Source organism: Amphibalanus amphitrite, unplaced genomic scaffold, assembly GCF_019059575.1.
Source record: "Amphibalanus amphitrite isolate SeventyFive unplaced genomic scaffold, NRLGWU_Aamphi_draft 000234F_arrow, whole genome shotgun sequence".
Classification (NCBI taxonomy): Eukaryota; Metazoa; Arthropoda; class Thecostraca; order Balanomorpha; family Balanidae; genus Amphibalanus; species Amphibalanus amphitrite.
Genome location: NW_024881729.1, coordinates 479,829 through 618,001, shown reverse-complemented (window position 1 = coordinate 618,001; position 138,173 = coordinate 479,829). Strand labels below are relative to the sequence as shown.

Here is a 138,173-nt window from a genome sequence, read left to right as displayed (position 1 = left end):
GATTGCAAACTTTTCTGAGGTAGGGTCACCAAACCGCCTCTGGTGACCTGACCTGAGGTCAGATCAACTCAAAATTTTCAGACATGTTGCGTAGAAGCCTTTTAGGAAAAGTCAGAAAGTTTGAGCTTCCTAGCTCAACGCGTTTGGGAGAAATAACCAAAAAACCTCAGGGGGGGGGGGGCTCCTGAGGCCCCCCCCCCCGCCAGGAATAGGGTTAGAGGAAGGGTAATTTTCCTGTATGGTTTTATGTGTAGTGGTTATTCGTTACTGAGATCGATATTTACAGCCATAATGTGTTCTTTTATCCCCCAGACTGGCGGTGGCTGGGGACGACCGTGCTGTGTAACAAAGTCTTTACGTTGTGTTTGCTCAGACTGGCGGTGGCTGGGGACGACCGTGCTGTGTATCACAGCAGCCATGCTGTGTAAGGAGCAGGGCATCACAGTGGTCGGGGTCTGTGGTGTCTATGAAGTCTTCGTTGTCAGAAAGGTGGGTGTGAGATATCTTGGTGTTTTTTTTTTTTTTTTTTTTGTTCAAGTCATGCTAGGCAGTAAATATCAAATGAATATCAATTATGCCGTAAAAGCGTTGAAAATGCTAGGAGGGATCGGACGAAAGAGTGGACGAAAGGCCCATCTAGTTCTGGTTTCACTGATCTATACTTTTGATATTGTCTTCTCCCGACCATGGCCTTCTATGGTGCGTCTCACTACCCGCAGCAAAGTACACGCTCAAAGTTACTAAAGTCCCCGATCCTGTCTGTATGTCGGAGTTGTCCGGCCCAGATCAGTTGAGTTGTCCGCCCCAGATCAGCTGGGAGCACGGCGGCTCAGCGGCCGAGCCACCGCCCTGATTGGGGCTTGCCGCACGTCCCTCTGTAATTGGCCGGTGTCGCCCCGGCCGGGCACTAAATCGCCGGCTCTAGACTCTCTGTCACCGTGGCTCACAACAGACAGAGTTCCGAACAGGACGGATCATCGCGGACTAGTGGGGATCACTTGTGCTGCTCTGTATTTGAGACGGAGAACATGGCTAATTACCCAGCTGAGCGTTGTTACCCTTCTGTAGCACCCTGTGTCATCCTTTGCTAGTCGTGACTTCTGGTGTTGGCGACCCTAGTGACTATCTGTGATCTATGACCTCTCATTGGACTTTGTATGACACCACCCCTGTACCGTTCTAGCTGCGTCTGGGCTCTCTGCGGGCCGCTGTGGCCGGTCTGAGCAGGGCCGGTAAGGCTCAGCCGCCCGACTGGCTGGGTGCCACCGCCGGCCGACTGGCCACCCTCGCCGTGGCCACCCTGTGCCTGCTCATCGGACGGGTGAAGATCATGGGAGCACAGCTGCCCGTGTTCACCAGGTCAGTGGGGCATCAGGCGGTGTAAAGGGGGAATCAGCTGTGTTGGGTAGATCTTTTGTTATGTGAAGAATTGAATGCTACGGCTGTTAAAGGCTTACAGCTGTTGTGTAAGAAGATGTTAGGAAATTTTGTTTGAAGATTGTCTCTAATTGTGTCCACGGGAAGTTTTGGTCGTCCCATACTCCAGTTGTTTCTACTGTTGGCATAGCTGAAGTCAACTTTGCTCGTTCATTAACGTTGATGTGTCCCGTCGATTACCTTATTACTGTAGCTTCACCTGACTTGACCTGACCCGACTGCCAGGTTCGACAACCCTGCGTCCACCTCCGACACGGTGACCCGGTGGCTGACCTACAACTACCTGCTCGGTCTGAACACGGCCCTGCTATTGGCGCCCGAGCCGCTCTGCTGTGACTGGACCATGGGCACCGTGCCGCTACTGACATCTATCGGTGACCCGCGCAACCTGGCCACCATGGCGACCTATGCCGGGCTGGCACTGCTGGTGTGGCGCGCCTTGGTCTCGGAGGATCGTGGATCCGATGTGGTTATCATGGTGAGAGCCGGGGATGGCTGTCGGGAAGGGTTGGGGTGATCGTAGCTAAGGTTTGCTCTCGGGTGGGTACTCGGTAGTAGGTAAAATGTGGATAGTTTGTCTACTGTCTTTGTCCGTGTTTGTTTGGTAAGTGCTGTGGGGAGGCTGTGAAGATATTGAGTGAGTTATTTCAGCGGCGATAGAGGAAACTTGTCACTGCCGGTCTGATACCGGGACAGTATGTCAGCGTGACCGACAGTCACTTGGCAGAGCTGTCGGGCCTTCCGCTGCTTTGTCGGTATGGTGGCTGGACAGTGAATGCGTCAGCTAGTGTCATTCCTTCCTCAACATGCCAGGGTTTGCTCCCAGGCGGTCAACGCGGTTTGGCTCTCCCACGGCTCATTCAGTGTCCCACCAGCCAATAATGAAATTGATCGACGATTTCAGCTATGGGAGGATTAGTGATTACTGAATATTCTACCCTGTGGGAACTAAGAATTCCGGGAACTAGCGCATGGTCTGAAGCTGCTTCTCAGTTCCCCATACTATTTAAAATTTAGGAGGGAGCCGGGAGGCCTACAGACTGGAGCAACTCCCAGGAACGTGGACGGCTCTGACCACGTTTGTGTACCCTGAGGTGGGGTTCATTTTGCCAGTGTCTGGTGCGCACCGAACAGTCTGATCCACCGGAGGAGGGGGGAATCGGTCCTCGTCTGGGGAATCGGTCCCGGTCCTGGCCTGACAGCTGGTCTGGTCAGCTAGTGACTACTGGTGTTGAGGGGAGATAAGACTGCCGTTGCCAGCTGCCCGGGTGATATCACTGTCACAGACGTGTCAGTGCCTCCCTATCGGCCGATCGTCTGCGGTTGCCGCGGTCAGCTCGTTATTACCGGGCCGAATATCGCCTCACCAACTGTCGGTCGTAGTGGACCCCAGCTCGGCCGAGTACCGTCTCAGATCGGTCCGCGGTGAGGTGGCGGGACGGCTGCGGGGATCGTTTGGGATTAGTTCCGTACCGGTTATTGATCGGGTGGTGATGGCTGGGGTTCGGTAATCACTGCTGAGCGGGGTGTGTGAATGATCCGTCCTGCTGTGGACGGCGACGAAGACGGTGTTATCACCATAGTTATGTGACCCAGATACACATACTTGGTCAAAATGTTCCTGCTCGCCTGACATCGCGTTGCTTTGGTATCGTGTCGTCTAGCGACAGTATTTTTGAGCTGATCGAAATTTATAGTCGAGTTTTCCGTGTGGTGGTGATTTTGTCTTTCTCTATAGTCTGGTGCTGGCGACTCTCTCCTGGCCTGTCCCCAGTGTGACTATGACCCCGAGTGTACTATCGCTGTGATTGACTCCGTCCGTCTGTTTCAGAGTCTGGCTCTTGTGGCGCTGCCGTTCCTGCCCGCCTCCAACCTGTTCTTCCCGGTGGGGTTCGTCGTGGCCGAACGGGTGCTCTACATGCCCTCCATGGGCTTCTGCCTGCTGGTGGCCGCCGGCTGCCAGCGGCTGGCACAGACCGGGTCAGTACAGCTGGCGCTCGGCCCCGCTGGTTAGCTGGTGGTGACCGGCCGGGTCCCGCTGTTTGAACTCGGCGGCGGCCCTCTGTCCAATTAGCCCCCTGTTTGCCGTTCTCTCTGTCGGGCTGTGTGTCTGTTTGTCTGGGTGTGGGAGGATGACAGACGGTCTGTTCGCTCCCCGTTTTTCGGCCTCGCCATTAACCACCCAACACAGCCACTGCTCGATTTAATTCCTCCCGACCGAACCCAGTTCTGCTCTCGTCTATTTGCGGCAGTGCACGGTCACATAGCGTCACCGAGCGGTGTAGAGTGCACTCCGTTAATAAGTCACCGCGTCACCGCAGTCGGCGTGTCACGTGCGTCGGAAACGACCCCCGCGCGGCCCATTCGTCCGTCACTACCGCCACCCCACCCCCGCTGCCCCCTTCAGTTCAACGGGCCGGTGGAATGATTTGTCGTTGCGCTAGTATCCCGCTGCCGGTAGTAAACTCGGGTGTTCGGTGGTATTTTTGAACTCGGGTTGCCAAGGGCCCGGAGGTCCATCGGGATCCTTCTGGTACAATGACTGGCCATAAGCGTCTCAAGAGCCCAATTTATCCAATATCGTTGACGGACGAATCCGCGAGATTGACTTACAATTCAGTATACTCGGATACTGTCAAAGTGGTAGCGCTTTCAGGGCCATTTCATGGTTTAACCCGCGCCCCGTTGGGCTCTGCCGAGCAACGCGCCCCGTTGGGGGGGGGGGGGCCATTTTGGCCCCCCCCCTAAGATCTCGAGAACCACGCAACGTAGCGACAAGCGGCAAACGGTGTTGGATAGCCCTATCAGGGTACTACCTTGTGACCCAATTTTATTGACCTAGGTCAAACCGATGACGTCACAGGTCAGGTCAAAGGTCCAATTTTCACCGTTTACAGGCATTTCAAGAAATGCGTTGTAAAATCGAGTAAAATGCATTTCATTGAAAATCATCGATGGGGAAATGTTCTTCAAACACATATTTTGCTAGTTGAGGTCACTGATACCAGGTCAGGTCACTGGGGTCAGGTCACTGGGGGGTCACAATATGAAAGTGTCGTGTGAATATACATGTTTTATGGTCCATTTTACATGACAAATGCGATTATGTGGGTCAGGCAGCCTTTGGGGCCAGCTTAGGTCACGTTTTGGTCAAGGTCAGGTCAAGGTCAGGTCAAATAAGGTCAAATTTCAAAGTTGATATTTTTGCATAAAATGAGTATCGAATCGATGCAGCTCGTCACGGGGAGTTCAATGGTGGTCTTTGTTTTGCGGTACGTGGTCTAGAATCGCTAAAAATTGAGTTCAAAAATTTGACGTCATAATTTTTGAACAGTTTTTTTCGCTATAACTTGGCCAAAAAACGAGATATCGATCTGAAATTTGGTATGTATATAGAAGAGCTCAGGGACTATCACATATGTTCCGGTTTTTTTTCGAAATTCGGAAAAATTTTGGATTTTTTTTTAGTTTTTCTAAAAAAATCAATTTTTTGAATTTTTTTGGGTCAAAAACCCAAAATTTTGAAAATCCGAGATAGCAGTTTTGTAGCGCCGCTTTTTGTCTATTACACCATATAAAGAACTTTGAAATTGCTTGATAACTGTAGATTTGGTGAGCGTTTCAAGATTGCATGTTTTTTGCTCATTTTTGCTCGAACATGACCTCAGTTTGACCTCAATAACTCCTGACCTAAGGTGACCTAAGACTTGAAATTTGGTGTGAAGGTGTCAAATTGATGCCCGGAAAGGTACTGAAAATTTGGCGGCGCTGCGCGCCGCCGTTTTCTTGCTATTCAGGAAAAACCACAGGGGGGGCCAAAATGGCCCCCCCCCAACGGGGCGAGGGTTAATAATCGTTTAGGATATACCCCATTACGTCTCTGCAGACCTCTTATTTTATTATTTCAGCAGAAGTCCCTCACTGTTTAACTTGGGTAGTTCCTTGTGAGTTGTGCCCTGACCCCCATTATTCTCGTTTTCTCTCCAGCCGTCACCGGACCGCTCTCTGGCTCGGACTGGCCGTTCTGCTGCTCTCACACGGCCTGAAGACCCACTGGCGTAACTGGGACTGGAGAGACGAGTACTCCATCTTTACCGCTGGCCTGCGCGTCAACAGGAACAACGCCAAGCTCTACAACAACGTGGGCCACGCGCTGGAGGGCCGGCAGGAGTACGATCGGGCGCTGGTGTTCTTCCAGCATGCCGTCAAGTAGGAACGACAACTGGGCCGAGTTTGCAGCTGGGGATAGCGGATGGGGGGGGGGGGGTGGACTTGACTGATAGGAGTTGGAAAGTTCACAATGTGATGGATTGGCTCGTCTTTTATCACGACAGCCTGCCATGAGCGGTTTGAGTCGTAGTCGCTCGCTGAATCGGCCATTTGTCGTCGGCGCTGTGACTGGGGCCGTTAGTGCGCCCGGCTCTGGCCGTTCGTTTTCATTCAGTCGGAGCGGCGGGCGCGAATATTGCCGAATGAATGGGCGGCAGACAGTGACAAACGGAAACCGATGTGCGGAATCCCGGCTCGTTGTGATCCAATGCAACACGACGTCGGCGCCGCTGGACCGAAACCATGAATAATCAATGGGTGGCCACATGCATATGCATCATGGTTTGGCCCATTTCGGCTGGGCGCTGCGACTGCACTGAGTAATGGCGGTTGCCACCTCTGAAAACGGCCGCTCATTCACTGGCGGTACCGGGTGTCTGTCATTGGTCGCTGCCAGTAATCGGGCACTGTAGTCAGGCATACTGGCCACTGGTATGTCGGAGAGGGGAGGAAAAGCATCGTCTGAATTAGTTATACACAGGGGCGAAAAGGTGTTTGTCAAAGTGTCTCTCGGGTGCCCTATTCGACTGATTCCCGTGGTAGGTACTGTTCGGCGCCGCGGTTGATTGTCTTGAATTGTTATTTGTGTGAACGCAGACCCATTATTTGATACCTTTTTTCAGACATCCTAGTTCCATGAATTTCCATCGTCGGCTGGTACTGTCTATAATGGTGCTGAATATGCACCGGACGATACGGAACCCTATAATTTGTAACGCCGTTCTCTCCCGCCCGTTACAGAGTACAGGAGGACGATATCGGAGCGCACATTAATGTGGGCCGGACCTACACCAGTCTGCACATGTACGACAAGGCCGAAGAGGCGTATCGCACGGTAAGTTAGATCAACTAAGACCGCGGAGGGAGGCGTTGAAGTGGCCATGGTCCGTCGACACGCCGGGTCTTGGTGGGGAGGACGTGGGGGGAGGGGTCACCCAACCCAGTACTCTTGTGCTCTGGGCGACTCATCCTGGGTTTTATCCGGCAGCATCTTTTCTTACATTCAATCCATCAGTTTTCCTGTGATATACTCGTTTTACTAGTATAACGTATCTCAAGTAGTTCTAGTCTTCTTGAGCTCGTCAGTTCTCTGTCGACATATCCGCTTTACCAGTACAGCGTTATGGGCGCAAAATGACCACCGCAGTCAACGCGCCCGTAAACCCTAATGAACGAACGAATGTGCTCTGGGCGTTAAACCCACAATGTTTGGATGTGTGCTAGGGGATTGGATGTAGATGGAGCGTTGGTGCGAGTCTTAAACTGGCGCTGGTGTCCCGGATGTTCGGACTCAGTCTGCGATCCGCGTTGAAACTTTGGGCGTATCTGAGACAGATCCCGGAGTCAATTAAAATCGACTGCGCCGGCTGCAGCGGCCCGGGACCCGTATCTCGGCAGCTGGGTCTAGGAACTGAGCCTCCCCGCCCCTCACCCGGGGCAGACTCGTGGCCGGTCTAAAAGCAGTGAAGCGAATCTCTCCCCCCCCCCCCATTCCCGACTGAAGTTTGGTCCAACCGGCCATCCTGAGATGTCTACATTACGTTGACGCCCGCCTTGAGATATCGTCAGAAAAGTGCCTCTGGTGGCTGACTGCGCCAGGATCCCTGAAACTCGGACCCGCGAGTAGCGCCTCCCCCACGGCGGTAGCCTCACCTCCCCTCCCGCCCCGTTCTTCCGGCGGCGGCCCTGGAGACAGACAGCCGCGGGTGGTGATTTCAAAGTTGGACGGACGACCACCGCTGCCGAGTTTACAGTGTATCGCTCGGCTGGATTGGCAGTGTCAACTGGGCTCATCACACTATATTTGTAACTGGGCGCTGGGCATTCACTGCCGGTAGAAGGGCCTACGTAGGTTGCTAGTAGCTACAGCGGGTCTCCTATAACTTGGTAGGGTAGGGTGGGGTAATTTGAACATGTGGGGCAATTTGAACATAGTGTGAATAACAGAAAATTGCGGAAAATCCATAAGTGGCATGACAATAAGACCAATGAGAGAAATTATCGTAACTAAAAGGGCTATCATATGAACGGGGTTTAAAGTTTCAGGGAATGAAGATGTTGACGCACAGTGTAAAAAATCAATTTCGCAAGGAAAAACGCCTAACAACACGTCATTGCAACTTCATTGCAGCGCAAAATCTTGCATTGCTAGCGCCTAATACGCAACGGCTTTTGTTGTATAATGACCTAATCAGTGCCGTAAATCCAAGAAATTTGCTTTTGAACCCTGTTTTTTTAAAATGGCAAAATAACTTTTAGCGTGGGGTAATTTGAACATAGTGTGAGAATTTGAATGAAGACAGGGATAGCTCCGAAACAACAACGCTCCCAGTTTTTTTTTTTTTTTTGCCAATATTTTCGACCCAAGGCAGTAGCAGATAAGTGATGCCAGTTTTAGAAAATTTACGTCTAATATCCGTCTAATGTCCGGCATTTTTGTTGATTTTCCGTCCAAAAATGTTTAAAGTCAACTATTTGTCCAAATATGTCCAAAAATTATGCAGCTATCAACACTCAAAACCGTCATTTATATCGCTTATCATGTAATTTTACCAGCCGAAAAGTGTTCATTATATTGAGAGCTTAACAAGCTTTCCATTCGCCAATCAATGCTATGCAAGATTACTTTATAAAAAGCGCTGAAGTGTAGCAAGCCATCGTCCAATGTTGTCCAGTCTGCTACCTTTGTCCAACCAATTCCGAATTGGACATTGGACAAAATCAGAACTCCAAATGTCCAGGTTTCGATTGGCACCACTTTAACAGATGTAGTACGGTTGGGAGAGTTTTTATCGAACAAAAATGATAGACGTTCTGTTAATTGAAGAGGGGAGAATTCTGTCAACTGACCGGTGTGCAGCGTGCAGATATTGATACTCTGTAACTGTTATTTTTGCTGTTGTGTTGATTTTTCAAGTGAAGGTATGTTTAGAATTGTTCTGCCTATTTGTTTATGGGTCAAACAACATCGGTGCTGGCGAGACTATCGTTTTTACGACAGGTAAAGGCAGTATGTTCAAATTACCCCACGGTGGGGCAATTTGAACACACCGTGACTTGGTGGAAAAGTGAGGCTATGCTATTCAAGGTATGCTCGGCTCGTCCAAAAATGAGGCTTGCAATGGTGAAAGCAAGTGACACTTGCGCTACTGAAGCAGTTTTTTTTCATCCAGGGTTGAACTGGAATTTGGTACAACGGAGAAGACGTAAAAATATGTTCAAATTACCCCACACTACCCTACTTCACTTAACGACGGACGGCGTTAATTCCTAACTATGAGTAAATCAAATTTATGTTAGCGGTAAAATTTTATTTTGTAGCGTTGATCAGGGTCGTATCTTTGGAAATGTCCTCATCACTATCTCTAGGTTATTCCGCCGTCTCTTATTCCGGGGCACGGTAGAATACAACGAGCTACTCCCCACTCCGGTATGTGGTCGTACCGTGCTAACTCTGAGCTACAACACGGACGTAAAGTTCTGTAGGTGATGGAACGGCAAGCCGGCGCGGCTGAGGGATGGCTCCAATTTGGTCCGGATTGGTGGCGCCGGACTGAAGGCCGATCCATCACTGGACGCGGGGCTGGTCGGGGCGTGTGCTGCCAATGTATGTTCGGCAACCGGGAGTTTACTTTTAGTTTTAGTGTGATTAGTATTCCTACTCTGTTGTTCCCTGCAACTGTGTGTGACCCGCCCCTCTCCTCTTTCATAGGCGAAGTCGCTGCTGCCTCGTGCCCGGCCTGGCCAGGTGTACCAGGCACGTATCGCGCCCAACCACCTGAACGTGTTTCTGAACCTGGCGAACCTCCTGGCGCGCAACCACAGCCGCCTGGAGGAGGCGGACGCTCTCTACCGACAGGCGATCGGCATGAGGGCCGACTACACGCAGGCCTACATCAACAGGGGTGATGTGCTCATCAAGCTGAACCGTACGCAGGAGGCGCGCCGGGTCTACGAGACGGCGCTCACCTACGATAGTCACAACCCGGACATCTACTATAACGTGAGTGAACGGGACCAGTCGGTGCTACATTGGTCAATGGGTGTTACTGATAATCCGATCTCTTCCCTTACAGCAGTCATTTTCCGTGAGTCAGTCCGTTGTTCATTTAGTCGTTAGTTATTTCAGCCAGCCAGCTAGCCAGCCAGCCAGTGGGCTAGCCTGCCAGTCATTCAGCGTGTCATTTAACTATCCATTGCCGGGGGCCCAACCCACCCCTCCCCCTGTTCTGGCTGTTGGAGCCTGTTGTGGCTGTGGTTATGTAGACAGTATACACACTGTCGGTGGGGGCTGGGGCGTTCAGTGTTGCTGGGCGGTGTCTGGTGGTAGTATTTCCTTTACCACACTGTTGTGTGCAGTGCGGGCCGATGGCCGGACGTCTGTTGGCCCGCGATACGGCGTCAGGCGTCGTGTTACCACCCGGGCCGCCATGGCGACTGGGACGGGGTGTGGGGGCTGCGGACCATCCGATTCCCGAGAAAATGATGTGAGATGGGGTGGCCGCCTAGCACACACGGCGTGGGCTTATCTTCACTGACGGGCTGTGTGCCAGACGCTATGTTGTGTAGCTCGCAACAGAACAAAACGTGATTGATTAGTAAACGTAATGATTACATCCTCCTCTCCGTCTTCGCTTCTTCTCGTGGGCTCATTTCGCTGTGAGACTACCGCAGTATTTGGTTGTCTAACACACCATCTCCTCTCCCTTCCTCAGCTGGGCGTGGTGTGTCTGAAGCAGGGTCTCCAGGCCCAGGAACTGGAGTTGCGTGCTCTAACATCCCTCCCTCCCCCTACTCCTCTCTGTTACAGCTGGGCGTGGTGTGTCTGGAGCAGGGCCTCCAGGCCCAGGGACTGGAGTTGTATGCTCTAACACCCCTCCCTCCTCTTCTCTCGTCTGTTACAGCTGGGCGTGGTGTGTCTGGAGCAGGGCCTCCAGGCTGAGGCGCAGGCCTACCTGGACAGAGCGCTCGAGCACGACCCCGACCACCAGCAGGCGCTGCTCAACTCGGCGGTGATTATCCAGGAGGAGGGGCCCCCGGAGCGGCGGCCGCTCGCCTACCAGCGGCTCCACCGGCTCATCGCGCTCCGACCGTCGGCCGTCGGACTCGACAGGGTCTACTTCAACCTGGGCATGCTGGCCATGGACGACCACGACCTGGTGCCCGCCGAGGCCTGGCTCAAAAAGGTGAGTAATGCGAGCCAAGGACTAGAGTGACTGTTCAAACTGTGACTGAGCTCATTTCGGCACCCCGCGTCCATCGTGTAAGTGGTTTAGCGGCGCGGGCTGGTCGGCCAAGCGGGCAGTTCGAAGTTGAGGTAGCCTTAGTGTTGATGCGTGCCTAGTATGCTCAGTTTCCTCTGTAAAGCCGCGCTGTGTGTTCTCAGTAGGCTGATTCCCGCCGGTCCCCTCTCCAGGCGGTGGAGGTGCGTCCCGAGTTCCGTTCGGCGCTGTTTAACCTGGCGCTGCTGCTGAGTGACGCCGGCCGGCCGCTGGAGGCCGTGCCCTTCCTCACCCGGCTGGTACAACATCACCCGGACCACGTCAAGGCGCTCATCCTGCTCGGAGACATCTACATCAACAACATCGAGGACCTGGACGAGGCGCAAAAGGTGGGCTGCGTGGGTACGGCAAACCGGTAGGAGGCGTTCTCAGGCTGTCTATGGGTCCCGAATCGGCAGCTTGGTGGCGTGATCAAAAGTAATGCTGTATGGCTTAATGTATGGCTTAATGAGTGATCAACTATTGCTTGCGTTGCACTGTTTCCGTGGTCGGTCAGTTTTGAACGCCTGAGTGGTTAGCGGCCGGCGGCGGTGGCCGGTGGATGGCGCTCATTTCCCCCGCGCTCTATCGTTCATTCTCTTACCTGCTCCCTCGCTCTGTCGCCCGCAGTGTTACGAGCAGATTCTGCGCGTGGATCCGGATCACGTGCAGGGATTGCACAACCTCTGCGTAGTCCACGTGAAGCGGGACGACCTGGAGCGCGCCCAGCAGTGTCTGGAGCGGGCAGCTCGGCTGGCGCCCGACGAAGACTACATACAGCGACATCTACAGATTGTCCGAGCGCGCCGCCAGGCGGCCAAATCGGCAACTAGGCGGCCCGAGCCGGGCGCATAACAGCCGACCGTGGGTGTTGGCTGAACTCTTGGCGCTGTGATAACCCGCGACGCTCCCCGCCCGGGCCTGCGGTACTTTTCGCGTGTCTGAGACCGCGCGGGCCAGTGGTCGCCCCGCCGGCTCGGAGCGTCGTCCTGCTTTAATCTGTGTAAATCCGCCGGGCCCTGGGGGCATCGGCGGACGGTCATACGACATGGTATTGTCAGGAACTGTCCTCTGTGAACTCTGTGTCCTAATGACGAGCTGTAATGAGAGCGTTATCACCGGGCTATTTTGATGCTGTTGTGCTCAATATTTTATGTAAGCTTGCGAGATGATTGTTATTTCTGTGCGAACTGCGATACGTGTTGTGGTAGCACGGTTGACGTGTCGACTGCGGGTGCTTGTGACAACTGTTGTTCGGTATGGATTGGCACGGTGGTTTTTGTTGTGCACTGTAACAGGGTACATCAGATCAGGAGCTGGTCCCTGAGGGTGACTCCTCGGCTGGGCGCCGGACCCTGGAGGTCCCGCAGATCGGGCACCGAGGCGCGGCGGGCCCCGTCGGAGCCGATATTGACTGTGATAAAATACATACAGTATACATTCCGCTTAATGTGTGGTTCGGGTGTGTGCCCCAGAAAATCCACGATTCTTCCAGTTCATCACATAAGATAAGGAACAACGTTGTATCTTCGCGAACAATCAAAGCACAATCAACACACCGTGCACAGACACTCGATGCCGTGAAAGCTCAGGTACAAGCGAGGACGAAGCCGCTAGAGCGCCCGGACGAGCTATGGCTTTTCCGTCCGAAAGTCCGAATCGGGTGCGTTGATCACGGACGCAGCCGGGGCAACATGTGATGAGTGAGTGTGGTCCATATGGTGGACAAATCCAGGCACAAGCGAAAACCCCGGGGATAGTCGGGTGGCAGTTATGAAAATGACATCGAATGCAACGTAATTGTTCAGTATGAGGCGCTACTTTGACAAGCCTGTCATCGGTACATCAGAACCACCTCGGTATCAAATCTCACACAATAATCTCATGACGTTGGGCTTAGACAGAAGGTCTGAAGCACCTCTTCGCCAACTGATTCCGAACTTCAAGCACCGTCCGCGCTCCCAGCACAAAGTCCCGGGTCGAACACTCTCCACCTCGCGGCGCTACCCGCGTTACCTTCCACAGCTTACCAGTTTGTACTGCAGGCTCCTCTCACACTCTGAGCCGCGGGGCGCCCGTGGCACGGACCGCGGGCCGTCACTGCTGCTGCCGAGCCTGTTCGCGCTGCTCGCGGGCCTCCTGCAGCTGCAGCGCGCGCTCATACTGCTCCTGCCACTGCTCTGGCTCCACCTCGTCACCCCAGATCTGTGGGGAGGGGGGGGGGGGAGACGGGACGATCAACGGCGCTCGCAGGGCAACTAGAATACATTTAGTGATATCGGTGATAATATACACACCCTCTTCGGGACTCTGGAGTTTCTCACTCAACTCCTCCCTCTAAGCGTCCCGCTTACGTAACTTCCCTTGTGTAGAGTTCCTAAATCAACCCACCACTCGTTAGCTTACCATTCATACTTCCATTACTTTCGAATGCTTCCCCAATTTCCGTTCACTCAGCTCGAAGAGTGTCTCACCGTACAGACGAACTTGAGCAGGTCGACGGCGTCGACACCCACAGAAGCGGCGTCTCCCCAGAAGAACCGTAGCACCGTGACACCCTTCACCACCTCCTCCTCTTTACGCAGGTAGCCGGCGCGACAAAACTCCTGTCGACGTCAGAAGCCAGTTAGTCAAATCATAGCCGGCGCGACAGAAATCCTGTCGACGTTAGACAAACTACACATTATAGCTGTCGCGACAAAACTCCTGCCAGCGTCAAACACGAAAGATCATAGCCGGCGTGACAGAACTCCAGTAACACCTCAGTGAGGCGTTCAGCTGCCGTGACAACAGTCATATCAGTCACTTATCAGTCATCAGTCACACCAGTCATTACTCGTCAGCACGGTCCGCCACCCCTGGTAAAAACCTCGGTCATACGTTCCTGACTAGCCTAATGCACTTCTCACCGGCCTCATAATTAATGGTAGTGTGAAGAGGCTGACTAGCCTCACAGCCCCATTGACTTACCTCGGTCACCAGTTTCCTCACGTTGCCGAAACACTCGTGCTTATGGTCCTTGTGGACGCCCAGCTTTGACAGGAACCTCCACAGCGTATCTACCCGGCGGAATAGGGACGGGGAATCGCTCCCGTTAGTCACACAAATACAGATCCACGGCGGCGCAGCACCAGCGCTCGGAGCTCAGACTTAAACTAATGAGATTACTGACGGAACCGGTCGTCATGTCGCTCTACCACAGCTGCGGGGAGCGCATCGGTTTCTGTGGCTCATCACCGCTCCGAACATGTCGGATTCAAAACCGCAGGGGTTCTGTCTATACCCGTTGCCACAGATCCTGATACCTGGAGACGCTAAGTTACACAGGGCCACCATACAGGACAATGATACTCTTTATTCTTTGATCATTGATTCTATTGTGATACGCAATTCTAACAGCAAAAATAACCCGCATCTGACAGATAACAATGCCACGTACCGCGTACGTCCGTCCGCCGCAGTCGCTCTGATTTATCTACGTACCCTCATCCACGCCGGCGTCCCCACTCATGAAGATGAGCGCCAGTATGGCGACGAGCAGGCCGTGCTTCTGAAGCTCGGACTCTGCGAGCAGTGGCGGCGCATTTTCCACCACGGGGAGCTGGTTAACTAGCAGCAGGTCCCGCTTGTTGGGCAACACCTCCAGCGACATACCAAACACCTGGGGATGACGATGTTAGAGTTAGCACGGCGGGGAGGGAGGGGTAGCTCAGCTGGATAAACCAGCGAAGGGTCCAGTGATGTCGGATAAGACTTACATTTAGTTAGGGAGAACGAACACTGGTAGCAACGGGAAGCGTACCAACATGTGCCTACAGTGAGAAAGCGAAGTGGGGAGGGCCGAAGGGAGGAGAGAGAGAGAGAGAGAGAGAGAGAAAAAGGGAGGGGGAGGAGAGAGAGAGAGAGAGAGAGAGAGAGAGAGAGAGAGAGAGAGAGAGAGAGAGAGAGAGGGAGAGAGAGAGGGGGGGAGAGAGAGAGAGAGAGAAAGGGATGACACACAGGCATAAATCCCAATCTATTACGCCTCATCCGCTCCCCCCAGTTAGCTCAGTTCCCTACCCGGTCGGCCCAGAGAGGACACACGCCGCCCCACTCACGTCTCTCAGTTTGACGTCGGCCGCCTGCAGCACCTGGTTCACGTAGCCGCCGTGCTGCGGCTCCAGCGCCAGGCGGCGCACCTTCTCTCGGCGCAGCGGCTCGCCGCGGCCGTGCGCCGCCAGCACGTAGCGCACCACGCGGGCGGCCAGCCGCTCCTCCTCGACCGGAGACAGGCGCCGCTGAGAGCGCCGCTGGGTCTGCGACTGCGACTGCGAGAGTGACTGCGACAGCGGCCCGTCCTGGCGGCGGAGAGGGAGTCGCACAGACGGGTTACAGGCGGTGAACGGGTTATCAGGCGGGGAACGGGAGTGACACATAGGTGTTATATGTGGGGGAACGGAAATCACACAAAAGCGTTACATAGGTATGGGGAACGAGAAGCGTACATAAGCGTCACAGACGGGAAACGGATTTGAACATAGGGGTTATTGACAGGGAGCGGGATCATTTACCTTCACAGGTTATACACGGGAAACGATAGCCGCACTCTTGGGTCACCCAGTGCCTGGGCCATTGGGACCGAGGCATCGTCCATAATATAGATAACATAGACCGTTACAGACGGGATAGGGACGGACAAGACCGTCAGTATTAGACTGTCGCACCAGCTGTCGTCAGCGGATAATCAGTTGGATGCCCGGTGAGTCAGTATTGGGGACGACCGTCACTCACGTCATCATCCTGCGTGGCTCTGGTCCCATTCTGAGACTGTCTCGGTCTTCCTCGCGGCATTCTTAGAAGCCTGCAAACAAAACAGGTGAGATGAAATCACACGCATGGGTTGTCACCCATTTCCAATAAAAATGAACTCAATTATACTGGGTGATTCATTGGCCAATAAGGAAAGAAGTTTACAGCTAAAGCTACGCAACATAAGTTAAAAAAACACACACACATGTGCATGGACACTGGACAGTAGAGTCGCAACATTAATTGACAAGGGTGAGTTCGTCGTGCAGCACCATCGAAAAAAAAAATCGTTTTCATCTGAGAATCATACCGTGAATAAAAGATGCATGCTAAAATAAATGCAAAGCACACTTCTTAAAAATGGCAAACATTCATCCACACACACACCAATGAGCCCACTTACAGACACACACAACCGTCCCTCGCAAAGATAAAGCAAAGTCCGTACCGAATAAAATCGTGTGGCATGGCATACAGGACTAACTAGGCAGTTCACGGATCCAAAGTGCAGAGCGATCAAGCTGCGAGGTGCGAACCATATTGCCCAGGAAGCCAAACTCGGTTGCATCTCCCCACGCCGAGGGGCAGAGCACTCAACGTGAACGTGAACAGCGTCCCACCAAAGCGTCTGGAGTGTAATGTAGAAATTATTATTAGACCAAAAGATGGAAAGGCTTTCGCCGTGATTCCCCGATGTAACAGACTACCGGTCCCTTATGACGACCCTGCACATGAAATGACTGAAGCCACTGTGCTCAAAAGTTATCTGCATCGCAGCAGCTCTGCAGCCACGGGCGTCACTTTATTGATGAAATTTTAGGATAGGGCTCTAATGGTTAACTTTAGGATACAAAAGCCATTCTCACCATGCAGCACCCTGGGGATAAGGTTAAAATTGTGAAATATTTGGTACGGCTCGGGTCCTACCAAGCCTATACCATAGAGCACCCATGTCTGCAGCCATGTGAAGGTGATGCCCATAAGTGAAATCAAGCAGCTGGAGGTGCAGGAAGCCCGTGAGGAATGCGATCATAAACTTACCCACGTGGTATATTCCAAGCATTGGTACCAGTGGTCCCTGACTGAGACTCACCAGATGGGCCAGCAGGATGGAGTTGCTGGTTATGAGATGAGCTACGCTTAGGAGGCATCTGGTGGGTGTGTATACTATAAACAGTAGGTGTTGGCAGCTTATGGTGGTAATAGTATGACTATAGGTAAGACAGCTAACAATAGACCTAGCCAATGCCACACTCAACTGACAGTACCTTTTCTGTATTTGACTATATTTAATCCAATTCCAACAGTAGGTATTGTTGACCAGGGGTCACCAATAGAAAACCAAACAGCAAACTCCAGAATCTGGCAGTGCACATAATACATATTACTGAGAGCTGTTCACGGGTCCTCTGTGCGGTCGGATCGTACACAGCCTCCAAACTCCGCCCACCGCGTCCCTACGTCATCCCTCCGTCACCGCACACAGCGACCGCTGTGGTCGGTCGGAACACGGAGGGGTGTTCATGGGAACTGCAAACTGCTGAGGGAGGTGTGTGCGGTGTGTGCAGCAGGCGTGGGGGTAGGGGATGGGTAGGCGGTTCTGTTCTGACGTCACGGCTGCGTGCGGTGACAGTCCGCTGTGGCCAGTCCTGACCGGCCACAGCGGTCGCTGTGTGCGGTGACGGAAAGCTGATGCAGGGACGCAGTGGGCGGAGCTTGGAGGCTGTGTACGGTCCGATCGCACACAGGGCCCGTGAACAGCCCTCGGGACCGGCCACAGGGGACCGTCCACCGAACGCAGCCGTGACGTCAGAACCGCCTACCCATCCCTTACCCCCACGCCTGCTGCACACACCGCACACACCGCCCTCAGCAGTTTGCGGTGCCCGTGAACACCCCCTGGTCCAATCAATAAATTTTTGAATGACCGCCTTCCCACTGAGCTAGACTGGAAAAATCTATACACTACGCCGGACGCCTAAGGGACCCTCAAGCGCCGAAATTCGGCGCAAGCGGTTTTGCGTAGAAATTTTAGCACAATTCGTGCCGAAAGTTGAAGCTTATTCGTGTCATATTGTGTCTACCTTTTTACCATTCACGCACCTACACATGCTTATCTATGCCACCAACGTTAAAAAGTTAGATAACAAATAACAAAGAGACTGGATAAAAAGCATTGAACAAGAATGCTTTCCCGACAAGAATGTTTTTCTGTCGCTATAGTCACGGCTCAAAGTACGGCTCTAGCGAGATTAAGCGGTAGGTTTTGCACTTTTACATTTCCGGTTATATCTCAGAAACTAAACGATCTACCATGAAGCCATTTTACACGATCATGGCCGGCTTGTTACCCAACAAGTCGATCGCATCTTCAACACTTAAAAGCTTAGAACGACGAAGATATAGTCTGAAGTACACTAAATTTTCTAGGTGCAAAACCTACCGTTAAACCCGCGAGACCTGTACCTACTTCCAAAATGAAATGAGAGATGACATGAGCCTGCGATATGGATATGGCACTTATAAAACCATGACATTTTCGCGAGCAGCCCGTAGGGCGGTATTGTCTCATTCATTCCAGGACATAAAAGACATAAAGCTCGGGAATATCACTCGACATAGCAACAGCACTGGATAATAGACAATCATCCAGAGCACTGAACATTGATCATCAAACTGAACTGCATGCAAAACTTCTGAATGTATCTTCAGACGACTCAGCGAACAAGCTTCCTCCTAATGTAATTGCACCCCACATTACAGGGCATGGACAGGAACCTTAGGTCTAGTAGTTTGACAAGTCTTCTTGGGCCCTGTGAAACCCCACTTATAGACTGTTTACTATGGCTGCAGACACAACTTCAGCAATTAGGAGCCTGAAGATCAACCAGCCCAGTCTGCATTTTAGCTCCAATCATCTGACAGCTGTCACAAATGCAAACCCAGGGGGCTTGGGCAGGGGCAGACCCAGTCACCGATCAGTACTTGACCTGGGCTAATGATTTGAAAGTAGAGTGCAGCAATTGAAGTGAGCTAAGGTTGGTCTAAGGTAAGTTCTTGCCATCTTGCACAGAAATTTCTAATATCATCTGTTAGTGGCTAGTGCCAAAATTTCTTTGTCCACCCATGTGCCAGAATTTTTGTGCAAAATTACACCAGAAGCTGCACCAAAATTTCAGCGCATTCTGTCCATCACTCAAAACATGTCAAAGGCAACATGGATCATCTGGTCACTAAAATGGCTAATGCAACTTCTGCAGAGATGTTCAAGCCATGCTTGACAAATGCTAGGCTGACTCCTTAACCTTGGGCAGCCTGAGTGATGAGCAAGAGGGTTGTTCACGGGCACCGCAAACTGCTGAGTGCAGTGGCCGGTGTGTGCAGCAGGTGTGGGGTTTAGGGGATGGGTAGGTGGCTATGACATCACAGTGTGGTGAACGATTCCATGTGGCCAGTCCCGATCGACCACAGCGGTTGCTGTGTGTGGTGACGGAAGGCTGACGTAGGGATGCGGTGGGTGGAGCTTAGTTCTTAGCTGCTACTTCTTGGCTCCTCATTGGTCGAATTCAACTTATTCAGCCGGTGGTCTATTCGTTAGACCAATGACTAATGAGACGAGGCCAAGAAGCGCCAGCAATAATTTCCTTGTATGGGGAACGCTGACAGCATGCTGATATAAAAACAGCGACCAAACAGAGCTAAGACTGACTGAACAAATCTAATCCAACTACAAGGTTATACTGATACTACCAGTTCATCACTCAATAACTACACTCAAGGCCACTTCACTTTAAATTTATGATTATTTCTATACTGCTTTCTAATCCATTGGCCTTGCCTGAGATTTTTTGCTCCTCTTTTTAGCTCAATGGCAGCTCAATGGCTCATAGTCACCGTGAATGGCTCACTTGAGTTGTTGTTGTTGTTGTTGGAATAGGACGCCGGCTCACTTGAGCTCCTACCTAAAAGTTTCATTTAACGTGCTAAAGACGCTCATGGCGCAGGGCGTATTATGTTCGCTCACAGGATTTGCAGTTATATTGCATTCGCTAAGTATCTTCTAAGCCAATTGTATGCGAGAAATGTTACAATTCAAACAAACTGCTAGGCAACAGGTTGCTACTACTTTATCTTCTGAACAGCGACGCTTACCACATACCCGTCAATACCGTTGGCCTTGGTTCAACTCGTTCAACTTGGGTTCAACGGCTAAAGCGAGAGAAGGAATTCGGAATTTTTCTTATTTTTTTTTTTAAATCAGTGTGTACATTTCAATTTCAATTGCTTGAGTTACCTCAGGAAGTCAGGACTTCTAAGCTTTTTGAACTGCCAGCCCAAGCCGGCCCGGGGATAAAGCACTATTTGAATATTTTGCTGGATATTTTTCTTCCAAGCTCAAATTGTCTTAAGTGTTTACCTAAAAGTGTGTTTGTGTGTGTTTGTTCATGTAGACCAAGATGGGTTATGAGTGAACATTGCTTTTTTACAGTACCTACCTACCTATTGGGCGATGAGCCTTGCTGGATGTTTTACCTTAACTATAACAGTTGCAAGTGGGTTGCGCTGATGTGGGCTGTGGCCTTGTCATTGACAATTACCTTACCTACCTTACCTTCAAGGTGTTCGGGTTAAAGAAGGCCACTTGGCCTGAGGATCCCGCTCTCATCAAGCTCGTGAGGATGTACATACTGGACTCTTAGGGTAAAGGGATGTCATACATCTTGTTCTTCCAGAGTTTGTCCAGTCGCGCCTTGAATTGGTTCACCGACGTCGCTGACACCACAGAGTCTGGAAGTGTGTTCCAGTCGTTGACTATTCTGATACTAAAGGAGTTTCTGCTCACAAGTTTTCTAGCATGTGGTTTGCCCAGCTTCCATCTGTGTCCTCTTGTCCGGTCAGACTCGTTCAATGTCAGAAACTTCTCCGGTGTCAGCGCCATGCCTCCGTGCAACAGCTGGTACGCGGTGATCATATCTCTTCGGCGGCGGCGGCAGAACAGTGAAGGCATTCCGAGGCTATGTAGTCTTTCTCGATATGGCAAGTGTCTCACGGACGAGACCATTCGGGTCGCCCGGCGCTGAACTCGTTCCAGCCTCTTCTGGCTGCCTATAGGTACTGAATGGTCCCCATATCGTGTTACCGTATTCCAACAACGGCCTGACCATAGCATTAAAAAGCAATGGTAGCGTGGACTCGTTGATGTTCGCAAAAGAGCGTCTCAGTACAGCCAGGGTTTGACGAGCTTTTGACACGGCCGCTGATGCCTGTTTCTTGAAGTTCAGGTCGCTGTCGATCACGATCCCAAGGTCCTTTTCCTCGTCGCTCGCTTCAATCGGGGTACCGTGCAGCGTGTAGGTCAGGTTTGGATGGTGATGGCCAGTGTGCATTACCTTGCATTTCGCGACATTGAGCGGAAGCATCCATTTCCGAGACCACTCACCAAGCGCATCGATATCGGCTTGCAGGCCCACGTCATCCCGGTTGCCCACCATCCGACGGTAAATCTTCGTGTCGTCGGCGAAGAGCTTGCATCAAATTTGCATGCTGTTAAATGATTTTAAGCCTTTACCTACCTAACCTACCTACTTGAAGTTGCATATAACAGCAGCGAGAGGTACACAGACTATAATGCACAACATTGTATTACCTGACGACTGTCAGTGAGGTGGGGCTATGCCTAATTTATGATGTGATGCCTCTGCAGTTTTGCTGCTGTGTCAGGAAGCTGTTGCATATCTTATTTGGAGCTGTGCTAGCCTTACCTCAGTGCAGTGCTTATCGAGGTTATGGTGGCTGGTGCAACATGGCCAAAGATAATGGTCATTGGGACACAGCATGAGCACACTGCAGTCTGCTGTCCCCTCAGGAAGCTATTGGTCTTTTAGCACTCTTAGATATCTTCCAAGCTTTGGGGACCAAATTCAAGGCCACATTGAGGTTGGTTTTATTTTCTTAGTTTTCCTAGATGTATTCTCTGAGTAGAGGCATGTGATGCATACAGCGTGTCCCAGAGTTGACCGAACGCTGTTAATCAGTGCATAAGTTAAGGGAAAAATAATTGCAGTTTTTTTTTTCTTTTTATCGTCCGATATAGCCAGTGAGGGTAGCTTCGAAATGGCACATGCAATAGACACGCTAGCTACAACATTAGCCGACAATTGTAGCTAAATGCCAGACGATGATGGCTTCAGTCGTTTTACGGGTCTCCCGAAACTGGTTGTAAGACGGTTTTCATTGACCTCTTGCCGGTGGATACTATAAATATTTTCAATTAACTTTGCATCCAAACTGTTCTCAGGCCATGAGGCATTTTCTCTCAAAACCAAAAACTCTGCCTACACCACTGTTGCGCTGTTTTTTGACATCTGAAGTGGAGAGCCTCCATGCCTGAACATGACGTGACCTTTGGCTTCCAACAGATTTGGTTTCCAAAACAAACCCGTTTATGGCCATTCAGTTCACGACAACCAGTTTTTGTAATGCGTGAATATTACCGCAGTAGCAATATGTGTTAACGGTCGTCTTTGGGGCATCGTATCAAGCTGAATGAGTGCACCGTGGCTCAAAATGCCTCACACTTTGATTTTCGACGAGTTCCTGGCCGTCTCCGCTGTTGGGGCGTTGTCACCATCTGACGTCCACACACGACTTTTTATGTCGCTTCAAAGGGCAGAATACCTTCGTAGGACCACAAAGTGTGTTTCCATTCACTTTTTTGTTGCATATGTTATGATTTATGGCTGCTTTGTAGTGATTTGCGCTGTCTTTCCGTTAGTTTTGGCATATTTTTCAGATGAGGGGCCCCAAATTCCAAAATTTTGTCGAAGATAGTGGTCAAAAGTAGACTGATGTTTCGTAGCTAACCCTGATCTGTCGTTTAGCTTGTTTTTGGGTAGATGGGTGACGTTTGTTGTCCATGACATGGCAACCACCCGCTTGACGACTGGTGCATGCTCTTTTTTGGTCGCGGCCCAGGCTTGACGATCAGCTTATCTCTTGCTCTCTTTGGCTTCGCTCGCTGATATAACTGCAGTTTGCTCACCCCTGCCTGCTTGCAAATGAGCTACTGGAGCTCTGCAGCAAGAACCATGCCGAAAGTCCGTTTACGAACTTCAGAATTATTCACCATGAATTTTTTTTTGGTTGCTGAGGCTGAAAACGAAAAAGGACTAGTCTTTGCTGACTCTGGATAATAACTGACTCGAGTCGTGACCGGTCACCAAAAACACACAGTCTCCAAGCTCGATAGCTAAGGCATGTCTTATAAAAGTATATCTAATTAGAATCGAGCGCAATCGTACTTTTAGCCAGGAAATGAATGTTCGCTCAATTCTGGGACACCCTGTACATTGTCATCTACAGGGTGTCCCAGAATTACCCGGACATTGTTAATTAGCGTATAAAATAAGGCAAACATGATTGCGCTTTTTTCTTTTTGTCGTCCTATATAGTCAACTAGGGTGGCTGTGAAATAGCACATGCAATAGATACGCTTGTTACAAGATCAGCCGACAATGATTGAAAATGCCAGCCATTGCTGGTCTCAGTTGTTTTACGGCTCTCCCGAAACTGGGCGAAGGCCTGTTTTCTTTGACCTGTTGCCGGAGGATAATACGATCATATAAGATAAACTTAACATCAAAGTGTTCCCGGGTCATAAGGCTTTATCCCCCAAAACAAAAATTGCTGCCTACACCACTTTTGCCGCGTTTTTTACATCTGAAGTGGAGAAGCTCCATGTCTGAACATGGCGGGACCTTTGGCTTCCAATAGATTTGATTTCCAAAACAAACCCGTTCATGGCCATTTGGTTTACGGCATCCAGTTTTTTTACTGGTAGAATATTACCGCAGTAGCACTTTGTGCTAACGGCTGTCGTTGGGCCATCATATCAAGCCCAATGAGTGCACGGTGGCTCAAAATGTCTCACAATTTGATTTTCGACGGGTGCCTGGCCGTCTCTGCTGTTGGGGCGTTGTAGCCATCTGACGTTCACACAAGCCTTTTTCGGGCGGTTCAAATGACAGAATACCTTCGTTAGACCACAAAGTGTGCTTCAATATAATTTTTGTTGTATATGTTATATTTTTGGGATGAATTGTAGTGATTTTCGCTGCTTTTCCCGTAGTTTTCGCATCTTTTTCAGGCGAGGGACCCCAAATTCCAAAATTTTGCGAAGATAGTGGTGGAAAGTAGACTGATGTTCTTTAGATAATCCTGATCTATCGTTTTGCTAGTTTTTAGCTAGATCAGTGACGTTTGTTGTCCATGACAAGCAACCACCCGTTTGACAACTGGTGCATGGCCCTTTATGGCCGAGCCCAAGCTTGTCAATCAGGTTTATCTCTTGCTCTCTCTGGCTTCGTTAGCTGATATAATTGCGCTTTGCTCAATCCTAACTGCTTGCAGATGAGCTGCTGAAGCTCTCCAGCGAAAACCATGCCGAAAGTCCGTTTACAAAGTTGAAAACGGGAGTTGATTGACCATCGTTGCCTATAAGTGGCTTAAGCTGAAAACGGAAAAGGACTACTCTTACTTGACTCTAGATAATACTTGACTCGAGTTGTTACCGGCCACCAAAAGCACACAGTCCCCAAGCTTGATAGCTTAGGGATATCTTATAAAAGTATGATGCTTGTATATCATTAGAATCGAGCGTAATCGTACTTTTAGCCAGAAAATAAATGTCCGGGTAATTCTGGGACACCCTGTAGCTTCATGTCCAATTTATCGTGTTAAAGGTTGCATTATCATGCAGAAGCCTTCACTTTCATCACCTGGCTTCTGCATGTACTCACCCTAACAATAGACCAACCAACCAGGCCCTGTGTACCAGGCCAGCCTTGTTGAGGTCACATGCTATTCATGTAGGTATTTAGATTTAACACTGAAGAAACTGGGGTTGTTTTGGAATCGTCATTATGGCCAGGCTCCAAGTTCCACCACAGGCTAAGGTGGATCAAATGTTTTGTAATCCAATATACCTACCTAATCTATGGGACAAATGATAAACTAGTTGACAGTCAGTCTGACTGAATGTGAAATGCCCATTTAGAGAATTGTATAATATTTTTACCTGTCAATGCCCAGTAGCTGAATGTTAACTTTTGTTTCAGAATTGAAAAGGAGACTGCAAAATGATCATCCGGTCCTGCTGGAGTCCTTGGATGTTTTATGACAACACCAGACAAGGAAGCCATGCTGTGGCCGCATACTGCTTGGTGAGTGTCTGGAGCACTAGTTTCCTGTCTAGGAGCTTCTGGTGATCCATTTTTTTAATATATTGTCCTTTGTACATTGAATATGAATTATGCATTGCTATTTGGTACTAATACAGGTAGGTACCCAATGAGCAGAAGAACTGCATTTATTCAATATTCGTGACTATCCTGCTTCTATCCATCCTAAACTATTTCTGCGTCACCTATTTTATGTGTAGTTGATTACCGCTCATTCCTTGGCTGACAATGGCCACCATGTGACTGACTTCTTTTTTATAACTTAGGTACTGATGTTGTGCATCGATACCCCGTGATGACTTAATTATTCACTTTATCATTATCAGCCTATGCTGTGGATCCGCTCGCTTCATGTCTCACACCGTCCGTCCACTGTCTGTGTTCCCAGGTGATGAACATCCTGGCGATTGTGTTCGTCATCTACCAGATGGCCGGCGGAGAGTCGTCCCAGTTCTACCTGCCGCTCTTCGAGAGCAACAACGGCGGATATAGTAACTGTGAGTGCTGGGACGGCGGCTGAGGCTGGATTGCTGGGCGGCAGCGGAGGCGGGATAGATGAGGCTAGGCCGACTGGCTTTTAGTTTGGGTCTTTATTATATATGTTTGACTCTGTGACTTGGCTGTGTCTCGGCAACCGCGCCTCCGTCTGTTCTTGTCGACTTTCAAGATTCGTTTGCTCTTATCTTATTTGATAGGTAGTTAATATGCAGTCAATAAATGACCAGTCAGCTCACGATCGCTATCTCTGAGCCGTTTCTTACCTGACCGTCTGTCTACCCACAGCGACGTTGGGCTGGGGCCTCGGTCTTATCCTGTACTTTGTGATTTTCGCCTCGCTCACGCTGATGATGTCGTCGGGCGTAAAGCGCGAGCTGCGCTTCATGCTGCTGCCGTGGATCATCTACAACTTCCTGTTCGTGCTGCTGATGCTCGTGTTCGGTGGCTGGCTCGTCTACACGTACTACTCACTGGTGGGTATACACATACTGCATCGCGGATCGTTGCGTTGGTAGTGGTGGACTGATTTGACTCTCTCGGTGTGAACGTGTATTATTCATATAAGCTCAGAATGGGTCAGACGGTTTTATTTGGTGACCGTGCCGGTTAACCCTCGCCCGCACATGGGGGGGGGGGGGTGGTTGCCACCCCCCCCCCCCAGGTAGTCTTTCTGCTCTGCACTCAACATTTTTAGAGCTAGAAGGCTGATTTTTGGTATAGCTGCTCCTCTATTCTTTCTTGATGTCCACTGAAAATTTCAAGTTTCTGTGATTTTTGGTTTCGGAGATATGACCTTGTTTTTCAGGTCATGTCATGACCCAAATGGCCAATTCTCAACATCTTGCGTTTGCCATGGGCCTTATGAGCTTTTGACACCCTGATTTCGGCCTTTTTTGCCAGTCTTACCTCCTACCTATCATGGAACATGTTGTTCGACGATGTACAGGGGTCAAGGTCAGGGTCAAGGTCAACCTAGGTCACCTAAGATAATTGCGTTTTAGGCAAGCTGAATTTACTTTTTTTGAAGTTTTTTGACTGCATTTTTGGTAAAAGCTTCTCAGATCATGATTTTATGTAATATGGACCCAAAAACAATCGGTGCACACATCAGTATACACACAGACACACACAGACATACAAACACATATAATTGACCTTGACCTAACTTGACCTGAAATGACCTCAGCAGCAAAATTCTGGTCGGGTAGTGTGACAAAGAGGTTCTAGCTGGCTTGGCACCAGAAAACAGCATCGTCATCGGTATTTGATAAGCAGCACACTTGATATCCAACGGTGACCCAAAACAGCAACATTTTTTAGTTTGACCTGACCTGGAAGGTCAATGACTGACCTGAGAAGGTATAACTGGGTATCATTGGATTCGTCTCTTCCCAAAGAATCTTTTTGGTCTTTACTGCTAAGCTCTATCTCCAACAGGAACGAAATGGCGCGGGGGGGTGGCAACCACCCCCCCCCCCCCATGTGCGTTCTAGGATGGGAAAATGGCATGTGCGGGCGAGGGTTAAGTCAAGGGTGCCGACATGTGTGAATTAAATTGTTTCAGTATTAGATCGGACGGCACTTCGGTTGTAGCGTCCAATCGATGACATACTGCTAACGTAACGCCTATATACGACTGGCTGATGGACCACTGATGTACCGTAGACGCTACACATTGATTGTGTACCTCTTGATTACCTACTGCGCCGCTGACACTACTACCACTGTCGTTTCAGCTGTACTCGGTGATGGCGCTCGTCATCCTGTACCTGTTCGCGGCGCTGCACTTTTACTGCCACCTGTGCGTCTACTCGCAGTACCAGCTCATCAAGTTCAACCAGATGCCCATCATCGAGGTGTACTACCCGCAGCTGTGAGCGCCGAGTGCGGTCATGGTTTCGAGTGCTCATCGGTGGCACGCGGCGCTAGCGCTGGGTGCCCGAGGCAGTGATGGGTATTACGGTCACCAGTTGGGACTCGGCCTGCCCTGCCGCCGTTGGGAGAGATGTGGTAGCGGCTGGGTCTACTGCTTTTAGTGATCGGTTGCTGATGAGTGCTCTGGTCGTCGCTGCTACTTTCAGACGATCGGGATAGGTGTTGACTGTTGACCGATCCACAGAACGTGTTCTGAGGAAACGGAGTTTTCTCTCCCTCATGTATCTACCTGCCCGTTCTGCGCAGTGTTGAGGCTTGTATCGAGGCGGGCAACAGGCTCGCGCCTCCGTCCGTCCGTCCGTCCGTTTGTTGTCTCCAGCGCTGTGTAAATACGTCCGTCCATCGGCTTTCTGCCGAACATCCATTTTGTCTGAATCTCCCCGGCAGTCAGCGTTATCGAGACTGTTTGTAACATTCCAACTTGTCGGGTTGCTTCTGATAGCCGAGGTATTACTGCTGGTATGTAATTGATGTCACCAAATGTGTCGACTCTGGAAGCGTGCTGGGACGTAGCTAGCTGTTTGTGTAATCCATTCGCAACTCGCATGCTTGCGAGTTCATCTGGAGTGCTGGTGGCTGCTGATTTAGTCCGTCCAATGCACCCGCAGTGAATCAATAATTGATGTGCGTTGTTTTTTAATTAAGCTCGTACGTTGCACACCCCGTTCGTAGTTCTGTTTTAGATTTGCACGCTGAGCTTTTTGGCTAAATATCGCTTACCATTCCCCGTGAAATACGCTGGGATTGCTAGAGAATCTCATCGCTTATCATATTTCATCGTAGTTTTCTACGCAGTACGCGTATTTTTGGAATATACTGCCTGTTGATGAGAAAAGAACTGTTTTTATTGAAAGTGTGGCGGGTGAATGAACTTATTTTATGTGAGTGGCTGAGAGGTGCCCCAGAGTGAGGACGCGTGAGTCATAAAAATGGCTTATCAGTGAAAATGTTAAGAAAATACAGAAATGACAGAGAATTTAAAGTTCTTAGTTGTTTCTCATTTAAGTCATTAAGTTTATTAAGAAAAAGACACAACGCGAGGAAACTATCAAGCCACATTTTAGTGCAAAGTGACCCAGATATTCGGAGTTACGATATTAGGTAACGTAATGTAATTCTAAAGTAATATTAAGTCGAGATTTAAGTATGGGTAACAGGCGCAAGAAGACGCAGCAAGGTGAAGCTGAAACCAGTCAGAATCAAGAAGAAGTAACGGATGGAACTGAAGGGACAATGTCAACTACCACTTCTACAGAAAGCCATGTGAGGACAACTGAAGTGAATTTAAGAAGAAAGAAGTCGAGACTACTTCGGGATCTACGCGATGGACAGAACAGACTGCATTCACTGATTGAAACCAGTGAGCTAACTGTCTCGCAGATCTCGCAGATAGGTTCTGAGCTAGACAAGGCAAGCGATGAGTTGTTGAACATAGTGGAAGAGATGGCCAACAAGATGTCTAGTGGACAAGAGGAGGATGAAGATCCGTGGGAAGAATACGACGATATTCAGCGAGAAATATCCAAGACTCTGCGGCTGGCAAATAAATCAGTGAGAACTGTAGTTTCTGCAGCTCTAGACAAGCGTAGCAACGAGACGAAGGCCCTGAGGCACGAAACGGAGTCGCATCAGTCAGTCACTGAAGAAACTGATGCGCTTCAGCAACCAGAAGAGCAAGCAGCCTCACCTGAAGTCGAAGGTCGACGTCACAGCACTCGGTCGCCACGAGATAACGAGAGAGTGAAGGTCGACTGGGCGAACTACGGACTGAAGAGACCACAGCTTCCAGTCTTTACAGGCGAGACAAACAGATACGAGGACTGGCGAGCTACGTTTGACGCCTTTGTAACCATCGAAAACGTTCCTGGAAAATTTAAAATGATGCAACTCAAGAACTGTCTCGCAGGTGACGCTCTGAAACTAGTAGACAGGTACAGACCGTCAGACATTGGGTTCACGAAGGCCATGGCAGAGCTGGAACGCAAGTACGGCGGCGTCAGCAGACGGATCAGGCATCAGCTGGAGGAGATTCGGAGCATCAGGCCAGTCCGTCCGGGCGCTACGAGAGATTTGGAGGAACTCGCTGATCGGGTTCAAAGCCTGGTGACAAATCTTGAAGAGCATGGCTCAGCAGGCGATTTGGCCGACGTGTCCGCCTACTACATCCTCGTCAAAGAAAAGCTACATGTGACATTTCTGAAGAACTACCGAAGATGGATCCAAGGACAAAGAGCGAAGGACAATCTGAAGATGTTCGCCACCTGGCTCACAGAAGAAGCCCAATACGAACAAGAAGCTCTAGAAATGTCAAGCAGCTCCCGAATGAAGAAGGAAGAGACGAACTCTCCCAGGAAAATGAAGAAGACCTGGAGTACCAAGACAGAGAGACAGAGCCAACATGGGGCATCAAGCTGTCTCTATTGCGAGAAAGAACACCAACTTCCAGATTGCCCACTGTTCCAGAAGTGGACAGTCGGCAGCCGGTACAGCTACTGCAAGACGAAGCGAATATGTTTTCGCTGTCTGGCTGGCACTCATCGTGGATTAAGCTGCAGGAAGTTCCCAGGATGTCAAGTGGCAGGATGCGGTGGCAGCCATCATAGTCTTCTCCACGCGACTCGCGGTGATTCTACCCCTGCGATGACACAAAGTCATACTACTGCCAGACTGCCAGTTCAGGAACAGCATGAAGGGGAGCTAACTCATCGGACCGCTGCTTCAGCGACTCAGAACTCAGGCCGCGTCGTTTTTCAGACAGTTCCCGTGAAGGTGAAGGCGAATGGACGATCTCTTATCGTCAACGCCCTGCTGGATCCATGCTCGGATGCCAGTTTCTTGACGGACGCCGCTTCTAAGGAGCTGGGTCTCCAGGGTGTTCCAGAGCAGTTTGAGCTGGGAACAGTGGAAGGCAGCAGTCAAGTGAACATGAAGAAGTCGGAGGTGGAAATGTGTTCCACAATCGGCCCGTTCAAGACCAGCATTGGCGTGTACGTCATTAATGACCTCTCCAGCGCTTCAGCCAAAATTGACTGGAACATGACGAAGAGCAAGTGGAACCATCTGAAGAACATATCTTTCCCCAACGTTTCACGAAGACAGGGGATCGATATGCTGATCGGACTGACGGCTTCTACGACGTCGCTGTTCCTTCCTCTGGAGACAAGACAAGGCGAAGCACATGAACCTGTGGGAGTGAAAACCCCGCTCGGCTGGACAGCCTTCGGGCCTGTGGAAGATGCGAAGAAGAAAAACTTCAGCAAGACGCTACGGACTCACGTATCAGTGAACAATCAGGATGAAATAGACGCCATCCATGCTATGACCGACTTGGAACTACTCGGAGTGAGAAACGAGAATGAGAAGATTCTCTCGTATGAGGAAAAGTCCGCACTTAAGAAGGCACAAGACTCACTCAAGTACGACGGCGAGCGATATGAGGTAGCAGTACCTTGGCGTCGTGATCAGCCCGAGTTGAGTGGAAACTTCGGATACGCTGTGAGCCGATTAAGAAAAACTGAGCAGAGCCTGATAAAGAATGAAGACAGGTCTCTTCTAGAAAAGTACAATGCGAATTTTGAAGATTACGTATCTAAAGGATACCTTAAGAAGATCGTACCTGAAGATAGAGAGGCTGCATCCTTAGACGGCTGGTTCTTGCCCCACTTCCCGGTAGTAAAGGAAGATCGCGCCACGACGAAGATACGGGTAGTGTACGATGCAGCTGCAAAATTTGAAGGGAGAAGTCTGAACGATGAACTCTATCCTGGACCATCCATCTGTAACGACCTGATAGAAGTCCTGCTGGGATTTCGCCGTCATGCGATCGCTCTGACTGGAGACGTCGCGGAGATGTTTCTCCAGGTGAAGCTACCCGATGGTGATCAGAAGTTCCATCGTGTGCTCTGGCGCAACTGCGAAGCTGGAAGAGAGCCAGATATCTATGAAGCACAAAGGTGGCTGTTCGGAAACGCTGCAGCACCATTTGCAGCCCAGTTCGCGATGAAGGAGAATGCCAAGCAGCACGCTTCACGATATCCTCTCGCTTCCAACACGATCAAGGACTCGTTCTACATGGACGATGCCCTCGTCTCATTCGAAAGTGAAGATGAAGCGAAGGAAGCCAGAAAGCAACTCACAGAGCTGATGCAGTTGGCCGGCATGAAGATAAGAAAATGGAGAAGCAGTAGCAGCTCAGTGACGGACAGCATACCAGAAGAAGAGCGAGCCAAAGAGTCAAGTTTCACTATCGAAGATGGCCCTCAAACTCGTGCCAATGCACTTGGAGTCGTTTGGAATGCGGATGAAGACAAGCTGAGCATTAGCAGCAATGCTACCATTCAGAAGAACATGACGCCAAAGCCTACCAAGAGGATCTGTCTCAAGACGCTCGCAGCCATCTTCGATCCTCTATGCTTGATGAGTCCATTTACCGTCCGAAGCAAGATCCTATTCCAGGAAACTTGGTCCCGAGGTCTTCAATGGGACGATGAGCTGCCCGCCGACATGAAGCGCAAGTGGGCGGAATGGGTGACGGAGCTGGAGCGCGTGAGCTCTTTATTAGTGCCCCGATGCATCCACCCCTTCTCCAAGGCTACAGCTCAGAAGCTACACGCCTTCTCAGATGCCTCTGAGCAGGCATATGCAGCCGCAGTCTACGTCGTGACCACAAGTGAAGATGGCGTTGCCGCAAGATTGGCTCTAGCAAGAGTCAGAGTCACCCCACGCTCTAGAAAGGTCAGCATCCCTCGTCTTGAGCTGATGGCTGCCCTCCTGGGTCTGCGACTGGCGAAGAAGGCCTGTGCAGCATTCAGGATCCAGATATCAGATGTGCTGTTCTGGTCTGACTCCATCAACGTGCTCTGTTGGATCAGAAATGAAGTCAAGCAGTTCCAGTCGTTCGTGGCGCATCGGATATCAGAGATTCGGGAAGTGACAGATCCTGAGCAATGGCAGCATGTTCCCGGAAATCAAAACCCAGCAGATCTTCCCAGCAGAGGCGTAACACTGGAAGTTCTGAAGTCCAGTGACCTGTGGTGGTCGGGCCCTGCATTTCTTGTGGAAGAGCGAGAAAACTGGCCAATGCCAAGAGATCTACAATCAGAGCCATTCGACAGGAGCGAGATGAAGAAGACGAAGACAGTACACAGCACTCTGATCAAAGAAACTCAAGATGACCTCCGGCTACACCCAAGTCACTTCTCAAGCTGGATGAGGCTGGTCAGGGTGACGGCGTGGGTTCTAAGGTTTATCGAGAAACTGAAGAGACTAACAAGAGGAGAGTGCCCAGATGAACACAACGACGGCACATCATCATCACTGGACAGGCGGGAGATGTCTTCTGCAGAGACATTCTGGCTCCTGCGAGCTCAGGAATGTTTTGCCAAGGAGCGAAGACAGCTGGAAGCACAAGTCGCAGTCCCGTCCGGTGAAAGCAAACAGGGTCAAGTCTTCAAAAGCAGCAGCATCCGCAGACTGTGTCCGATTGTAGATGACCATGGACTACTGCGAGTCGGCGGACGCCTCCAGAGAAGCGACTTGCCATTTGATGTGAAGCACCCAGTGCTTCTCCCAAAGGGCCATCAAGTGACCCGTCTCCTGGTACGTCATGTGCATGAGCAGGGTGAACACGAGCTCGGCGTTGAGCACACCATATCGGAACTTCGCCAGCGGTTCTGGGTGATAAGTGCCAGAGAAGAAGTCAAGAAATGCATCAGATCTTGTACAGAGTGCATCAAGAGATCCAAGAAGCCAGAGAAGCAGATGATGGCGCCGAAGACTGGAGCTGAAGTGATGTATTCCTGCCGCGCGTTCAGTCACTGCGCGGTGGACTTCGCAGGACCGTTCGAGACCAGACAGGGAAGAGGGAAGACTCGGCTGAAACGCTACCTCTGCGTCTTCCTGTGCTTACAGAGTAGAGCGGTGCACCTGGAGATGGCCTGCGGACTCGACACTGACAGTTTTCTGCGAGCATTCCTGAGATTCATCGCTCGAAGAGGGAGGCCGTCTGAGATCATCTCCGACAACGGGAAGAATTTTGTTGGAGCAAGTCGCGAGCTACGGAAGCTAGTCGGAGCTCTGGACCAAGAAGTGATCAAGAGACAAACCGCTCACTTCTACATAGACTGGAAGTTCATTCCTCCGGGAGCGCCTCATTTCAATGGTGGCTGCGAGGCGATGGTAAAAAGTGCGAAGCGGGCACTACGAAGAACTTTAGAAGCCGCCCATCTGACAGATGAAGAACTGATGACCGCGTTCTGCCGCGCGGAGGCGCTTCTGAACACCAGGCCACTGACCGCGGTCTCATCTGACCCGTCTGATGCGCCACCGCTCACCCCGGCAGCGTTCCTGCTCGGTCACACCCAGCTGGATATCTGCTCTGAAGACGCTGACACGCCCGAGAACGCCAGAAAAAGGTGGCGTCGACTCCAGCAGCTGAACACAGAGTTCTGGCGGCGCTGGATCAGAGAATACTTACCAAGTCTTCAGACAAGACAGAAGTGGACGGAGATGTCACGCAATCTGCGTGAAGGAGAGATGGTGCTGATCGCAGACTCATCGGTGCCTCGAGGCTCGTGGCCCCTGGGCAGAGTCGCCAGAACGTTCCCCGGTCAGGACGGCCTCGTCCGCGTCGTGGAGGTGAACACGCGGAAGGGTGTGTACAAACGACCGGTCACCAAGATCGTGCGACTGGAGCTAGACAACTGAAGTAACTGAGAGCTCATGAATGGCCGGTCGATGTTCCGGCACGTAGTGTTCTGAATGACGTGCTCATTCAGTGTCGGGGGGAAATGTTGATGAGAAAAGAACTGTTTTTATTGAAAGTGTGGCGGGTGAATGAACTTATTTTATGTGAGTGGCTGAGAGGTGCCCCAGAGTGAGGACGCGTGAGTCATAAAAATGGCTTATCAGTGAAAATGTTAAGAAAATACAGAAATGACAGAGAATTTGAAGTTCTTAGTTGTTTCTCATTTAAGTCATTAAGTTTATTAAGAAAAAGACACAACGCGAGGAAACTATCAAGCCACACTGCCTATTATACAATCGGCGTTTGCGTCGGTCTACAACTTTTGTGGAAGAATCCGAGTGGAGAACACACGCGGGATATATGATCGGTTGAGCTTTCACCGTTGTCCTAGCACTTCGACAAGCGTAATCTGAAGAGAATGAAACTAACCTCTGGTGATGAGAGCTTTCAAAAGCTGCGTGGCTTTTCCCTGGTTCTGGATTTTGTTGTGAAAATTCAAATAGGCAAAGCACGCAATTTTATTCAACTGAGTAAATGCGGCGTTGTTGGTCCAAGGACAAAAGACAAGCAGACAAAACGACAATTGCTTGGCATGGAATACACGATTTTGCAGGATATCTATCAGCATGATATTTACTACACCAGCAGAGATGCCACAATACACCCCTCCAAAATAACGAGAGACCGCCAACGCAAGCGCCAAACCCGTGCATTATATCACCTGGCACAAACATGCAGCCACAGACACCGATTTACATGACTAGTCAGATCTCTCGACTACGTTCGCTTCGTTCGAGCCCGGCCTGACGTGGCGCTAATTTATCACAAGGCGCGTCGGAGCGGTGCGTTGTCCGTGCCGCCCGGTTTTCTCCGTCAGCTGGAGGTCCCGGGTGGCGGTGGTGGCCTCTCGGCAGGTCAGGCGGGCGCGGCGGCCGGCCGGCGGCAGGCGCCCGGTGACGGCGGCCCCGTCTCGCGCTCCGTGAGCCCGGCCTCCAGGCGGGCCACCATGGCCGGCAGGTGGCAGAAGTAGCGACTGGCGGCCACGTGCCGCAGACGCACCCGCTGACACAGCTCCGGCCCGTACCGCTGCCGGGGAAGAGGAGTACAGCCACAAAACGGTCAGTACCGCTGTGAGGGAGATGAGGTACGGTCACACTCGTCAGTACCGCTACTGGGAAGAAAGGAGAGGAGCACACCGGTACCTGATACATATATTACAGGCCGTACTGCTAGCTGGAGGTGGGAGAGTTTGGACAAAGCACACACTGGTCACGCGAGAAGTATAACGAGACACTGAAATCATGATTGGTATAGCCGTCTCGTTCCTGGATCGTCATCCACTTTAAGAACGCACGCGCACCTCCAGGTGTGTCATCACTGACCTGCTGCGGCTTTCCGAGCTTGTAGTGCGCCTCGGTCTCGTCTCTGGTGAGCAGGACGCAGTTCCAAGGCGTCCAGGGCTGTTCCACGTCCCAGCGGCAGAGCAGCAGCTCATAGAGGTCCGGATCGGCGCTCAGGCAGGACTGGCCGCCCCACAGCGACAGCACCAGGTGACGGAAATCAGACTCCTGTAACACATGAAAGACAGAGGTGGTATGTCAGACAGGACTGACCGCCCCACAGCGACAGCACCAGGTGACGGAAGTCAGACTCCTGTAACACACAGACAGAGGTGGTATGTCAGACAGGACTGGCCGCCCCACAGCGACAGCACCAGGTGGCGGAAGTCAGACTCCTGTCACAGAAACAAATACATGTGTCAGACTCATTAACCTGTCCCATACCCAGATCATAAGTCACACGTAGGCCTCGCACACACATGGGTAGCGAAAGTCGTACACCTTTCTCACACCGTATGTAGCGAGGAAAGACTTGCCAGTGACCAAACCCCACGCACGCTCCCCGTACTTCGACTGCAGGCTGTCCTCTCTCACATATACTAGAGTACCACTGACCCGTCAGTAATCCTCCGCTGACCTGTATGAGGCAGACGGCTGCCGAGCCCGGTGACCGGTTCTGTTCGTCACGGCGCAGCTCTTCCAGCATCTTCCCGAGCACGTTGTTGTCGTGACGCCGCAGCGCCCAGTTCTGCAGCTGTTCACACATACGGCACCTGAGGGAAAGTAGCGGGACGGAGCGGTAAGGATGGTTGGTGGTTAGTGGTTACACATCTAACTAGAGTTGAAGCCAACGACAGAGGCACTCTGTACTGCGCACAAGTCACCACTAGGCTGTAAAAAATAAGACAATAATGGCATTCGCTAGCTGCATTATTTATGACGGCATAAGTCCTTAAGTCTGATATGGGACATCAGTTCATTCACGACCCCTAAATCAATATCCATCCCACTGCACTTTCCCACACCCACCAATTCCCCGCCGCTCTGACGTACCTCCTCAGGGTAACGTCGCTGGCGTCCACCTGGAACTGGTGTCTCGGCAGACAGCGGTGGCACGAGGTGCACGTGTTGACGTCACCGCGGATCGACTCTGGGTCCAGCGGTACCTGACGCACGTCAAAACAAGGCACACGTCAGTCGGGGACAGTGATGGTGACGGCAGACATCATCCAAAAGCAATAAGGCGAGATGAGGAAAATTTACAGGCAGTGAAGCAACATGTGTAAGCATCATAGAGTATTAGCAAACATCATGAAAAAACGCGGTAAATTATGTACATTTTTATCAGCCAGGATAGTATCAAAAGTGGACCCTGTTAGCTAGCCATGCCAGACCCAGCAGAACTCCTAGCCACTGTGGCCTAGGACGCACCTTCTGGCATTTGGCCGAGGCCGGGTTGAAGTTGACATCCCTCAGCAGTCGCCAGAAGAGCTGCAGGGAGCGGTGTCTCAGGCCGGCCAGGTGCCGCGGCGTCACCCCGCGCGACAGCAGGTCCATCTCGCGCTTACAGAGGTCCCGCAGCTCGTGGTTATCGGCCGAGAACGGCAGGCCGGCGATCTGCGGACGGATGGGCGTTAGAAGCCGAATAGGAGGGAGAAGCGCGGATATGTCGCACATCTGACTGGCTAACAATCGACCGAATAAAATGATGGTTACCAAACTCACTCCGCATGATAACGTATTACTCCTCTTATAATATGAACACCAAAACAGATTCAACAGTGCTCACGGTAACCGAAACAACACATTTTAACAAAAAGATGCCCACCATATGGTCCCACCCCCCAAAACCTGACAACTTCCATAACTCAACGTATTGACACCTGTCACATGATTGCGCAAAATACACGTAATCGTGCGCTGATTTTCTCACCCTCCCAAGTCCGATCCAGTCTCACCAGGTCGGCCAGCGTGGCCAAGATGTCTGACCGCTCGTCGGCGCTCAGCCCGGGCAGGGTCAGCGAGGTGTGAATGTCGCGCAGCTGACGCGCCCACAGCGTCACTGAGTTGTCCACCGAAATGGGCTCGCCGTCACGGCCCTTCCAGCGCAGAGGTGCCTGCGTCTGTCAAGAGAGGGGAGTAAAGGGCTTAGACACAGTGTAACTGCTGATACAGGCACAGCATAGGCGACTCGCTGTCATAGAGAGGAGTAGGCAGCAACACAAAGTACGTATGCCTGACCCTGCTTTAAACGACGCAATGCAAGTTTGATTTGACGAGCCGGCCTGTGGTAGGCAGTGCCATTCAAAAGTGTCCATGCAACGTCGACTTATGATTCGATAACTATTTTCCCGAACCAAGAGCGTTGATCTGAAATATCATTACATGTTGAGTTCAATCATAGTACCTATTAGACCAATCCAAACTTCACGTACCTTCTCCAGCAGCCGGTGTATGCGTTTGGCCTGTCCGCAGGCGGCCGCGCGGCTCTGATGGCCGTTGATGGCCTTCAGCATCTCCGCCTCCTGTTCCAGCAGCTGACACAGCGCCGCCTTCAGCTCACCACCCGACTTGGTGGAGTAACAGTAGGCGATGGCCTTCTTCCGCCAGGCCTCCAGCGAGCTGAACAGAATGTCGAAGTCGTTCTTGCTCTTGGGGTCCATCTTCCGCTCGACGACTCCGGCGCGACGCTTCAGCCGAGCCTGGGACCCAGGCCGAATACAGGTCAGCGTCGGCAATAACGAACAGAATTACAGCAACAGCTGCAGATAAGAGGAGGAAATGATCGCCATGAGAGAGATAAGCTACAAAGAAAACATTAACAACACTAAATCTAAGATAGGTCAATTAGTGTTCAGTGTGAGCGTTGGTCACTCGACTAACGTTGCAATGCCGCACTCCGGAGTCTCTGGTGACCTCCGATGACCCAATGACCCGTATCTGACCTGTTTGCGCCGTTCTGCGTCGTCCACAATCCACTGGAGCACGACATCCCGCTCCCTGGCCATCCGCTGTACCCGGCGACGGGCCAGCCAGCGGCGCCAGTACTTCTGTAGAAGAATCGCCTGTGGTGGAGAGCGTGAATATCGTCAGACAGGGGAGTAACACGGGCCAACCAGCGGCGCCAGTATTTTTGTAGAACGATCGCCTGTGGTGGAGAGGGAACATCGTCAGACAATTGGGGCCTATTGTTGTTGTTGTTGTTGTTCCCCCTGGGACCTCCTTACGGAGGACCATAGCCGAGAGGCTCCCTATGGCGAAGGTAGCCGGCCTCCAAGGCAGCCACCAGGTCGGCGTCCCGCAGCCGCGACGGGTCGACGTGAATGCTGCCAGTTAGCCGCAGGCGGGCGCCAGCGAGGGCCGGGCAGCGGAGCAACACGTGCTCCGGCACGTCCGCCTCTTCCCGGCACACGGCGCAGAGCGCCGTGGGGCACCGCTTATCGGGGCACTGCAGGCATGCCACGGAGGGGTGGCGGCCGATCCGGTGCAGGTATTGGAGCGAGCGGCCCCAGTGGCCCACCCTCCACTGGTGCACCGAGATGGCGGCCTCTCGGTCCTCTCCGGGGATGGGGAGCGGCAGGGTGCTCCCGAAGATAGCCTTGAAAAAGGAGTCGGGCCAGTTTTCGCGCCACTGACGTGTGGTCGTCCGATGAACTGCCCGTGTCAGGGGCCGAGCGTCCGAGGGCACGGCGCCCTGGGGCAGGGTGGCCGCTTGCTTGGCCAGGGCGTCAGCGCGCTCGTTCTCCGCCAGCCCGCAGTGAGCAGGGACCCACTGCAGGGTCACCTGCCGGCGCTCGGCAATGTCCAGCAGCGTCCTCCAGATCGCCGCGCCGAAAGTGGAGGTCTGGGCGGCCGCTCCCGCGCTGAGGAGGCTCAGGGCGGCTCGTGAGTCAGAGCACGCCACCAGCGGGGCGGGGGACGGCTCATCCCGGACCCGCTCCAGCGCCGCCCTCAGGGCGAACAGCTCCGCACGGGTGCTGGAGCAGAGGTCTCCCGCCACCACCTCAACCTCGAGAGTCTCCCCCGACGCGGTAAAGATGATGGCGCCGCCCCCTCGCCTCGCCTGACCCCAGCGTCCGCAGAGCCGTCGGACCAAATCCACGTGGCCTGGGCTGGGAGCGCCGCCAGGTGCTGCCGCGCGGCCTCTCGTCGCGTCTCGTTGGAGGAGGCTCGACGACCGCCGGGTCCCACGTCCAGATTGAAGGCGATCGGGCGGCAGGTTGTCCACGGGAGGAGGGGAACCTCGAGGCGCGGCTCCACCGTCACTCCCTCGGCGCCCGCCTCGATCAGCGCCGATCGCCCCAGTTGTCGCCAGCCGGTGGTAGACCGCAGTCGAGTGGGTGGGTCGGCCTCCGCGACGCGGCGAAGAGGGTCGTCCTCCGGCAGGGCGAGCGCTCGGCAGAGCGTTCGCGCGGCCAGCGTCTTCCTGGTGGACCATGCTGAAGGGATGCCAGCCTCGGCCAGCAGGGGATCCCTGGGGGTGGACCTTGGGCATCCGGTCACCACCCGGGCTGCCGCCAGCAGCTCGCGCTCCACCAGCTGAACGTGTGACGGGGACGCGGCCGGGAGCCAGGCACCCGCTGCGTATTCAAGGGCTCCCCGGACATACCCGTTCGCGACTGTCCTGAGCTGCGCCTCGCGGAGACCCCAGGCCCGGCCGGTCATCCTCCGCAGCTGTGCCGTCCGCGGCCGGACCTTCCGCCGCAGCAGAGAGTCGCAGTGGTCTTTAAAGTGTAGAAGTCTGTCGAAGGTCACCCCCAGAAGATGTAGGCTGGTGCCACCGGTGACCTGCGTGCCGTTCGCCAGGAGTTGCACGCCGCGCTCGTCCCTGCTCCGCTGAGTCAGCAGCAGCGCCTGGGTCTTCTGTCCGGCGATGGACATCTTCCAGTGCCTTGCCCATCGGGCCAGGGCGTCGGCCGACTTCTGGGCGCGAGCCACCGCAAGCTCTACGGTGGCTCCAGCGCTCAGTGTGGCCCTGTCGTCCGCATACATCAGGACGTCCGTGCGGTCCGAGGCGTTCCGCAGGGTCTCGATAAGGTCCGCCGCCCAGAGCGTGTAGATGGTCGGTGCCAGGACCGAGCCCTGCGGCAGGCCCGCGCGGAACACGCGCTCGCTGCTGTGCGCGCCGTTGACCTCTACGCGGGCCCGCCTGCCGCGAAGGAACCGGAATTTCCAGGTCGCGAGACATCTGGGGAGGAGCTTGAGGAGCTTCAGGTGCAACATCCGGTGATCGATCGTGTCATAGGCACGGGAGAAGTCGAACGCCAGGAGGACAAAGCGGTCCGCCGTCACGCCATCCTCCGGGCCTCGTCTCGGCTTGGGGCGATTCCAGCCATCTTGAACCGTTTGGACCAAGCGGGCCAGACTGTCCTCCGCCGACCTCCCGCGGCGGAACCCGACCTGTTCGGGGGGCACCAGTCGGTCTCGCTCGATGAGGTAGGTCGTCCGGGCCGCGATCATCCGCTCCGCTAGCTTGGCGATGTGACTCGTGAGCGCGATCGGGCGGTAGCTGCCCACTTGTTTGGGGTCTTTGCCGGCCTTAAAGATAGGGATGATGGTCGCCCGTCGCCATGAGGCGGGCGTCTCGAGGTTGGACCACGATCTGTTGATGAGTGCCAGAAGGGTCCGGTAGGCCGTCGGTCCGAAGTGCCGCAGGTGTTCGGTGCATACCCGGTCCGGTCCTGGCGCCTTCTTCGTCCCGAGGTGTCGGATTTGGTCGTCGGATTGGGGCCTGTCTGTGGGAGAGACACACAGCCCAACAAACGACGCCAGTACTTCTGCAGAACGATCGCCTGCAGAGACAGCGGGAGCATAGTCAGACGCGGGGAGACAGTCACACGGGCCAGCCAGCGACGCCAGTGCTTGTGAGGAACGACTACCTGTGAGGGCGAGGGGAAGACTGTTGGTGCGTGTGGGGGGGGGGGGGGGGGCACGGCATATCAGCGAGAGGCACAGATTGTCGCTGATATGGACCAGACCACTGTCAAGTGTCAAAATAAATTATTTTTACAAGCTAAGCGAAATATGTGAGGGTACTTGATTGTTTATGAATGGTTAAACATAGCGAAGCTAGTTATAATTTCCAAAATCCCACACCATGGCTGTAATACTGTTTGTGAGCATGCCGCCAGTGCAAGACCCAGCGCGGCGCCGCTCTCACCTTATCGGTTCGCAGCTGGAGCAGTTCGTCAGCCGTCTGGTAGGCGCCGCTGTAGGACAGCACCCGCTCGCGCCGGTGGTCCTGCCACACACCCGGTTTGGGCATCTGGGTGCACGTGTCGCGGTTCGTCTGCACGGCCGCCGGCAGGCCCCATGCTGTCTGCGCGTCCCGCTCGTGGCGCTCTGGACGAACGGACGGTTAAGATCAATGGCGCTGACAATTCACGACCTGACACGAGTTGCGAACAGGCGTGGGTCGAGGACAGGCCCGTTGGGTCGAGATTTCGAGAATATGGGTCAAAGATCACGATAGCACATGGTTCACGGACAACGGTCACAGACGCGGATCACAGAAAAATGGCACGGACACGGTCCTGAACACGGATCACAGTCTAGCACGAGGTTCACAGAGGGTTAAAGACACGGATAGTGGGAACCAGTCAGGGACACGGGCCACCGACGGTTTAACACGCGATAAGCATAACTTCAACGTAGCTGCCGGTAGAGTCCGCGGCACTCCGCGCTGCTCCGAACTGAAAGACTCACCATAGGCGTAGTTTCTGAAGGGCCGAGTGTAGGTCTGCGCGGTGGCGTGCAGGTACTCGGTGCCGTCCCGTTTGTCCCGGTATCCGCCTAAGAACGGTTTCTCGCCGTCTCCCGGCTCGATAGCCACCGAAATGGTCCGCCGTCCGCCGTCCTCCCCCTCTGCACAGGACAGAGTGGCGAATAGGTCAGATATGTCACGCTGAACTCAGGGCAAGGTATTGGTTCAGTTCGTAAGGTATAGATACCCTAGGAAGTGTCATTAAACTGTCGTTGAGAGGCACCCCAAGTAGCCAGCACCATGAATGAACAACATTCGCGTTTGCATAAGGCTTACCTTTACCAGGAGGCATGAATGGGGAATGCTTAGTCATTAATTGAGCAAATCAAACCATCTAGAACGGTCAATAGACTGAGACACCAACTTGAAGTGTCCGGTATGACTCCACGCTTCTACGGTACAATTCTACGGTATTTCATGTGCAGATCTACCAAAAAGTAGTAAAAGATTGGGCAAAGACCATGCAACTACAAAGGACTAATCCCAAAACATAGCTCACAACCGAGTCTACGAGAGGGGACCCTAAGACCTACCCTCCACAAGGCAGCTCACTGTGACTAACCTGCACGGCGGAAGCTCCGGGGACCGACCTGTGTGCACGGTGACGGTCCGCACGCCGCCGCCGCCCGCTCCCGGGCCGTCAGACGAGGACGGTCGCCGGCGCACGATCCTCTCCAGCACATTCAGCACGAACCCGGGCTGTTCGAGGTCCAGTCCGGCCAGCACCAGACTGTCCGAGACCGGCTCCGTGCCAAGGTAGATCTCCAGCTGTGAGACAATCACAAACGAGGATGGAAGGTCACAAGCAGACTAAGACGATCTGACAAGTAACCTCACATCACTGTCTACGTAGAATTGCACAAACAACCACAATCGTAACATTTTTAACTGTAACATTGACTGTCACCGAACAGTGGCTGTATTTATCCCGTTTAGCCGCCGTCCTGTGCCCCCACGCCACTCACATCATCCGGATGGTAGTTGAGGTCGCCAGCCAGCACGGCCAGCACCTCGCGCATGTTGTAGTTGATGTGGAGCTCCTTCACGAGGCGCCGGCCACCGGCCACCACGAACGGAATGGCAACCTTGGGCGCAGAGTTGGTCCGCTGCAGACTTCGGTGCACCCCAATACCCTGGAGGCGGGGACATGGAACTGAATGGTAAATAGGCTACTGAGGATGAGCCAGCTTCACTGCCTACTGCACAGATTGGCCTGGCACCATCCTGCCTGAACGGCAGTGACATGCAATTTGTATGTAATATTAATTCATTATGGCCAGTCACTGCAATTAAATTTTGAAAATTAGCAGAAGAATGGGTTAAGTTTGACTTTTACAAAAAGTTCACACTGAAAGCAGAATGGAACTCCTGGTCATATGTGAGAGGAATAACCTCAAACCACATTTTGAAAAATCCAGAGTATGCAGTATAAATGAATTGTCGTTCACAAAACGAGAAAAGTGCAAATGCATGGATCAATTTATAAAATATGATAGTGAAAGACAACAAAACAATTATTACTGCATTCACAAAACCACAAAACTTACATTACGGTCTTGGTGAGTTGAGTTGACCGCCATCGTCACCCTCAGTCAGCTGGAATGTTGATCTCCAGATGGTTCACACTCTCCCTGAAAAGGATATTACAATCAATAACAAAGCTAAAGCTTAAGAGTCAAGTGTTAATTTTTTTTCAGCCCGGCAGGGTGGTCCATTAACTGATTTTTATCATGGCTAATCTTAGTCTCTACAGGCTGTCGCACGCAATACTGCTGGTCTTTGAATGATGGCCCACCAAGCCGATCCCGGGACACGTCAGTCGTCCAAGCCCGCCAGTATTGGGGCGCGTCATTCGTCCCATCCCACCTGTCCCCGAGCCAGCACACGTCATTCGTTCCACCCTGAGGCCTGACCTGACCCCAACGACACCGGGGCAAGTTATTCGTCCTCCGCCTATTGAACATTGGAGTTCGTAGGTTTGGGGCTTTCTGAGAAAATATGAAATTCATTTTTTTTAAAGGAGCGATAAATGAGATCCCATTGCAGGAAGCAGACAACAGGACCCAATCGCGTCCCCGCATCAGATACTTTTTCTCAAATCACGTCAGTCCCGCAGCTCAGTTGGTGGAGCGTTGAGCTCAACGGGTGACAGCCCGGTTTGTTCACATTCGCTTTTTGGATCGCGCGAGCGCTCCGTTCCTATGAAAGCATCGCGCGACGCCTCACCCCACCATTGGAGACGCCATTTCTGGCGAATACGCGGCCGGGAGGCGAGGACGGAGCCAAACGCTCCATCGGTGCAGAGTCCACCGAGCAGCCCCAGCCGATTTCGGCGATATCGGCTAGCTGGCTGCAGTTTCGAGTAGTACCAGGCAAAGAAGCTAAACAGTATGATCATATTCATGCTGGACACCCAAAATGGAATGTGAGAGAGGATTTACATGCCTAACCAGAACAAACCCATTTGGGTCTTGACCCATTTGGGTCTTGATCAGCTTCCACATAATCAGTGCCCTACACTAGAGCTATCTTCCACTCTGACAGGATCCCCAAAATCTGCCCCACTGGCAGGAAGCCATGAAACTGTCTAGTGTCACTTGTCAGCATTCATGAGTCAAGTGCACCAATGCCAATACCATTGAGCCCCAGTGTGTAAACCAGTACTTGCTGTGATATTATGCATGCTGGGTGCTGGCAGGGTAAGGGATAAGGGCTATGTTCAGCAGGGACATTGGCAATTGACAGTGTGAGGATACACTTTAGATTAATCAGTGCACTGCAGATCCAGACTGCAAAGCATGGCAATGTTAATTGTTAATAGGATCTTGTCAGTGCACAGGCAAACAGGTGGTGCATGGTGCTGTGCTGATTTCCAATGTTGGAGTGTGGATTTTGCTTGGAGCTGTACAGCTGGCCCCAATGTGCCACTATACTGAACTGCTGTCCTTGCACATTCACGCCCACGGGCATCACTTTTCCAAAATTGGTAGGGCTCTAATGATCAATTATAGATCAAAAACTCTTACTCTGACTCTGGGCAAAAGCAAAACTGCTGACTCCAACTGACTCAGACCCCGGCCCCTAGCGGCCATCCCTGACCCTGCAGTTGATGACTCTGACTCCAACTCTGCAGCACTAGTTTTGATATCATAAGTGCATATATCTCGTGCATTTGGGGGCAAAAATTAATGGGTCCTGTTGGGTACAGCCTGGTGTGGCTTTCTGGTGTTTGGCATGGGCTGGTGCAGATTTGTCGAATGAGCTTGTGAGTGTCATTGTCTCTGTTGTCTCACTTTGCAGTGCAGGTGCAGTCTGCCCGGGCCCTGGAGAGTGGTCAACAGAACAGCCCAATTAACCATGAATCACAATGAAAATGCGGTATCGGTAAAGCTGGCGTCACCCTCACCTCGTTTACTCTTCTCGTTGGTTCCTGCATATCTTTGGAGTGGTTTCAAAGGACAGTCAGAGAGGAAATGAGGAACCCACACTGCTCGAGACGCGCCAGTCATCAACGGAAACAATGCACATGTTAACATTCGCTAAGAGAATGACTGGTATAGTGCGCCTCCGGTGACATTATTACCAAAACATTGTCAGGCTTTCTGGAGTTATGCCTAGTTACATTGTTAGGTTACACAATTACAAAAGAAAACAATGTGTGTACATAGTCACAACATGGCATGATTCAGTCAACGTAAGAAAACAGTACATCTGGAATGCAGGCATCCAACATTTTTTTAAAGTTCTGTATACTTTGGGCATTCACCACATAATCTGGCAGCGAGTTCCACGTATCAATCACCCTCACTGAGAAAAAACGTTGTCTGGTGGACGTGTTACCGTGTGTGCGATGAATCTTGAAACTATGGCCTCTGGTGCGGTTCAAGGGAGTGGTAAGGAAAAGATCATCTGGAGAGATGAAGGACTGTCCATGGAAGATTTTCCAGCACAGGAGAAGATCGGCCCGCTTCAGTCTGCCCTGGACAGAGTACAATTGCAATGACTGGAGACGATTAGCATAACTGAGAGTTTCAAGTCCAGAGATCCGTTTAGTCCAGCGTCGCTGCACCCTTTCCAGTAGCCGGAGGTCCTGCAGGTAACCTGTGTTCCAAAGGCTTGAACAATAGTCTAAGATAGGTCGGATGTGTGTTTTGAGCAAAAACAACATAAACTCCGGAGAGCGGCTTACCGTTGATCTGAGAAAGTTCTGAGCAAGACCGCCAGCTTTGTGGCACACGTTTTGAATATGGGTGTGAAATTTCAAATCAGTATCGACCGTGACTCCCAAATCTTTAGCTGAATTGGCCCGAGGGATTTCTCTGCCATTCAAGAAGTAAGCTGGAGCATCGCTATTGCGCCTCCTAGAAAAACTAAGGACTGCACATTTTGAGACATTCATATGAAGACCCCAAGATAGAGCAGTGTCGTGGAGTGAGTTGATGTCATCCTGGACACATTGGTGGGATACCGCTGGCGTCTCAGACAGTCGTGTATGATTCACGCATGCGTAAATCTTGAGGTCGTCAGTGAAAATTTTGTATTGGCACTTGAGGGTGGACGCCACACTATTAATATTGATATACACCAGGAAGAGTAAGGGCCCCAGGACAGAGCCCCACCATCACCACTAACAGCTAAATGTGTAGATGAAGTTAGAGTAAAACACATAATCTAACCTGACCTAGCCTTACCTACTTACCTACAACCTACCAGCCTACACACTTTGAACCAACCAGCCTACAACCTACAAACCCAGTAGGCGGAACTATGGTCAAGCGTACCCATTTTCGGGAACGCATTTTCGTTCCCATGTTTGGGAACGATAAACCCAAATATGGGAACGCCATGTAGGCATTATTTAAAACAAGAAAAAGAACCGTTAAATGACGTCCAAAAAAAAAAAAAAACGATCGTGAACCGCCTGATATTTGTCCCAATATTGTTGGGAAAGAGTTTGATATTGTAAGGCCCATCGTAGTTTCAAATCGTTCCCCTATTTCTAAAGCAGTCCATCATCCGGGCCGCGAGCCCAAATTTGGGAACGCTCTCGTACACTGGCGCTGCAAGCGTTCCTTATTATGGGAACGGCGTACCCAAAATTGGGAACGATTTCACCGACGCCTTTCAGGGGCTCTTTTCATTAACAAGCATCACGTCCAACGCCGCAAATTATTGTTAACGCAACAATCATCAGATGACCTTTCCGGCAAGACCGTCGCATGTTACGCCCGGTCTTCTGCGCTTTTATTCCCGTCGATCTCGCAGCGGGCACGCCCCCCTCTGCAGGATTACGTAGTTCACAACGCTCAGCGATGTTCAACAAGGTCTTCCATACCTATATCCACCGTCCGCGCCGAGGGTGGAGACATGTCAAGCACCTGTCTGTTTATCACCGATAGTTGACGAGCACAAGGAAGTATCCAAAAATGGGAACGCTGAATATGTTACACCCTCAAAACACCTAGTCCCAATGAAAATCTAGTTTTTTCCTTTCTTGATGGGTGTAAGTGGCAAAAGGCCTGGTAGGATGGGCACGAGGAATGATCGAGATCAGCATAAAAATTATAAATAAGCCACACAAAGCGACCTATATAAGAGAAATTCCCCCAAAACGATCGTGCTTAGAAACACGGAAGACAAAAATCACGCTCATGACGCTCCTTATAAAACAACGCTTAAAGGGACTGTCCCACCTTAACATTAGATTTGAGTTGAGATAGCCATCTTGATGGACGTTCTTTGAAAATCAGTGCCGTGAAAACCGTTTCTCCAGCAATTACTTCATCGCAAAGAAATTTGAGTTTGATTTTGACATCTGTGCAAATAAGTGCCACAATGTATTGGTATAGGCACTTAAATCTGATGACGTCATCAGGCTTTCGAACGTCCGTTAAATGTTTGACTAAAACGTTTTGTAGCACGCGGTGGTATATGCTGCGTTGCGCGCAACAAATGCCGCACTTTTAAATAAAGTCGCTAGGAACAGCGGAGATCCCAAAAAGTAAACAAAAGTAAAAGTCTAATATCTTCAAAACCGGTGAATATTTTTCGGTGAAATTTGGTAGATATTCGTTTTCGCTCTTTCTGAACCGAGCGACATCACTTTCATGCCAATTCATAAACTTTTTTAAAGGTGGGAGGGTCCCTTTAACAGCTAGCATCCAAATAAAATATGTCTTTCCGGGATGATAAAATACAGCTGAATAATTTTAAACCACTGAAACCGAGTTTACAACAGTAGTTCGGTAAAATCACTGACGTTCCACGCGGTCGTGCGCCCCGACACCAAAAGTCAACAATATTACCTCGGGACTGTCCGCGTGTTCGCTTGCATATGTCAGCATCTGGTGTCGCTAGTATGAAACTTCATAACCAGGCGAAAATTATTGTACTTGACCTCAAAATGTAAAAAACGCTTCATTTTCCTTAAAATTGCAAGTTAAATGTAGTATAACCCATGTTTTCACCATTCCGTCATTTCAAAAAATCATTAAAAATATCATTCGACGGTCAATTTCCTTGTGCAACGGTCAGATTAAAGATAATTTTATAGAGACTTAGTACGTAACCGGACAAATCTTCGTATGGCAATTCTTCGTCGCGCAATTCCTCGTCCGCATTTCTTCGTCCGCAAATCTTCGTCGGCGCATTTATTCGTGTCGCATAACTTCGTCTCGCATTTCTTCGTAAGCGCAAATATTCGTAGCGCATTTTTTCGTATCCGCATTTCTTCGTACGCGCATTTCTTCGTCAAGCATTTTTTCGTCCACGCATTTCTTCGTCTACGCAAATCTTCGTCCGCATTTCTTCGTCCACGCAAATCTTCGTCTGCGCATATCTTCGTCCGCAAATCTTCGTCCCCGCAAATCTTCGTCCGCAAATCTTCGTCCGCATTTTTTCGTCCACGCATTTCTTCGTCTACGCAAATCTTCGTCCGCATTTCTTCGTCCAGCAAATCTTCGTCCCGGCAAATCTTCGTCCGCAAATCTTCGTCCGCCAAACTTCGTCCGCAAATCTTCGTCCGCAAATCTTCGTCCGCATTTTTCGTCCACGCATTTCTTCGTCCACGCAAATCTTCGTCCGCAAATCTTTGTCTGCGCATATTTTCGTCCGCAAACCTTTGTCTCCGCTATCTTCGTCTCCGCAAACATTCGTCCACAAATGTGGTTCAATAAAACCATGAAGAAATATCAGACCATCAAGTGATTGACGAATTTAATGCATGGAATGGATGATCGAAACTTTTGAAGTCAGGTAGATGGGGTCTGTCCGGTGAAGCTATTGTATTTGGGAGCCGAGAATTGAAACATTCCATATCATGTGTCCCGGACATTCTTTTTTCGCGGTCGATGAATGACAATACAATCTCTTGTACCCTCGCCGGCATAGGCGGCGGAACGGGGAGGGCACCGGGGCACCGTTCCCCTCTTTAATTTTGGCCTTTTAACAGTAGCCCTATGGGCGTTGCATGGAAAGAATGGGACTAAAAGTCGGCAGTGCCGTGCCCCCCCCCCCCCTAATTGAATGTGTTCCGCCGCTACTGCTCGCCGGACCTATTTGTTTTCTACATATACGCCGGCCGAGGGGGGCGGGTACGACCCCCCCCCCCCCCATCGCCGTTTCGCCACTGGTGGAGCTAGCGCGTCGCGGAAAAAACGAGCGTGTGCGCCGTTACGAGACGCAGAGGTTAATACCCGATTTTAAGGCCTTCTAGGTCAGGGGTCGGCTTACAGCCCGCGGGCCGGATCCGGCCAGGAGGGTGACGGTTGGATCCGGCCCGCGACCATCTGACGTCCGGCCCGCGCAAGTTTTGTCTAGAAGTAGAATTAGACAAAAACACCCGCAAATGGTGTTTATAAACTCATGAAGTGTGCGAAGGAAGAACTATTGTGCCAAAGCACATTTAAGTCACTTTTATATCGGAGTCGATTTCTGAAGGAACCGCGGGCCGGAACACGATGTAAGTCGATGATACCAGCCGCGGGCCGGACGTCAGATGGTCGCGGGCCGGATCGAACCGTCACCCTCCTGGCCGGATCCGGCCCGCGGGCCGTAAGCCGACCCCTGACCTAGAAGGCCTTAAAATCGGGTATTAATCTCTGCGTCTCGTAACGGCGCACACGCTCGTTTTTTTCCGCGACGCGCTAGCTCCACCAGTGGCGAAACGGCGATGGGGGGAAGGGGGGGGGGGTCGTGCCCGCCCCCCCCCCCTCGGCCGGCGTATATGTAGAAAACAAATAGGTCCGGCGAGCAGTAGCGGCGGAACACATTCAATTAGGGGGGGGGGGGGGCTTGGCACTGCCGACTTTTAGTCCCATTCTTTCCATGCAACGCCCATAGGGCTACTGTTAAAAGGCCAAATTAAAGAGGGGAACGGTGCCCCGGTGCCCTCCCCGTTCCGCCGCCTATGCCGGCGAGGGTACAAGAGATTGTATTGTCATTCATCGACCGCGAAAAAAGAATGTCCGGGACACAAATGATATGGAATGTTTCAATTCTCGGCTCCCAAATACAATAGCTTCACCTGACAGACCTCATCTACCTGACTTCAAAAGTTTCGATCATCCATTCCATGCATTAAATTCGTCAATCACTTGATGGTCTGATATTTCTTCATGGTTTTATTGAACCACATTTGTGGACGAATGTTTGCGGAGACGAAGATAGCGGAGACAAAGGTTTGCGGACGAAAATATGCGCAGACAAAGATTTGCGGACGAAGATTTGCGTGGACGAAGAAATGCGTGGACGAAAAATGCGGACGAAGATTTGCAGACGAAGATTTGCGGACGAAGTTTTGCGGACGAAGATTTGCGGACGAAGATTTGCCGGGACGAAGATTTGCGTGGACGAAGAAATGCGGACGAAGATTTGCGTAGACGAAGAAATGCGTGGACGAAAAAATGTGGACGAAGATTTGCGGACGAAGATTTGCGGGGACGAAGATTTGCGGACGAAGATATGCGCAGACGAAGATTTGCGTGGACGAAGAAATGCGGACGAAGATTTGCGTAGACGAAGAAATGCGTGGACGAAAAAATGCTTGACGAAGAAATGCGCGTACGAAGAAATGCGGATACGAAAAAATGCGCTACGAATATTTGCGCTTACTAAGAAATGCGAGACGAAGTTATGCGACACGAATAAATGCGCCGACGAAGATTTGCGGACGAAGAAATGCGGACGAAGAATTGCGCGACGAAGAAATGCCATACGAAGATTTGTCCTGGAATCGACTTAGTAGATACTTAAATTAGCGTGCACTTTTTTGAGACGTGATGCACTAATGAGTTTTAGTGGGCGAACGGCCGAAAAATTAACTTCCGTTCTCATAAATGGGAACGCCCGTTCCCATATTTGGGAACTCCGTTCCCAAAAATGGGAACGTTCCTATATTTGGGTACTCATGACCATAGTTCCACCTACTGAACCCACAACATAACCTACCTACCTACCGCCGACGGTGACGCCAGCTTTACCGATAGGTACCGAAAATGCTAGGATACGTCAGCACCTCTGACCAGTCGTTAGATTTTTATCTACTTGGACTTCATCTTCACATTTAATAGTGTGTGCCCACAATTATCAATTCACACTTAACACTGAAAATGTCATTGGTTAAAATCAAAATTGAAATAGACGCCAATCGCCATATCAGTTGGGCAAACTAGGCGGCGGGAATCAAAATATGGAGGCATCAAAATATTGATTCTAGTGGGCGGAGCTTTGACCATATATGGGCATAGAATCAATATTTTGATTCAATTTGGGACATTCCCACCTTCAGACGACCCGTTACGGCGGAAAAAACCCCCATGACGGCGAGATTTTTTGACAAGTCAACACAAAAAACTTCCCCGCTTCAATTTTTCGCTGCATGGCTATCAGCCGTTTGTCGCGCGTACCTTTACGAATGGCATAAAGATTTCGCCGCCATAATTCAACAAAAACGTGCTGTTAAAACTTGCTCTGTTTATCATTAACGACGAGCCTTTGTATTTTTTTCATAATTTTGTCTAAAAGAAAATGAAAAATGCGTTATTTAGTTGTATAATTCATTTATAAGAAATATTCTTTTTCTTTGTATCTAGCCACGATTTCCGGTTCCCGCCATTTCGCGCCGGCGTCGTGGGTGTTTGGATGCAACGTAGTGCTCCCGGTTTTATTTTGTTTAAGCGACCTTTTCTGAAGTGTAAGTAACAATGGATCATATTTTAAGATACTTTGAAGTGTGTTTTTCAATTTCAGGCATGTGATCTTAACGTTTCTTACCAAAAACTCGTTTTAAGAGATGGTTTTAGGAACATGGCGCGGTAGCGACATCAGCGGCGCGGGACGCCTTCTCACTCTTCTATTGTCTTTTTAAGCTATATTTTTTCGAAAATGATGTCTTAGGTGTAGTATTTCAGTGAAATATGATGTCCTTTAAAAGTTACGGTATAAATTAGTTACAAGAAGCCTGATGTTTTGTCTCACATGATAGAATTGTTGGGTGGACTCATGAAATGGGGGCAGTGCATGTCCAGTATTTTACATAATTTGGATGTTTTAGCCTCTGCTTGTGTCTCACTCACCCAATTGTTGCTACAACTTTAATTTGTAGCATTTAAATTTTTTAAGGGCAACTAGGTTATTGACTTGTTCCGATTTAAGATTGAAAGGTCTTAGTGCATGTTGGTGTTTGCCTTATTTAAATAGTAGGTATGTATGCTTGGCTTGTAATTGCTTCGCCCATTTTTGCTACATATTTAATGATGCTTATTTTAAGTGTAACAAAAGCAAGTTGCTGAATGGTGTAAGCCATATTTACATTATGCGTAGTCTTCAAGAAAATTATGCGTCTAATGTATGTCAGTCCAGGGAATGCTGGATAGTTAATTTTCAGGATTGTCCATGCCAAAGTTAATTATAGAGGCCAGTTTTATCGACACAAATAGCTGCCTGCTGGAATTTTTTTGCCCAAAGACTGCTTCACATATGGAGCGTTAACATGATGGGCACGTAAACGGATAAGGCTGTACCGTTCATGCTCTGTATGTGAAGTAACTTTTAGACAAAAAAAAAATCCAGCAGCCACCTATTTTTCTGTTGGTACAACTGGCCTCAGATATACTTTTTTGGCAGAATTTATATAACTGCATGAGATGACAGTTGTTGGCGCACCTGGTGGCGTTCAGTGGAAATTTAAGTGACATTATTTAATTTTTTAATTAATTTTTTATTGAATATATTCTAAAATTAATAGTTGCTGAACAAGTAGAATAATAACACATATAGTTTCCTAATTTATTGTCCACAAATGTCCTAATTATTGTGTTCTGTTGTTTGCTGCAGGTCAACCAATGATCAAACACTGGTCGTTGCGGGGATTGGCTTCAGAGGGTCAAGGATGGCGTCTTGAATCGCTGTTCAGTCGACAGGCAACTGTATGACAACGCCATCCCTGTCAACCAGAGCGTCGACCGAAGTAGGGCGGCGTTGCGCGGACCTGGCCGCACCCGACCAACCGGTGGAGTACCTGACTCGGGCTGGGTGGAGACTACCTACATCACGACTTTTTGAACTTTGATCTCGTGGCGAGAAACAATATGACGTGAGGAAGTGTGTATGTGGCTGGCGGGGCCGAGGGTGAAATGCGCCACGTGTTTATCCTGCCGGATGACGACAGCGTCACCAACCTGTCAAAGAACGAGCTGGTGCAGCGCGTGATGACTGCTATCTCGTCCCTAGAACCGGAGTAGAAAAACGTGTGCATAGCCCAAATGAAGCGAACCAAAACACAGGCAGGACTGATAGTTTTTCGGTCGAGAATGTTCTGAAGATGCTGATCCGTAGACCAATTGGTGACCGTTTTCGGTGGTAATATGGAATCTTGTGATGTTCCAAAGCGACCTGCTTTGGGTGTGGACATAAGTGGCTCAACCTGACAGGATTGATGTGTTAGGTAGCCGTGCTAATCATAAACCCTATATTGAGTGTATCTGTACAAATTTTGTTTATATTTATTTCATGTATTTGATTCGAAACCGGAAATTGCTCTTTGTAATTAGGCAACATCGAGACGTTGAAGTCATTCTCCAGAAGTTTATTTGTTTTTTCTTACCTGTCCACGGTATGTCTTATTGGTTAGGTCTCAGTTTTAAATATTATTAACTGCATGTTTTGCAAATACGTAGCCATATTGAATAAGAGACGTGTCCTAAAAGTGAGTATTGCTTTGCATGGGATGTGAGCATCAACGACAGGGCTTTGTGATGGCAAATGTGTGGCAATTGCAGGGATCGTTGTGAAATGTGTTATGAATATCATCGTATTATTTGCGACTGCAAATACATCCGTGTATCATATTTTCATTCAAATTGTGCAATTTGTGCAACGGGCTTGAGGAGTATATTGTTCGGCGAAATATCTCTTACTGTACTCCACAGAAATGGGACGGGATACAGATGCGTAGAAACACATTCATGAACACGTGAAAGACGATAAGTGAACTTTTTTTTACTCAAAATCAATGCTACAAAGCAGGGATGTGGAGTCGTGAAAATGTTAGACGGCTTCGGCTCCGGAGGAAAAATCGGCTCCAGCTCCGGCTCCGGCTCCGAGTAAAATGGTCGGGCTTCGGTTCCGGCTCCGACTCAGTACAACCCCTATACAAAGGTCAGCACGGCTCCCTTGACGCATTCCCTCGAAGGCTTGCAGCTTTGAGCAGGGAGCTAGGGTGAGTGCTGAAAATCCCTGGTCTACCGTGGGAATAAGGTCTAGAAAAAATTACACGATCCTGTGCTGATAATATCTTCATGAATTTATTGAATTTGCATTATTTGCACACAAGAAACATTCCATAAGTCAATTTGAAGAGTGAAGTACGTCTGCAGAAAGTCAGTTCGCAGAATCAATATATTGATAAACCAGCTGATTTCAGAATCAAAATAATGATTAGCCAGCTGTTTGCGGAATCAAAATATTGATTCTCGCCGGGATTAGCCGCCGTGATGAATCAATATCTTGATTATTTTCAAGACGCTTTCCTAAACTAACCGAAGAGGTTAGGGCTATTGTTTCGTGCCTGGCGGGTAGCTTCAACGTTGTTCTACATTTTGTGAAGAAACTATCTTGAAATTATAGCCGGTTGCTGAAGAATTGACGTTTCTGTGATGGTCTGCACGTATGCCCATATATGGTCAAAGCTCCGCCCACTAGAATCAATATTTTGATGCCTCCATATTTTGATTCCCGCCGCCTAGTTTGCCCAACTGATATCTACTCACCAGCCGCAGAGCGAGTGTAGGACGCCTCAGCAGTCAGCCTCCGTCGTCATCGTTATTTCGTCGAAGAAAACAAAGACGAAATGAGGGAAAACACCATTAATGCATTATGCATATTTAATGGAAAATATAAATATCCGGCAGTGTCTAGTACGTCCCCTCCCACTCTTTTTTCTCTCTTTGAAAAGACAAAAAATGTGTGAGCGCTCAGGGCCGAATACAATGCAGTGTTCCAAATAAACTACAGAATAAATATGACGTCATAGGCTCGATCTTGTTTTGATCTGATATGACGTCACATAGAGTTTGGTACAAGACTGTGTAAACAGCATCGAGGCTATATAAACGATAAAGTTGATTTAAAGCTGACTAAAATATTTGACTTCTTAAGAAAAATTTAAAACTGTAGGCAGGCTTAAATTGATAACAGTTTTAAAAAAATGCATGCTGATCCTTAAACATCTCATTTGCCTTGCTACCTTTGCCATTTCAACGTTTTTTAAACAATTAAGCATAAGATATCATAAACCAAGCTCTTTTTGGCAAAATAAGCAAAGCAAAGCATATCTATTCCATGATTTTTAACTTTCCAAAGAAATAACTTTTAAGTAATACGTCATTTACAAAGGCTTATATTATCGTGATTGGCGCGATTTCTAAACTAATGCGCCATGGTCGTATAAATTTTCCCGCTGAGGATGCGCACACAACACACACATTTTGATATTTGCAATTGTGTAATTTGTTGATAATAAATGCACTATATTGATATAGTTATTGATCTGTATCCTTTCTTATATTATTGTTATTGTGCTATGTTATTTATGTGCCTAGTACCTTCAGCAAAGGCTTTAAGCTGTTTCTGTGATGACATATGATCAGGGCTGCGGAGTCGATGGATTTTCGGCGACTCCGACTCCGACTCCGGCTTTCAAAAACCAGCTCCGACTCCGACTCCGACTCCGGGCAGAATTGTCAACTCCGACCGACTCCAACTCCCAACTCCGACTCTGCAGACCTAGCAGGGCTGCGGAGTCGACAGATTTTCGGTGACTCCGACTCCGGCTCGGGTTTCTAAAATCGACTCCGACTCCGACTCCGACTCTGGTCACAACTGTCGACTCCGACCGACTCCGACTCCGACTCCGACTCCGCAGCCCTGCATATGATCATGACAATCAACCATTCCTGAGTAATTGCCTCCACCCATGACCGATGTGGACATCAAATAGACCATCGTCTAATCCTAGTCCACTGAACCTATACCTATACCTATTCCTATCTCGAGACCAAGACAAGGCAAATAGCCGCGTTGTTTGGATAAGATCATAAGATAAGCCCTAGTTGCATCACATTTTTCAAAATGAATGAATTTGATTAGCATTATTAAATTACAATCCAATCATCCCAAATTGATCAGTGCATTAGTCAAGGGAGAGTAGGCATTTCAACTTAGATAACAGGATCTAAGTTTGACAAGGGATCTTGATCTAAGAGATCTAAGAGGATCCAAGGATCTAAGAGACAAAGGTCGACCTTTGTGCAGTATTAAGTATATATGCTGAAAGAAATAAACAGATGGCCTGATACAGATAGCCAGGTGATAACACTCAATCACAATCATGGGGCTCAACAGTTTTGACTTGTGATGACCAAATATTGATTGATATTGACACTGTGTTTGTTCCAATGTCACAGGTTTTTTTTTTACTTAATTCTTGGTGCCCTTTTGCTTTGGTTCTGTCCCAAAAAAGTGCTAAAAGTTTATAAAGTAAAGCTAGGTATTTCTATTTGCTTTTATGTGACCCAGTCATGATCCAGCCATTTGTTGGGTGCTTATTATCTTTTTATGATTATCTGCTTTCTTCTAAATGCTGCACATTTTCATGTGTGCAAGACTAAGGCATTATTTTAATTGCATTTGCAGATAACTTGTGGCATTTCATTCTTAGAGGATGTCAAGCTGAGGTGCAATAATTGAATGGATAAGATTAATGTAAGAGGAAGAAAGAATTCAAATTGCTGTGTTAGATACACTAGAACTTCTGTATTTTGCACCAGTTGCTACTTGATATATTCACTTAGAAATGGTAAGTTTCTTCTTGTAAATAAAATTACTTGTCCTGCTACTATTGTATTAGGCATGTTCACCACCTTGAATGTTCTCAGGTTACCTTGTTTATCATAAAAGCTGCCTAGATTTATTGTTTGATGGGGATCAATGAGTGATGCTTAGATTGTAAGCATGCATATAACATCAATTTTAACTGCAGGTGATGGTAATGCCAGCTCCATAGTCCATGCTCATAATATTAGCATGTGAGAATGGCAAATGCTTTTTCATGTGTGGCTTTCAAAAGCCTTTTGTCTTTCAGAATTTAGAGAGTCCATCAGCCCCACAGCTGTTGTGGCCTGTGCTCATGCAATATATACATTCAAATCATGGTCAATACCAGAGTAGGGTCATTTTTAGTTATGCTTCATGTATTAGCTGACACCGATGCCCGCTCTCTGCAGCGTCGGAGTCTGGCGCCGAGTCAGTTCTCGGCGCTGAAGCGGCGCTCGGACGAGTCCTGCTCCCGGGCATCTGGCAGGAAGCAGCCGGCGCTGGAAGAGGATGGCGCCGCCGTGGTCCGCTCCCCGCTGCAGCCCATTAACGTGCCGCTCGGCGCGTCGCCCACCGGACCCGTCTCTGACTATGTGAGTCGCCCTCGCGGAACCGTAACACACTAAACCCGTATGTTAATTAAACGTCAGTCGCTTGCTTGACGTGTCTGGGACACGGTGAGTCACCGATTATCTGAATCGTCCACCGGGCCCTTCTCCGTATGTGAGTCGGCGACTGGTCCCGGACGCGATGTTTAGCGCCGCCGGACCAAAGCTACGCGTAGCACACGGCAGCACACCGTAGCTACGGTTTGCTGCATGGACGTCTGTAAAGGTACACACCCATCCTGTCCCAACGGACGGGTGAGACACCCCACATCGCCCTCTCACTGCTCAATGTTCCCACTCTGTCTCCAGGAGGCCCGTCTGCGTCAGATCCTGTCTCGACCGTTCAAGATCCCGATCCCGAGTTACAACGGCGCGCGACTGGCGGACCGCCGACTGGGGGTGCGGCGCACGGGTGCGCGTCAGCCGCTGCACGACCCCGACGAGCCGGGCGCGCTGGTGCTCTACAGTCCGCCGCAGCTCAGCCAACACGAGCAGCTCACCATGCAGGCGTCAGTGATGGGGAGGGAGAGGTCGGGGCTGGGGAAGCCGGAAAGGGGAAACTAGTCTGGGTCATGAGCTCCTATTCAAAAGAGAATGTTGATGGCTGACTCGTACTTAACTCTGCCTGAGTCACTTTTGGAGTGATGGGGCAATCACTCGTTTTGACCTCGTTGATTCAGTTACACATACCCTTCCTGTCTCTTTTTTTATACAATCATTTCATTCCAGTTTTTTTACGATAGCATTTTGGAGTTTTGCAATTTTTCCGAATGTGCACTGCTGAACTCTGCTGCTGAATTGTGCGTGCCCGCCCCCTGTTTCAGTGACAAGCAGCTGGTACACGTGGTGGTGGATCCGGCGCTAAGTAATGTGCTGCGGCCCCATCAGCGGGAGGTGAGTCGCCCTGTCTTCTCTCCTCCCCCTCTCCCAGAGTCGGTTTTGTAAGGAAGTACGTTACGTCCCAATCCCTCACAGGGCTGGAATTATTAGGGGTCGTATAAAGTTTGTCCGCCTGTTCGTCGGTGACAAAGCATGAGTCAGCTTTTGTCCATGATAGGATTTGTCTGCATGATCTGTTTCTGCTCATCGCCGTGCCCTACTGCTCACAACAATCCCCGCGGCATCACGTTCACCTGTCCGTCTCCTCCAGGGCGTCAAGTTCATGTACGACTGCGTGACCGGGCGCCGGATCGAGGGCAGCTTCGGCTGCATCATGGGCGACGAGATGGGTCTGGGCAAGACGCTGCAGTGCATCACCCTCATGTGGACACTGCTGCGACAGAGTCCCGACTGCCGGCCCGAGATCGATCGCTGCATTGTCGTCACACCCAGCAGCCTGGTCAAGGTCGGTGGCAGGGCGACGTGGATCTCGCGAGATGCTGCATTACGTACCGGTAGATAGCTAGTGACGATTTTCATCGGCTGTTCCTAGTTCTTTTCGAAGATGTTCTGCCTATAACAGAGCTTCGGTCAGTTTGCTATAGAAAGCCCAACTCAGGTCATTTTTCATTTGCGACTCGTCTGTATCAAATGTGATGCCAGTCTGTTGTGATTACGTTTTTGCACCTATCATAATATGTCCTTACGATGTCTTTCTATGCCCGCGTTTTCCACCAGAACTGGTACAACGAGATCAGCAAGTGGCTGTCGGGCCGGGTCTCGGCGCTGGCGATGGACGGCGGCGGACGGACGGAGGTGGTCCGACAGCTCGAGGGGTTCATGACGCGCACCGGCCGCCGGCCCGTCAACCCCATCCTCATCATCTCCTACGAGACGTTCCGCATCCACGCGGCGCTGCTGCACCGCGGAGAGATCGGACTCGTGCTCTGTGACGAGGTGAGAGGGTGATGAGAGGACTGGCGAGACTAGGGGTCGATGGCAGGATGTGAGAGTCGGTGCAAGAGCTGGGACTCTGTAATGGAGTGAGAACGGTGGTGAGATATTTGGTGATTGTCAGATTGGGATGTCGAGTGGGTTAGTGAGAGGGCTGGTGCTCTTGTAGTAGTGGCAAATGTCAAATTTATTTTATCGTCTTACATCGATGGATGATGGCCTGATCAGTGTCTTCCTCCCTTCCCTGACAATAGGGTCACCGTCTGAAAAACCACGAGAACCAGACGTACTCGGCACTGATGAGTCTCAACTGCCGACGGCGTGTCCTGCTCTCCGGCACACCCATCCAGAACGATCTGCTCGAGTACTTCAGTCTGGTGCACTTCGTCAATGAGGTAAGGCTGGGTGTGGCGACAGCATATTGCACTTGATGTGTCACGAGCAGCAGATGGCTCTTGGTTTGGCGAAACCCCGATAAACAAACGGCGATAACATAATGCGACAGTGAGTGGGTGTGGCGACCATAGTGGCGACAGCATAGTACGGCTGACCGACGCGGCATATGGCTGGTGATATCTCCAATTCTCACTCGCATGTTGGAGCCTTTCACAGCGACCTCTCTCGACCCTCTTCGTCCCTCCACAGGGCATTCTGGGCACTGCGAGCGAGTTTAAGCGTAAGTTCGAGACGCCGATCCTGCGGGGTCGTGATGCTGACGCCACCGATGACGAGCATAAGAAGGGCAACGAGCGCCTCCAGGAGCTGCTGTCTATCGTCAACAGGTGGGCGAGACTGGGAGGCGGTCGGTAGAGGAAAGGATATTTTAGGTGGGGTGGCTTACGAGCAGTTTTCAAAGGATAGGCATTCTTATTCAAAGAAATCAAATGAGTTCTCTGCATCTGTTATGGTAGCTATGACACAGTAATCTTACCATCTTGACACAAATATCTGGGATCGAATCCTAATTACAGAAGCTGCTTGGCTTTTGGGGTTGTATTATGCTCATTTCGTTGACTGATAGCAAAAAGGCGCTCTTCGAGCATCTACCCAATTTTCCCGACGATCATTGACATCGGATCAACCGTCAATCATCAAACGACCAATCAGCCATTTTCCGGTTTATTTTCTCTATCAGTGAAGCGTTTTCACCATGACTGACATGCAACTGTCGCTGCCCTCAGGTGTATCATCCGCCGCACGGCAGCGATTCTCTCCAAGTACCTGCCGGTGAAACAGGAGCTGGTGGTGTCCTGTCGTCTCACCGACTGCCAACTGGCGCTCTATGACGCCTTTATACGCTCGGACGCCGTGCGTCGGAGTCTGATGGGACAGAAGGGCAGCGGTACGTACAGGGTGCTGAGATGCAGATAACGATGCGCGGGGAGAGAGTCGTGATTTGGGCGTGACTTCTGCGTCGATTGACACTGATGTATGGACTTACTTAGCTCTATTATTTAGATAATACGAGGGTCAGTGCTTGTCTGAAACTAAAACTGACTACCACCGCGAGTCGCGAATGCTTATAAACATAAGTGTCGATTTCTGCTGAGTTGCGGGTGCCCGTACACTACAGATCCTCCGCGACCCTAGCAGTGACCTTGACCCGCACCGTCTGTTATGGCTCAAAAAGTCAAGCCGGAGTTGAATTGGGAGAGCTTGGCCACCTCCAGTTCAGCAAAAATCGTTACCTATGCCTAAGAATGTGGAGTGGATTAAATGGCGCGGGCTGGTAGCGATTCTAGCCTATCATTTCACTTTTCTGCACCGCCAGGTCACGGCAAATCGACTCAGTCGGCGCTGTCCGCCATCACCAGTCTGAAGAAGCTGTGCAACCACCCGGACCTGATCTACGAGAAGGTCACTGAGCCGGGCAGTGAGCTGCGCCATCTGCTGCAGCTCTATCCAGACGGACACTCGACAAAGTGAGTCGGGGACTCGGGAGGCAGAGCTAACTCAGACAGTCAGACGGACACTCGACAGAGTGAGTTAGAGAGTCAAGACGAACTCAGACAGATACTCCGTGAGTTTGTCAGGGATGACAGTCCTGCCCAGACGGACTCGCGATATTAGAGGCTGTCGGAAACTAGCAAGGTCCGTATAGGTTACAAAGTAGGGGCATCCCGTGAAGCAACTGAATGACTAACCTGCAAACACCACCACAGTATATCATTCTCCCCTCCTGTGTCCACCAGGCGTGTCCGCGTCCACTCGTATCTGAAATTCCGCAGTCCGCACCCGCCTGTCCGCCAGACGAGTCCGTCCGGAGCTGTCCGGCAGCTGGGTGTCTGTGTCAATATCTACCCGCCCCTGTCCTCCAGGAGAGTCCGTCCGGACCTGTCCGGCAGGGTGTCTTTGTCCTCTAATATCTACCCGCCCCTGTCCTCCAGGCGAGTCCGTCCGGAGTTGTCCGGCAGGGTGTCTGTGTCTTCTGATGTGTCTAATACCCCCTCCCTGTGTCCACTAGACGCGTCCGTCCGGAGCTCTCCGGCAAGGTGTCGGTGCTGGACTACCTGCTGGCCCTGGTGAAGACGCAGACCAGCGACAAGGTGGTGCTCGTCTCCAACTACACGCAGACACTCGACCTGTTCGAGACCCTCTGCCAGATGCGCAGCTACTGCTTCGTCCGGCTCGACGGCAGCATGACCATCAAAAAACGCGCCAAGGTGGGCGATCGCCCCACAAGGGTTAGATACATATTTGTTTGAGGTCGTTTGTGTTGGTGGTATCGCCACACAAGCTATATGACTGGGTTTTGACGCTACTGTCGGTGTTGGAGCATAGGGCAACTGGCGAAACGCCCTAAGGTCCAATAATTATCATTGATCTTTGCACTCTCTTGGTTAGTTCGATAATATATTTTACCAATTTTCCGGCTTCCTCCCCACGACCGCCAATCCCGCTCTGCCCGTTTCCAGATAGTGGACCGGTTTAACGACCCCTCGTCTCCCGAGTTTATCTTCATGCTGAGCAGCAAGGCGGGCGGCTGTGGGCTGAACCTGATCGGCGCCAACCGCCTGGTGATGTTCGACCCCGACTGGAACCCGGCCAACGACGACCAGGCCATGGCGCGCGTCTGGAGAGACGGACAGAAGAAGCCCTGCTTCGTCTACAGACTGCTGGCGGTGAGCATAGAGCCGACGTTCAATGTGTCCATAACAGGCTGCATTTTCCTGTGTTGCATGTCGAGCGCCGATGTTTAATTAAGTCCAGGCGTATTTGCTTCGGTAGTACATAAACTGATCCACCTGGGACGGCGTAAATCAATACTCATAGTCATTGTCGTATGCGGCATCATGGTAAAGTGGTTCGACATGCAGCCCCTGTAGCATTTTCCCCAACCTCAACATGACTTTCTCGATCTGACGGACCTCAATCGTTACTGCTGTCAGGCGGGCACCATCGAGGAGAAGATGTTCCAGCGTCAGACGCACAAGAAGGCGCTCAGCTCGTGTGTCGTTGATAACGAGGAAGACGTACAGAGACTGTTCAGCGTGGCGGAGCTGAAGGAGCTCTTCAAACGCGAGGACACCATCTGTGATACGCACGACAGGTGAGCGAGAGGTGACGGTCGGTCCGGACTCCTGATGCACATGGCATAGGTCACGGACGGCCGTGGGCTATCCAGGCTGGGATTACAGCGTTCGTGAGACTTTCACAAATCGAAGGTCCGGCTGTCATGAAATCATGTTTCAGGCTTTGCCGTAAGTCATCGGTGAATATTTCAGCTGTGATGGCTGCATTCCAGTTGTGGGCCTATAGTCTGTTCCAACTCAAGCTTGCGGTCGGAGTTTCTTCGGCAGATCGCTCCTCCGCTCAAGAATTTCGTCTTGAAATGTAAGAGCTGTAGTTATATACGGAATTCACGCACTGCTTTCAGCAGGACACTTCGGCTGCAAGCTTGAAACGGAACAGAGTATAGTATCAGCAGTCTTATCTATATTTGCCGCTACTCTGCTTCCTCTAGCCATGCACAAATCATCGCTTCACGGCCGACTGACCGTCCCCGTCCCGTTGCAGGCTGAAGTGCACCCGTTGCGTGAACGGCACCCAGTTCCGACCCCCGCCCGACGACGCCACCTGTAACGGCGACCTGTCGCAGTGGCACCACGCGGCCGCCGCCGGCCGCCGGCGCGTGCCTGACCCGCTGCTGAGGGCCGCCTGGGACGCCGGGGTACTGTTCGTGTTCCACCAGCGCAGCCACGACCAGCTGGTGACGCCCTGAGGGGGGACGCGGGGAGGGTTCGCAGGGGGAGGTGGGGACTGGGGATGTTGGAAAAGGAGGGGACCATGGCTCATGTATGTTTCGGAGGCTTGATGAGGTAGCTTTGGCTGTGGAGACGGACAAACCTGAAAACAGACGCATTGTGAGACTTCGTAGTAATTATGATGAGTTTACCGAGCATGAGCTCGTCTGAGGTCGTGGATACTTGATATCTCTAAATAACTGTTGCACTTCAGGGACGTCTTGTGTGATGTGTGGGGGATGGGAGGGTCAGAATGCTTGTGTCTGTGGGTGATCGTCAGTCATTACCGTATGAGTAGTCTAGTGTAAATGGTGAGTGATTTTTTTTTTTTTGTAACTGCGCAACGTGTCTCATGTCTGAATGAAACATGCCCATCGCCTAGTTCGAGTATCCTCGGTCCATGACGCCGAGAAGTAATCGAGTCCATCGTGCGACGCTAAGCGTATCGAATCGTCGAAGCAGGTGTCGCCGCTAAGTGAACCGCGACACTGCCGTCTGTTGGTCGGTTCAACAGGTCATTGTTTTTGTTCTGTGCATACCGTCTGTGTCACGCCATTTATTTGGACCACTCAGAAGCAAGTATTTGTCTAGATATGTAGTGACGATATGTGTAAACCTGTCATCAAGACTGTGAAGCGGCGCAAATCTCATGTGATATTTAATAAATGCTGTGTGTGATGAACTGATAGTTTTAGTTCTAACTCCAGCGGCTTGAGGGCCGCCTATTCCGTAATCCACAAACCTTAGGTCGATGAATTACCCACTCTAGATCCATCCAATCCAGAGTCGGTATTTGTTTTGCAACAAAATAACATGTATTGCATCATGTATAAACAGTTGTATAGATGACGCAGGGATGGCGGACGGCGGGTGGGCGTGCCGGGCCCTCCCTTCCCGCCGCGGCTGGCACTGGGCTGCGGCCGACGCGGCCGGCTACACACATTCTCAAAAACTGTCTGGTCAGCTCACACACACAAACACGGACATACTGTACAGGCAGGAGGCTCCGTGGGGAGCGTCAGAACGGGTACTGCTGCCGCTGCTGCTGCTGCTGCTCCTGCTGCAACCGCTGCCGCCGACGCAACTGGTCTGGAACAGGCGACAGGTCACTGTCAAACGAAGCTGTCGCCCTGGTCGCGGTAATAACAGCCATCACAGTCTAGCATGAGAGTCGGGCAACAGTCGTGTCAGTTACAGCATTTAACAGGATAGGGTGCAGAGTGCAGACTGAGTTTGAAGCGTGTGCCAGCAGCTAACCGTTCATCTCTCGCCACGTACCGGCCTGACTGAGGTGCTGGGCGCCGTACTCTCCCAATTGGTCCAGGAACTGCTGGTGGTACAGGCCCGACGGCTGGCGAGACTGGAAGGCAAGACGCAGACGGTCAGATAGGTAACCTGCAGTGGTGGTAAGCCCAAAGGAGGGTGGCGAGACTGACATGAGCCACATGCACAGGAGATCCACTGACACCAGCTGGCAACCTGCTAACTGGCCTTGAAGCAGATCAGGCAAATGAAAACATTCTTAATACGGCAGTTAAGTCCGACCATATTGGTCGACAAGTCCCAATCAGAAACACCGTAAGTCCTACGGCCTGTGCCTTTGACACAACGGAAACACTTTCGTCTAAGTCAATCCGACTTCCCTCCCAGCCCATCCCCCACTGACCAGATCTGGCAGTGCGGCCGTCCCTCGGAACTGCTGCGGCTGCGAGGTGACCGCCGTCTGGAACTGTGGCAGCAGACCGGCCGCTGCATAGTCGCGCTGCTGGGAGAGCAGCGCCGCTGCCGCCGCTGCCGAGGAGGGGACGCCGCCCGGCCGGCCGGCCAGCAGCGCGTCCGACGCCGACGGACGCCGAGGGGACACTGCGGAGGAGAGACGGGTAACGTCAGGTGGGAAGACGGAGGACGTTAGATTGGCCGCTATCGTCGAGCGTATACGGAGTAAGAAAGCCGATCAGTGAGAACCATAGACAAAAAGCGTCTTAAGTGCAGCATATTGGTTCAAAAATGTCATGTAGCAAGGCTCGTCGCATTGAAATAACAACCTATCTCCAAAGCATGGAGCGGGAGATATGCGCCTGCCACATGTCTCATGACCGTGACCGAAGCAATGTGTTGACGTGTTTATGTCATTGCCCTCCCTCGTCTGACACTCCAGCGGGCCAACTCACCGTCCGCAGTGTAGTACGAAGGCATCCGCTGAGCAGCACTCGCTGCCGCACTACTCCTCTCTGGCGCGGCTGGGGACGGGGAGCTGTCCACGATCCGTCGCTGCTGCGGCTGCTGCGGTGCCGGCCGCGCCGCTGCCGGAGCAGCCGGCCGGCCGCCGAGCGCCGCACTCAGCGCTGCACTGAGCACATCTCTCGCCGGCTCCCCGGCCGCATACAGTCCCGACTGACCGCCGGTTGGGGCCGAGTCCTGACGAGGCAGCGAGCTGCGGCGGCCCGCCGACCCAGCCGACACACCAGGGTAGTGAGGCTGCGCGCGGCCAGCCGCCTGACTCAGCTGGGCCAGGGGGTCGGTCCGGGAGGCGGCCGAATCGTGACGCGACACGGCGTGACCGAGTAGATCGTGACGTGACGACGCCGAGCCGAGGTCGCGCGACAGATGACCGAGGCCCGGTTCATGTCTGGAGGTGGGCTGACTCAGGGAGTCACGCCGGCCGCCGGACTGACTCGGGAGCGACTCTGGGCGGAGAGTCGACTGACCGAAGGAGTCCCGCCGAGAGCTGAGTCCCAGTGGCGGCTCCTGCCGTGGAGAGCCATGTGAGAGCTGGGAGTCCGAGCGGGAAAGGCGACTCTCCTGACGGGGACTCTGGTGAGAGAGCAGGTGGGAGTCCTGACGGGAGCTCTGGTGGGTGAGATGGGGATCCTGGCGGAGTCCCTGGTGAGAAAGGTGGGACTCCTGCCGAGGACTGGAGTGATTCAAATGGGAATCCTGCCGAGGGCTGGGGTGATTCAAATGATGATCTTGGCGAGGACTAGGATGATTCAAATGATGGTCCTGGCGGGGACTAGGATGATTCATATGGGAATCCTGACGGGGACTGGGATGGTTCAAATGATGATCTTGCCGGGGACTCGGGTGATTCAAGTGGGGATCCTGGCGGGGACTGGGCTGGTTCATGTAGGACTCCTGCCGTGGACTCGGATGACCCGCATGAGGTTCTTGCCGCGGACTCCTCTGAATGAGCTGCGGCTCTTGCCGCGGACTACGATGGCTGAAGTGCGTCTCTTGGCGAGCACTGGGCTGGCTAAAATGCGACTCCTGCCGTGCACTGGGCTGGCTGAAGTGTGTCTCCTGCCGTGGGCTCGGCTGACTGAAATGCGGTTCTTGTCGCGGGCTCGGCTGGCTGAAATGAGGTTCTTGCCTCGGACTGGGCTGGTTGAAATGCGGTTCTTGCCTGGGGCTGGGCTGGCTGAATGTGGAGTCCCGCCGCCCGCTTTGTTGGCTGACCGCCTGCTCATGTCTCGAGCCGAACCCACCCGTCAGCTGGGGGTCCGCGCGGCCCACGCCGTGCTGCGCGAACACCGGCTGGCGGTGGTGTGGCGAAGCCGGTGATGGCGGGTTGGGGGGCGGCGGCGGCGCCGGGTCCGCGCGCGGCGCAAAGTGCGCCATCAGACCCTCAGCCTGCTCGATCCTAGAGCGGGGCGCCGGCTCTGCGCGGGCGCCACCACCACCCGGCCGGTGTCCGCCGCCGTACGGGTCCGGACTGAAGGCTGAGCGGGACACAGCCGGCTGCTGCTGCTGCGGCTGCTGACGGGTCGGCTGCTGTGGCGCCGAGCCGCCCTCAAACGCCGCCAGAACCGCCGAGCGGGACGGCGCGAACCCACTCTGCAGATTGGTGGCCACAGATCGCGCCGGTGACACTGGTTGCATCTCCGGCGAGAACGGTGACGAATGGTTGGCACTGAACGGCGAGCCTGCTGACGTACCCTCCGGTGAGAAAATGTCCGCCTGGCGCGCCGCCAGCTGAAGGATGCTGCTGCGTGCCGGCGGAGAGGCCGCCTCCTTCAGCTGGTTGAAGCTCATCAGGTCCTTGATCACACAGTCGAGCTCCTCGTTTAGCTGGCCGCCGCCGCCGGACAGGTCCAGACCCTGGTCGGCGGGCGGCTCGGGCGGCGGCTGAGGCGGGGGCGGGGGCGGGGGCGGCGGCTCGGCGGGCGGCTCTGGCGCCGGTGGCGGCCGGCGGGAGTCTCCGCCGCCCCGTCCGTCCGTCAGACTGGAGCGCCGGCCGGCTCTGGCGGTCTCGGCCGGCTCCGACCAGCACTCACCACTGGGGCGCCGCTCCCCGTCCGTCAGCGGCGAGAAGAAACTGTTTGTGATACTGTCCGTGCTCGCCTGCCGACCGCTGAGGATTGCATCCATCGCGGCCGCGCCCACACTGTCCGCACTGGCTGTCCGTGCCCGCTCGGGCGCCTCGTCCCTGACACCACTGTCCTCCCCGCCGCCTCTGCTGATCACCGAGCCGCCGCGGTCGCCCCCGACAGTCCGTCCCCCTATCACCTCCTCCTCCCAGGGTGCTGACACACGGCCGTCCCCCGCGCCGTCCAGCGCAGCCAGCCGCTCCGTAAGGCTGTCCGTGCTCGGCCGGCGCACAGACAGGTCGGCCGCAGCCGTGGTCGGAGTGCCGGACTCTGAGCTGGTGCGTCGCCGGCTCACCGTCGGCTCGGGGCTCACACACAGCGAGAAGTCTGCGTCGCTGCCACCCATGATGGAAGCCACCGCGTCGTTCATCTCGGCTTCGTTGATCTCCCGGAAGCGTTTCTTCTTCTCTGCCTCCGCTGCAGCGGTGGCAGCAGCGGCTGCTGTCGCAGCCTCGTCGTCCGCCGGCTCGACCCCGGCCGCAGCCGTCGGCTGGCTCTGAGACCTGCCGTACAGATGGATCTTCTTGGGGCTGTGGTGACGGTCGGCTGCCGGCTGCTGCGGCGCGGCCGGCGCGCGAGGCTCGGCAGCCCGCAGCTGCTCTGGAGACGGCAGCAGCGGCGGTCCGCCAGCGCCACTGAGACTGGCGCGGCGCGGTGGCGACCGATCAGCGGGAGTAGCGGCGGAAGCGGCAGAGGAGGCGTTAGCAGCGGCAGCGGCGGCGGAGGCATTAGCAGCGGCAGCCGCCTCCTGCTGCCGCTGCTCATGAGAACGCTGAGCCGAACTGCTCATCCCCTGCCGCAGTTTCTCCAGCTCCAGCTGAAACCCTGACGTCACCGCCGGAGTTTCCACCGGAGGTACGGCTGCAGCAGGAGGTGGCGCCGCGGTCGCCGGCGCAGAGGGCACGGCGCTCGAGGCAGAGGTGACGGCAGGACTGGCTGCAGCAGGGTCCCTGGCCGGCGCGGCGAGAGGAGTGGCAGCGGGCGTAGAGGTCGCCGCCGCAGCCGCCGGCGGGGTCCCACCGTTCTGAAGCCGGTGTTTCGGGCTGGTAGGCCGGGTCGTCTGATGAGCGGTCTGATGGGCGGCTGGAGGCGCAGAGCTCCGCTCTGAGCCGCCGCTTGGAGGATGCGAGTGCTTTGGTCGCTTCTCGCCTGGTTTGCGGCCGGGCCCCGAAGGCTTTGAGTTATCAGACTCCGGCTTTGGGCTGCGCTTCTTCTTCATTGTCTTTCGTTGTAAGTTGGTGGCGTCATCAAAGGCAGTCTGGAGCCGTTTCAACTCCGCCTTATACCTGTAAACAGACAAACACGGATTATGTCAACTAATGAAGAATCATCAGGCAAAACATGCCGATGTGCGATATCATTAACATTCGCGACGTGTAGTGTTTCCCTCTCGTTCTCTTCTTTCCCTTCCCTCTAACTACCTGACGACCTCAGTACTGCTCTGTCCTCCGGTACCCACGCCCTCCCTCGCTCACTCTCTACAATCTAGACCCACCTGACGATCTCCGGACTGCTCTGGCCTCCGGTATCGGCCATTTTCCGTGCCAGGTGTGAGCGCATTTCTCGAATCTGCTCCTGTAACAGCAGCGCCATCATTTCCACGGACATGGATGGGGTGAACGACTTCCAGAGCTGGTCGAGAGGCGGAGGACCGGCCACCATCACCGGTTTCTCGTCGGAAGGCGGTTTGGCCTCCGCCGACGCCGCGGCTGGCGTGGGGGTTGTGCCTGTCGCAGTGGGTGACGCCCCGTTGGCCGCCGAGGCTGCCGGCGCCTTGCCTGAGTCCGACTGGCCGGCGGTGGCGGGTGTTTTGCTCGGAGAGGCTCCCCGTTTGGCGGGGGCGGCTGGCGGTGGCGCCGGCGGTGCGGCAGCGGCCGCCGGGGCCGCCGGCCGGTCAGGGCTGCTCGGTAGGGTACGGGCAGCGGCCGGAGGCGGCGGTGCCGGCTGTGGGGAGGCGACGCGGGCCGCCTTGGCCGCCGGGCTGGTCGGTCGTGGTCGTGGCGAGGCCGTGCGCGCCGCGTGCCTGGAGCCGGAGTCGCTGGGAGGACGTCCCACCTTCCGCGGAGGGGTGCCGGTCACCTTCATACCGGGACGGGTCTTTTTCCTGCGGGCAGACAGGCCGCTAGGGTCAGCCAAACAGAAAGCAGTGGTCAGACGATTTTTTGCAACAGAAAGCAAAATGAGACGGACCTACAAGTACAGACACACAAGACGTTGTGATGCATGCAGCGTGCAATAGAAATCAACCCTTAACTCAACTTCAGAAAATCATGATAATTCAGGTTGAATGAACTTCTTCGCTGGGACATGCCTGATCTCACAATGCTTAGTCATCAGGACAATATCCCGGCAGGCGGTGGGCCTACCAGCCACCTTCCGCGCGGTGGGGGGGAGGGGGCATTTTTTTGCCCCCCCCCCCCCGTATCTCCGAAACTACTGGACGGATCCGGAAAATTCAAACGGCGTTCGATAGCCCTGTCAAATTTGTCAAAAAAACCAAATTTCATTGACCTCGGGGTCACCGATGACGTCACAGGTCAGGTCAAAGATAAAATGTTTCACCGTTCACGGGGCTTCTAGGGAAAGCGCTATAACACCGAGTAAAACGCATTTTGTCGAAAATCAGCGATAAGGCGTCAGTTTTCTAGTAAATATGTTGCTATTAGAGGTCACTGGTCATACCAGGTCAGGTCACAGGTCAGGTCACCAAAGGTCACCAAGGGTCACCACATGAGCCCAACTTTACTAAGGTTATGCGATGCATGTTTTATGGCCACTTTTTCATTTCCAACTCAATGGTGTTGGTTATAAGACCATCAGGTACGGTTTAGGTCACTTTCTGGTGGAGGTCAGGTCAAGGTCAGGTCAAAAAAAGGTCAAATTTCAAAGTTGATATTTTTGCCTAAAATGGGTATCGATTCGATGCAGCTCGTCACGGGGAGTCTAATGGTGGTCTTTGTTTTGCTCTACGAGGTCTAGAATTGCTAAAAATTGAGTTTGAAAATTTGACGTCATCAATTTTGAACAGTTTTTTCGCTATAACTTGGCCAAAAAAGAGGTATCGATCTCAAATTTGGTATGTTGATAGAAGGCGGTAGGGGCTATCACATATATTCCGGTTTTTTCGAAATTCAAAAAACTTTTTGGATTTTTTTGGCTATTATATTCAAAAAATCTATTTTTTGATTTTTGGGGGTCAAAATCCAAAAAATTCTAAAAACCGAAATAGCAGTTTGTAGCCCTTTTAATTCCACGCCTTTTATGTCTGAAACATTTTTCGGTATCTCTAAAGCTGTAGGCCTGACAGCTCTTCCCGCGAAACCTTTCTTTGGGTCGAAAATGGCAAAAATGACGTCACTCTGACGTCATTAGCGGCCAACCTATCATAGCCTTTGGAAAAAAAATTTGGTCACCATGTGCGCTAGCTGCTCCCGGGAGGGTACTGAAAGTTTGGTGACGATCGGCGCAGCGGTTCTCGAGATATATCGAAAAAACTAAAGGGGGGGGGCAAAAAATGCCCCCCCCCCCCACCCCCACCGCCTGGAAGGATATTGAAGAGACTTGCGATGACTCAATGGATTTCTAATCCGCAATTAATCTGGTCATTCATCGATGAGCTAAATAGCGCGAGCTGCTGTCTGGGGCTTGACTTAACCTAGTGTTTTTCGTGTTGAATGAGTCATGTTAGACAATTTGAACTGGTCAGGCAAAATGGAGATTTTGCGCGACATCAGACGACTCACGAAGCCCGTCTGGTGAAGGAGATATTAGTCCATTGCTCGTAATTTCGTGGATGTTATTTACCTACCAATCGCAAGCCATGCCATCGGCCCTAAAGATCGTCAATGATTAAGTAACCAAATGTTGTGTTATGGTTATGCTCCCCGTAGTAGTAGGGCTCCCGTTCCTCAAGATTCCCGCACCTCAAAACCTGACCACAGGCCAATCAGCTAGTCGCAGGAACGGATGCCGACTCTCGCACTGCTGCCTTTGTTCTCCTGCCTTCATCAGGGGTGCGGAGCCGGAGCCGCCGGAGCCGGCATATTTTCCCCGGAGCCGGAGCCGTGAAACAATATAGCCCGGAGCCGGAGCCGTCAACAAGGCGGCGTCTCCGCGGCTCCTTTTTTTGAAGAGGAAAAAATTATTGACCTAGTTCGGTTTGACAGTACAAGGCAGTAAAACATGTGGTAGGTATTCAAAATAGCCTTGTTATGCAAATACAGAAGCAACGTGAACCAATCTCTTCATCCTTTTTCTTCCACCCGTATTTAATTGTATAAAGGATGTACTGAGTAGGTACTGGAGCCGAAGCCGGAGCCGGACCATTTTACTCGGAGCCGGAGCCGGAACTGCCATGACATTTCATCCGAAGCCGGAGCCGGAGCCGATTTTTTCTCCGGAGCCGGAGCCGGAGCCGTCTGAAATTTCCACGGCTCCGCATCCCTGGCCTTCATACGTTCCCCGCGGATCTTCATATGGAATTTTCCGCTTTTCAGGTCATCCAGTGTTTGAAGGGTGCCTCTCGAGCAGCCCCCCTCCCCCCCCCCCCCTCGGTAGCCCTAGATTCGACTCCACCATCAGCCCGACCACTTATCAGTGGCGGCAGGTGGTTTGGTCGCCACGACACAGTAGCCGTCACTGGAGATAGGGTCGGGTGGCGCGAGAATGGCTGGCGCGGGGGTCGTCTCTGCCGCGGCGGGAGTCGACCCACCGCGGTCATACTATCCTCTTATGTAAACCGTCTCATACCGGCCTGAATACGCGGCCATGGACAGTCTTATACCGACCCGACTACCGTGGCCCGCTTGGTGGCTCTGCCAACACACGGCCGCCACCCCTCTGTGAGGGCTCACCGCGCTTACCGAAAAATACATATATTGCTTCAGACAAACTAATCTCACCATTCAAACAGGCATCAATCTCACCATATATTCAGGATCAGGTTCGCAGCATTTAAAGGATAGGGTTTAACAAACATACAGAAAAGGTACCGGAAATACAAGGCGCCTGAGCGCTGGTGGCGCTCAGGCCATTATATTATTTTGAGGACAAGGCCTCTGGTGTATTCCGATTAAGTTAAGCGGGCTCATTAAAAGTCAGAGACATGCGTTCACACATACAATCGAAATTCCATAGAATACAACAGCACTCGAAGCGCATTCACATCAAATTAGCATGCCAGGGAAACAGGCAAGCAAGCCCGGGTTCCACGCCATTGAGCACAGGATAATTCATACCACCACCAAGTTCATTTTTTGCGGGGAACACACTCGTATATACACACGCACACAAAACAACATCCAAAAACCAAACATCATAGCAGAGAACCCAGCCCGAATTAGAGCATTCCCCCTCCAAACCCATCACATGCGGCATGCAGACATGCAAAAAGTGCTCAAAATCAACGACAAGACAGACAAAAGCGTGCAACATCAGTAGCATTCAACATCAGCACCGGCCTCAGATATATTGAGCTCGGCCAAATTAAAGATAATTGTCCATAAAAATTACATGAAATTAATAAGTGTACAGGTCATGCGCATTGAGCACATATGTCACCGAATTCAGCTAATTTGTATTGCATTGCGGCATTGTACCACCCGTTTGAACTAGCTCGCCAGGATACCAATAAATTTGTACTGGTTTCCTGAGAATCACCGCGAGCCCTTCCCTGATATGACAACGCCTGATACTATAATCCGCATCAACAATCATATCACAACTCCCGCACCGCCACCACCAGCCACCGAGCCGTGTTCATCGCACCCTACCCGGCCGAGCAGCCAGCGGGGCCCGGAACAGGCGGCACACAGCACATCAACTCACTTGATCTCCTCCTGGAAGACGGGCAGGCAGCGCTTCATCAGCTCGCGGCCCGTCATCCAGCCCTTCTCCCAGAGGGGCAGCACGTCCGTGTCCAGGAACGTCTTGAGGAACTCCTCCACAGAGCCCTGCCGCTTCTTGAGCATCTTGAACGAGTGGGCGCGCACCTCGATGACACGGTGCAGGTGCTCCCTGTGAGAAGAGAGCGGATCGGAGTCAGATGGGAGAAGGTGAGACCCAGTGACCATAGTGGATTGATTGATTGAACGATTGATTGATTGATTGATTGAATGAATGAATGAATGAATGAATGAATGAATGAATGAATGAATGAATGACACATATGAACGAATCGTTTACAACAAAATATGAATACACCATCGAAACAATCTACATTCTAGCCCACAAAACACACCCCGCCTCACCAAACCCTTCCTCCCTTGATCGACGCCAAATGACAAAATTCATTCATCGCATCCTAAAATCCTATTCAGCAGCTCGCCCGTCCCCAGTCCCTCCACTCCACTCCACCTGGTGGTATCGTTCCAGCGGAACCGTTTCCTGGGTAGGGCGGGCGGCTTGGCGTCGGGCGCGCCGGCCGGCTGCTCGGCCTTCTTCGAGTCGGGCATCGGCAGCTCCCTGTCGGCCGGAGCGGGTCAAATACTGCACGGTATACAGGGTATGGTACGGCGAATATTAAATATACTGCAAGCAGAGCCTATCGTGGCATGCAGCTTAAATTCTAGGAATATGTGAACGAAGATCATGGGTCACATTGTGTTGCATATTGCACAGTTATGTTGAATTCATTCTCTCAAAAAAGTGGGAAGTTATATCCACTATGAGTATCAACATCAGAGCCTAGGCACTATATTGAAGATTCTTCACCAATCTTATGAGCCAAGTCTTCTGAGCTACCACACAATCTGTTGCTAGCGCTAGCTTCTATTATGAATTCTAAAGCTGACTAGTATATGAACACGTCCCCACACGCCGGCAGTATTATGTGCAACACTGAGGGCCCAAAGAACAGCGTGCAGCCCGATTATGAACATGGTGATGATGGTGATGGTGATGATGACGATGACTATGACGATGACGATGACGATGAACTGCAGCTTGCGGAAATGTAGTTAGGGGTGACGATGGAAGTTCACTTCAGCTGAGCACAGACTGTTCGATGCATTTAATTTACTGAGTGCCACCGAGTAAGCTAGGCTGCTACAGCTAAGACAGACACTGCTTCACTTGAGAAAGCTACAGCAGCATCAGCCCAGCAGCGGCAAGGGCGGTAGTGGCAGCGGTGGCGGCGGAGGCAATCAGCGGTCCACAGTGCCGTCGCCACTGTCACGCTCTAGCCCAGCTCGGGTCCTACCGGACCCCTCGGTGGCAGTAAAAAAGGACGGACACCGGCTGGTGGGCGTCCCGCCTCCTTCAACCTCCACCGTGCTCCGCGTGTCAGTTAGTACACAGAGTCACTCTCACATCGCCACAACCGTCACAGAGATGCAATATTGACGAACGTCCGGCAACGCTGCAAATAAGGAATCGAGGCACCAGTCTGTCCATCGACAGAGCGGCCGCCAAAATCGAAAAACCGCGTCGAAACTCGTCGCCCAACGCCGTAGACACTCCTGATTTTGGCTGCAAATCAAATATTGCATCTCTGAGTTGCACCCCACACCAGACACACAAACCAAAGAGGCGCCAGCAGGCAGAGTAAAGAGGAGCACCATAACCGACCCACACCCAAGCAGCTCCACTCCCTTCCTCTCTCTGAGAGGTTCACTGCGTGTGCTCTTACCAAAATTGGTAATACAGCTCCCAGTAATTGTTGGGGCTGCGCAGAGAATAGGCACAGCTCAGAATACGGCCTAAAAGGCGAATTTAACAACTGGACCAGCATACGGCAACGCGGCATCGCGAACAGAACGGTTTCTGTCTTTTGACTGACGATACTGCTGTTCACATCTTATGCAACGCTCAGGTTAAATATGGAAATAACTTTACACCCATGAGAAACGGACAAAAAGTAACCTTAAACTATCGCAAAATGTAATGGGGTTTCGAAGGAAACTACGGGCAGCGTTTCATAAATTGTATCAAAAAAATGTCACTTACTTGGCTTCCATGACCTTTTTGCAGTCCTCAGCATATCTCTCCTTGAGACCGGGCATAGTTGCTGCGATGGATTCCTTCAACCTGTCAAAAGAAGACATGCCAAACATCAGCATACGATTATACACAAAAGCAAGAGGCCCCGGTCTCGATATTAGGTCGTATACCAGACGGAAGGGGATATCGCGACGCGTTGACCCTGCTACCAGTTGGCATTCACGCGATAGCTGCATACTGCAACGCGGAGCAGGCATTTCCGGTGGCACCAGCGGTATAACTGTGATTAACGACCCAAGACACCACACTGCCGAGAGGTTAACAGTCGCGCAGCACATGAACGAGGCATCGGCACGGGGCACCCGGCAGCGAACCATGGTTAGACAGTAAACACTATACACCGCCTTCCGGGTTCTATGCCGGAGTCAGCGGATATAGCGGGTCCGCTCGAAAATCTGCCATCGAGCCGTCCTTACTCAGACTGTCTAGACAATAAACCTTACCGAGCCTGGCTAATATTTTGAACCATGAGCCGTCCCTCGCTCTGTCTAGCCACATAGCCACCTATACCCTCTCCCGTCTGACCTGTTGAGCGGCCGCCGTATGACAGTCTTCTCCTCATCCAGTACCAGCTGTTTGGCCCGTTTGATGAGTGTCTGGGTACCACAGGGCAGGTGGGCCGCCAGATGTAGGTACACCGCCTGCCGGTCGTTTCTCCGCAGCTCCTGCTGACATCGTAGCTCGATACTGCAGCGGAAGGGGACGGGGAGAACGGGGGTTAATACACGCGGTGATTCCAGTCCCTGATCCCTGGATCGAACAGCATAAGATCGATACCTATGACTGGGCGGAAGGAGAAAGAGGAAACGGAGGTTTACTACACATGGCTATTCGAGTCCCTTGGTCGGACAGTATTGCGTCGATAATGAGGCCAATGGGAAAAAGGGGGAGGGAGGTGGGTTGATACACTTAGCGACCCCAGCGTCCAGCCCCTGGGTCGGTCAATACCAAGTCGATAATGAGGCAAATGCGAAGGGAGGGGAGCGGTGAGCTAATATACTGATTCCCTGGATCGAAACAGCTCGATACATCAACGGACGGGTACAGGAATGGCCAAGGCATTGAGACGTGCTTCCGGGTCCTGTGGCACCGCATCGGTTGCTGAGCTGATATACTGGCATATGAAAGTACTGCTACATCATCACTCAACAACTGCAATTCAACATCTAAAAAGACTCAGTTTCCGAACACCAAGTCTCACCAGTCAACCTAGCTATCCCTCCCACCCGACTCACTTGAGCAGCATCTTGTTGACCTCGGGCGTGAAGAACTTCATCTTTCCCTCTCCACTGCGACCGGCCAGCTCGGCGGCCGCCTTGATGGCGGTGACGAGCTGCGCCAGCTCCGGAGTCAGGTGCGGCAGGTCGTCCTCGGAGGGGCGGCGGCACCGCTCCGGCTCCGGCTCCGGCTCTCCCTCGGTTCCCTCCGGCTCGGCGCCCTCCTCCTCGTCCGAGCTGCTGCTGCTGTCGTCACCGCTGCTGTCGTCGCTGCTGCTGCTGTCGCCGCCGCTGTTACTGGACGAATTGTTGGCTGTGGGCAGAGGAGAAGTGGTCAATTGTAATAAGGCTGGTCTTCGGGATGTTCCCAGGTGGCCCAGCAATAAAGCCGGCCGGCAATGGGCTTAGGGCTGGCTAAAAAGTCGGTCACGAAAGCGGTGTGAAAAAGGAAAAGTAAGTAGTTATGACTGAAAACTGAGCATAATTTTCAAGACATCGACTGTTGACGTTATAAAACCAGCGCTGAGTAACATTAGCCCTGCATACACTCTTGGCTGATTCAACTCACTGTTGGACGATGACGAGACCTTCCTGGCGGCGGGCGGGGGCGGCGGTGACGACCGCTCGGCACCCCCTGTCGCCGGCGACGAGCCGGCCTGGCGCGCCGCCGCCGCCACAACGTGGGCGATCGTCTCGTCCATCGAGTCGCGCGAGCCGTCATGACCGTTGGTCTGGGCGGTGCCATTCGTGGGGGCCTCCGCGGCTGGAAGGAGAGAAGATACGCGTCAGTTTATAATTCAAGTATGGATATGGTCACTGGAAGACGTGGGATGCAGACAGAGAATGAGGGAAAAGACAGGGAAGGACACATTAATCCGTCGGGAAAATCACAGAACGGGTGATTCCCTGTCGACCTGACACCTCAATTACTGCAGCAGGCAGCTTTGGAACGGGTAGCGTCCACAGCAGGAGCACGGTGACCTCATAAATCAAGGCACCGACTTTCTGACGCTCGACTACCCGCACTGCGTTATTTCGGTCCATGCCTCGCAACCTCGCAATCCCAACAACGGAAATGACCCTTTCAGTGGTGTTCGCTCAAGCAACGGCCGTTCACCTCCGCTTAAGTTGACAAAAATAACACCAAGACGCCGCGCAGCAGACCGTACAGCCCGCCGTCTCCCCTAGCCCGACACCCACCAGCAGCTGTCCACGGCACTCCACTCCACACATTAATCATTACATCCCAAAAAGCCCACATCTGAATCCGCGCCCACCGCGCATCATGAGTTCCAGTCCAATATAAGCGTGCCCTGACTTTAACTGGATTAGCGAGGACATTTGATCGTTTATGGGGTCATATAAATGGTTTACTCGATCATACTCTAGTCTCATAATCAGTACTCTAGATCATACTCGATCATGCCGAATAAAATCCACAAATCCCAGCTTACCATTGACGGTCTCCGCCGCCGGTTCTGCCGCGGCCGCCGGTGGCTGAGCCGGGGGCGGCGTCTCGGCGGCCCGCTGCAGCTCTCTGTGCGCCTTCTTCTGCTCCAGCAGCTCCTTGACTGTCAGCGACGGCTTCTTCTTGAGCAGGCCGTCGATGGCGCGTCGTTTCTTCTTCTGTAGCAGGCTGGGGTCCTTCTTGGGCGGCCGGCCGAGCCTCTTTCGCGGCCGCTTCACACCGGGCTCCTGCTCCTCGCCAGTGGTGACGTCGTCGTCTGCGTCCGAGCTCAGCCGGCGCACCTGGCCGGGAGGGGGGGGGAGGGGTGTCAGCATCGGCCGCTACCAACCGCGCCATTCACAGGTGTACACGCACATGCTCACCATGCAGACGGGCAGCGGCGGAAAACACACCGCCGCAGCTACAGTGCACTACGCACTGCTGTTGATAGCTTTACAACACAAAACACCCATACGCCGCTTGTGCCCGGCAGAATTAATGAAATCACAGAGTACCTAGCTTAACCCGCGCCCCAGTGGCGGTCTCAGCCAACTTCGCCCTAGTGAGGGGGGGGCATATGTTACCACCCACCTCTAACTCAAAAACTAAGAGGGCTAGAAAGACGCGGTAAAAAGCAGTCGATAGCTCTCAATGTGTACGTTTGAAAGTATTTCAGTCATTTTTTATCTTAGAGCAATATTGGGGTCACCAGAGGTCATCAAAGGTCAAAATCTGCCAATGGTCATTATATTTTTCAGAAAATATGCCGTTTTCTCAGGATCAATGGTAGCTAGAAAAACGCATGGAAAAGCAATCGATAGCTTTTGAACTCTTCTTTTGATAAAGTCATTATCAAAATTGACCTCAGGTCAACGGTTTAGCCTCCAGAGGGCAAAAACTCCAAAAATAGCTGTTTTTACGAAAAGTGTTTTTCGACAATAACTTTCGATTACAAAAAGCCACGACATTTTTATTGCCAGAATCGTGTTCCTCTCGCCGAGACGCGTCGAATGAACTATAATTTGACCTTGAAAGGTCAACTTGAAAATTTGACCTCAGGTCAAGGTCATGACCTGGCCGGAAAAGGTCATGTTGCATATCAATCGATGCGTCTCAACAAGACAAACACAATGAGACCATCTCCAGCGTTCTATCTCTTTCCAATCGCGAGTTATTGGCAAAAATCTGTTTGTAGCCTCAAATGACCTCGGATGACCTTTCTAGAGGCTATCAGCAAAAATGACACCTTGGTCATCACGGGTGGTCCAAATCATTGTGATTCTGAAATATTTGGACTGTTCCTTTGCGTACACACGGATCTAGAGGCATTTTCATTTTTCTCCAATGACTTGTAATGGAAAAGTCACGCCACTGACCTGGCCTTAGGTCACAGATATAAAAAATCGGAGATATACAAATTGTAGGCGCTCATAACATCATGCAATCCACCAAGTTAGAGGTGGCAAAATGTGGACCCGAGGACCCGGTCCAAAGAACCAGTCTGGACCCATATGGGTCCAGACCGGTTCCTGGAAATTTTCTGACGGGTCCAACCGGGTCCTAACATTAACTATACATCTTGCACACTGCACATTATTGCAAAATATGAAGTGAATGAAGTGAATGTTTCTTTGCACACAGTAGCTCACGAGTATTCCCAGTGGGAAAAGGCTGTTTTACATGATGCAACTAATGATACCCACAAGTAGTTTGTATTAATTGACTTTTGGGGAACGGGTCCAACTGGTTCCGATTCCAACTAAGACCGGGTCCGACTGGTTCCAGAAATGTCCAGCCGGGTCTGGTTCGAGTCTGGTTCCCAAAATTTTCATCTTTTGCCACCTCTACACCAAGTTTAAAACCTTTCTGACAAACACTGCAAGCTGGACATGATTGCAAACTTTGTTTTAGGCTTGGTCAGTTAACTTGACCTGGTGACCTGACCTGACATGACCTGGGGTCAAAAATTTCACACATTGTCCAAAATTGATGTACTAAAAGCTACCCCAAGCGGCGCGGCGCTACGCGCCGCGGTTTTTTATTCACACGCCAAAAACGCGACAGGGTGGTAACATATGCCCCCCCCCCCCACTGGGGCGAAGGCCGCCCCACACTGGACCTCGCATGCGGGTTGCGAGTTTTTGGTTTTTCGGGTTTCTTTCAAATCAAATAATACAATCTAAGCTGAGTGACCCACAATACCATCTAACAAGCGAGTCTGCATGTTTTTAGCATGCGAGCCAACTTGCATCGCATTCCAAAAGTTGATTTTGAGTCAGCTTTAGATTTTCCCCGCTGCGAGGTCTGCGAGTTCTGCGAGGTTTGCGGGGTTTTCGTTGAAGTCGAATTTTGGTTGGTTGCACTGGTATTGCGAAATTTTTCTGAAGGTGTACCGGCTTCATTGCATTCATGAAGTTACCATAAGGGAACGGTCTAATCACTCTATGAATTAGTATTATGCCCTCAAACTCAAAACCCGCAAACTCGCAACCCGCATGCGAGGTCCAGTGTGGGGCGGCCTTAAATCAAATCCACAAATATTAGCCAATCGAAAGTCCAGACACCACTAAATTTATTACCTGATGTTCCTGTAAAAGAACAATCAAAACACCAACAGACTGTCCCAGTGTCCAATGTCCGCTGTGTTGACCCTATACCACCTCAGGCTCCCGGAGGTGGTCCCCTTCCCGGCTCCACTGACCCGTTTCCGTCTGGCGGGCGGCGGCCGGCCCGGGTCGGCGCCATCAATCAGCTCCAGCCGCAGGGCACCGCGGTTGATGTAGAACCCGCCGAACTCAGGACGCTGGTTGGACGGCAGGTCCTCCTCGTGCTGTCGAAGGAGATATTACGCAGGTCAGGTCACTAGGCCAGGTCACCCAGGTTAGGTCACTCGGGTCAAAGCACTTCTTAGCTGTTGGCACAATAGGTTGGGTTTAATTTGACGTTATGTAAGTTTTCATACCTATGCACTTGCACTTATGTTAGGCTATAGGCATTATAGCAGCAGAATTGCCAACTGCCCCTACAATTAGACCCATTGGCACTCTCAACCATTCGACACATAAAAATTCCGCTATGACCAATGTCAAATAAATACATCCACAGTTACAACAGCTAACTCAGTAAAATACCGAGTAGTCCACTGACCAACAGAGACTGTGTATTGGACACTAACCACGTCCGAGTTGTCGATGAAGGGGTCGTTCTCGTCGTACCCCTGGCCCAGCTCCGACACATCACGGTGCTTCTTACGCTGCATACCGTCACCGGTGCCCTGAGAAAACAGCGATAGGAGAGGGGTCAGGTTTTGTTGAAGGAACCTGTGAAACAGCAGTGGGACGAGGGTAAGACGTCGTACTAATTTTAGGGTTTATCATTTAAAACGGAGAATATGGCATGGGGACAGCAGTTGTTTACAGGCACACCAGTGTATCAAAGCTGAGCTGTCAGGAGCACTATCAATCCAGTCGCTACGTCTGACCAGCTCCGCCTACCAGCGCGGGTAAACAGTAGTCTGGTTTTCCGTCGAGAGGTAGACACAACACAGGCCACTCAGTATCAGCTGACTGGCACCGTTCAACGATTAAAGCTACCTGGTCCGAGGTGAGGGTCGTCTACCCAAACATTTGTCCGTGCGAGTTATTTCATCGCGACATTGATCGCATGATTACGAAGGAAAAACATCCAAAACGTAATTAATATCATAGAATAGATCTGGATATTGCTGGAATAAAAGTTCCCTGATGCAGTGCGGACCCTACCTTCAAAAATAATCTTTAATATTTTGCTTCATCCGTGCTACTACTCAAAATCCAATCACATTTTTAAAGTTATCAAAAGTTGGCATGCGCTCTCCAGGAAACCGAACCAGTTGCATCACACTGTACCATCTGTTCCATGATCTATTACGGACATACATCGCCCCAAACTGTAGGGGCTCAGACCCGGCCGTCTCCGCCGGCAGAGACTCACGTATTTCTCCTCGAAGCGTCGCGCAATCTCCTTGACATTGTCATCGCTGTCCCCGAACGGATCGTCGGGCGGGTGCACGCCGTTCGCCTTGACCTTGTGACGCACATGCTTCTCCTGTCGCGCGAGAACGGGGGTAGGTACCGGTGATATTTAGAACAGGCAGCGGTCGCCCGGAGATGACTTCAGCACGAGGGAAGTCGTCCACCCGACATCCAGATCATAACTGATACACTGGAGGTGAATTGTGCACCGAACAGACAATCGTTGGCAGGCACTGTTGGGCGTTAAAACATGACACTGAAGATAAAAACACCAACAAACTGATACCGATAGGGGGTGGAAAATAACGAGAGCATTTCATTGAACTAAGAAGGCTTACCAAGGCAGTGAGAATAAACAAAAAAAAACTATTCGGAGACCGTGTGGGAATTCCGATCAGTGAACAATGAACAAGGCATTATTAGCGAAATCCTACTAATTACATCGGCATTTAATCACCGACATTGGTTCATAAACCAACTCCCAAGAGATAGTAATGAATGACCCTGTAGAAAAAAAGTCACTTATGGTAGCAATTGAGACGGGCGGGCGCCCCACAGTCCACACTGCACACCGACGAACGAGGTCATATTACAATAATTAATGTAGATTGCAGGAATGAGGAACTAGACAATTGAATTAATGTTGTTATTTATGTGATAAACGGTGCACATGAAGTGTGTTGGCGGAGGTACAGCGAATAGGGAACAAGTTTGTGATCGTAGAATCCGTTCGAGAAATCTTTCAATTGGCTGAGAAGTGGTTAGATTGGCATGGAAATAAAATGCTGTTTTTAACATGAAATCCATTATCCAATTTTTACACCCACAAAAAGTCCACGCCGGTTTTCAGTCAGCACCCCCCCCCCCCCCCCCCCCGCAGAATATCATCCGAAACCCCAGAAAGATGAGCGACGTTTGGATTCGTTCAGTAAGCACAAGTCATCTGTACTGAGCTACGACAGACACGTGTCGTTACGATGCACACTGGCACACCTGTCACCACCCTCCCTTCCTTCCCTGCCCTGCCCTCCGCCCGTCCCCCTCTAGCGCACACCTCCGGGCGCCGGCCGCCAGCCCGCTACGGCCGCCGATCAGCTGACCGGCCTTCCCCTCCCACCCCTCCCCGCCGCCGCCGCCGCCAGACCCATGACGTCACCCGCCAGTTCCCACTGAGCGGCGTACCCCCCCCCCCCCTCCGGCCGGCCGACGGCTCCGGTCACGGAGGGGGGTACCTTTGTCCCTCTACGCCCGCCCGCCATCCGACCGCGCGCGGCGCGCCGCACACGATCGTACCGGCGGCGGCTCCCACGACCGCCGGCGGGCGTGCCACGCTCCGCCCCCGCCGCCGAGGCCCCGCCCCCGCCGCGTGGCAGCTCTCCCATGACCGGGTCGGTACGATCGATAATGGCCCTGCACCCGGCGACCCGGTCCGAGCGAGCGGCACCCTCCGCTGACCCAGCCCGTCCGCCGTCCGTCACTCGCCGCCACCACCGATCACACCCGGCGGCACCGCCCCGGCCGGTCACGTGACCTGCACACGGCGACACCCGCCAGCGCGCCGGCGGCCGAGCGCGCCAGGTTTTACCGCCACCCGGTCACTTCTCTCCCGCCGAGCGACGTCCGGTGGCGGCCCGCCGGCTCTGAGCTCGGTCCCACTCGGTTCAACAGCACCACACCGTTCCTGGGAGCTGCACACCGCGCGGCCACAGAGAAAGTCGGCTTGATCGTCTGTCTGACCATCCCAGACCGGTGACGGTGACGGTCAGACGGCAGTACCGGTCGGCCCCCAGGCGGGAACAGAGGGACAGGCGACGGTGTCCGGCGGGCCACCGCGGCTGCGGGATCGATCACAGATGGGAGCTGGGTCTGATTGGAAATACTGACAGCCAGAAAAGCACCGAGTGGGTGGGTTCAGGACAGGTCAGGTCAACTCAGTAATGTTAATTAAGTGTTTGTCCTAGACGACCAAACATAAAGGCTCATAGTATGGCTAAAATTAAACAAGTCCTGAATTCATTAATTATATATGAAAAGCATGAACAATGAATTTCTTCTAGTAGGGTAAGCATTAAAAATGAGGCATTGTGATTGACATAAGGTTCAGTGCTTTCCAAATTGCAGAGATTCTATAGGTAGTATTTAAGCAGCCAGTGGCAGCACCAGGTGAAGCCTCACAATATGAGGTGCATGGTTTAATAAAATATAGATACTGCTGCAATAGAAAGGCAGGTTAGCATTGCAATTTAAATTGTCAACATGACAAAACAGAGCCCATCCATTACAACCCAATTTGGCCCACATTCCACAGTATGCCCACTGCTCTCCCACTCCACAACCAAGTGAAAAACATGGCTGCTCTGGCTGCCATGGAGCAGGGACACAGGATCACCATAGATATACCAGAAACCATGTAGCAATAGAGGAAAAATAAACCCAACACCAAGCAACATTGCACTGTGGCACCATAGCACACATCATTGGACGCAGAAAACTTTTCGCGCCACACTGACCTTTTCTTTGGATACTAGATCCAAGTAGCTAAACTCCGAGTAAGTTTCCTTGGTGGTTTCCTGAAGGGTAAGCTCAAACCGTAAACTTCTGGCAGGTTTCTTGCTCTTCTGTTCACTACCAGCTGACTTTGGAGCACTGAGAAGTACCGCAGTTTTTGGCTCTGCCATGTTCTTTCATCACTGCCGGACACATCTATCCTTCGACTTACGGCAGCAACGAAGTTTTTCGGCGTAGAGGCTCTAAATCTCACACAATCGTCCACAACACCAGCACTCTCCCCATACACGACTCACATTCTCGCCATGTTTACAAATCACCTGGTACCCCTATGCGCATGCGCGACGGTTACCATGGTTTCACTACGGTTAATATAAGTTTACAATAAAAGAGTAAAATTGAAGGACTATTTTTTCCATAAGCAGTCGATTAAAAGAAAAGCTTACGTGATAATTGATGCTAAATATTGCTAACGATCAATGTTCCTTTGCAAAACATCGAATGTCCCAAAAGTTTCATCAAGTAACAAAAAGATGGATAGTGCTGGTTTGGATATTAAATGGAGTCTAAAAGAGGAAAACAATTGTCAATACCTACTGGAAATTTAAAACCAATTTTGACCAACAACTAAATTTTTCCGAATAAAAATGCATAATATTAGGAAAATAGCACATTTGTAGAACAAAATGCAGTTCGACTCTAAATTTAGCACTACCAAACATACAGCTCTTAACCTTCCTTTTCCGGTCGTGAGAGGTGAGTGGATGTGGTTAGGGTCTTCGTCCTATTGCTGATTTCTCAAATCGCTTGGAAATGTGCTTGTTCGTCAGTGGGCGGCTCTGATTGGCCATGTACGTGTGTTCCACTTAATTCCTGTAGTAGTTTCATTTAGAATTGCCCATGCTAAAAGAGCAGCGCGTCGTGTTTGTCTGTAAGTGCACGTTTTGATGTAGTTTCCATGTAACGATAAAGAAACTAGCGCTAGGGAGCCCTGCGCATGTGGAAGTGCAAGGAGGTACCTACTTTCGACTGACTTGTGTATGGCATTCCACTGACTGGTCGGGATCAGTGTGTTATTTTGGAGCTGAAATATCGCACTGGGGCCCTCTTACAGCCTTTGCCGGCGCTGCGCGCGCTGCTATCACATGTCAAATTTGTCTTCCATGGAGACATCAACAAAGTTGTTTATCCAACACTACCACACTGACCCCATACATTTACAAAATGTGATAGCAGTGTGGTACCAGTGTCCAGTGAAACACTGCCCTGTTGTTGAGACGTGGAAGTGGCATGCTACATTAGTTGAGTTTATGAATTAAGGGATAGGGCTATGTATGGATGAATGTGTTAATGCATGCATCAACATCACAAGCCTTCCACTTACAGCTTGGTGATACCTACTGGCTCATGCTGCTTCTTGGCTGCTTGAGTCATGAGTGCTTGCCATAAATAATGCTCTGTCATAATAAATAAATAATCAAACCTCTGCCTGCCATAATACCATACCTCTGCCATAAATAATAAGGTATATGTCAAGTTTAGGTCCTAACTACAGTTGTGACGCTGTTGATACAAATATGTAACAGCAAACATTTTAGGTTTTAGGTTAGGTTGTAGGTAGGTAGGTTTTAGGTTGGTAGGTACTTATAGGTAAGTAGGTAAGGTTAGGTCAGGTTTGAATGATTTTCTTTTATTTGCGAGACATACAAGTATCATTTTTGGATTCAGGATGTCAAATAATTTAGAAAATATGAAAAATATATCAATGAAATCTGCTTAGGACTTTATCTTGACATTTACCAAGTAATAATAGATAAAAGTGTATTTGGGCTGGGTCTGGCAGGTCATACTGATAATTTCACATTGAACAATGGACTAATGATAATTTCCCAAAACAACAGACTGGCTGGCTAGCTGTGCTTGCTTTGCCTATATCCTGGATAATATACTACCAAAACTTATTATTCCATGTAATTTTGCATTGAAAAAGGCTCCTCAATGGGGGTCAAAATATTTGCCATCATTTAAATAAAAAATACATTTACTCTTGAGACTCTGAAAAGTATACCATTAACTTATCAACCTGAGTAAAAGGTAAAATGACTTTAAAGTCCCACTTAATATACTACCAGTTATCAGAATATGCTAAGTTTCTATATAGGTTGATGCCTATATTTTTGGGATGAACTATTGACTTAACAGTAGCCTCTGTGTTAGTGTCTAGTAACCTACTTTTCTGATGATCTGCGTAATTTTGATTGTTCTAGTTTGATGTACACCTAAGGCTGAAGATACAGTGACTGGCTGTTGCTCCACCAGTGCTGCCGTGCAAAGGAAAAAAAGGGTGAGGTGATTTTAATACATTTTTTTATATTTATATCAAATGAAAGCTCTTTTCGAGGCGAATTCAATGGTGTAGTTCATAAGCATTATTGAATAAAAATTCATGCCGAAAATCTAAATTTGAAAGTTGGCATTAAGCCGTGAGTTGGAATGCCACACAAAATTGGGTTTTGGTCGTGTGGAAAAAAGCCGTGAAATCTCACCCTTTTTTTCCATGATCTTGAGTGCTGGCGATGCAATGGAAAAAAAGGGTGAGATAAAGCGTGCTCCGGGACTGAGAGTGCCTGTGGTGAAGAGTATTTGGCGAGTTTTAATTGACTGACAGTTTTTAAGGGCATATTTGGATATTCAGACAATGAAATAGCACTACAGTTTGTGAGCACGATTGCACAAGCATTTTTCATAATGTTAGGTCGCAAAAGCTTACTGACAATTAGCCCGCCAATTTAAAAACCCACCAAATCCTCCTTACACATCGCCGTACTACGCGTAGTAAACAGCACGCGCGGGCGGCTGGCAGACGTCTGGCGCGCTAATCAAACGTAAAGCGAAGCAATTCTCCCCGAGTTGGTGCCTTTATCCCTGCCTTTTTACAAATATGGGTAAAAAACGCAAATCAATCTCATCCGCTGAGTGTGATAAAAAACGCAAGAAGATTTCGGAAGCGCCGACTGGCTCCGATTTCATCCGAAGGAGAGGAGTCGTACACGTTCGAGTGATTTGGGAAGATAAGACCGCTGGTGAGTCACATTACTCGCCATTGAATGCACTGAAGTGTGAGGAAGAAATCGCTGTTGGGTCGCGGGTGCGAATGAGGCACGGAGGCCGGGAGTGGTTTGGAGCGGTGGCCAAGAGCTCCAAGACTCGCCAGAGCCTTGTGGAAGGTAAGGGACATTGACCCGATATGAAAGGCATGCCAACTCCTCAAATTTTAGCTGATATGGGTTACAGGAGTAGCCAATTCAATTGTGTAGAGCACCATGGAATGTATAAAAATAATGCAGAGCTGCAGCGCCTTTGAGAAGGTTACGTGTGAAAAAATGATATGTCGCTTATGCTATGCTAATGACAAAATGGCAATGCGTAGTGGTTCAGGAGACTGACAAAAAAAAAAATGTGTTCGGTGCAGAAATTCCGGATGATGATATGCCGCTGGCGATTGTACGTGAACGGCAAAGGTCATCTAATCCCGTGTCTGACAACCTCACCGATCTTGCCGGAAGCAGTTCGAGTTCCTGTCCCGTCCTTGATTCAGCAGCCCTGAGTCAGGTGAGAGAGCTAATTGTTCGTGACATTATCAACCTGTAACTTGTAAGCTGCATGAAGGCTCGCAGCAAAAGCGGTTAAAGATACTGATGTAAAATGGCATTGGAGATTTATCCATTAAAGCTTAATAAAGCGATAAATCGCATCAAATTTTGATTCTTATGCTGTTCATTACATCAACACAATCTACGAGTAATATTCCATTAAGTGTTTGGGCATATTTTTGGCAACTCAAGACACTACGGTAGAAAAATAATAGCAAATTAAGACCCGCTCCTTCAGTTGGTTATGGGAGTGTCGGATTTTTCGTTTCCTTCATAATGCTTGCAGATATTTCGTACAATCAATGATTTGACTTGTCATGGATATCGATTAAAAAATACTTTTTTTGTACAGGTGCTCTCCCCGGCGGGCAGCTGCGACCCGGCCGCGGAGCAGGGCGTGACCCCGTCCGGTGGCCAGGGGACCTCTGCCGCCGAGCAGGGGACCTCTGCTGGAGAGCGGGCCGTGGAGCAGGGCGTGACCCCGTCCGGTGGCCAGGGGACCTCTGCCGCGGAGCAGGGGACCTCTGCTGGAGAGCGGGCCGCGGAGCAGGGCGTGACCCCGTCCAGTGGCCAGGGGACCTCTGCCGCGGAGCACGGGACCTCTGCTGGAGAGCGGGCCGTGGAGCAGGGCGTGACCCCGTCCGGTGGCCAGGGGACCTCTGCCGCGGAGCAGGGGACCTCTGCTGGAGAGCGGGCCGCGGAGCAGGGCGTGACCCCGTCCGGTGGCCAGGGGACCTCTGCTGGAGAGCGGGCCGCGGAGCAGGGCGTGACCCCGTCCGGTGGCCAGGGGACCTCTGCCGCGGAGCACGGGACCTTTGCTGGGGAGCGGGCCGCGGAGCAGGGCGTGACCCCGTCCGGTGGCCAGGGGACCTCTGCCGCCGAGCAGGGGACCTCTGCTGGAGAGCGGGCCGCAGAGCAGGGCGTGACCCCGTCCGGTGGCCAGGGGACCTCTGCCGCGGAGCACGGGACCTTTGCTGGAGAGCGGGCCGCGGAGCAGGGCGTGACCCCGTCCGGTGGCCAGGGGACCTCTGCCGCGGAGCAGGGGACCTCTGCTGGAGAGCGGGCCGCGGAGCAGGGCGTGACCCCGTCCGGTGGCCAGGGGACCTCTGCCGCGGAGCAGGGGACCTTTGCTGGAGAGCGGGCCGCGGAGCAGGGCGTGACCCCGTCCGGTGGCCAGGGGACCTCTGCCGCGGAGCAGTGGACCCCGACCGCGGAGCAGGGGACTTTTGCAGTGGAGCAGGGCGAGACTCCAGCCGCGGAGCAGGGTACCTCAGCCGCGGAGCAGGGCGGGACCCCAGCCGCAGAGCAGGGGACCTTCGTCGGGGAGCAAGACCCCTGGGCTGTGTCGACAGAGGTCGCGACTCATGACGTGATTGGTCTGACTGACATAAATGACCTAGTTGATCCGGGACCTTTTGATTTCCTGCGACTCCTGGATACGTCCGGCAGTGACATGTCGTCATTCAACGATGTACCCCTCGCTGACCTATCGATTGCTTCCTCTGGTCCCTCTGGTACCGGCGCAGCAGGTGATAGTGACATGGCCCCTATGGCCCCGCCCCACCCACGTAGCGCCGCTCATGCGTCTAGCTGGGGAGGCTTTCCGACAGCACACACCGCAAATGTCGATCCAGACGACCCGAACCCACGGTCCATGGACTGCGGTGGAGATGGACTTGACGCTGCCTCGATTAGCACCCACGGGGCTTCTTCCTCAGTAGATGGGGCATCCGATGCTCCTCGTCCGACAACGGTGGGCAGTCACACGGGCGCAAAAAAACGAGCTCGTACTCAGGAACACCAAATTCTGGGCTTTAAACAGAAGCATGCAGTCCGTCCCATGCCTCCTGCCTGCAGCAATCGCACGTGCTCATTCGGTTGTGCCACTCACTTCAGTGAAGAACAACGCCAGGCCATCAACGAGGCCGTCAATTCACTTTCAAGGGAGGCTAGGATGCAGTGGTACGCCACTCACGTGCGAGACATTACTCCCATTGTCACTGACAGCCCACCACTCACCAACACCGCATCTGCCAAGCGGCGCATCATCGCCTACCGTCTCCCTGTAGCTGGAGAACAGGTCGATCGAAGGGTGTGCAAGGAGTTCTGTCTCACAACCCTCGGCTTCGCAGCGAACAATGACGGTCCGATCATATCTGCCGTGGGACGACTCATCCCAAAGCAGGACAGGCGGGGGCGCGCGGCAAACCCGGTGGCAGCCAGACTCGAGGACGAGCTGCAGCGGCACATTGAGCGGTACCGTCCGATGGCACCGCACTACCGCTACCTGCACGCCCCCAGACGCCGATATCTCGCACCGGACCTCAACGCAGCTGTGATGTACCAGCAGCTTGTGGAGGAAAAGGGCAAGATCTGCTCTTACGAGCGGTTTCGCAAAGCGCTGCGAAGTGCCAACGTGTCGTTCGCTCGCTTAGGCCAAGAAGAGTGCGAGATATGTACTGCATTTGACCACCACGTGAAAACTTGCTTTGAACATGAGTCGTGCAGCACGTGCCAGGAACACGCCGCCCACCACGATCGCGCCGAACAGGCTAGGGCAGAGTACGCCCGAGACCGCGAAACCACAGCGTCAGCAGAGTCGCACCTGATTGTTTCCGTGGACATGATGAGGGTCGCTCTCCTTCCCATCCTCCCTCACAAAGTGTGCGTATTCACCCCGCGACTTGTAACTTACAACGAGACTTTCGCGCCGTTGGGAGGAAAGGGGGCTGTGTCCGTCTTGTGGCACGAGGGCGTGTCTGGCCGAGATGCACCAGACGTCGCTTCAACATTCATAAAGTTCGTGGAGCTGAACCACAACACGAAACAGTTCACCTTCTGGGCAGATAACTGCTCTGCCCAAAACAAAAACTGGACCTTGCTCTCGGCTCTTCAAAATTGTGTCAACAGGAGCGATCTTGCAGTCAAAACCATCACAGTCAAGTTTTTAGAGAAGGGACATACTAGTATGTCTGCTGATGCGGTGCACCAGGTGGTGAGCAAAAAACTTTCAAAATCTAGTGTGCGTGTGCAAGACTTTCGGGACTACGTTGTGGCATGTGAGATGGCGGGCTCAGTGCATGTGATGGCGCCGGGAGATTTTTTCGATGTCAGCAGTGGGGTGAGCGCTACGAAGCTGAAGCGTCTCGCTGATGAGGAGAAGCGACCGCTCCTGCGGGAAATAAAGGTCGTTCAGGTGCGGCGGGACGACGACCGACTGTACGTGAAGGTTGTCCATGGGCACCCAAAGTGGTCGGCTTACGACCTTTTCAAAACAACTTTTATTCCATGTGAGCAGCCAGAGAGGCGAACGACTCCCAGGGGGGTTAACAAGGAAAAGTTGGCCAAAATCATCAACAACCTAACACCTCTTATGGATGGTCATAAGACCGCCTTCTGGCTATCCCTCAACGGGACAAACGTCCGTGACCTGATGGGATAGGCTGCTGCCTAGCCGTCAATAACACGAAAGATGGCTGAGCTGACCAGTGAAATGTTTGAAGTGGTGTTCAGTTTGTAGTCGTATCGACTGTTTTGATGTTTTATAGCCGTCAATACTACGGAAAATGGCTGAAATGTTTGAATGTTTGTATTCGTGTCGACTGTTTGTATCGACTGTTTTCATGTTTGTAGCCGTCAATACTACGGAAAATGGCTGAAATGTTTGAATGTTTGTAGGTATTCGTGTCGACTGTTTGTATCGACTGTTTTGATGTTTTATAGCCGTCAATACTACGGAAAATGGCTGAAATGTTTGAATGTTTGTATTCGTGTCGACTGTTTGATGTTTTAGCAGGATTCCGTAATACAGGAATGACGAACTATTTTGTTTAATTCTGTATAAGGTTTAATGTGGTTAATGTTTAAGACATGTAATAGGTAGGTAATTACGGACTATCAGCTATGATAAAATGGCATTTTCCCAAACCTAGGATGCAATATGCAGCCATCTAGGCATGCAGACTAATTGCGTATTATTCGTCGGACGAATATGATGTCTACCACGTCCGCGTCCTACCAGTATCAACTTAATGAGACCAACCGCCCGCCCTTAAGCTAGGTCAAACACTAGTTAAACCCAGACATTCATTCATTCATTCATTCATTTACGCGTCTACCCTTTTCTTCCACACCGCCAAATGTTTAATAGTTCGTGGCAAAAAGCCGTGAAATCGCTTGATCACCTGACGGCTTTTTTCCACACCGCTTGTTGGAAATTTCGCAAGCCAGTTACAAAGGAAAAAAAAGATAGGCATTTTAAGCTTATCTAAGAAAACATTACACGATTATATTAGTATCAGAAGAAACATTGAAACATGACGTTTTGTTTGGTACCAAAATCGTCATTCTGACGTGTGGCACTTTAAAGTTATAACTCATTTTTGGTCGCGACAACCTTTTGGTCCCTCCTGTGAAATCAATTTTTGGCCAGACAGGATCTCACCCTTTTTTTCCTTTGCACGGCAGTGTGACATTAGCGTTCATTATGTTGGTGTAGCATAAATTTTTATTATAAATGGTCACATTTTCTATTGGCAATTACTTAAAGGGACCCTCCCACCTTCAAAAAAGTTAATGAATTGGCATGAAAGTGATGTCGCTCGGTTCAGAAAGAGCAAAAACGCATATCTACCAAATTTCATCGAAAAATATTCACCGGTTTTCAAGATATTAGACTTATACTTTTGTTTACTTTTTGGGATCTCCGCTGTTCCTAGCGACTTTATTTGAAAGTGCGGCATTTGTTGCGCGCAAAGCAGCATATACCACCGCGTGCTACAAAACGTTTTAGTCAAACATTTAACGGACGTTCGAAAGCCTGATGACGTCATCAGATTCCCGTAATGGTTAAGAGATAGGGACCACGCTGGTCCCACCCTGCAAGTAAAGGGAAGAAATTTCTTGAACACCATAAAGCTGCGGGGGTTGCGACCAGGATAAATGGTGGTTTCTGAGCCTGGCCGCAAACTTGGCTATCTCAACTCAAAACTAATGTTAAGGTGGGAGGGTCCCTTTAATGGGCAGGGTAGGATGATTTTTGATGTCAAACAAATATTGAACTTTGTAATGAGGTCGCGGGTTGGTTGACCACAGGCGCAGCTGGATGGCTATGTATGATACCTACTGTCCCACTGTTGAATGGGATGACTGTGATGTCAAATTTTTATCTTTGGGTGAGATGTTGGGCTCTAATTTTTTCAGGTAAAATTTATTTTCTTAAGCTCAGACATTATCTTATCAAACCTAACCTTCCCTTATCTTAAGTCTCTACCAAACCTGCTCTTCACCTGTCTTACATATATTCATTCAAACCTTACCTATTACTTAATTTGTTGGGTGAAAAGGACTTGGGGGTCGGGTTGGATTTCATTTGGTTATGTTTCAGCTACCTTGGCATCTCGCCAGTTTTCATTTGGCATCATAAACCATCATTCTGCCGCGATAAGGGCATTCAGCGGTGATCTCATTGAGCTTAAAATAAGGGACATACGTTTGTTCCTCTCCAACGTGATATATGGACATTGACTACCAGAAACAAAAATATTGAAACTTCTGATGTTGCCTGTAACTTCTATCTGTTGCATGGTGATGACATTTAAATTAGCCATATCTAATCATTTTACTAAAACTAATTGTGCAATTCACAGAACTCTCAGGATTTGCACTTGTTTTGTAATGCATAACAACATGTTCAATATTGTCTTGTTACAGACCAAATAGGCCAAGATGGGAGCCTACAAGTACATGCAGGAGTTATGGCGCAAGAAGCAGAGTGATGTGATGCGTTACCTGCTGCGCGTGCGGATGTGGCAGTACCGCCAGCTGAACAAGATCCACCGCTGCGTCCGGCCCACCCGCCCTGAGAAGGCGCGGCGTCTCGGCTACCGGGCCAAGCAGGGTATGAGCACTGTGCTGTCAATGTTGGGTGTATTTGCATGTTGCTAACTCTGATACCTAGTAATATTATGGCCAATTGTTGAAGCTAGATTTTAGTAATGTGTAAGTTGGTGGAACTGGAGGATGCTGCCAGCTACTTCCATTATGCTATTGAGAATGTTTCTTCACACTCAAAGGATAATATGCATTCTTTCTCTGTGTAAGGACCGCATTTTATTCATAGTGTTGTCTTAAGGAGAGAAAGTACAGCAACTGACGGCTTACCAACCTGGCTCATGTTGCATATTGGGCCGGGGTGGAGCTTGGACCACATTTGTATTTTGCACCCTACTGCCTTCATGTAGCCATCAATTGTTAATTTGCCTAGTCTGTTGTCCATATTTATTCATCTTCAAAATGAAAGATGAAGTGCCAAGTTTGACGGTCGTTTTTCCGTTCCCAGGATACGCCATCTACCGCGTTCGCCTGCGCCGCGGAGGCCGCAAACGCCCGGTGCACAAGGGCGCCACCTACGGCAAGCCGGTGCGCCAGGGAGTGAATGAGCTGAAGCTCAACATGAACCACCAGTCGGTGGCCGAGGGTCGCGTCGGCAAGAAGTGCAACGCGCTGCGTGTGCTCAACTCTTACTGGGTTGGCCAGGACGCCACCTATAAGTACTTCGAGGTGATTCTCGTCGATCCCGCGCATAAGGTGAGCATAGGGTATGATTGGTGGTTGAAGGGGTGGAATGTTTGATTCGTGGATGGGAGAGCTGAGGGAGGGCGATCGCGATGATGCTGATAGGATTTTTATCGGGGTCCGCGGCAGTGGTGCCGATTTTTTGATGTCTTTATCGTTGGTACGATATTTCTTGTTCATGGGCGCGTTTCTTCCATATATAGGACGCATTTAGCGGTGCCGACCAAGTTCGATTAAAGGTAGTGTGCCACCTTTGAAAGATTTCCCATTTTATTTTTCCTAGGATAAGAAGCTTCTGTTTTTACCTAATATCGCAAAAAAAAAATCAAAAATGGGCCTGGAATAGTGCCTTTTTCGCCTAAAAGTTTTTCGGTTTTTAGATATGTATAACAACTGTAGTGGGCTCACCTGCAAACAGGCGTCGGGCAACAATCGCGAATGCGGCGCACTTGTGACAATAAGCAAAGGTCATTATAGTGTTACGACCATACGACGTACGGGAATGAGTTATCAGCTGTCTAATCGTAGACAACACAATGTCGAGCCTTAAACTGTAAGCCCGTATTGGTATTGTTTCTTTTATTTGGCTGTCAAACATTATTTATGGTTTGAAATATGATTTTATGTAAAATAATTGATATGAAAAAGCCGTCTTATAAGTTATGACCCCATTTCACAACACGCAAGTGGCAGAAATGACAATGATCAGCTGACGCATTTTTCTTGGCCGAAGTCAGAGCGCGCGGCCCGACGCACCACGCGTATTTGGAAATTCCGACCTCGACGAGCATCAGAAGCCACCTAACAGGCGTGTTCGAAACCGCAGGAGATGATGATGAACGGGTTTATCGAAACTTGATTGGATGAGCATATCGGTAATAGCGATTTCAGTGTGTGCATTTCTTGTTCATAGTGGTGTGAAATGTGGTTGGGGTACGACCGACAACCCGTCGGGGCGAATTTCGCACTGGGGTACTCAAAATTTGAAGAATTTAAGACGTTTCCATGAGTTTTGAAGGTATGGATAAGTTCTAAAAATCCGGTTCTCCTTATCTGGGCCATTATCTCCATACGGTCCAAGAAAGCTGGCACACTACCTTTAAATGTCGTTATTTTTGTTTTGGAACGGGACGTCATAGAACCTTATTTCTTTCTCAGTGTAAGGACCACATTTTATCTATAGTGTTGTCCTAAGGAGAGAAAGTACAGCAACTGACGGCTTACCAACCTGGTCCATGTTGCATATTGGGCCGGGGTGGAGCTTAGACCACATTCGTTTCCTGGACTCATCCTTAACGCTGTCATTGCCAACTTCCGAGAAGTTGTCTTTTCAGCAGATGGGAGATACGAATCGTTCCTGCTAAGGTTGACGTGATTGCGGTAGGATTTGGTCTCCTGGCTGTTCCTCTCCTGAGCTTTTTTCAATGATCCAAACCTACTTCTTGTTGAGAAGCCAGAATGTTCGATGTTTGCATCACTACTATTTCACGTCCTTCGCCGAGTCGCCATAACGCATGACCATATATATCCCCGCCCGCCGCTCTCTCCCACCTCGACCCGACTACTGACGCCCGTCTCTCCTCTACAGGCCATCCGCCACGACGCTAAGATCAACTGGATCTGTAACGCCGTGCACAAGCACCGCGAACTGCGCGGCAAGACCTCGGCCGGCCGTAAGCACCGCGGCATCGGCCACGGACGCAAGTTCAACAACACCAAGGGTGGCTCGCGACGGGCCAACTGGCTGCGACGGAACACGCTCTCGCTGCGCCGCAAACGTTAAATTGCCCTATTGCCGTCCGCCTAATGTTGCCACTGTCGCGGCCGCGGGTCTTCGTGACAAAAATACACGCTGCTCAGAGCCGGGAGCGCCTTGTTTTGTGGGATAGAGGGGTGAGGCACTGAGGTTACGAGAGTTTAGGAGTCAGAGAGGGTGACGAAAATGAGGGGCAAGGGAGGGACAGGGGGCTTGGCTGCAGCTGGTGGTTTTGCCAGTGAATCTGGTTCGGAGGTAGTACGAACGCCGATTTCATGCGAAATTGACTGGGCTATCAGGGTGTCCAAATGGAAATCGCTGTCATTAGTACGCTCTGTCTGTACAAACTATTTGTCGTTGATACTCGGTGCTCAAATATTCGTAACAGCTGTATGTAACGACGATATCGTTCGCGCTCACTTGGAACGCATTGCCCCCTACGTAGCTCCGCGAAAGCTAACGTGGCTAACGCAAGAGTGGCGCCACCTGTTTGACCAGTCTAGGGTACAAAGCTCTGGTTTACGTCCTCGCCGCTAGTCATTTGATGGATAAACTCAACTGACGTGAACCAGTGAAGCTTAGCTCCAGTCAGCTTTTGCTCAAGTATGATTGCACTTGTATCATGCTTTGCTCAAGTATTAAAAACCTATTCTGATTCCTTGTCCTTGCACCTTCGCAGACTCAGACGCCCATTTGGTGCACCATAAGCCAAAGTCTCTTGGCAGACGCCGTGCTTGATTAGTTATCGTGTTTGTATGCTCTTGTCACTGCCAATCGGGAAGTTTGCTGTCGCTATTTTTACCATGCACGTCCTGTGGTATCTTCATTGGTCCAGCGACCACCGGTCATGAGTTCGTGAGATAGATAACTACTGGTCAGCAGGCCGCCGAATTCTGGCTCGGCTGGTGGCTGGGGATGGGATGAATAGAACCCAGCCCTCAGCTGAAGATCAGAAGCTGAAACAAATGCCTGAAGTATAGTTTTATCATGACATTATACACACCTGGCTGGCTGGGTTAGTATTTGGCTGGCTAGAACCTAACCTAACCTACCTGGCATGACGTGGCTGTCTGTGTATGCCTGATGTCTCATATGCAGTGTGCTGTTATCAGTCGTCAATTTTTTTTAGTGGGAGGGAGAAGTCCCATGTAACTTGTCTCACTGATGATTAAGTGCGGTCCTGGTATCGTTCGCAAGGCTCATCAGAATCTCGCTGTTAATAATTGATCCTACATGTATGTATCGAGCAAACGGTCTGGATCATTTATACTCTCGTTGCCACAACACTGCATTACTGCTCACAGATCGATGAGGGCCACGCTGTCGAAATCGCACCTCTATGCTGCATATCATGTGACAGGCAATGCATACCTGCCATCCGATCATGAGTTCTCGGGTTAATGCTAGTGCACCGTTACTGTCGAAATGCATAGATGTGCTTATAAATCGCAGACTGCTCTACTCAGTTCCCCAGTCATGTGTTTAGGCTTACCCCTCCAATGTCTGTCTCAACATGATTCAGTGTCATCAGGACGCCGCTCCGTTACTCAGAAATAGGTACGTCATGGCGGCATTTGGATGATGTCATGCGGTCGCTCGACTGGAAATGGGGAAGATCTGTGACCGCTCTGCGTGTCATATAATTTGTATACACCGGTGACTTTTTTCGCAAGAACGATGCCAGAGCTGAAAGGTGAGTATCGGGCTGATGGGTTGGGACTTATGAAGCATCGTATGTGACGCATGGACTACTCGTTCGTATGTGACCCTAACTGTGGATTGGGAACTCTGTCACGTGGGAAATGGTTTGGTGTTTTAGTTTACAGAGACGAAAGTTTTACGTTTTTACAGCTGTTTTGTTTACAGGTGTTCAGCCGGAGTAGTGCTGACTGCTGGTGTGTGGAAGGAAGATAAACCTGGTGTGTGGAAGGAAGATAAACAACCGAAGAAGCCGCTACTTTGCTTGGAAGACGATAGCCATCAGTTGAAGCGTTCGTACTGCGACCTCGGTAAGTAAATGCATCGTGAAAAGTCGTGTTGTTTCACGTGAGCCTCTCTCTCTCTCTCTCTCTCTCTCTCTCTCTCTCTCTCTCTCTCTCTCTCTCTCTCTCTCTCTCTCTCTCTCTCTCTCTCTCTCTCTCTCTCTCTCTCTCTCTCTCGCTGAGCTATGCCGAGCTGCATCGATTTTACCGGCGCCCGGCGGGTCGCGACAGGCCCGGCCGCCGTCGCCCGCCGCCGCCAAGGTCGCGCCATGCACCCACCGGTCACCGGCCCCGCCGCGCGGTGCCTGTCTGTTCAGGCGGCAGCGTCGGCGTCGGTCGAGACGGGCACGTCCTCGGCTCGCTCAGCGGTGCCGGGTGCGCTGTGACGAATCCCGGCCTAGCTGCCGTGCCGACGGGACCGACCGGCTGTGTGCCTGGAATCGCCCCTGCTCCGGCGGCGGCGCCGACACGCCCTTTCGAGCGGCCGGCTGGCAGCCACTCGCTCGGCCGCGGCGCCATGAGCAAGAGACGCCGCTGTCCGCCGGAGGAGCCCCAGTGCCGGTCCCGGTCTCGGTCTCGCTCCCGCTCACGGTCCCGGTCTGCCTCGCCGCTGGACTGCCGACAGCCTGGTAAATCCGCCGCCCCCGGCCCCCTGAGTGCGCCCTCTCGTCATGTGGTGCAACTCCGGCGGCCCGTGCCGCGTGGTCCGCCCGCCCCGTGACCGGCCGTGGTGTATGCTCAATGATAGCAGGTCCTGTAGAGAATGTCGTTATCAGTGGGCAGTATTGGGTGCGCCAGGGGGCGGCTGCTCGGAGTTGCACTGCACTGACGTTTGGACGTCCCGGTCTCTGAACGTGTCATGTCAGAGGACCGTAGTTTCTCCATCAGAGACCCCGCAGAAGGTGTGTGAGTGTGCATGTGTGCGTGTGTGTCTGTCGTCCTGTGTCCGCCCCTGCTCGGGTCCGATAGCGGAATGCGGGAGTGGGCGTGTCGAGATCGGTCGGGCGGGCTGTGTGGTCACACGGCTCATTGTGGTATAGGCTGGGGCTCAGTGGGCGGCAGACGGTAGACGCTCAGGTGAGTATATCGGTCCCTTGTCTTTTACTGTCTGATTGCTAGTCCAGGCAAATATGTCGACCTCCAGACTGACAACTGGGTACTGAATGTCCGACCTTGGTATGACTATCTCCCATAACGAGTAACGACGCCCTCCCCCTGATTGCCCCGCTCAGGTCGTGTCGCCGTATAAATTGTACCGTGTCGCTCTGTTCTGTTTATATTCGCAATCGCTGTGAGTTATACATTGCACAACGTGGTGGTCCCTGTGCGCTGGCGGTTGTCATGTGGATATTTCACCACCATAGTGCAAGCTGCCAGCGTTGGGCGCCCTGCTTATGCTAAGAGATCGCAAACTGATGTGCTTGGACAACATCATTATAAAAGTTTCTATTCCAGCCTACTTGTGAAAGGATATGTGAATCTTGGGACGTATAAGGCATCGTAATTATTTCTGAAGATAAAGTAGTCTGGAACTTTTATTGTGTTTGTAGTTGATACGATACTACATAAATATCTTTCATTTTTACAGCTGCCATTGTGATCGGTCCGACCAAAGTTCGCCGAGCTCCGTTTTAACTTTTACTGCCTCTACACTCTACAGCCCTGTGTCCCGCCGCTGCGGGCGGTCTGTGCGGCAGCGGCGCCGTCCGCAGCGTGGCCGCCGGGCCGTGACCGTCCATTTCAGGCCGGCGGGACTCCCCGGGCTGTCAGAACTGTCCTACCCCTCCCCCGGACCGAGCCGGGCTGGCGCTGTCACCGCTCCGTCGCTAATAGCCCCCACTGACGCGGCCGGCCGGAGCGCTGCGGTCCCTTGCAGCGGGCAACCAGAGGTCATGCTTCTGCCGGGGACAGACACCGGTTGGACTGGTATGAGGTGTGATCAAGTCCAGCATAGTCCGACAGACTGCAGACTGGGACGACGTTCAGACTGTCTCAGTGCGGGTACTGTCCCAGGCTCCAGAGTTCCAGGTCTGAAGCTGTGGATCCCGAGTCGGCGTCTTTTCCATGGCCAGGTCGTTCTGAATGCTAATCAGTGGCCTAACATTGAGTCCATGTCTGAGCAGGCTGCATGAAGTATTGACCCTGTCTGAGCCAGCCATGACGGTGCGAGTCTGGGCTATTCACGGAAACGCCTCCGGGCGGTAACATCATTACATTGCAGGTTCGGGGAACCCGTGAGCGGCGTCACAGGTGTCCTTGATAAGCATAAGGTCTGGTGGCTACATTACTCCTGTTGGTAACCATTTGCGCCTTGCGGCCAGATAATGTGTAGTTGCGCTGCCAATATTCCCCAAACTCTTTGAGGAGCAGCGGTGCTGGCTGCAGACAGCTTCGAGCTCCTTATCAGATGTCGAGATGTCCTCTCAGTGGGGTGCTGTCCGCGATAGACCTTGACGTCTCAGCTGCTGAGCTTTATCAAAAGGCTCTGACATCTGACATCCGGCGCTCGCCCCGTCGTCCGTGTGGTAGGAGCTTATGCTCACAACTCTCAGGCCGGTTGCCGTGCTGACTTGGTTATGATCTCATCCATCCGCCTCATCTATATTTATAGTCCACGCTCCTCGAAGTGCGCCGCTCGACGTTGAGCAATCCGGCCGCTCGTACGAGCCTCGACCACCACTGCAGCGCTGGCCGGCTTCCATCTCCGGCCGCGGCCTGTCCGCACGCTGCCGGGATGAGGTGATCCGCATACCTACCAAAACCGCCTGCAGTGCGTTGGGACTTCCCCAGCCTCCCAGAGCCGGAGCTGATTCACGGATTTGCCCAATGCCATCTCATCTGGCGGATGCCCGCCCTGGCCGGGCGGACGGCGCCGCCCCTCCGCGCGGTTGCGCCACCTCGTGTCCGTCGACAGAGGGCGGTCTGCCGGTCCGACGGCCGCCGTCCGAACAGCACAGTCGGGCGAGCCGCCGACTGGGCCGGCTGCGTACGGAAGTACGGGACGGACGGCAGCCGACTGTACGGACGGTGACGGGTCGGTCGGTGTACGGATCAGGTGAGCCCCGGGGACTGCCGAGCTGGCTGATCCGCGATCTTACTACGAGGGTGCCGTGAGGGCTGGGGTTGGAGCCAAGGCTGCTTTACCACTAGCGGTGTTGGGTTAGGACGAAACTCGGTTTCAGTGGTCTTTGTTTGGGTCGGTAACCCAGGTAACAATCGGCGTGCCTGGTTCTATCGGAACCCTAGATCTGACGCACATATCACAGGATGTGGAGTCGGTTCACCCTCGTTCGCACTGTGGTGCTATGCTATTCCGCCGTAGCTGTTGTGACGTGTCGTCCGATGACCTTGAAAGCACCCAGCAGCAGCCCGGCATGGCGCCGGGTGGGCCGCGCAGCCGGACCCCTGGCTGCTGAGCTGCAGACAGTGACAAACTATCGTCGGGTGACTGGCGAATGGCGAGTGGATCCAAGCACCCATCCACCCGCCTGAATGGCATGCATTATGATTAGATATACCTATCATATAATCCAAGAAAGTATGGAAGGTCAGTTGCCTGAACTCCAGCGCTTCGCAGTTCCCGGCTACTCTTCTTGGGTCAAGTTTGCGGCCGTCTGAGTCGCATCACGGTCCGTAAACCCTGAAATGGCCAGATCCAGACGGTTGGCCGTCGGGCTCAGATGTCCGTAGCGCCAGCCGTTCAATACTCACCGTCCCATGCGGAGCTGGTCCGATAGGCGGCCGGTCGGTCGTCTGTTTGGGCCTGTCGCTCTGACGTCATAGCTGACGTATACGACGGAAATTCCACCGCCGATATGGGGATGCTGGTGGAGAAAAAGTGGCTGAGTTTGCTCTAGGGTGACGTCATCAGGCACCAATAGCTCGGATCGCGAGTTGGTACTTGGTAGAAGCAGTTTCTGTGGAGCGGATCTCGATAACAGCCGTCTCCGGTTGATGCCAGCTCGAAGCAGCTGCACTGAAAACGCAATATTAATTGCAATATTTATGCAAACGAAACTCATCAATAGGGACAACCAAAGTGGGGTGTTTTACAACACCCGTAATGTAAAACGCCCCGTTTGCAGGGGTCTTGCAAAAGCTCATTCTTGCCGGAATGCAACATCCGAGTGCCTTGCATATTATTTTGTTCAATAATCTGAAGATAACACTTTAACAAAATACCCAAAGACGCATGGTGAAATAACCGGTTTAGCGGTGACACACCGTTTTTCCTTAATGGGGTCGTTTTGGACGGTTCTCCCCTCCCTATGTGTTCATTTGGTGTTTCTTTGAAAAGCATGCCAATGAAGGGTATTGACTGTATTCAGGGACTTCGCCCCCCCCCCCCCCCCAAAGTAGCACTCGCTCGGTGAACCTGCCATGGAGATCGCATTCATGCCACCATTATCGACCTGTGCCGACGTGCTCCCACCCATTCCCTTCACCTGACCCGCCGCCCCTCCCCTGGTCTGGTGACCCGCATCAATTAGGCACCACGGGGTTGTCACGTTTACCACACCCAACAGCGCGGCCCGACCCCACGGCCGGTGCTCCTAGCTGGCGTGTGGTCGTCCACAATCCATACAGGGGTGTATTGACGTGTCGTTAGCCTACACGGACGGTGGTGGCACCCGTCGGGCCCTCCGAGGCCACGTGGCGTTACCAGGACGGCGGGCAAACATTCACGGATTGGTACCGGTACGTACGGCCGGTGGCCCAGTCTAAGTGTTCGTTCTGGTCTGAGCCGACGGTAGACGGTGCCGGTGGGGTGAGGACAGTAAAGGACAGCAGACGGTTAATACTGCACGGAACACGGAACAGTGCACTGGTGCACTGCGAATGCTGAAATTGCTGTTCGATCAGGAGGAACAGGAATCGCAGATGGCATGTAAGACCCCATTGACTAGATGTTTTCCTGTGCTTGTCGACAGCTAACGTGTTGTGGCTGATCCTTTTACGGGTCATGAATTTAACTGCTCTCTTCAAATTCGTGCTTTATTGTGACGCACTGGTAACGTATGTCGTATTCGCTCGTCAATTTATGTTTCCCGTTCTCCACACTCGTGGTTCGTTATCGCCCAGTCGGCACCCGACCATCTGTCCAAGTACCCCCGTCGGCCCGCGGCCGTCTCTCACAGCTATCCCGTAACTCCTCACATGAATCGGCGGCTCCCTGCAGTTGGCCTCCCATCGGGCCGGCCGATGACTGGACTTGAAGACTGGCTGGGTGCCAGGGCTCGGCCAAACTGGGATGTTTGTCCTCTGGCCGGCCGGCCGGCGGGGCAGGTGATTCGTACCCAGACCCGGGAGCGGCAGACGGTGGCGGGGTGTATGCACGGTCACGTCTTCTGTGCCGTGTTTCAGACTCTGTGTAGTAAGGCGTTCGTGCCAGGGAGTGTGAGCAGTGTGGTCGCGGATCGGTGTGAGCCATTGTATATTGTGTCGCGGGGGCCCTTATGGCCTTGGACGACCTGCAGCTGCTGAACGAAGCAGCTGAAGGTAGGACAGCCGTGAGCGGTGAGTGTGGGGTGTATCCGACACCGGTAAGTACACCTCGTGTCTTTTGCTCCGCAGTGTCAGTCAACCCGTGAGCTAGGAGCTGGCGTTTGTCTACGATATGTTTTACCCCATTCGGCCAGCATCTCCGTACCTATTAAGTGTTAATGTCGTTTGTCTTATGCATCTGCCTGTCTGACCGCCCACCTCCCTCTCACAGCGATCAAGATGAGTAAGAAGGACAGTTCCAGTTCGTCGGACAGCCTGTTCCGCATCCCTCCGCACTACTATGTGCACGTGCTCGATCAGACGGCCAACGTCACCCGGGTCGAGGTCGGACCGCAGACCTTCATCAGGAAGGACAATGAACGGTAAGTGGGCGTTCGAGCGGCATCTCAGACAGAGACAGTCGGGAATTGGAGGGATTGAAGGGTGGGGTAGATATTCTCATGAGTATTCTACGAGCAGTATGTTCCGTAGCGACAATGATGCAAAAGTTGCTCATGAACGTCGGCTAGTTGAAGAGTGTATTTCCCAGTCTTTGTGTCCGCTGTGTGGGCGGGTCGGCCATATTGCCGGCTCGTCGGAGAGCCGGGGGGTCGCGCCGCGCTGGAGCCGGGACCGGGGATGGGACGCGCCATGTGGCCGCTCTCCGCCACACCCTGGATCGATACGGAGAGCGCCCGACATTTCGGCGGCGTGTCCAGGCCCGAGTTCACCCGTCCGACTGGGGATCGGACGCTGCGGCCGGGCGCCATCTGTATGGGAGATCGGGTACTAGTGCGGCTGGGAGCTGCCAAGCTCTCATGGTGTAGGTCAGGGCAGGATAGGTGGCGCAGCGGGCCGAGGAGCTCGGGCTTCAACTCCCTCGTTTTGCGGTCACTGTCAATAACGGTGACCGTAGAAGAGCTGTGCTTGTCTAATTCTATCGTATAGTTTCCCGTCTCGGTTTCAACCAAAATGTGATGATGTGCTCCTCAAACCCGCTAATGTTTCGAGACTTATTATTGGCCGTCTGTCCTGACCCTGTCCCGCTCCGTCTCCAGGGTCATCGTCGGCCCGAACGCCATGGTGGTGGTGCCGCCGCGCCACTACTGTGTCGTCGAGAACCCGGTGGTGCGCGGCGAGGACGGTCAGGTGGTGTGCGACGCCAGCGGCCAGGCGCGCCTGCTGCACGCCGACACGGAGGTGCGGCTGCACCAGGACCCATTCCCGCTGTACCCGGGCGAGAAGCTCAGCTCGGCCGTGCTGCCGCTGAAGGTGGTCCCGCCCAACAAGGCGCTCCACCTGCGCGCGCTGCGCGAGTTCAAGGAGGGGGAGGTGGTGCGCTCCGCCGGCGATGAGTGGCTGTTCGGGCCGGGCACCTACGTGCCGCGTCCGGAGGTCGAGGAGGTGGCCGATATCAAGGCCATCATCATCGGGCCGAACCAGGCGCTCCGACTGCGGGCACGACTCGAAACCACCGACTGGAAGGGCCAGAAGCGGGTGGCCGGCGAGGAATGGCTGGTGACCAGAGTCGGCGCCTACATGCCCGGCGTCTACGAGGAGGTGGCCAAGATGGTGAACGCTCACGTGCTGACGGAGAAGACGGCTCTTCTGGTGCGCGCCACTCGCACCTTCACCGACAGTCGCGGCGTGCGCAGGAAGAACGGCGAGGAGTGGCTGGTGCGCTTCGACGATATGGAAACGTTCATCCCAGACGTGTACGAGGAGGTGGTGGAGGAACGCGAGGTGACCACCCTCACCAGCCGGCAGTACTGCGTCATCTGCGACCCGGTCGGGCCGGACGGCAAGCCGCAGCTCGGCCAGCGTCGGCTGGTGCGCGGTGAGAAGTCGTTCTTCCTGCAGCCCGGTGAGACGCTGGAAGACGACGTCCGCGACAACTACATCCTCCAGGAGAACGAGGCGCTGGTGCTGCGCGCCGGCGAGGCGTTCACTGACAACACAGTGACGCCGCCGGTGACGCGCCGGCCCGGAGACCGCTGGATGGTCACCGGGCCCGTGGAGTTCGTGCCGCCCATCGAGGTGGAGGTGGTCGTCCAGCAGACGGCTATCCCGCTCGACCGCACCGAGGGTATCTACGTGCGCAACAACCGCACGGGCGAGGTGCGCGCCGTCTGTGGACAGACCTACATGCTCACCCAGGACGAGGAGCTGTGGGAGAAGGAGCTGCCCGCCAGCGTGGTGGAGCTGCTGCGTACCGACGCGCTGGCCGACCGCGGCGGCTACCGGGAGCTGAGACGGTCAGCGACCAACAAGAGCCATGACGAGTTGAGCGACCGCACCCGCGTCATCACCTACCGCGTGCCGCACAACGCAGCCGTTCAGGTCTACGACTACAAGGCGAAGCGGTCGCGCGTTGTGTTCGGCCCCGACCTGGTGATGCTGGAGCCGGACGAACAGTTCACGCAACTCTCCCTGTCCGGTGGCAAGCCCAAGAAGCCCAACACGATCCGGGCGCTGTCGCTGCTGCTCGGACCCGACTTCTGCACTGATATTGTCACTGTCGAGACGTCCGACCACGCGCGTCTCTCGCTGCAGATTGCCTACAACTGGCACTTTGATGTCGGCAACAAGACTGCCGAGGATGCGTGCAAGATCTTCAGCGTGCCTGACTTTGTGGGCGACGCGTGCAAGGCGATCGCGTCTCGTGTGCGCGGCGCCGTGGCGCAGCGACCATTCGATGACTTCCACAAGAACTCGGCCAAAATCATCCGGCAGTCTGTGTTCGGTCTGGACGACGCTGGCAAGGTGCGCAAACAGTTTGTGTTTCCGCAGAACAACCTTGTGGTCACCTCGATCGACATCCAGAGTGTGGAGCCGGTGGACCAGCGGACGCGCGACTCGCTCCAGAAGAGCGTCCAGCTGGCCATCGAGATCACCACCAACGCTCAGGAGGCGGCCGCCAAGCACGAGGCCGAGCGCACGGAACAGGAGGCGCGTGGCCGACTCGAGCGGCAGAAGATTAAGGACGAGGCGGCCGCGGAGCAGGCGCGTAAGGAGCTCGTCGAGCTGCAGACGGCGTGCGCGGCCATCGAGAGCACCGGTCAGGCCAAGGCCGAGGCGCAGAGCCGCGCCGAGGCGGCCCGCATCGAGGGAGAGGCGGCCGTGGAGCAGGCCGGCCTGAAGGCGCGCGCCGCCAACATCGAGGCCGAGTCGGAGCTGGAGCGGCTGCGCTCGGCGCGCGAGGCCGAGCTCAAGTACACCGAGGAGAGCAACCAGCTGGAGATCGCGCGTTCCAAGGAGATGGCCAACATCGAGATCGAGAAGTTCCAGCAGATGGTGTCGGCGATGGGCGCCGAGACGTTGAAGGCCATGGCCACTGCTGGCGGCGACCACCAGGTGCGCATGCTGCAGAGTCTGGGCCTGCAGTCCACGCTCATCACCGACGGACGCACTCCCATCAGCCTGCTGAACACCGCCCAGGGCCTGGTGGGACTGGGCCAGGCGGCCGGGACCGAGTCGGCCGTCCAGCGGCCGCGCTAGGCCGCAGAGCGCCGCGCGGCGCCACGCGACTAACTGCCCAGGTGGTCCGCCCGACTAACTGCCCAGGTGGTTGGATTCCTGGTCAGCCGAGATTTTGCACGGTCTCCTCTGTGATTTTGAATTGAAGACATCCCAGACTGGAAGAGAAGAGATGCCAGTACAAGACGCGTCTCGTACAATTTTTTGTTTTTGGAAGCGATTTTCCACTGTCTGACGCCTACAACCAGCGAAACCGTGAGCCGTGCCACCAGATTTTTGCCGGGACGAATTACGGTTTAATTTAATCTTCCAACCGCAGAGTCTAGTCTCGATGTATGAGAGTGGGTAGGTTACCTGTCCTGTGTTTTCCATAGTCACGGGTGACGGCTGGGCTCCTAGCCTCCTAACAGCACTCACAAGTTCCACTCCACTAGACCTGGCGAGTGCTGCAGGTAGTTTCGCGAGTGCGGCGTACGTTTAACCCGCGCCCCGTAGGGGGGGGGGGCCGAAACGGCCCCCCTGTCCTTTTCGGTCGATATCTCCTAAACGGCTGGAGATATCGCCACTAAACTTTCAGGACCCCTCCGGGCATCAATTTTACACATTGTGACCAAAAATTTTTCCAGAGGCTGTGGTAGGTTGGCCACAAATGACGTCAGAGTGACGTCATGTTCTGTCATTTTCGACCGAAAAAAGACCTTCGCGAGAAGACCTGTCAGGCCTACAGCTTTGAAGATACAGAAAAATGATCAAGACATAAAAGGTGTAGAATTGACAGGGCTACAAAACTGCTATCTCGGATTTTTGAAATTTTTGAGTTTTGATCCCCAAAAATCAAAAAAGCATTTTTTTGGATATATTAGCCAAAAAATCCAAAAAGTTTTTTGAGTTTCGGAAAAACCGGAATATATGTGATAGTACCTACCGTCTTCTATCTACATACCAAATTTCAGATCGATACCTCGTTTTTTGGCCAAGTTATAGCGAAAAAACTGTTCAAAAATGATGACGTCAAATTTTCAAACTCAATTTTTGGCAATTCTAGAAATCGTAGAGCAAAACAAAGACCACCATTAGACTCCCCGTGACGAGCTGCATCGAATGGATACCCATTTTATGCAAAAATATCAACTTTGAAATTTGACCTAATTTGACCTGACCTTGACCTGACCTTCACCAAAACGTGACCTAGGCTGGCCCCAAAGGCTGCCTAACCCACATAATCGCATTTATCATGTAAAATGGACCATAAAACATGTATCACACGACACATTCATATTGTGACCCCCGGTGACCTGACCTCGCTGTGACCTGACCTGGTATCAGTGACCTCAGATAGCAAAGTATGTGTTTGACGAACAATATACCATCGATGGTTTTCAACAAATTACCAATTTACTCGATTTCACAGCACATTTCTTGAATTGCCTGTGAACGGTGAAAATCTGACCTTTGACCTGACCTGTGACGTCATCGGTTTGACCTAGGTCAATGAAATTTGGTCACAAGGTAGTTCCCGGGTAGGGCTATCAAACGCCGTTTGAATTTTGAAAATCGGCCGGTAACTTTCCGAGATCTTAGGGGGGGGCCGAAACGGCCCCCCCCCCCCCCCTACGGGTGGTAGGGTCCGCCGGTAGCCCTACGGGGCGCGGGTTAAAAGACCGCAGCATTCATTTCAGAGTGCTGCTCGCCAGCTTTCGCCTGTAAGCACGGGTCCGTTCCAACGGTAGATGATGCCTGGTGACTGTCTGCCTCGCTCGAGCCCCCCAGCTCCCGACCCAGCCTAGGCTCCTGCCGGGGTTCGCTCGCGTCCATGTGTGCTCTTATCTACTGCCGCTTGCCTCGGAATAGGGTGCTAGGAATACGTGAGTCCCATGTAATCGTCACGTGATAGTTGGTTGCGCACTAGGGTGATTTGTCCGTGCCGTGCTGGTTGGTTCGCGTCCGCAGAGTTGGCTGTGGCTGAAGTGCGCTTCTGGCAGGGTGTGCTGCTTTGTAGGCGTACAGCTCGGCGCCTAATGCCATTATTGTAGTCTTTGTGTCCGCCTTGTGTACTTGTTGTCTTCTAAAGAACATAATACAATATAAAATAGTAAGGGAAATTTATAATGCTTGATGAAATGATCAGTACGCCAAGATGGCCTAGAAAACAGAATAGCATTCGGAAATAGAATCTCATTTCAGTTTTGTTTACTTATTCACTATTCTTACTCCTTAGAACAGCTAGCATGCACATAAAATCAAAACGAGGCTGTTTCTGCTCGTCAACCACACACGGTATCGTACATTGTCGAATGTCAGGCGTCTCCCGGGCGCTCCAATTTCTGTTTTTGGAATTCGACAACAGACATGCACTAATTCCACTGAAAACGATGCAGTACCGCCAAGCCTCAAATGTCGACCGCAGAGCTCAACCTGAATCGTTGGATAAAACATGCTACATAGGAGTCGTTTGACGGCTCGTTAGGCTCACCCGGGCAAACTGGTATAATATGTCCTGGACGGCGCATTTGCCTCTGAGGACAACATGGTGCATGTAACATAATGCCACTGTCGCCAGTGCCGAGCTGAGCCAGCCTGGGTGATATAACCGGTCGGTCACTGCCCTATTTAGAGTTCGACACATCATCAAACGCGAAGAGCTGCTCTCTGTCAGATACCTTACCTCTGGACCGTTTACAGCTGACTTCAGTCACAGTACTAACCCTAACATCGTACATAATAGTAGTACATATACCTAGAAGTGAGTTAGACTCAATCACTGTACCAGCTATCACTTGTCTTCAATGCCACGTCACGCTCCCATCGTATCTGTGATCACGACTTGACCTGTGTCCGTGTCACATGATCAGTGTCACGGTGTCACCTGCCCTGACCTGTACACGGTGTTTCCTGACCTTTGACCGTGTCACCTAACCTGACCTGTGTCACAGTGTGACCTGACACCGGTCGAAGGTGGCCACACAGTCGGCTCCGCGCCGTCCCTGCCTCATGGCCAGCAGATGGTCGGAGGGAGACGCCTCAGGCAGCAGCAGTGACAGCAGCAGGCCGCCCGTATACGTCAGCGCTGAGTGCAGTGCTGACTGCGAGCGGGCCTTCTGATTCAGCTCACACAGCAGACGGCGACCGCACTGCGAGCCCGCCTCCCTGCGGACAGAACGGTAACTAGTGGTTCATCGAATGACCGCTAGGTGGACAAATACGGTACCGCTTCTCGCTGCTAGAAATATACACAAATCGAGCTGTTTCAAGATAATTGCTGGCATGCTATGGTTAAAATTAAATCACCTCTCTATGGGCTCCCTTGACCCTCCCCTTCCCCGCCCCGGCACAAGATGCAACTACCGAAACCGTGCTCCTCTCGGTAAGCCCCTCGTCTCTCGCTGCCCTCACCCATCCCACTCACCCATGCATCCACACTGTGATCATGTTGAGGCCGATCTCCAGCAGACTGTTGATGTACTCGCCGATGATTCCCGGCCCGGGGAGCAGCACCTCCCGGCCTGCCGACGCTTCCTCATCTTCCAACTCCGCCAGGAGTCTGTCCCAGCGGTCCGGCGGTGTCGCCCATCGCAGCAGCTCGGGACCCAGCAGACGGCCCCAGAGACCGCCGGCGGACCGGCCGCCCCCGCCGCCCGCCAGAGCGTCGTTGATGGCGTCGAAAAGGAGGACTCCCAGCGCGAGCACCGCTAGCGTGACCAGCGAGTTACCGGCGCCAGTTATTCTGTGGGTCAGGTTTCAGTCTGTCAGCGAAGGAGCGCCGATCGCCGATCATCGTCTTGTGAAGTTCATCGAGCTATATTGGGCAAGGCCCTTGTAAAAAGCGACTATTCTGCTGGCAGGAGTTATAGTGAAAGCTATTTTTTTAGACAAATCACCCGCTACAAGACGTCATGACTTAACTAAGCATGTTCTACGGACAGTCTTAAGCAGGCGAGCTCAGGTTCAGCCTACCTACCTCATTTGCGAGTCCAGCCTCTGTGACAGCTTCTGTCGGACCAGCTGGATGCGAGCGCTGATGTCCTCCAGTCGCTCCGTCAGCTCGGAGCTGGGTGGTTCAGTGGGGAGCTGTCCAGGGGCCGTCTCACGGCCTCCCCCGCTGCCGGCGGGATTTGGACCGGGCTCTGGCCATGGCTCTGTCTGAGGATGGATCTCCGGGGGCTCCGTCTGAAGATGGGGCTCTGGGTGGTGTTCCGGCCACTCCTGGAGCTCTGAGTGTTCATTTGGAGGATCGGACTCCGACTGGAGCTCCAGGTCGACTCCTGGTCGGCGGTCTATCGGAGTTTCTGGTCGCTCTGTCTGATGCTCCGGGTGCTCCGTCTGAACGTGAAGCTCCGAGTGCTCCGAGTGCTCTGACCAGTGCTCCGTCTGAAGGCAGTGCTCCGGGTGCTTCGTTTGGTAATTTACCCCGGCGCTCGCCTCCGTGGGTACGGTGACCTCTGAAACCATTGTGGTCCTCTCTACCTGACCCTCCACGCCTGGCTCAACAGTGCTCGGCGGTTGGCCGGTGGTGACAGAGACAGGCGGCCTCCAGACTGGCCAGGCCGTGTGGGAGCGAAGGAGACTGGTCACAACCTGAACCTCTCCGGGAGAATGCAGGCTGCTCGAACCAGGCTTAGAAGGGCTAGATGTTGTTACCGGGCTAGATCTGGTAGAAGTTGGGTCCTCCGGTCGGAATTTGCTGATTCTGCTGATTCGGAGTGGAGCTCTTCTGAGCCGCACCAGCCGTTGAACGTCACCACTTTGAGCACTGACCGTCCCGGCCTCAGCCAGCAGTCCTCCCAGCACTGCTGCCATCAGCAGCACACGAGTCAGCTCCGACATCGACATGATGTTCACTGGCACTGACGCGGTGTGACGCCGAGCGCCGCTCTACCGACCAGTGCAGCGGCAGGCACGACCGCACGGTGATCTACCTAATCGGGTCTGACCGCCGTCCGACCGCATCCGACCGCGACCCAGTCATCCAGTGATCAATGTCCGACCGCCAACCGGTCCCCGTCTACCTACAGCACAGACACAGGTGACGAATTATGGACCACCTTCCACAACAGATCACTGACTCTCCCGCGCACCGAAACACACAAACAAACCCAGAAACCGGCTGCAGCTTAAACCGTCCTCGATCGGCTCAGGTAAGCCGAATTCTCGTGCACTGATCTACCGGTCGAGAGGTCAATGCTCGGTGATATGTCTTCTAGATTCGCTGAATCGGTCGCCACTGAGCACAGTCACTATTCAACTCTCTCCCCAGCCCGTTGTCAACCGCTTCACGCTATCTCCGTCAGTTCGCTCAGCTGCCACCAACCACACTCGGCGACCGAGCTCTCCGACGATTCGGCGCCATTCAGCGCTGCCTCTACCAGCACTCTGAGCCAAGCACCATCCGGAGCAGACCGGAGCAGCCGCCGAGCGCCGTGACGCTCCGTGCCCCCGCCCCCGGCTCCCGGAGCGTCACGGATGGGTCATGGCCCGCGTCACGGCCGTCACGACGTCACGGTGTGGGTTACCGCTGTGCTGGATTCGCGAGAAGGGACTGCAGAATGCATAATGAGGTGACAAAAGTTCGTATGCCTTTTCGCACATTAATAGCTGCATTTTTGAACCAAGCGTTGTACGGTACACGCTGCACAGCGCACACTGCGTTAGGTAACGAGCCCTTTCCCCATGGACCCCACTTATAAACGGGTACTCGATACCAATTGATACATGCTATATGGCAGCTACATATAAGCCATCGGCTGTTGTAAATGGCATACCCTAACCTCGAGGAAATACTATTATTCGAAGTGTCCTGACTGCCTATACGGATTGAATGCAGCGTCGGAGCTTCCACCGGCCCAGACGACCACGTACCGTTTGATCTCAGAAGCTCACCGCCTCCGCACATGATCCCTAATTAATTACGCCTAACTAGCCATAAACCACTCCCTTCGGCGCGGTGTCGACTGCGGCTCGGTCACGGTAGCGCCGCCAGTGCGCCACATACGCCGCCGATGCGCAGCAGTCCCGTCTTCACGGCGGACGGCGGAGCATGACGGCCGCCGGTCCCGAGCGGAAAGGTAACGGGACGGGTGTCAGGAGCGGCATATCGTGGGCGCCACGGGACACGATAGAGGAGCGCAGGGCGCGGCCGGGGTACCGAAATCAAGGTACGGTGAGAAGAAGCCGAAATATATGAGCAGTGACGGAAGTGCCACCGGTCGTGGCAACTGGCACAGAGACCGTATGACGTGATGGTTGGGTCGTGCATAAACATAACCGTGCTAGCTGGATGTAACACGGAACCGCGTGCATCAGAAATGATCGGATGTCGTGTTCCGTCGACCATCTGCTGTGGAAATGTTCAGATGTGCATTCATGGCATTAGTAGGTAGTGCATCTCTGGCGGATGCCATCTGTTCTAAATTCTGGCTGTGCTGTCGGTCGTGGTTACGCTGTTCTCCCGTGGTGGTGAGTGTGCACCGTTTCACTGTTCCAGTGCATTTCAATGACGAATGGGACGCGCTCAGACAGACCCAGTTCGTCTGTCATGCATATCGTATGGAGACAGACGGGGATTGACCCAACAATCAACATATTATCGGGCTGACTGGAAAAGAGGTCACAAAGGCAACGAGTGGCTGATCAGAGGAACCCAAGCATGAAACTGTCATGTGTACCTATTGTGTAGGCATCTTGTGTATCGTATCATTTCAAACCGTCAAGTGAATTATGCACGATACCCGATAATGATTATTTCGCAACGTAGGTTCAGTATTAAGATATTTGCAAACGCTCTACGAGTACGTACCTTTTAAGCTATACCTATATGTATATGAAGAGCAAAAAAATTGAGATGCTACATCACTGAATTTTTTTACGATCCAGAAAACGTTGCAAGGCCTGATATGCAAACAATCCTAACCGTTTTAACAACTTTTTCAAAGGATGTTTAGATAAGTATTAAATGTGTGAAGGGGTAAGGGGCGTAATACGGCTTTTAACGTTTAAGCGGCTACAATATCTACGATTATAGGTACGGCTAATACTATCAGGTGCATTAAACGTCTAAAAAATGTTTGAACGGCTTATAACTTAAGTTTTCAATTAGACGTTAAAACGACCATTTGATGTTAAAGAGACGTATTAATTTTTGTGAGTACTGACAATGATAGATAGGCGGCTAGTTAGCATTTAAACCGCTTTTAATCATTTTCACGGCCTAAATATATTTAAACGGCTAGAAGACCTTTAAAGGGCAACTCAAATCAACGTTTAAACGACCTTTAGACGTTTTAATGTCTAGTAAAACGTTTAAACGGCTAAAAGACGTCTCACAATTTCTAATCGTATTTAGAAGTCCGTCGAGTGGTAAGTGGTAACGCAAAACGGTTTTGTCTTCATTAGACAGAAAAATGCTTTTTTGAAACTAGCTACTCATCTGTCATGGTAACTAACGTTTAAATAACTAGCTTTCGGAAATCGGAATATTGATCAAATAATCTTAACGTCCACCCAGACGTTTCAAACTTCTACCAAGGATTACGTGTAATATTTCCTATATATTTTGTGCTTCCAAATCGTCTAGTTAGTCGCACACGAAAGTCAGGAGTGCCGCGCACGGTGAGAAGAGCCACCCACCCTCTCTCAATCGGTCACTTCGGAGGAAAAGAGTCCCATTGAAATTGTTCTCTGTCGGGTGTCCCGCTGGGACGATTGTCAGCCGACTGCCAAGAGCGATTTGCTGGTTCTTAGCATGAAGATTGAGGATGGCATCGCTTAGAAGCGGCCAGTCAATGCACAGGAACTGACGTCTCTTTCCTGGTAGACTGTTCCGCACTACACGCGTGATTGCGGCGCAGCATGATCCCTATATCGCACGGATGCCGAACAATCTACAAAACAAATAGCTGTTTAGAGCGAAAAGTCCAATAACTTATGCAATTGATCGCTTGGCTGTTTCTGGGCATACCATGTGACTCTCGGCTGTTGGGTACTGCTGAGCGTCACCTGTGTGGTCCGGGCCATATATGAGTATGCACCTATGCATAGTGTCTGAAGCACCATTCTTCGTTCTCAGAGCAGAGGGCGCTGGCCGTTGGACCTGGACGTTCTCCAACCTTTGTGCAGCAGATGGCGCTATAGATACCTACTCAGTTCAGAGCTGGACGCGTTTGCCTTGGTTGTATTCACCAGCCACCATTGGAGGTGGTAGTCTGGTAGGTGGCATTGGTTGCCACCCTTTCTCAGACAGCCGTGACATGGAGACAGGAGACCCATGCTTTAGGATCACTTACGTATATTGCCTAAAGAAGTGACCATTTCAGTCACCGTTCCGTGCTTTTATCCTCAGGATACTGAAATCCTTCTCCTCCACGCCGCAACCCCTCTCCGGGCTGGACAGGCAACTTTATCTCATGCGGGCTGCTCCCTTGGAGCGGCACCGCTGCTCCCGAGGGAGCGCACCCCGTAGCCGGGTGCAGTGAGTGCCTTGGGGCTGGGTGGCCTGTCCTCTGGACGGGCTCAGCCCCGGCGACTCACTAGGGTGCCTGCCCAGACCAATGTCTCCCCCTTTATCCTATCATCCTCCCGGCTCTGAAATGGTCCCATTGGACCGAAAGGGCCTAACCCAACAAAACAAAAAGAAAACAAACAAAACCATTTCAGAGCCGAACGATGATAACAGGGACGTAGCAAGGGGGGCACGGGGGCCATGGCTCCCTCCCCTTGTAGGCAAAAAATGATACAAAATTAAATAAAAGATAATAAATAAAAACAGCTGCACCACACATCCAAAAATAGTGGGCCGAATCCGAGAAGCTTTCCTTTTTTGGAGGGGTACGACACTAGGCCGCGACCTGTGGCCCCTCCCTAAGCAAAATACTGGCTTCGTGCCTGGATGATAAAGCCAAGAGCGACATCACAAAGAAACGTTACCGATCAGTGGGTGACCGCGGCTCAGCCGTGTCCCGAGGACGAGGGCGAGCCTCTAAATACAGGCAATCTATTTTTAGGTGGGATCTTATACGTGGGCATGCCTACTTGCATTTAATTCTGAAAGAGAAAAGTTTTAAAATAACAATTTTTTTTTTCAGATCAAATTTAATCTCACTGTAAGAAACGGTGTTGACTATTAATCGATGAATGTCGCCCCATTCATACGCAAAACATTTGGTCATTTCACTATATACCCGCATGCACCGCAGCAAAACGACAAACGAGCACAGACCAATGGTCAACCAACTTGCATGCAGCATCTCTAAACATCACGGAACGAAACACCCACACGCAAAAATACACGAACATAGCTATGGAATAATAACAATATAACCAGTAAAACGCCTTTTGGGCGAAGAACGAGCGAGCGAGATAGTGAGCCCTGCACGTGCGGAAGGGCGAGAGGGTGCTTCCAACGGGCTTGCGCAAAGCACCCTTCTAACTGGTCGCTAGCGGTGTGCCAAATTTGAACGCAATCGGCCCAGCCGTTCCTGAGATCTGGAAGCGGCATTCTGCACGTGCGCACGTGCAAACGGGGTCCAAAATGACTTTTGCACGGCACCCTACTAACTGGTCCCCAACCGTGTACCAAATTTGAGCGCAATCGGCCCAGCCGTTCTCGAGATCTGGAAACGCCCCCTGCACGTGCGCACGTGCAGTACCACCCTAATCGCAACACATGGGAATGCATTGCCTGGTGGGTGCCTACCTGTATGCCAAGTTTCAGCGAAATCGCCCCAGTAATTACCGAGTTACTGAAATGGGAACAAATTTGGCACCTCTTATTGTTGTATTTTGCACGTGCACTGGGGGTGACCCACATGCATCGAGACTATCCTATTTTGGGTAGAAGGGATGCTGCTACCCTACAAAAATTACCGCAAGTCAATCGCCCAAGCGGCTGCTGAGATATGAGCCTCTCAAAATCACTAATTTTGCAAAACAGCTTGAACACCCTTGACTTTTCACGTGGCACGTGCCACGACGGTCACTGAGATGTATCAAAAGTAGTCAATTACGGGGTAGAAGGGATGGGGCTACCCAACAAAAAAGACCGCAGGCCAATCGGTCCAGCGGTTGCTGAGATATAAGCCTCTCAAAAGCGTTACAGGCCGGGCCGGGCCGGGCCGGGCCGCTCATACTGAGATTTTTCCGTTATATTGAAAAGACTCACTTCGCTCGCTGCGCTCGCTCGCTCGTAATAAATGTCTGATAAATTTGCAAATTAACGCACGATCGATGCTCGCTCACCATGCATTTGGCATGAGTAATAAATTAAAGTTGTACTCTTTCCTCCGACTAATATCCTATCTAAAGCTCAGCAGCGAAAAGCCAGCACACCGCGCTGGCTCATCCCGGTTTATCAACGCAGGAGAACGTCGCCTCACAGCGTCCTCCCGTCCTGGCCTCCAGGACGGCGGCCAGCTTCTCCCACAGAGAGACCTCCGCCGTGGGGATCAGGGACGTCCCGACACTGTGAAAGGGGTCTCTGGTCAGTACGGGAACGGGGTCAAACATTAAACAATGCCATCAGCGAGAGATTACATTTTTTTGTCAGCCAATTGAAATATTCTTATCTTCATCCAAAATTATCTCGTGAGAAAATACTTTAATTATTTGGTGTACCTATTCGAGACCGAGTATCGAACGGCTACGTAATAGTCAGCGCCATGTCCGATATCTTGAATAAACGCTATTTACATGCATACGAGTCATTTGGTATTCCCAGAAACAGCCAAGCGATCAATTGCATAAATTATTGGACTTTTCGCTCTAAACAGCTATTTGTTTTTTAGATTGTTCGGCGTCCGCGCGATATAGGGATCATGCTGCGCCGCAATCACGCGTGTAGTGCGGAACAGTCTACCAGGAAAGAGACGTTAGTTCCTGGAGCATTAACTGACCGCTCGTAGGTATATGTGCCTACCATATATCAAGGGCGCCTTTTAAAAGCACCTACATATATTTCCGACATTTTGAATACCTTGATTTATTATTAATCCATTTCCTACTTCAAAATGCATTAATTACCTAAGCATACAATTACCCACTATGCAACCAATGCCCTTCGCCCCTCCCCCCCCCCCTCTCGACACAAACATCGGTCTTTTTGTATCGGTTCCGTTTACCGTCTCTCACCTGACGAGGTTATAGATGAGTCCTTTGTAGACCTCCTGCTGCTGCGCTCGGCTGTTGAGCTGACAGAGCCGGCGGGCCACGCAGCCTGACCTCTCCAGCACCAGCAGCCGGGAGGTGCTCAGCAGCGCCTCGGCTGCCAGCTCGGGCACCTCGTCCACGCTGCCCAGCAGGAAGGTCAGCTCGGACCAGAGTCCGACCTCTGCGGCACCTCCGTCTCTGCGGCCTCCGGTGCCGCCGCCCGTACCCGTGCCGCCGCCACCGATCGCCTGCTGTACCAGCAGTAACAGGAACGTGCCGAACGCTAGGAAACTGAGCCCCGTGAGCAGCATCCCGAAACTGGGGAGCAGCATGCCGCCGCCGCCCCCGTAGCCCATGGACGACCTGGCTGTCGCCGCGAGCAGACGGTTAGCCGGCCGCGCTAGGGACCGGGGCACGAGCGAGGGCGCCGCAGGGCCGGGCACGGTCAGCGCAGCGAGCATCATTGTCCTCCACAGACGCCGGGATGGAAACTTGGAGGACCTAGAGGTGATTGCCATAGCTCGCAGCACTGTCACAAGTCAACAAGTCGACTGGCAAGATATGTGCACTTCCATGCGCGCTTACACTTCAACGCATACGAAAGACCAACTCGCACTTCTTCAATTGAAGCACACACAAGAAACACCCGCTGGGCGGCATGCACAAATCTGACGCGATTGAGCCATGTGCGGCGCGTCCGGGACGGCTGCGGCGCACGTCCGTCCCGGCCGTATAGTGCAGGTGAAGTCTCACTCAGGAGCGCACAATTGACAACCGTTCTGGTACGGTGGTGACGAGGCGGAGCATTGGCGGCGGTGGCAGCGGCAACAACAGGAACGGCGAATGGGCGCACGGCGAACCCAGTCGACCGGGAGTCCCGGTGATGTGATGGCGGTGATGGCGGTGAAGATCCTCAACTGTGACCGGGTAACGGATGGGCGCAGCGACCACAAGTGGTTGATGCTTGCGTGAAGGCTATATGTAGTGGCAGACGGTTGGAAACTCACGTGAGGAAGGTCTCCCATGCGTGCTGGTTTGGAAATTCCAGTGCAAAGAACTTAAAACACAGCTCGGCGCTCGCCCATCGCTCATAGTAGTTTCACGGCTTGTTGCGGGTCAAAATGTTTCATTTTAATTGGTAAGCTTTCAATTGGTCCACTTTCAAACATTCATCAAAATTCGATCATCAGCATAATCTATCAATTTGTGCGCACACCAGTAGCCGATATTAGCTACGAATGTCGTGCCGTCTTTATAATGCAATGACATATATGTCATTGCCCACCCACCTATATGTGTACACACGCATGTGTGTATAAATAAATGTATGCGTGGGAATGGCGCGATCTGTTGTTTACCGTTTTGTACGCTATACCGCGCCATTCGCAAATGTCCCACAGTCGACTGCAAGCCCACCGTCTATGCGTCGTGCATACTTGGTGCATATGCCGCCTACACATCGTGCCTATAGCTTCAGCAATGTCTTATGGCACATACCGGCCCGGCAGAACGGTCCTCACTGTTAGGCGCTTACGCCAACGACTTCAGAATACCTCACCGCGACGACACGCTACGTTAATTATGGGACATTAGCCAGCATGACACTGGTTCGCTACGCACCGTCCTCGCTCGGGGAATTACGCCAAATTACGGCTGAAAAATGGGGCAAAATGAGCATCACAACAAACTCGAGCCCTCCTTCGCTATATGGTGTTCCACTCACAGCAGTGTGCTATCATTCCTTATTGCAGTTCGTGATATGGATTCATTGGACAAATAAAATAATGCAGTCAATAACATCAGAGCTAATGACGTCTTTTCTATCGTTCCATTTTCCTCTCAACAGTCTCAGCCATCATATTCGCATCACGCACGCCCTTGTATGAATGGCATGCGTTTCGTCTCGCTCCAGTTTTGTCAAAAGCCATGAAAATTATTGCTGCACTTTTAACGTGTTATGTGAGTCGGCTCTCCGTAATGCACAATAAATAAAGACGTCAAATAATAAACGACGTTTATTATATGAACATGCTAGGCCTGTTCTTTCATATAAGCGCATGATCGAACCATTGAAAGAAAGAGAAACATAATAAATTAACATACACTTAATTGAATCATATGTCCCAATGCGTAAAACATTCAACAAGTTAAACACTGTTCAATACACTATTAAAGAGACACGGCACTACCCTCTGCGCTATTTTTATCGTGGCGTTAAATTCACGCTCAGATAACATAAATACTTGAACGAATTATAAAGACCCTAGGAATTAAGCGATCTGATAATTGCAAAAACATTTAACAACATAAAAAGGAGCGTAGTGAATCTATGTCCCGCCATCCCAACTCTACTGTCACAGAGCCGTCTCGTTACATGGATTTGGAGCCACTACCCGAATGTACTCCACGAAAAATATGAAGCTAGCCTGTTGACCTAGTCCGTCTCGTCTCCATTTGTCTCTCCATCTGCAGAGCAAGACGTGCAACGACCATGAATCTAATCTGCAAACAGTAGTCGGAACAAATGCCTTGCAAACAGACAGTCACGGTAAATAGCTCGGTCTGGCCTCAGAGTGCAACAATAACTCCAGACGAGAAACTCAGACGATTTAAATGACCCTGTTTTTGCAGCGACTGTCGACGGCCCACAGCCAGCCCGTGACCCGGGCCCGCAGTTGGATTTGTAATGCCACTAAACATAGATTATATGGTGTCGTTTACACTGAATCAGCTGACGACCAGTTTGTGCAGGCCCGCGCGACTAGATGATCTCTGCCACCTGACCTTGACCTGACCTCAGGTCGGGTCAGCTGAGCAGCTTTCTGCGGCACGAGACCAGCACGAGAGGTCGCTGCTGTCGTCCGTTGCGTCCCATAGCGAAGCTCCCAGACTCAGGAGGTTCCAGACGGGTGCATCGCTCATGGCTGACTGAACCGCCCTGTAAAACGGTAAAATAAGCTGAACAGGGTCTACGTAATTTAGCGATGGAAAACCGCTAAAGCATATGTAAACAAGCTTTCCAAACAAATATCTTTTGTTCCCAGTATTGTATAGGGCAGGCTAACACCGAAAATGATAACATTGATAACGACACAAAATTTGTTTATTATTAAAACTTAAATACCTCATTGTTAAAATTTATAAATGCTTGCAGTACATATATGAATGCCCTATCACATAAAGTTACATAATAACATTTAGCAATAATTCTTTGAAACGCTAATTTTAAATTGAAGTGCCCCATTATACGGTTAGTTAACAATCTCCGGGGGTACTCACAGTACGGCGATGGCGGCGGCGATATCGGCTGGGCTGTCGACCCTGGCCCTCAGCTCGTGACACAGCGCCAGCGGGCGGCAGGTCAGGTCATCGGGCAGGGCGGCGACGGAGCCGGACAGCGAGCGGTAGGTGCCCAACAGGTGACCCACGGTGCTGGAGCCGGAGGGACAGGTCTGGTGGCTAATCTCGTCAGCAACCTCTTCACCACTTCCTTCAGCAAGGTGGTCAGCGTCTTCAGAAGCGTTTGCTTCGCTTTGGTCAAGATATTTGGTGGTGATGTTGGTGGCATGTTCTTGCTGCTGTCTGCTGGCTCCTTCAGCGTCATCAGTCAGGCCGTCTGTACAGCGTTCCGTCAGGATCTCTAGCTCGCGGAGCAGTCTGGATCCTGCGCCCGCCACCTGACCTCCTCCCTCCTGGGTCAGCGCGTCCACCACCCAGAGGTTTGCGGTGGTGTTACCAAGCACCTCTCCAAGGGCCACGGCACGCTCCGCCGCGAACAGCGCGAACGGAAGAACAACGAGCGCCGAGAGAAGGCCGTCCACCACCGACGACCTGCCGGTACCGGCGGGCAGACCGGCTCGGTCCTGGAGGATCGTCGAGTCCGGCTCACCCCAGTCCGTGTATTGCAGCACCTGACCTCTCTCATCAGCTCTGGTCCTATCCCAGCGCTCATCGCGCCTCAGAACACTTGGCAGAAGTGGGAATCGAATGGAGGGAACTCCCCAGTTGAGTGACGGGAATGTCGACATGCGCCGGAGGAAGCCTCCTAGCAGACCCATCTGCCAGTCGTACGCGGCGCGGAACGGAGCGCTGAGCCAGTCGAACGACGGGAACCGGTGCTCGGCCGGCCTGTGTGGCCTGTGAGGCCCGTGAGGTCCGTGAGGTCTGTGAGGTCTGTGAGGTCTATTGGGTCGGCGAGGATGGTCAAACTCGTCCAGCGTATCAGTTTCGGCCGGTGCCGTGCCGTAGTCCACTTCTGTGACCGGGTCGAGGGTGTGTGCGTCTAGAGCTGCCTCGCTCACGGCGCCGAAGCCGGAGACCTGCGGTGTGTAGGTAGTCGGAAACGGCTGGACGTCTATGGGCTCGGAGGGCCGTGTCCCATCGCGACGGTTCGGCGACCCGCGTAGAGTCGGCAACTGAGAGTTGTAGGGAGGACCGTACATCTGGCTTGGTCGTTTCCTGGGAGCTCCATATGTTTGACTGGGTCTGCTTGGAGTGTTGTATGAAGAGCTTGGCTTGGAATTCGGAGCACCGTTAGACGCGCTCGACGTAGACTTCGGTGGTCCGTATGATGCTTTGGGTTTACTCTTTGGTGGTCCATAAGATGTCTTGGGTTTTGACTTCGGTGGTCCGTACGAAGCATTTGGTTTGGATTTAGGTGGCCCATACGATGCGTTTGGTTTAGACTTGGGTGGCCCATACGATGCATTTGGCTTAGACTTTGGAGGTCCATACGAAGAGTTTGGCTTCGACTTCGGTGACCCATGCGATGGTTTCGGTTTTGCTTTTGGTGGTCCATACGATGGTTTTGGTTTTGCCTTTGGTGGCCCGTATGATGGCCTTGGCTTTCGTTTGGGCTTGGGAGGCCCATACGAAGGTCTGGGCCTTCGCTTAGACTTTGGTGGTCCATATGAAGGTTGAGGCTTTCGCTTGGGTTTCGGAGCTCCGTACGAAGGCCTTGGCCTGGGTGCTCCATATGACGGTCTTGGTCTCTTGCGACGTCGATGGGGTCTGTTCCTGTTTCGCCTGACGTGTCGCTCGTACCACCAGGGCGTCCTCCATGTCGTGAGGTACTCCCAGGAGGGGAACAGTCTGCGGATCCTCCTCCTCATGCCGTTCCAGATGCGGGACATCCGGGATACTATGCCGGCCCTCGGTATGGAGCTGGCTGCGGTCTGGTCTTCGTACCTGTACTCGTTGTCTCCGGCCGACCACCCGGAGTCGGAGCTAAACGCCGAGTCGTAGTCGCCGAGCTCGAGTCCATTCACTGATTCCAGCGCGTCCTGACTGGATTCGGCCGTCAGATCAGGGTCGCCGTAGATGGGGTGCGTGTCGGCCGTCTTTGTGATGACCAGCCACTGAGAGTCGCTGGTGCCCAAGTCACCTTTCGCCGAACCACCCGGACCAGGACTGGAGCCGAGCATTGGGGTCCACTGGAGGCTGTCGGCACAGGTACTGCACGGACCCAGTGGGGATCCGTCGTCTGACGGCCCTAAAATGGTGGAGGCGGTGGCCAGCTGATCCTCCAGGAATGGTTCCGAGCCGGCCTCGTAAGGGGCCTCCAGCCCCGTCTCCGCCACACTGGTGACTTCGGTGACCTCTGTGGCCTCGGTGCTGACCTCTGTGACGTTCGGACGGCGCAGCATCTCCTCGAAAATCGTGGCGAGCGTGTCTCGAACAGCCTCCTTAAAGCCGGTCCCGTTCGTGTCATGTTTCGTGCCGGTATCAACGATGGCTGCGTCACGTGCAGTCAACGAGGTGATGTATGATGTGAGGTTATCCACACGGTGAGCCGACAAGCCGTCTTTCGGTGGTGTGTTTGGGTATCCTAAACTGTTGACCTGCCTTAGGTCATCCCCTGCCGGCCAGGGCCACCCACGCTCCGGGAGACGGTAGCCGCTGACCAGGTCGTCCTGTCCCCGCGCTGTACTCTCTCCAGCTCCGCCATCCTCTGAGATCTCCTCGTCATCCTGCCACTGTATGACCCAGTCTGGACCGGCTGACCTGTCCACGGACATGTACCGCGATGGGGACAGGGCCGAGGCCACCGTCAGCGCGGCGGCTGAGCCGGAGCCGTGGTGTAGCAGCAGATCAGACAGGGTGGCTGGACCGAACACCGTCACCTCGTAACCTGGGCTTAACGTCAGCAGCGACAGCAACAGTGGAAGAACGGCCAGCGGCGATGGCTGCAGAAGGCGCACCATCGTCGAGCTAAAAGGCGAGACAGGTGGAGGGTTTCGCCCTTAAACCACGGAGCTTCACTTTTCACTGGAATTACATACCGATTTTGGTTGCGTCACGATGTTCAAGGTGACACACAAGGCTCAACCATGGGTCCAGTTTTCGATCCGTTCTTGATTGACTCACACCACGTCAGTGCCCGTCATTCTACACCTTCCAGATAACACCGTTCAGTTCAACCTCACTCTCGGCGTCCAACTCAGGAGTCAGCACCGTCGCTGCCGGCGGCAGTGCTGCCTCGACGCGACTGGTCACGGGCCGGGTCAGGACCCCGGAAGGTCCGGCCTCCGCCCCGCCCCGGCGCCCACACTCGCTACCGCTACCACCACCAGCGGCCCGAGCAGCCATTAGTTCACCCAAACGCAGCTGGGGCGTGCAACTGGTGCGCCGGTGGCACGGGGCCACGGCACCGGACCAGTGGGACACGGCCGGCCACGGGCGGCGACGGAACCGTCACGAAACGGTCCGAGCCGGAGCGCAGCGGCACGGAATCGGTCACGGAATCGGTCACGGAACGGTTACGGAAACGGTCACGAATGGTCACCGAGCCGTCATGGAGCCGAGACGGAAACGGCGAGGAGTCGTCACGAAAGCAACGGCAAGTATACAGTTGTATATTTACACAAGCTGGACAGAGTCACAAGACAGCCTGGTGTATCGTCAACATCACGCGAACATAAGACAAAAAGTGAAATAATGAAACGACTGTTACGTTCTGAATGGCATGTCGGAGGCATGCGTGAGCATGAAAAGGGTGGATCCTGGGTGACCTGGATCAACTCACAAACCTCGTGCGTGCGCTGGTCGCACGGTGCATCGAAGATAGCGCTACACCGCTCCATCATTAGAGTCCGAAGAGGCGCGCCCGAAGGAGGCCATCTGTCTCAGAGACTGTGGCCGCTCGGAGCGGATTGTCACGAGTCGTTAGACGGCGCTCGTCACTCACTAACACGCACTCCGTCACAGTGAGTGATTGAAACTCGAAGAAACTCCCCGCGGCGGCCAACAAACGGCCTGGCGCGTGTAAAACAATCACGCAGCTGGCAGCCGTCCGTGGAACATAAATTGTAGGCGAGCGCTAAACGATCTCTTCTCTAGCTTCTAAGTAGACGCGACCCACATTCATGATAAAAAATGAGCAGCAAAAGCGTTATTTTATTAAAACATATGAGAGCAATGCGACGGTAATAGCTGGCTAAATTGCTACCACCCAAATTACATTATTCATCAATCATCATCTGTCCAAAGAACGCATTGCAAATTGTACACATGTGTTATGCAGTGCACAATGCACATGGTTATAGTTGCAAATTTGAACCCGGCTAATGATAACGCACATAAAATAAATTGCATTTTCTCGCAGCTTCGATATCCTAATTCTCCGATAAACGGGGTCAGACGTCCTCCAATTTCACTCATTTCCTACCGTTGAAGTCCGGAGTGCGAATAAAACTGTTTGTAGATTTTATCATTATATATCTCTGAAACAAGATAAAGCATTGTTTAGCCGATACACTTGGTAAAAAATAACCACTGAAGGGTTTAACGGTCAAGTTCTTTAACCCGCGCCCAGATGGGGTCTGCCGAGCAACGCGGTCTGATGGGGGGGGGGGGCATTTTGGCCCCCCCCCCTCAGATCTCGAGAACCACACAACATAGCGACAAGCGGTAAACGGTGTTGGATAGCCCCAACGGGGAACTTCCTTGTGACCCAATTTCATTGACCTCGGTCAAACCGATGACGTCACAGGTCAGGTCAAAGGTCGAATTTTCACCGTTTACAGGCATTTCAAGAAATGCGTTGTAAAATCGAGTAAAATGCATTTCATTGAAAATCATCGATGGAGAAATGTTCTTCAAACACATATTTTGCTATTTGAGGTCACTGATACCAGGTCAGGTCACAGAGGTCAGGTCACTGGGGGGGGGGGGGGGGGGGGGGGTCACAATATGAAAGTGTCGTGTGATACATGTTTTATGGTCCATTTTGCATGACAAATGCGATTATGTGGGTCAGACAGACTTTAGGGCCAGCTTAGGTCACGTTTTGGTCAAGGTCAGGTCAAGGTCAGGTCAAGGTCAGGTCAAATTAGGTCAAATTTCAAAGTTGATATTTTTGCATAAAATGGGTATCGATTCGATGCAGCTCGTCACGGGGAGTTCAATGGTGGTCTCCGTTTTGCGCTACGAGGTCTAGAATTGCAAAAAAAATTGAGTTCAAAAATTTGACGTCATCAATTTGTAACAGTTTTTTCGCTATAACTTGGCCAAAAAAAGAGGTATCGATCTAAAATTTGGTATGTATATCGAAGAGCGCAGGGACTATCACATATATTCCGGTTTTTTCGAAATTCGAATTTTTTTGGAATTTTTTTGAGTTTTTCTAAAAAAATCATTTTTTTTATTTTTGGGGGTCAAAATCCACAAATTTCGGAAATCCGAGATAGCAGTTTTGTAGCGCCGTCTTTTCTCTACACAACCACATAAAGAACTTTAAAATTGCTTGCTAACTGTAGAATTGGTGAGCGTTTCAAGATGTCATGTTTTTTGCTCATTTTTGCTCGAACATGACCTCAGTTTGACCTCAATAACTCCTGACCTGAGGTGACCTGTGACTTGAAATTTTGTGTGAAGGTGTCAAATTGATGCCCGGTAAGGTACCAAAAATTTGGCGGCGCTGCGCGCCGCCGTTTTCTCGCTATTTAAGAAAAACCACAGGGGGGGCCAAAATGGCCCCCCATCAGGGCGCGGGTTAATTTAGTTTATAAATGTGCCTATACGTTACTGGGTTCCCGTTTAAAATGTACCTACCTCGAAATGAAAACTGTTACTGCGCTTGCCGCATTAAATACGTTTAAAATGTGTAGAGTCGGCGCGGTTACAAAGGTTACTTGATAATCTGGAATATCAAACGTCTCTTACAATAATGATAAAATAGCCGAAAAGTGTTTTATTTATAAAATTTAGGTGCATGCATCATATATAGCGATGAGATGTTTCCATGAATTATATTGTGAACATTACACAATGCCTCATAATGTTTATAGCTAGCCTAATTGAATCACAAATGTGCTTTGCCAACCACATCGTACCGTAAGTGCGCGTGCAGGTGGTGTCCGAGCGGCCCCAGCAGAGTGCAGGCCACTCTTAAACCACACTCGGCCTCCTCTCGCTCTGCCGAGAGTCCTCGGCGGCGGCGTCCTCTCCTCTGAGGACAGCCATTCTCGGAGGACGGAGAGACAGGAGGACTGCCGTGAACAGCGAGCGACCTGCGGCACAATGCCGTAACCGGCAGTAGGTATATGTTGATCGGACGAAAGTTATATTGATCGGACTGCTTATTTGCTAATGAACATATCATATACTTATCACAAAAACATAAATATAAAATTACTAGATGTAGAATTATTATATAACAAGGATATTATACGGCAACTACTAACATTTCTGTAGGTAACAGTATAAGTAAAGTGAATCGAATGAATCGACCGATTAATCGAATCGATTATCGTACCAGCTGCGGACCATGTCCTCCAGCTCCCGCTGCCTCTCCTTCATGTGAGCCCGGAACGACCTGCGCCGTCTCCGTCTCCGTCTCCGTCTCCTTCGACGGCCCGGCGGCATGATGTTCACCTGTGGGTAGAGAGAGAGAGAGAGAAAAAAAAAACGGTGCATGCAACATGTTCAACTTGCTGCTTTAAATACAAGTGAAGCAGAGTGCCTGCTGGAAGACCTATAATGTGCAGATTAAACGGTTGGACATTTCTTTCTTATCGTACATCAATAAACAATAATAAACGGTTATACAATAATAAACGATTGATTATCAAACGTTAAACGGTAGAATCCATAAATAATTACACGCCAAATTGATGGTTTTTCACAAAACTTCATAATTATTAAGCATGTAAGGTGCTTATCCAAAAATTCGAATGAAATTGCCTCTAATATATCATATAAAATATATTTCCAAAATATATTTGATGTAGGTACTTTGCAGGGGCGTCGCCACGGATTTTTGACTGGGGGGGACGGATTGGCTGACTAAAAACCCAAAAGCTAGTTACCGTACAATTTCAGGCCTATGCACTACTTATAACGCATACACAATACACATGTTCTCATGTTCTCGCGTGGAGGCGTTATTAGTCACACTCTTTTCTATCTGTGCATGAATTGGCGGCGCGAAGCGCCGCGAAAATTGGCAAAAACTCTTTGCAAAACAGTCCCAAAAGGCATAAATTTTGCATCCCGAGTAATAAGTTTGATACCAGGACAGTTAGGATCTGGTCACCAAGTCCAGCAGCCCTGCCTCTAAAAAATCGTGTGGTCCTCTGTCAACCATAGGTACAGCTTATTTCCAAGAAGTTTGAAACTCTGTGCAGTGTAGCTGCAGGACCGCGGGGTCGGAGTCGACTTCGGTCGTAGTCGACGGTTTTGGTCGGATACGGAGTTGGAGTCACCAAAGTCGTACCAGACTTCAACTCTGAAGTCAGAGTCAACGTCATCCCCGAGGATGGGTCGGATAAAAGCTGGAGATTCTGTTGGCTGTGGTGATTGAAGGCCGGGTCATGGTAAGACCAATGTAGGACCATACTGAGTATTACATCCTCTTGGGCTCTCTCAGACCAGGACGAGGTCCTCTCACCCTCAAGCATCAAGCGTTCAAAGGACATGGTGAGACCTTCTGCTGTCGGATGGCCTTGAACGGGAAGAGGGCCGTTTGAGAGTGAGCTGAAGGTCTTGACTATTACGAATATCCTACATAAAATGTGTGGTCTTTGCAAGCTTGAGACTTTGGGACAGATCTTCAGCCCTTGTTGAATATGGTCGCCCCTACAACTGGAGCTTTGGCTCCCTATCGAGGACCTGGGACGGACAGTCCAGAGCTGCACCTCGTAGGTAATGTTATCTTTTAACGTGCCAAGAAATGTTCAAAGAGACAAAAGCATCACATCACATGTTTTTCACTCCGATGCGGGCCGAGGGATGCCGTGATCGGAGATGGGGTGGGGACTCCGAGCGATTTTTTAAAAGCCGGAGTCAGAGCTACCAAAATCAATCTACTCCGCAGCCCTGCAAGCAAGTGCAGTGTCAGCAATTCGCATGATTCAATTTGTATACGAGTAGGTATCCGCAATTTCATCCCAAAACGACAATACACCAATTTCGTTGATCACTTTTTTAATCATTCATGAGGATATTTTTGCGGGGGACGTCCCCCCCGGATTCCTCGACTGGGGGGGACGCGTCCCCCCCGTCCCCCCCGGTTTCGACGCCCATGGTACTTTGTTACTTTATTATTCGAAGGACATCCTTACCTGATTTGCGTTGTTGCTGTTCAAGTTGGCGTTCACATTATTATTGTCCAGATTGTTGTTATTATTATTGTTGTTGTTATTATTGTTATTATTGATGTTGTTATTGATATTCAACACCAGCGTCATTATGCCCACGACGAAGCTGAGATAGTTGAAGCTGTTGAATCCGGACAGAATTCCGCCTGTGTTCACACACGGTCGTTTCTTGTTGTTTTTCTTCATGTAGAGGACGGGCACGCGGCGCCGGGTCCTCGAGCGCAGCCCGAGCCTCTCTGTCGCTGTGGTGGAGTTGGTCACAGGTGCTCCGACCTGCCGAGGCTCCTGCAGCTCTCCAGGGGATGTAAGGGACCGGTCAGGGATCAGACCCTGCTCCTCCCAGACTGCAATGTGCCGGGACAGTTCCATTTCGAGCTGCATCTCCAGACTTGTCACCGATCCACCTGAACTACCCATTGCTGCAGAACCACTCACTGTACACATTGTCCACAATGTCCACACTGTCCACACTGGCCGCACTGTCCACATGTTGCTCGTACTGTGGACTGAAAGACCACGCTACAGCCTCGATCCACCGCCGTCAAAAATCGGTTACCGAATCGCTGAACTCCTCTGAGCTACACCCGACACAGCCAGCGGGCACTGCAGTCGGCTCGACTCTCAAGGAGTGCTGACAGCTCGGCTCGCCGGAGTAGCAGTCCGCTAAACTCGGCACCACGCTAACGGTGATGTTCGCAGACCGTTCTATAGACCTGGGTGTTACGAGTGGTGTGCGCCTACTCAACGGTATTTAGGCATAGCGTACCTAACCGTTCACATCCTGCAGCGATGCTGCATAATGCATATACCTACCGGAGATTGACGATTGTAGTGACTCCGTTCACGAGGAGAACTGGAGAAGATGGATTCAGGATTAGGTAAGCGGAACATAGCGGCACAACGATTATGTTCTCTAGTTCAGAGTTCAGCACACATGAAGAGCAGTTCACGCATGGTTAGACGGTCACCACCTGGGTCCTGGGCTGTTAGACGGATATAAAATAAAACTAGGACAGTGAGCTCAGCGGTGACCGGACCCGTGCTAGACCGGACTCTGCTCGGCAGGACACCGGGCGGGGCTAACCTTCCCCTATGTGAGCTCCACGAAAAAAAAAAAACAACTGCAAACTGGCCCATACCTGACGGTGTCTCTGTAACGGAACCGAGTGATTACCCGCTGTATGGAAGGCATGGATTCAGACACTATTGGGCCGGACCGTTTCAGACCGCGGGCCCGGCCCGTAAGCGAACAGGTCATGGTCTGATTCTGCCCACGACCGTGAGGACCGGGCCAGCAAGGTCTCAGTCCTCACCGATTGTAGCTAACCATACCGGTCAACGGCAAAACAGACCATCTCTGACTGGGCCTTATCTGACCAATGTATCTCAATAAAAGATTGTGGCTACCGCCTACCACACCGCATACATACGGCACAGGAACTTCGCTAACTAAGCGTGCCCTTATCGGCCTCTCTAAACGGACGCTCTAGTCTCTGGCCAATATAACCGATCATCTCTGACTTAAGCACTGTAAGCGCAAACGAAAGAGAGAAGTTGGCTCGGTGAGCCTTTCTGGTGATGCTCCTATTGAACCGCATAATGCTGGGGACGAGTCCAGCATTATCCGCATAATGCTGGACTGAATAGATGCGCTCTTTCTCCATATCTTCATTTAGTAGCAGATACCTTCTACTCACTCTACATGTATTACGCATCTGCTACGTGGACTGGCGCAAACATTTTTGCGTGTTTCTTCATGTTGTTATTTACATTTGGTATTTAGGTCACCGTGGTATTTAGGTTCAGGTTGGACGCCGGTGAAGCATATTTACGTCTGGACAACGAGTTGCGGGGAAAAGTGCTGATTGTGTTGCAGTTTTAGGAGCCGGTGATTAGGCTGGATTTTTGGGTTACTTTTTCGTTCCGATTCATGTATGTCATAGTGTTTGGCTTTTGAATATTTTAGTTCTTTCAGATAAATATTACTTGCCTTACAACTTTTGTAAAAACGTTTCATTTTTATAAGCCGACGTTCAGAGTCCTAAAAATACATCAGCACTACAATCATTGTAAACAAACAAATGGAGCAGCACGTCTTGGCTCTGTTCCAAGGCCATTTTTTAGTTTATCTGGTGGTTTTCTTGCTCTTGTACGTCGTTTTGTTGGATGTTTTGAATCCTTTAAGATTGATTATATCATATTTAAGAAGCATGTTGACTGAAAACAATCTGAAGTATCCAGGAGGCTGACAGAGGTCCTGACTACTGAGCAATATCAATATCAAGTTGAACAAGTTATGAAATTTTGGTTGATAAACGCAAGTTGATCGGGCTCATATATCAGCAAGAAAAAGTAAAATTAAAAGAGCTTATTGTCCAAAAACAAGCTATAATATTGCAGAACTTGGAGCAATACTGAAGAGCACCCTGAGCAGGATCATGCCAGAAAATGTTGACTGATGAGCGCATATTGATGTATTGGTATGAATATTGAATGATAACTTACAACAGCAAGATAAATTAGTGCTAACTATCAAGGTAAAATCTAGAATGAATGGACTTGGGCAGTTTTACTATGCTTAGATGCTATGCAGATTGTAATGTGCATCAGGTACTCAGTGTCTGGCAAATGAAACATGCAATCATTACATTGCTACTGGAGGAGAAAGCTTGGATCACTAAATCCACTTTATGTTGATTTTGATGTTAATCATCATCACTGTATTTCTTGAAAAAAGGATTGTAGTAAAATTGTCAATGTGACAATCCATGCAACGATGTGATCATATGTGTTCATAGTCATTCGTGATAGTCATTATTGGTCCAATATACAATGGCAAAGCTCTCAGTCTCAGCGTTTCTTCCTGTGGATGGCCAGCAGTGACTCAGAGCTTAGAAGTATTAGTTTTCTTCACAGGGCTGGGATAAAAAGTACTGAGGGTAATCTTCCACCAAGGAACTCTACTTTGACATGGTATGAGATGTAGGCACAAGTAGGTAGGTGCTCAGTTCCTATAGTCAGTAGTTGTGTATGTTTAGTCGGGTATGCTTAGATTAGATTGTTAGTTTTTTAATTTGCCAAATGTCCATAAAAATGTGACCTGAGCAATGAGCATAGGTACCTGAACCTGACTAACCTGACAGCTGACCTAACCTCAATCATCACACATATTTGCAGCCTACCCAAGACCTGCATGGCAGTAGCACCCAGTTATAGGTACCTAGGTACTCACCCTAACTCAATCTTACCTGCTAACCTTCAACTTGCCAAAAGTTAGCTCACATTTCCAAGCTGCATCCAGGGAAACAGTCAACTGAGGAACTGGCTCATTGGGTGGCTGGTGTGAGTCTGTGCATTTGAAGTGTTTCTTCTCTGAAGCTGCTCTGCACTGCTGTATGTCATGTTAGATGCTCAGAAAATGTGGGAAATGATTACTAAGCTACTTTAGTGCTTTGTTAATGCTCGAGACGTGAACAAGTACAGATCCTGCAGGGTACAGCTATGAGTTAGGTGCTAGGTGGGTGAGTATGTTATGTGAATGTGCTGTTCCCTGTTTGACCGTAAGTATACAAACAAGCACAGGGTCACAGTTATATTCAATCTCCACATAAACATACAACAAAAACGGTCATATAGCCTAACTCCGAACACACCACAGATAACTTAAGCCTTTGCAGGCACAAAAATGTTTTGATTAACAGGACAGGTTTACAATATATCCTCTGTCCTTGGGGGATCTTGCTGCCAAGTTGAGGTATGATGACTGAACTTCAGGATTGATCAACCTTTTCTTAGCCACTGCTTATATACGAGAAAGACCAAATGCTTGTTTGTAAACTGCGTTGAAAATTTAATGATCCACCTTCAATTCTGACATGAAGGCACAAATGAAATAGTTCCCTCTCCTTTTGGAATACACAAAACAAAATATTTAATAAATTTTAGTGGATGGACAAGAGCAATTAGCATAGCTTTCCCTCAAGTTAACTTCTGGCACTGTTGATGAATTACACTGACGCTTATTCGCTTCATATTTTGTAACAACCGCGCCGTGAAACGCGCTAAAACTGCAATATAACAGCACTATATGCTTCTTGACAAAATGCAATACTGTTAAAAATTTAGCCCTGATGGCATTCATTCTTGGTGGAAAGGTAATTACAAAATATTTTGTAGTAACTATTAAATTCCGGCCGAAGACAGTGCACGGTTTAAAAAAGAATCGTTCCAATGACGGTCCATTCTTGCGGTCCTGAAATCGCCACTATTTCCGGCCTCTCCAACGCAACTCGTTGTCCAGACGTAAATATGCGCCGGTGAAAACAGGGCGCCGGAGGGCATATTAGTCACGTGACATTTGGAGCTTATCCCCCTCCGTGGGCCTTCTACATACCAAACGTCACGTGTAAATTTCACGAACCTTGATCAAATCGCCCCAGGCGCCCTGTTTTCACCGTCGTCCTTCAGGTTGGGCTTGTCTTACTTACTTACTTACGATGTACGAGAATTTTGAAGGCCCTTAGGCCTGTGGGACTCTGACTTATCGAGCTCCATGACGATATCACTGCCTCAGTCATTGGAGTGGATGGTGTAGAGGAGGTGGGACCAGTGGCGGTCGAGCCTGGACTTGAATTCGTTCAGGGATCGCGCTTCAACCACATGAGCAGGAAGAGCATTCCAGTGGGCTCTGGTATTAACTGGATAATTCGCCAGCTGACGCCGTATGGTGGCGCTAGTGGAGCAGCACCATATGACGTCAGCAGAAAACACCGTGAGCAGCTATGAAATGGGAACGAGCACCACGGAAATATCGAAAGGTGATGGACATGTACTGACTTTGGTCATTCAAGTACCACCAACACCATACAAAAACCATATAATATTATCAAGACTGATTCTGGAATCGATTTGTTCGGGTATTTAAAACACACAAAAAATGTTTGTTACCGAATTCTGAAACAGTATAAGGATATTCTTGTTCCTTACTTTTGCCTTGTGGAGTACTTTTACTTGCTTTCTAGTGCGCCCATCACTATCTTGAAATCTGGATTGCAACGCTGTAGGAAAACTTTATTTCATTTGTCATTTCTTCCACTTTTGAGCAGTGATAATTTATTTGGGTTTATACATTCAATAATGAAGACGGCTCCTAACTTTTTAGGGATCTGCAGTGGCTCTGAGAGTAAAATCAGATATTTTCTAGAAACTTGAGGCCACTATTTTCTTATATGCTAGATAATATACAAATATTGACATGTAAAGAATGATACGGGTGTATAATTCTGCATAAATATCAATTCAAAGTATTTAAATTTTTCAAGAACCTTTTTAATTCTTCCATAATGACTTCTTTCAATACAAGCTGGAAGCAATTTCAATCAATAAAGCAGCACAAGGCAGTACATTGAGCTACAATGATCCATAACCAATCGGCACCTGCAATTTGATTGATCTTCGAGATGTACCCTGCCTGTTTCCTGACTTTCCCTTTTCGTTGTACTGGGTGAAGTGAATATTCTGTGAATATTCTTCTGACAGTCAGTTTTTAATCCTACATTATGTTGTCAATCAGATTTAATTGGTTCAAAAACCGTCGTAGTCCGTCTCATTCGCAGTCTACATCTCCACATGCGCACCCATACATGCTCAAAATTTTCACTACGTATGTACTATGTACCCTGCAGCGTATCCTGATGAAAAATGTTTTGTTGAAATCAGAGACACTTCCCAAGGTAGGCCATAGTACATGGCCATATATTTAAGTCAAAACAGATAAACAGATAAACACAATTCCAATCATCAAGTCAACCAGCATCGACAATCTGCACATAAGTTCTAAACCTATTGTAAGACTACTTTGTATTCAAACTTTGTATTGCAGAAGGGTGGAAGCTGCATGGAATTATGCGACAATTTCAGCGTGCATCCACGCTCGAAAGAGCAGGGTTAATTGTAACAATGTCAATACCATAATAACGTAATTGTAGGTGTTGTGATTCGGTTGTCTCTTGTCTGTGCTGGCCATTGCGCGGGCGGTCCAGCGGCGGAACTCGGCTTCGCCGCCGTGGCGCGCTGGCAGTTGCTTCTTCTTCTTCTTCTGCATCCCATTGCCAACCCGCTCAGGGGGGCGGCGGCGCAGGCGGGTCGAGCGGCGGCTCGGTCCGCCCAACATCCTCGATGAAGGTGACGACCTTCGTCGCCGGGCCGCCGAGGACGTCGACCAGGCGAGGGTCGACACCCCAGCGGCGGCGGCGGGCCGCCTCATAGGCCGGACAATCGGTCAGTAGGTGCGCCGCGCGGTCGGGCTCCCCGCACGCGGGGCATTCGTCGTCGGCTTCCGGGCCAATCTTGTGGAGCGTGTCACGGGTCAGCGGTGATGTGCCGGTCCTCAGCTGGGACAGCGTCACCGACCCCAGCGCGCCAGGGAGTCGTGGCCAGGCGTGGGGTCCGGGTGCGGGTGGGCAGCGGTTGCCCTCTGTCGCGACAGCTCCCGGACATGGCGCGTGACGGCGGCCCGCGCACTCGACAGGTCGATCGGTGCGCTGTCTTGGTCGCCCGCCGTGGCCTCGC

The 138,173-nt window shown here is 51.6% G+C and overlaps 11 protein-coding genes and 1 long non-coding RNA gene across 50 annotated transcripts in view; 6 read left to right on the top strand and 6 right to left on the bottom strand.

Moving 5' to 3' along the window:
• LOC122385878 (protein O-mannosyl-transferase Tmtc3-like) overlaps positions 1-12,471 on the top strand; it is a 60,083-nt gene extending 47,612 nt beyond the window's left edge. For all 7 annotated transcript variants that reach the window (XM_043374484.1, XM_043374486.1, XM_043374480.1 and 4 more), the window contains 10 exons: positions 374-489; positions 1,184-1,359; positions 1,663-1,915; positions 3,269-3,417; positions 5,425-5,646; positions 6,508-6,601; positions 9,479-9,769; positions 10,671-10,952; positions 11,183-11,377; positions 11,658-12,471. In XM_043374484.1, the coding sequence (XP_043230419.1) occupies positions 374-489; positions 1,184-1,359; positions 1,663-1,915; positions 3,269-3,417; positions 5,425-5,646; positions 6,508-6,601; positions 9,479-9,769; positions 10,671-10,952; positions 11,183-11,377; positions 11,658-11,882 (2,003 nt within the window). In that variant the 3' untranslated portion in view covers positions 11,883-12,471. The remainder of the gene's footprint in view (positions 1-373; positions 490-1,183; positions 1,360-1,662; positions 1,916-3,268; positions 3,418-5,424; positions 5,647-6,507; positions 6,602-9,478; positions 9,770-10,670; positions 10,953-11,182; positions 11,378-11,657) is intronic.
• On the top strand, positions 8,927-28,325 carry LOC122385881. 8 transcript variants are annotated; one of them, XM_043374501.1, is made up of 5 exons: positions 8,927-8,940; positions 24,932-25,036; positions 25,443-25,551; positions 25,838-26,025; positions 27,289-28,325. In XM_043374501.1, exons 2-5 carry the CDS (start codon positions 24,953-24,955, stop codon positions 27,427-27,429), a joined length of 522 nt encoding a protein of 173 aa, XP_043230436.1. In that variant the 5' UTR covers positions 8,927-8,940; positions 24,932-24,952; the 3' UTR covers positions 27,430-28,325. The 8 variants fall into 8 exon arrangements, with proteins under 8 accessions (XP_043230436.1, XP_043230440.1, XP_043230439.1 ...); XM_043374505.1 differs by lacking the exon at positions 8,927-8,940 and adding an exon at positions 19,869-19,886; XM_043374504.1 differs by lacking the exon at positions 8,927-8,940 and adding an exon at positions 20,000-20,029.
• On the bottom strand, positions 12,539-19,758 carry LOC122385880 (non-structural maintenance of chromosomes element 3 homolog). The gene is made up of 7 exons (XM_043374497.1): positions 19,710-19,758; positions 15,798-15,867; positions 15,125-15,364; positions 14,511-14,688; positions 13,998-14,086; positions 13,502-13,633; positions 12,539-13,232 (listed from the first exon to the last, which is right to left on the bottom strand). The coding sequence occupies exons 2-7, from the start codon at positions 15,855-15,857 to the stop codon at positions 13,125-13,127; spliced, it is 807 nt and encodes a 268-aa protein (XP_043230432.1). The 5' UTR covers positions 15,858-15,867; positions 19,710-19,758; the 3' UTR covers positions 12,539-13,124.
• Positions 28,326-34,734: 6,409 nt separating the features above from the next.
• Positions 34,735-55,988, bottom strand: LOC122385879 (IQ and ubiquitin-like domain-containing protein). 8 transcript variants are annotated; one of them, XM_043374489.1, is made up of 14 exons: positions 55,604-55,988; positions 43,883-43,966; positions 43,301-43,468; positions 42,926-43,103; positions 42,278-42,436; positions 41,733-41,914; positions 38,518-38,637; positions 38,008-38,274; positions 37,531-37,695; positions 37,004-37,189; positions 36,626-36,738; positions 36,210-36,345; positions 35,615-35,800; positions 34,735-35,318 (listed from the first exon to the last, which is right to left on the bottom strand). In XM_043374489.1, exons 2-14 carry the CDS (start codon positions 43,913-43,915, stop codon positions 35,148-35,150), a joined length of 2,064 nt encoding a protein of 687 aa, XP_043230424.1. In that variant the 5' UTR covers positions 43,916-43,966; positions 55,604-55,988; the 3' UTR covers positions 34,735-35,147. The 8 variants fall into 8 exon arrangements, with proteins under 8 accessions (XP_043230424.1, XP_043230429.1, XP_043230423.1 ...); XM_043374494.1 differs by having other exon boundaries at positions 42,898-43,103; positions 55,604-55,815; XM_043374488.1 differs by lacking the exon at positions 55,604-55,988 and adding an exon at positions 51,787-51,971.
• On the top strand, positions 51,998-54,688 carry LOC122385884. Its single transcript, XR_006257296.1, has 2 exons — positions 51,998-52,527; positions 53,670-54,688. It is a non-coding gene; the product is annotated as an uncharacterized LOC122385884 (long non-coding RNA).
• A 295-nt stretch (positions 55,989-56,283) lies between the features above and the next one.
• Positions 56,284-65,074, top strand: LOC122385877 (DNA repair and recombination protein RAD54-like). 3 transcript variants are annotated; one of them, XM_043374477.1, is made up of 15 exons: positions 56,284-56,337; positions 57,528-57,690; positions 58,118-58,300; positions 58,625-58,824; positions 59,140-59,209; positions 59,466-59,660; positions 59,933-60,151; positions 60,403-60,543; positions 60,794-60,930; positions 61,330-61,490; positions 61,920-62,070; positions 62,613-62,811; positions 63,064-63,270; positions 63,538-63,698; positions 64,166-65,074. In XM_043374477.1, exons 2-15 carry the CDS (start codon positions 57,688-57,690, stop codon positions 64,368-64,370), a joined length of 2,232 nt encoding a protein of 743 aa, XP_043230412.1. In that variant the 5' UTR covers positions 56,284-56,337; positions 57,528-57,687; the 3' UTR covers positions 64,371-65,074. The 3 variants fall into 3 exon arrangements, with proteins under 3 accessions (XP_043230412.1, XP_043230414.1, XP_043230413.1); XM_043374479.1 differs by having other exon boundaries at positions 56,289-56,335; positions 57,553-57,690; XM_043374478.1 differs by having other exon boundaries at positions 56,330-56,384.
• A 108-nt stretch (positions 65,075-65,182) lies between these two features.
• On the bottom strand, positions 65,183-86,263 carry LOC122385867 (nascent polypeptide-associated complex subunit alpha, muscle-specific form-like). Of its 2 annotated transcripts, XM_043374451.1 has the most exons (17): positions 85,945-86,255; positions 83,394-83,507; positions 82,597-82,695; positions 82,123-82,251; positions 79,429-79,723; positions 78,543-78,737; positions 77,993-78,287; positions 77,283-77,444; positions 76,704-76,784; positions 76,387-76,422; positions 75,114-75,221; positions 74,586-74,774; positions 70,255-70,863; positions 66,564-70,045; positions 66,059-66,255; positions 65,671-65,752; positions 65,183-65,481 (listed from the first exon to the last, which is right to left on the bottom strand). In XM_043374451.1, the coding sequence occupies exons 1-17, from the start codon at positions 86,110-86,112 to the stop codon at positions 65,411-65,413; spliced, it is 6,312 nt and encodes a 2,103-aa protein (XP_043230386.1). In that variant the 5' UTR covers positions 86,113-86,255; the 3' UTR covers positions 65,183-65,410. The 2 variants fall into 2 exon arrangements, with proteins under 2 accessions (XP_043230386.1, XP_043230387.1); XM_043374452.1 differs by lacking the exon at positions 76,387-76,422 and having other exon boundaries at positions 65,191-65,481; positions 85,945-86,263.
• LOC122385868 (60S ribosomal protein L15-like) lies at positions 85,049-98,039 on the top strand. Of its 10 annotated transcripts, none has more exons than XM_043374457.1 (5): positions 86,324-86,698; positions 88,210-88,286; positions 95,308-95,494; positions 95,936-96,183; positions 97,760-98,039. In XM_043374457.1, the coding sequence occupies exons 3-5, from the start codon at positions 95,323-95,325 to the stop codon at positions 97,952-97,954; spliced, it is 615 nt and encodes a 204-aa protein (XP_043230392.1). In that variant the 5' UTR covers positions 86,324-86,698; positions 88,210-88,286; positions 95,308-95,322; the 3' UTR covers positions 97,955-98,039. The 10 variants fall into 10 exon arrangements, with proteins under 10 accessions (XP_043230397.1, XP_043230392.1, XP_043230388.1 ...); XM_043374454.1 differs by having other exon boundaries at positions 86,697-86,711; XM_043374459.1 differs by lacking the exon at positions 86,324-86,698 and adding an exon at positions 86,699-86,793.
• Positions 89,924-91,581, bottom strand: LOC122385901 (hornerin-like). The gene is made up of 2 exons (XM_043374528.1): positions 91,571-91,581; positions 89,924-90,779 (listed from the first exon to the last, which is right to left on the bottom strand). Exons 1-2 carry the CDS (start codon positions 91,579-91,581, stop codon positions 89,924-89,926), a joined length of 867 nt encoding a protein of 288 aa, XP_043230463.1.
• A 2,186-nt stretch (positions 98,040-100,225) lies between the features above and the next one.
• Positions 100,226-110,966, top strand: LOC122385876 (major vault protein-like). Of its 7 annotated transcripts, none has more exons than XM_043374470.1 (3): positions 100,226-100,538; positions 105,626-105,776; positions 106,452-110,966. In XM_043374470.1, the coding sequence occupies exons 1-3, from the start codon at positions 100,427-100,429 to the stop codon at positions 108,889-108,891; spliced, it is 2,703 nt and encodes a 900-aa protein (XP_043230405.1). In that variant the 5' UTR covers positions 100,226-100,426; the 3' UTR covers positions 108,892-110,966. The 7 variants fall into 7 exon arrangements, with proteins under 7 accessions (XP_043230405.1, XP_043230409.1, XP_043230411.1 ...); XM_043374474.1 differs by lacking the exon at positions 100,226-100,538 and adding an exon at positions 100,714-100,811; XM_043374476.1 differs by lacking the exon at positions 100,226-100,538 and adding an exon at positions 100,890-100,986.
• Positions 110,967-111,797: 831 nt separating this feature from the next.
• Positions 111,798-114,406, bottom strand: LOC122385900. Its single transcript, XM_043374527.1, has 3 exons — positions 112,829-114,406; positions 112,277-112,594; positions 111,798-112,017 (listed from the first exon to the last, which is right to left on the bottom strand). Exons 1-3 carry the CDS (start codon positions 113,698-113,700, stop codon positions 111,798-111,800), a joined length of 1,410 nt encoding a protein of 469 aa, XP_043230462.1. The 5' UTR covers positions 113,701-114,406.
• A 7,602-nt stretch (positions 114,407-122,008) lies between these two features.
• Positions 122,009-133,179, bottom strand: LOC122385866. The gene is made up of 4 exons (XM_043374450.1): positions 129,761-133,179; positions 129,339-129,515; positions 123,286-127,727; positions 122,009-122,944 (listed from the first exon to the last, which is right to left on the bottom strand). Exons 3-4 carry the CDS (start codon positions 126,207-126,209, stop codon positions 122,803-122,805), a joined length of 3,066 nt encoding a protein of 1,021 aa, XP_043230385.1. The 5' UTR covers positions 126,210-127,727; positions 129,339-129,515; positions 129,761-133,179; the 3' UTR covers positions 122,009-122,802.
• Between the last annotated feature and the right edge of the window lie 4,994 nt (positions 133,180-138,173).

Bases quoted from the DNA above. Each gene is read 5' to 3' on its own strand.
- LOC122385867 (XM_043374451.1), bottom strand. From the start codon at position 86,112: ATGGCAGAGCCAAAAACTGCGGTACTTCTCAGTGCTCCAAAGTCAGCT. The intron at 76,423-76,703 runs GTAAGTGACATT...TTCTCTGCGCAG, and splicing joins AAAAAGGTCATGGAAGCCAA to CCCCAACAATTACTGGGAGC. The intron at 75,222-76,386 runs GTAAGAGCACAC...TCCGGCCGACAG, and splicing joins GAGCTGTATTACCAATTTTG to GGAGCTGCCGATGCCCGACT.
- LOC122385876 (XM_043374469.1), top strand. From the start codon at position 102,736: ATGCCATCTCATCTGGCGGATGCCCGCCCTGGCCGGGCGGACGGCGCC. The intron at 102,965-105,625 runs GTGAGCCCCGGG...TCCCTCTCACAG, and splicing joins TCGGTCGGTGTACGGATCAG to CGATCAAGATGAGTAAGAAG. The intron at 105,777-106,451 runs GTAAGTGGGCGT...CTCCGTCTCCAG, and splicing joins ATCAGGAAGGACAATGAACG to GGTCATCGTCGGCCCGAACG.
- LOC122385881 (XM_043374501.1), top strand. From the start codon at position 24,953: ATGATCATCCGGTCCTGCTGGAGTCCTTGGATGTTTTATGACAACACC. The intron at 25,037-25,442 runs GTGAGTGTCTGG...CTGTGTTCCCAG, and splicing joins CTGTGGCCGCATACTGCTTG to GTGATGAACATCCTGGCGAT. The intron at 26,026-27,288 runs GTGGGTATACAC...CTGTCGTTTCAG, and splicing joins TCTACACGTACTACTCACTG to CTGTACTCGGTGATGGCGCT.
- LOC122385866 (XM_043374450.1), bottom strand. From the start codon at position 126,209: ATGGTGCGCCTTCTGCAGCCATCGCCGCTGGCCGTTCTTCCACTGTTG. The intron at 122,945-123,285 runs GTGAGTACCCCC...ACCGTTTTACAG, and splicing joins GCCGCCGCCATCGCCGTACT to GGCGGTTCAGTCAGCCATGA.
- LOC122385880 (XM_043374497.1), bottom strand. From the start codon at position 15,857: ATGCCGCGAGGAAGACCGAGACAGTCTCAGAATGGGACCAGAGCCACG. The intron at 14,689-15,124 runs GTGAGTGGGGCG...CGTCATCCCCAG, and splicing joins CCGACGTCAAACTGAGAGAC to GTGTTTGGTATGTCGCTGGA. The intron at 13,634-13,997 runs GTAAGTCAATGG...TGACGTCGACAG, and splicing joins TGAGGAAACTGGTGACCGAG to GAGTTTTGTCGCGCCGGCTA.
- LOC122385900 (XM_043374527.1), bottom strand. From the start codon at position 113,700: ATGTCGATGTCGGAGCTGACTCGTGTGCTGCTGATGGCAGCAGTGCTG. The intron at 112,595-112,828 runs GTAGGTAGGCTG...CCTGACCCACAG, and splicing joins AGGCTGGACTCGCAAATGAG to AATAACTGGCGCCGGTAACT. The intron at 112,018-112,276 runs GTGAGTGGGATG...TTCTGTCCGCAG, and splicing joins ATCACAGTGTGGATGCATGG to GGAGGCGGGCTCGCAGTGCG.
- LOC122385877 (XM_043374477.1), top strand. The intron at 60,931-61,329 runs GTGGGCGAGACT...CGCTGCCCTCAG, and splicing joins CTGCTGTCTATCGTCAACAG to GTGTATCATCCGCCGCACGG. The intron at 62,071-62,612 runs GTGAGTCGGGGA...TGTGTCCACTAG, and splicing joins CCAGACGGACACTCGACAAA to ACGCGTCCGTCCGGAGCTCT.
- LOC122385868 (XM_043374462.1), top strand. From the start codon at position 95,323: ATGGGAGCCTACAAGTACATGCAGGAGTTATGGCGCAAGAAGCAGAGT. The intron at 95,495-95,935 runs GTATGAGCACTG...TTCCGTTCCCAG, and splicing joins CGGCTACCGGGCCAAGCAGG to GATACGCCATCTACCGCGTT. The intron at 96,184-97,759 runs GTGAGCATAGGG...TCTCCTCTACAG, and splicing joins TCGTCGATCCCGCGCATAAG to GCCATCCGCCACGACGCTAA.
- LOC122385879 (XM_043374489.1), bottom strand. From the start codon at position 43,915: ATGGCGGTCAACTCAACTCACCAAGACCGTAAT. The intron at 38,275-38,517 runs GTCAGATACGGG...CCTGGGTCCCAG, and splicing joins ACGCAGAACGGCGCAAACAG to GCTCGGCTGAAGCGTCGCGC. The intron at 37,190-37,530 runs GTGAGACTGGAT...ATCCGTCCGCAG, and splicing joins TGGCCACGCTGGCCGACCTG to ATCGCCGGCCTGCCGTTCTC.